The 144179-nt window shown below is 41.2% G+C and overlaps 1 long non-coding RNA gene across 3 annotated transcripts; it reads left to right on the top strand.

Moving 5' to 3' along the window:
• The first annotated feature begins 72539 nt into the window (after window positions 1-72539).
• On the top strand, window positions 72540-113503 carry LOC149123077 (uncharacterized). 3 transcript variants are annotated; one of them, XR_016218017.1, is made up of 5 exons: window positions 72540-72836; window positions 74861-74979; window positions 92172-92223; window positions 92941-93076; window positions 93233-93415. It is a non-coding gene; the product is annotated as an uncharacterized LOC149123077 (long non-coding RNA). The 3 variants fall into 3 exon arrangements; XR_016218016.1 differs by lacking the exon at window positions 74861-74979; XR_016218018.1 differs by lacking the exons at window positions 74861-74979; window positions 92941-93076; window positions 93233-93415 and adding an exon at window positions 113062-113503 and having other exon boundaries at window positions 72543-72836; window positions 92172-92231.
• Window positions 113504-144179: the final 30676 nt, after the last annotated feature.

The following is a 144179-nucleotide window of genomic DNA, read 5'->3' as shown; positions in this document are numbered from 1 at the left end:
ATTAAATTCGTTCCAAGGCCAAAGATATTCTATTCTGTTTCCTTTCCCAAGCTCTGTCTTGCTGTAACTGTCTAATGTAACGTAGCAGAGGTTCTGCAATACAATTAAATTAGAATGCAGAGAGAAACTTCATTCATAAAATGCCAATAATGTGGAGGCACCCTAAATGTAAATCCGATGTCTTCCATTATGCAATTCTCTCAGAAAATGTAAAACCCAAACTCTAATCCCTTTCCGAGTTTGAGTCTAAGGATGATCCAATCCAGAAGAATTAGAGTCTGAAATCAAATTCTGTTTCTGTCCAAAGTAGGTAAGGCTGTCCTGAGGGGTTTCCACAGCCGTGCAGAGGGCGGGGCTCTGCCAGTACTTGCAGTCCTGGTCCCTCTGCCTGGAGCCAGCGCGCTTCCTGCTGAGAATATGTTCTTTAATGCTGCCTTTCTTATGAACCGCACTGGTTAAGATTTTCAGAAAGTTACTGTTTTCACTGGTGGGACACACCCACCACATTTAGAAAAGAAGCCAACCGCAATCTCTAAAGCAATTATCTTAGAGAAAAGTGCATTCCCAGAATGTGAGACTTAATCCGTGGTAAAAACCTGTGATCCAAAATGCTGTGCCTGTGTGAAAAACAGGCTGGATGTGTGCAGGAGCTGTGGACAGAATGAAGATGTCCACGTCGTCCACGTCGGATCTCTGGAAGCCTGTGGAACGTGCTTGGAGGAAGAAGGGACTCTTGCAGAGACCAACACAAGGGTTTTTGAGATGGAGAGAGTATCCTGAATTAATAAAATCATGAGAATACTTCTAAGAGAAATGTAAAAGGACAGAGTCAGAGACACTGGAAGACAGCCCACACTGCATTTTTTAGATTTATTTTTATTTATTTGAGAGGCAGAGAGAGAGAAAGAGAGAGAGATCTTTTATTAACTGGTCACTCCCCCAGATGCCCACAACAGCCAGCACAGGGCCAGGCTAAAGCCAGGAGCCAAGAACTTATCCTGGTTTCCCACAAGGGTGGCAGGGGCTCCAGCTCTTGGGCCACCTTCTGCTACCTTCGCAGGTGTGTTATCAGGAAGACAGATTGGAAGCAAAGCAACTGGGACTCAAACTGGCGCTTGCATGGAATGTCGGTGTTGTACGTGGTGGCTTCACTCACGGTGCCACAACATCAGCCCCAGCAGACGACTTTCTTGAGGATGGTAAAGGGGTCACAAACCAAAGCCAGGTAGCTGCTAGGAGCTGTAAAAGGCAAGGAAACTAATTTTTTTTTCTTAGTGGCATCAAAAGAAATTCAGCTTTGATGTTAGCAGAGTAGGTCCTATTTTGGACCTCTGGTAAGATAATAAATTTGTGTTGCTTTAGGTGACTAGGTTTGTGTTAACTTATGACAGCACCATTAGAAAACCAACAGAAGTGGTTAAGAGTTTGGATGATGGAATAAAACCAGCCTGGGTTCACCTTCCAGGTGGATCACTGACCAAACATGTGGCTTTGTAGGTTACCAGTCTATGATGCGGTCCCTGAATCACCAGCACACGTGTGCTAGGACTGGTGCTTGCACTATTTAAGGCTAAGACTTTGCCATAAGGTTGCCTGTGCCCACTAAAGCATGACCTTTTCTAGGTGCCATGTAGTGGTGCCTGACAAGGTCATTCCTTTGCACATGCTTTGCTGATCCCTAGATTTTTTAAGTCCCACAGATACCATGTTATTGAAGCCAAACTATCCTCAGATTTCCACTGAGACTTGTGACCTTGCTGAGAGCCATGCAACTTTGCTTTAGGCTGTCAAAGTCCAGAAAACAAAGAGCACGTATAAAAAAAAAGTCAGTCTATATAAGCAACCATAGGACAAGCTGTAATTGTTCACCAGGGTTGAAATATCATATGACCTAAACCTTAAGGGCCCTTTTCCAAATCGTGGAAAAGTGCAAAAGTCTAAAAACAGCTTCATGAGCCATAAAATTCCCTACAACCCACTAAGGTCAAAACATTTCTCTCCAACACAAAATCCCAAACCCCAAAACCTTTCAAGATTGTTTGACGTGTTTATTTTATTCTCTCTATTCCAGCTGTTAGTTGTATTTCTCAGTGTTCCCAACTAACGTACCAAATGTCGGGCTGTTCAAAGGAAAATGCTTTTCTCCTGCCTAAATTCAAACTCAATGGAGAAACAAGACAAAAGAACAAGGTGAACATAGACCAAAAAACATCATCTTTATTTCTGAAAATTCTGACATTAGAGGCTGTGGATTATGTGTGATGTCCAGGCAAGGGGGAAAATAGTGCGATGATGATGCAAATTTCTCCATATGGAAAAACAGTAGCAGCTGCCGAAGGTTTCCCCCTTGACCAGCAGAAAGATCTGACTCTCCTGACATGGTAGGAAAGATTCATTCAGACACTGTTACAAATCCAGTTCAGGTTAGTTAGGTGCAATTGTTTGATGGGCAGGCCACTTCAAATGGTGGGAGGGTCCATCTCACGGTTTTCCAGCTTCTCTGAAATCCACTTGTTAGATCCAGGCGAAAGGATCCCAGTATCATGGCAAGAAAGCTTTGTGATGCCAGCCAAATGATTCTTTTTTCCTATGGCCTGATTAATTAGTGAGATTAATTAGTGAGGAAGCAGCAATTTAGTAATTGTTATGTAATTGACATTACTAATAGGAAGCATGTGTTACAAGGCCCTGAAAGATCCCGTTGGAGGTGACTCTGGATGAAGTCTGGCATTGGTAGACCTCTCCTGAACTGCAAAGCTAGAACAAAACCCATTCCTAAAATCATTTAGGAGATGAGATTTGGATTTTTGTTTGTAGTGCACCATACGAACATATTCAGGAAGAGACTGGCCTAGGTTTACAGAGCTGATTTCCTCATCCACATTCATTGACTTATGCAGTGAGGATATCAGCTGAGCTCTGAAGGCCAATGCACGTGGAACTCCCTTAGTTCAGAAATCCATAGAAAATGATTCTGGTAATGGGTTCGTCAAACCCCAAAGCGTCTGGAGCTGGTGAAGATGGCGCTGCTAAGCAGTGTGTTTGTGTTGTAGTTCCCGGCTTCCTCTGGGAAGTCCGACTCTTGCTCACCACGGGGAAAGCACCCTGCTCTGCTTTATTGGTTGTTTACTTCAGGATCACTGGTGTTATTTTCATTGCTAGCGACAGCTTGAAAGTTTATTCATGATTTGCTGAGTCAGTGCCCTGACCTATTTGTATTCTCTGGCGCTATCTGAGAGTAATTCATGTGCTCTGATTCCTGAATGTGTAACTCCTTAGTGCATGTGGCTCTGCAATAGATAGAGTTTGGGAATAACTAAAACCACAGAAAAACTGCTTTATTTTATTTTTTTTTTTGCCAGTGTAAATCAAGGATGTTGCTGTAGAAGAGTTTGATAGCTTAAGAGAAATCCATCAGCACCACTGAAAAAACTATGCAACATGTGCATTCAACTGATATTTCAATGGCGCTGTCTCCCCATAAATCCAGGAGTAACTAACAAAAGGAGGGATTGGAACATTTTAAATTATATTTATTAGTATGGAGATGCTACTTTCAGTCCATAGAACCTTTAAAATGGTTGCAGTATTTTAAATTTTGTCTTTGTGTTCTTTTATATGGTTGTACTGCTTGTGGTTTTATCTCTGTGTTCGTTCCTTCTATGTTTGCTGGAGGTGGGGAGGATTCCTAGTGATGCATGTTCCTTATGAAAGTGGTTGATTTCATTGTATTAGGGAGCAATGCGTTTTTATGATCATTTCCTGTGCCTAAGGCACATCTTCATTCATTTTGGGGGAAGTCTTCCTTGCCAAGTATCCTCAGAAGTCAATAGAACCAGAAATTATAGCAGTGATGCAAATGGGAGAGCAGGGACCTAAACCGATAAGGCTGAATTCCACATGTCCCTAGCCCCACCGCTGGTCACTTGCTTAACAGTTCTTGCAGTGACATCTTACTCCCAGCATCTTCAGATGCTCAAACAAGCACCTGCCATCGTCACTTCAACCAGATATACCCTACTGTACTGAATACCTGTATTCATTTCTTGAATGTGTAAATGTTTGTGCATTGAATCATCCTGACAAGCTACTTTGCATCTGCTGCTTTGTCTATTTTGTCTCCTCTTTTCATTCAGCCTGGAACAAAGCCAAGAAACAAGTGTTCTCCTGGAAGTGACTTTCTCTGGGATGACAGGGTTGCATGGGTGTGTGCACACATGCTGCCTGGAGGCAGCCATGACACCCTGGCACAGTGTGTGGCTGAACTTTTAAGGAAATGATTATGGGTTTGTTCCCTGTGTGAAGGCCTTGGGGATGGCTAGTCACTCAACAATTTGAAATAATCACTAGACGCACACACACACATGCGTGCACACACACATATAAAGATATATATATATATATGCATATATATATATATATATAGAGAGAGAGAGAGAGAGAGAGAGAGAATACTTCTGTTGGCTTATCAGGAGTTACCATTACTATTCTAGAGTGGTGTCCTGGCCTGAGTCTTCATGGCTGCAAGCTTGAATTCAAGTGTCTTTCTAGAACTGTTTTGCCCTCAACCTGGTGCTCAGTGTTTATCCATTAAAAATTATCCTCTTAAAGTATCTGAGGGAAGTCAGCTTGGATTCACTTCATTCTGGAATGGTAGCAACACAGATTCTGGAAAGGTTGAAAAAAAAAGACACTGAGGTTGGGTGACATGACCACGCCGAGTGGTTGGTCACCTAGAAAGGCAGCCAGTAGGCCAGATACAATAACCAAAGAGACTGCAAGTTGGACTGGCTTTATTGTTTCTCTTCTGTGTGTGTAGGGGTCGGTAGTAGTTCTTGCAGAAAAGATACTAAAAATGGGATTGCAGATGACTTTGTGGCTCCATGTGGAAGGATGCCCATAGGAGAGCCAGACAAAAGGCCTGGGCCATGCCGCAGAGTCAGACAAGAATCACCAGGGCAAGATGTTAGATTCAGCAGGGCGGAATCAGAGCCTGCAGCACGCACCTGAGAAAGAAATCAACTAGATTAAGGAGAACACAGTAGGGAAATAAAGGAAAACTTGACTCAGTATGTGTATAGGTTCCCATGATCCCCCGCGAGACTGTCCACAGCATCTTTTCTCAACCTAAATGCTATTTTCATTTGGGTTGGATGGATTGTGAGGGATTGTCCTGTGTATTGTAGATGTTTAGTAGCATCCTTTTCTTTGACTCACTAGGTGCCAATATTTCCTTAGTCATGACAACCGTGAATATCTGCAAACCTTGGCAAATTTCAGAGTAGAAAGTTCAAAGCAGTGAGCGCTGCCCTTGGTACCACCCAGGACGCAGCCTGGATCACTGATTTCTCGGAACACACTCTGGACGTTTCCAGAGTGCAAGTGAAAGCTAGTGTGCTAGGTGCTCAGGGGAGATGACAGCAGAATCCTGCAGTCAGGGGGAGCGGAGCTGTCTTCCCACTCCCACCACCAGCGTGGTAGTGAGTGTAGCATTGGAGTGCAACACGTGGCAGATACCAGGAATTGAATGCATGAGTTTGTTTATTAAGTGAATGTGAAATAATGTTCCTAACAGAACTTCAAAAAGTATTTGGATCTTTAGGCAAATGTATATGCATTTCAAGGGGCTTTGGATGGGATTAATTTCATTTTTATCTTTTAAGAAAACCCAAAGCAGCTAACTTCTCTTATCTGAGAAATCCACAAGTCATTGGTTAACAAACAGGGTGGTGGCATTTTGGCCTTTCTCCTCTGCTATGTACTTGCTTTATGTTTGTTTGATTCCTTGGAGTCAGTATTATTTACGGGAAAGCATTCTTTCTACTTGAATATGCTTTTATAGGATTTTTTTATTCATTAGGCTCTTTGTTCCTACCGACTAACATTTGCACACAGATTGTAAAACTGCATCTGGAAGGGAAGAAGCGGGTAAGACCGTCTCAAGTTTTGTGCATTCTTTATTTTGAGTGTCATCAGGGTTCCATATACTCTTTATATACTTAAATGCTTATCTTTTCTTCCTTTTTCAAAGTTATATTTTTATAGTGGTTTGAAGAATGTATGTTTGTTAGAAAAAGAGCGAGGGAGAGAGAGTTTTGCTTGCAGTGTCTGAAAAGGCTTAACTTGGTTATTCAGGAATGATCTCAATTTTGTTTTGCACATATTTTGCTCTGAATTTTATCCAGAAATTTAGGGCTATTTTAACTCTTCTGTGGCTAAAAGCTGTTTTCATTCTAGCAACTTTAGTCCAGGGATACTTTAAGAAGCAAAGCCTGATTTATTCAGGACTGCACATTGAGGTCCTAGTTCTCAGGTGTGTCCTCACACACTATGCAGTATCACCAATGAATTGGCATTCTGCTTAGTTGTCTATGAAACATGACAGCAAGTCACTGAAATGAGGACCCACAGGAGTTCTGTCTTTCTGCTCATGATGCCTGCTTTCCAGGACTCCCCGCAGCGTGCCCTAACCCTTGGAACTTGCCAATAAACACACTGAAATAATGCTCCCACCCTCCCAAGGTTCTGGACCTCTTTCCACTGACCATTTAGCTGTGTGACAGACCTTAGGGTACAGAATATTGAAGTTCAGGGCACTGATTAGATTTTAGTAGTTTCCTTACCAGCTCTGAGAGACTGGGAAATTAGGGGGTATTAAAAACACATACTTGGTTTAACAAATGTCTGAAGACTGAAAAGTGGTGATTGCTGGCCCAGTCTCTACATTTCCACTAGAGATAAAGGAATTAAGTAGAATTCGTAATCTCCTAATTTCAAGATCTTAGTAAAAGAAAGTTGAGTATCAGGAGCCTCACACAAAGCTCTGTGAATAGTGATGACTCACTTTAATCGTGTGAAACTCTGAAATTGACTCCCAATTTCAAGATGATACCGATATGGTACCCTTCTGCTGCCTTCCCTGGGGTGATCAGTCTCTCAGGACAACCCTCTTAGAGGCTCCTCACTGTCCCAACTGGAGAGGTGCTCCCTTCTTGGCCTTCCTTCTCACCCCTTTGGGAGTTAAACATGCTTCCTTTTGTTTGTAAATAAGTGGAAATCTAAGAAAAGTCAGAATCCCCTATTTGCCTATGAAATGATCTTGATACTCTGTATTTTTGAACTTTTATTTAATAAATATAAATTTCCAAAGTACAGCTTATGGATTCCAGTGGCTTTTTCCCCCATAACTTCCCTCCCACCCGCAACCCTCCCCTCTCCCACTACCTGTCCCATTCCATTCACATCAAGATTCATTTTTCATTTTCAATTATCTTTATATACAGAAGATCAATTTAGTATATATTCAGTAAAGATTTCAACAGTTTGCACCCACACAGAAACATAAAGTGTAAAGTACTGTTTGAGTACTAGTTATAGCATTAATTCACATAGTACAACACATTAAGGACAGAAATCCTACATGAGGAGTAAGTGCACAGTGACTCCTGTTGTTGACTTAACAATTGACAGTCTTGTTTATGGCGTCAATAATCACCCTAGGCTCTTGTTATGAGTTGCGAAGGCTATGGAAGCCTTCTGAGTTTGCCAACTCTGATCTTATTTAGACAAGGCCATAGTCAAAGTGGAAGTTCTCTCCTCCCTTCAGAGAAAGGTACCTCCTTCTTTGATGGCCTGTTCTTTCCACTGGGATCTCATTCGCAAAGATCTTTCATTTAGGTGTTTTGTGTGAGTGTGTGTGTGTGTGTGTGTATTTGCCAGAATGTCTTGGCTTTCCATGCCTAAAATACTCTCATGGGCTTTTTAGCCAGATCCGAATGCCTTAAAGGCTGATTCTGAGGCCAGAGTGCTGTTTAGGACATCTGCCATTCTATGAGTCTACTGTGTTTGATACTCTGTTTTTTTTTTTTTTTTAACTTTTATTTAATGAATATACGTTTCCAAAGTACGAATAATGGATTACTATGGCTTCCCCCCCATACCGTCCCTCCCACCCACAACCCTCCCCTTTCCCACTCCCTCTCCCCTTCCATTCACATCAAGATTCATTTTCGATTATCTTAATATACAGAAGATCAGCTTAGTATACATTAAGTAAGGATTTCAACAGTTTGCTCCCACACAGAAACATAAAGTGAAAAATAATAGATGATTTTTTTTAATGATGATGAAATCAGATCAGACCTATTGTCATGTTTAATCCCAGTGAGAGTCAAGTTGGGAGTTGATAGTTTCTTTTCTTTTCTTTTCTTTTTTTTTTTTTTTTTTTTTTTTTTTTTTTTTACAGAGGATCAGTTTAGTATGCATTAAGTAAAGATTTCAACAGTTTGCACCCCCATAGAAACACAAAGTGAAATATATTATTTGAGTACTCGTTATAGCATTAAATCTCAATGCACAGCACATTAAGGACAGAGATCCTACATGAGGAGTAAGTGCACAGTGACTCCTGTTGTTGACTTTACCAATTGACACTCCTGTCTATGGCATCAGTAATCTCCCTATGCTCCAGTCATGAGTTTCCAAGGCTATGGAAGCCCCTTGAGTTCTCCGACTCTTATCTTGTTTAGACAAGGTCATAGTCAAAGTGGAGGTTCTCTCCTCCCTTCAGAGAAAGGTACCTCCTTCTTTGAAGACCTGTTCTTTCCACTGAGATCTCACTCACAGAGATCTTTTGCCAGAGTGTCTTGGCTTTCCATGCCTGAAATACTCTCATGGGCTTTTCAGCCAGATCTGAATGCCTTTAGGGCTGATTCTGAGGCCAGAGTGCTATTTAGGGCATCTGCCATTCTATGAGTCTGCTGAGTATCTCACTTCCCATGTTGGATCACTCTCCCCTTTATTTATTCTATCGGTTAGTGTTAGCAGGTACTAGACTTGCTTATGTGCTCCCTTTGACTCTTAGTCCTTTCATTATGATCAATTGCGAACTGAAATTGATCACTTGGACTAGTGAGATGGCATTGGTACATGCCACCTTGATGGGATTAAATTGGAGTCCCCTGGTATGTTTCTAACTCTACCATTTGGGGCAAGTCAGCTTGAGCATGTCCCAAATTATATATCTCTTCCCTCTCTTATTCCTACTCTTATGTTTAACAGGGATCGCATTTCAGTTAAATTTCAACACTTAAGAATAACTGTGTATTAATTACAGAATTAAATCAGTCATATTAAGTAGAACAGACAAAAAAACTACTAAGAGGGATAATGTATTAAGTTGTTCATTAACAGTCAGGGCTATGCTGATCAAGTCACCGTTTCCCATAGTGTCCCTTTCACTTCAACAAGTTTCCTTTTTGGTGTTCAGTCAGTTGTCACCGATCAGGGAGAACATATGGTATTTGTCCCTTTGGGACTGGCTTATTTCACTCAGCATGATGTGTTCCAGATTCCTCCATTTTGTTGCAAATGACTGGATTTCGTTGTTTCTTACTGCAGTATAGTATTCTAAAGAGTACATATCCCATAATTTCTTTATCCAGTCTACCGTTGATGGGCATTTAGGTTGGTTCCAGGTCTTAGCTATTGTGAATTGTGCTGCAATAAACATTAGGCTGCAGACCGCTTTTTTGTTTGCCAATTTAAATTCCTTTGGGTAAATTCCAAGGAGTGGGATGGCTGGGTCGAACGGTAGGGTTATCTTCAGGTTTCTGAGGAATCTCCAGACTGATTTCCATAGTGGCTTGACCAGTTTGCATTCCCACCAACAGTGGGTTAGTGTCCCTTTTTCCCCACATCCTCGCCAGCATCTGTTGTTGGTAGATTTCTGAATGTGAGCCATTCTAACCGGGGTGAGGTGGAACCTCATTGTGGTTTTGATTTGCATTTCTCTGATTGCTAATGACCTTGAACATTTTTTCATGTGCCTGTTGGCCATTTGGATTTCCTCTTTTGAAAAATGTCTATTGAGGTCCTTGGCCCATCTCTTAATTGGGTTGTTGGTTTTGTTTTTGTGGAGTTTCTTGATCTCTTTGTAGATTCTGGTTATTAACCCTTTATCTGTTGCATAGTTTGCAAATATTTTTTCCCATTCTGACGGTTGTCTCTTCACTCTCCTGACTGTTTCTTTTGCAGTACAGAAACTTCTCAATTTGATGCAATCCCAATAGTTAATTTTGGCTTTGACTGCCTGTGCCTCCCGGGTCTTTTCCAGAAACTCTTTGCCTGTGCCAATATCTTGAAGGGTTTCTCCAATGTTCTCTAGTAACTTGATGGTGTCAGGTCGTAGATTTAGGTCTTTAATCCATGTTGAGTGGATTTTTGTGTAAGGTGTAAGGTAGGGGTCTTGCTTCATGATTCTGCACGTGGAAATCCAATTTTCCCAGCACCATTTATTGAATAGACTGTCCTTGCTCAAGGAATTAGTTTTAGATCCTTGATCAAATATAAGTTGGCTGTAGATGTTTGGGTTGATTTCTGGTATTTCAATTCTGTTCCATTGGTCTATCCTTCTGTTTCTGTACCAGTACCATGCTGTTTTGATTACAACTGCCCTGTAGTATGTCCTGAAATCTGGTATTGTGATGCCTCCGGCTTTGTTTTTGTTGTACAAGATTGCTTTAGCTATTCGAGGTCTCTTGTGCCTCCATATAAATTTCAGCACCAATTTTTCCAGATCTGAGAAGAAGGTCTTCGGTATCTTGATTGGTATTGCATTGAATCTGTAAATTGCTTTTGGGAGAATGGACATTTTGATGATATTGATTCTTCCAATCCATGAGCATGGAAGATTTTTCCATTTCTTGGTATCCTCTTCTATTTCTTTCTTTAAGGTTTTGTAATTTTCATCGTAGAGATCTTTAACGTCCTTGGTTAAGTTTATTCCAAGGTATTTGATTGTTTTTGTAGCTATTGTGAATGGGATTGATCTTAGAAGTTCTTCCTCAGCCATGGCATTGTCTGTGTATACAAAGGCTGTTGATTTTTGTGCATTGATTTTATACCCTGCTACTTTGCCAAACTCTTCTATGAGTTCCAATAGTCTCTTGGTAGAGTTCTTTGGGTCCCCTAAATAAAGAATCATGTCATCTGCAAAGAGGGATAGTTTGAGTTCTTCCTTCCCAATTTGTATCCCTTTAATTTCTTTTTCTTGCCTAATAGCTCTGGCTAGAACCTCCAGAACTATATTGAATAGCAGTGGTGAGAGTGGACATCCCTGTCTGGTCCCAGATCTCAGTGGAAATGCTTCCAACTTTTCCCCATTCAATAGGATGTTGGCTGTGGGTTTTTCATAGATTGCTTTGATTGTATTGAGGAATGTTCCTTCCAAACCCAGTTTGCTTAGAGTTTTCATCATGAACGGGTGTTGTATTTTATCAAATGCTTTCTCGGCATCTATTGAGAGAATCATATGGTTTTTCTTCTGCAGTCTGTTAATGTGGTGTATCACATTGATTGTCTTGCGCACATTAAACCATCCCTGCATACCAGGGATAAATCCCACTTGGTCTGGGTGGATGATCTTTCTGATGTGTTGTTGCATTCTATTGGCGAGAATTTTATTGAGGATTTTTGCATCTATGTTCATCAGGGATATTGGTCTGTAATTCTCTTTCAGTGCTGCATCTTTTCCCGGCTTAGGAATTAAGGTGATGCTGGCTTCATAGAAAGAATTTGGGAGGATTCCCTCTTCTTCAATTGTTCTGAATAGTTTGAGAAGAATTGGAGTTAGTTCTTCTTTAAATGTCTGGTAGAATTCAGCAGTGAATCCATCTGGTCCTGGGCTTTTCTTTGTTGGGAGGGCCTTTATTACTGTTTCAATTTCTGTCTCAGTTATGGGTCTGTTTAGGTTTTCGATGTCTTCCTGGTTCAATTTAGGTAGGTTGCATGTGTCCAGGAATCTATCCATTTCCGATAGGTTTCCCTGTTTGCTGGCATACAAGTCCTTGTAGTAATTTCTGATGATTCTTTTTATTTCTGTGGTGTCTGTTGTTACATTTCCTTTTTCATCTCTGATTTTATTGATTTGGGTCTTTTCTCTTCTTTTTTTAGTTAGTTGGGCCAATGGGGTGTCAATTTTGTTTATTTTTTCAAAAAACCAGCTCCTCGTTTGGCTGATTTTTTGGAATGTTTTTCTTGATTCAATCCTGTTGATTTCTTCTCTGATTTTAATTATTTCTCTTCTCCTACTAGATTTGGGTCTGGTTTGCTGTAGGTTTTCTAGATCCTTGAGGTGAATAGAAAGCTCATCTATTTGGTGCCTTTCCAATTTCTTGATGTAGGCACCTATTGATATAAACTTTCCTCTTAACACTGCTTTTGCTGCGTCCCATAAGTTTTGGTATGTTGTGCTGTTATCCTCATTTACTTCCAGAAAGTTTTTGATTTCTCTTTTGATTTCTTCTATGACCCATTGTTCATTCAGGAGCATGTTGTTCAATCTCCATGTGTTTGCGTATGCTCTAGGGATTCCTGAGTTGTTCATTTCCAACTTCATTCCTTTATGGTCTGAGAAGCTGCATGGTATGATTCTAATTCTTTTGAATTTGCTGAGACTTGCTTTATGGCCTAGTATGTGGTCAATCCTAGAGAAGGTTCCATGTACTGCTGAGAAGAATGTATAATCTTTAGCTGTAGGATTGAAAGTTCTGTATATATCTGTTAGATCCATTTGGGCTATAGTGTCGTTTAAATCTACTGTATCCTTGTTGATCTTCTGTCCTATTGATCTGTCTATTTCTGAGAGTGGAGTATTGAAGTCCCCCAGTACTATTGTATTGGGGTCTAAGTCTCCCTTTAAGTCCGTTAACAAATCTTTTAGATAAACCGGTGCCCTGTAGTTAGGTGCATATACATTGATAATTGTTATATCTTCCTGTTGAATTGATCCCTTAATCATTATGTAGTGTCCCTCTTTGTCTCTCTTAATGGTTTTTGTGGTAAAGTTTATGGTGTCTGATATTAAGATGGCTACGCCTGCTCTTTTTTCATTTCTGTTGGCATGGTATATCTTTTTCCAGCCTTTCACTTTCAGTCTGTATGGATCTTTGTTGGAAAGATGTGTTTCTTGTAAGCAGCAAATAGATGGGTTTTGTTTTTTAACCCAATCAGCCAAACGGTGTCTTTTAACTGGACAGTTCAGGCCATTCACGTTCAATGTGACTAATGATAAGTGGTAACTTTGCCCTGCCATTTGCCAAAGATAAGTTCTAATATATGCTTTGAATTCCCTGTGATCTTTTGCTGTGAGCTTTCCTTCCTTGGTTTCCTTCCTTTACCTTCTTTCATATTGATGACCGTGTTTCTTTGTTTCTGTGTGTAACACATCTTTAAGCATCTTTTGCAGGGCTGGACGAGTGGCAACAAATTCTTTCAATTTCTGTTTGTTATGAAAAGTCTTTATTTCACCTTCATTCACAAATGATAGCTTTGCAGGATATAATATTCTGGGCTGGCAGTTGTTCTCTCTTAGTACCTGGGCTATATCTTGCCATTCCCTCCTAGCTTGTAGAGTTTCTGATGAGAAGTCAGCTGTGAGTCTGATTGGAGATCCTCTGAGAGTAATCTGACGTTTCTCTCTTGCACATTTTAGGATCTTTTCTTTATGTTTCACTGTGGAGAGTTTAATTACAACGTGCCGTGGTGAGGGTCTCTTTTGGTCGTGTTTATTAGGGGTTCTGTGAGCTTCCTGTACTAGGATTTCTCTGTCCTTCTCCAAACCTGGGAAATTTTCTGCTAATATCTCACTAAAAAGGCCTTCTAATCCTTTCTCCCTCTCCATGCCTTCAGGAACTCCTAGAACCCGAATGTTGGGTTTTTTAATAGTATCCTGAAGATTCCCGACAATATGTTTTAGATTCCTAATTTCCTCTTCTTTTCTTTGGTCTGACTGTATCCTTTCCTGTTCTCTGTCTTCTAAGTCCGATATTCTCTCTTCTGCTTCTCCCATTCTGTTTGTAAGGCTCTCTATTGTGTTTTTCATTTGATCTATTGAATTCTTCACTTCAGTCACTATCCCAGTTTCCTGTTGTACTAGTTGTTTCGTTTCATTTTGATTCCTCCTTAATATTTCATTTTCACGAGAGAGATTTTCTATCTTGTCCATTAAGGATTTCTGTAGTTCAAGAATTTGTTTTTGAGAACTTCTTAATGTTCTTATCAATTTTTTGAGATCTGCTTCTTGCATTTCTTCTATGTCATCATCCTCATAATCTTGAATTGGGGTGTCTTTTTCATTTGAGGGCTTCATGGTGACTTCCTTGTTTTTATTACCTTGGTTTTTGCGTTTGTTATTTGTCATATTGGAGATATTTGGTTTCTTCACTGTGGTGCTTTTTCTTGTTATACTATGACTCTAGATTAAGTGGACTATCTGTTTTTGATGGAGCCTTAGGGCTTGAGATGGGTGTGGCCTGAGAGCTCTGTTTGGTGTGCCAAAGGTGACACTCCCAGGTTAGGCGTGGTAAACCTCTCTCTCTCTCTCTCTCTCTCTCTTTTTTTTTTTTTTGATTCAACAGGGAAGTTATTCTGCACAGCTGAACAAAGTTGGAGGTAGTTAGCAGGCAAATGATATACCCACAGGAGCCAGAGATCAGAAGCTCTTTCCCAAGGACCACACAGGGAATCTGTTCGGCCCTTAGAGTGGGCTCAAATTCTCCTTCAGTCTCCCACTGGGTTGCCAAAGTTACGGAATTGTAGTGTCTCTGGAGAGTGCTCACGTGAATTCCGTGAGTTCTCTCCCCCACCGTCTCTTTTTTCACAGTCTCAGTTCAGTAGCACCATAAATTTACTAAGTCCTAATCTCCTGTTAATTCGCCCCACCCAGAGTCAGGTTTTACTGCTAGGCTCAGGGCCGGTGCAGACCTGAGGTCGCTCTGCTTATGACGTATGTCCAAGATGGCGCCTGCTCTTTGTCTTGCTCGCCCTTGAGAGGTGAGCGGAGAGAGAGAAACCCATGTCCATACCAGTCACCTTTTTTTTTTCCCTCTCTCTCTCTTCCAGTTAGCTTGGTGAAGTCCCCCCCGCCCCGGGGGTCGTTCCCTCTAGTCTCCTCTCTCCGCTTGCCTGCCGGTGTCTCGGGTTATTGAGGTTCGGCTCACCTCGCGTTCCAGTGCTGGTGTGTTGAGTCTGCCGCTGATGTCCCGAACTGTGGGCTCCCACGCTCTCCACGCAGGTCTGCTCCCCTTCCAGCGCCGATGTGTGGACTTGGAGCCCTGGACTTCCCAAGTCTCCCCGCTGTTGCACTCCCCTTCGAGCACTTGCGCGCAGACCCTGCAGCTTGCGCAGCTCAGTCCCGCGGCTCGGCTTCCGCGGCTCAGTCCCGCGGCTCGGTCCTGCGGCTGGGCTTTCGCGCGCGGTGGGCGACCTTGTTCTCCCAGTAGGTCCTCCGATTCACACCCACTGGATCCAGAAGAGTTTTGTCTGCAATATTTTCCTGGTTCTTTTTTCTGAGGCTACCGTAACTCCCCTTTTATTAAACTAAATTTTCCCGGACTATCGGTGCGCGCCCTCACTATTCCACCATCTTGGCTCCGCCCCCCTTGATACTCTGTTTTTAACATGTGGCTTTCTACTTAAAAAATCTGTTAAACATGTGTAAGGATCTGCCAGTAAAGATAAAATATCTTGAAAAAATAACCAAGTTACTATCTGAAGCTTAATTGTGGGCAATAAAGGATTTTGATAGAGGGGATTGTTGTATCTAGTTTTTTTTTAAAAAATATACTGTAAACACTTAACAATTACTGTGAATGTCTCTTAGCAGAAACAAAAAGAGAAGAAGTGATGCTAGGTGTGGTAGTCATTACTTTTTCTTTATTTCTGTTACTTTATTGGTTTAACCCCAAAATATGAATGTGATAAATTCTTTTGGGGAAACTGCATCAAGAGACTGTGAAGGCCTTTAATTTGCACATAAAATAAAGTGTTTATTCTCCCTTGTATTCAGTTTCATTGTTTGCTTAACCTGGCTCCTGAGTCATTAAGTCTGCACAGTGTTGCTGAATGAAGAACTGAGGAAAACCACAGAGCCAGTTCCTTAAAAAAAGGTGTCTGTAGGTGGTGGCTTGAGGGTATACAGGATCAGAAACTGGAATCCTGTATAGAAGTTTCTGGTAGGTCAGAAAGAAACACCTCAATCAGGCCTTGTCTTAGATTTTCCCCTCCAGGTCTTCATGGGAAAGATCTTTATATATATGTTCCACAGCATTGTTTGACTTCATCTATTTTTAATAAACTGGGCTTTGTAATGCAACTTAAGTCAAACACAGCAAGTGGGAAATAAGTTCAGTTTTAGTGTAGTTAAGTAAAGGGAATCATTCATCTGTGTCCTAGCTGATTTGCCTATTGGAGTCAGTTCTACAGATAGGCAGCACGTGCTTTCCGAAGCACTACGGGAAATCTTATCATCAATACCACAGAACAGATGGCATGCACAGGGGGGGATTGGGTAGTACAGTTTTACCTGTGCTAAATGGGTGATCATTCAATGCTCTAATAAAATAGCATTATACTGTGAAAAAAATGGATGACTGCTTGTGGAAGTGGATGTCAGAAGACTTGCAGTTGATAAGTTACTGAGATGTGGTGGAAGAAGGTTATCTGAGATCAGATCAAAAACTACAACAATGGGTGTGAGTGGGTGTGACCCAGCACACATAGAGTAGTTGGGAGACATTTCAGACGTGTGCATGACTGTGCTCTGTGTATTTCTGCATGGCTGAGATTAGCTGAGTATGGTTTTCCTGGCTCTAGTATTTCTCACAAAGTTGCACGTAGAAAATGTGAAATTTGCATTATGCTCAAATTGTACATATATATATACACATGTATAAAATCTCAATTTTACTGGGAGAAATTCATGCTTTCGAAACAAGCACGTACAGCAGAAACAACTGTATAGGCACTATTGTGTGGTGGCTAATAATGATCATGACTAACACATTTAGAGCCTTGCTATGGGGAAGGCACAGTTGCAAGGATTTATATTAATTGACTCATTAAATCCTATGAGCAACCCTGTGAAGGAGGTACTATTATTACTCTTGGTTTATAGATGAGGACACGGGGCCTCAGAGAGGAGAAGTAACTTGCCCAAGCTCGTCACACTATGTGGGCAACATTCTGGCTCCTGTTCTCTTTACTCTGCACGTCTTCCCTCTCTGCTAAAAGAACAGCAAGAACCATCATGTATTCCTGACTTATCACTTGCCGCCTGATATTATGAGTAAAATACATTAACTCCTTCAACCCAGTAGATCATTCACTGATTATGACTGAAAGGGCTTCATGACTGAACGACTGTTTAACTTGCATTCGAAGACCCTAGTTCATTAACTCCCCTTGCACATGACTCTTGTCCAGTTCCCAGGCAGTGGTGATGAAGGCAGTGGGCAGGGGAAAGGAAAATAAATAACTATCCAAGGGTGCATATCTATACTTGGCTAGGGCAGATATTTATTTGGTTGGATTAAGCACTAATATACTGTACTGATTAATAGTTATGGCATTGAAATTTGTCCCTTAGGACAAAAATTTTCCATTTCCATTCCAACATTCTTTGTCCCCTTGAGCACAGTTGCACTGATGTCATCTATTCTCCTTGTTTTATTTTCCCCCTTGGCTTCATACTGTCTCCTCTCTTCTCTGTCATTCTCTTGCACTTAATGGGGGTTGCTTTTTTATTTTTGTTTTGCTTCTCTCCCCCAACCCCTTTCTTTTTTCTAGTGAAGGGCCTTGGAGGTAGGGTATGCATAGGATAGAGAAGCAAAATCACTCTAGGTTGTTTTCTTTTAAATGAGATTATTTATTTATTTTTTTAAAGGCAATTACACAGAGAGAGGCAGAGACAGAGAGAAAGAGAGATCTTCTATCTACTGGTTCACTTCCCAAATGACTTCAACGGCTAGGGCTGGACCAGCCTGAAGCTAGGACCAGGGTCTTCATCTGTTGGTGCAGGGGCCCAAGCACTGAGACCATCCTGTGCTGCTTTCCAAGTCATATTATCAGGGAGCTAGGTCTCAAGGGGAGCAGCCAGGAAGAAAACTGGTATCCATATAGGATGCTGGTGTCTCAGGTGGTGCTTAACCCTCTATGTCCCCCAATGCCAACCCAAAAATTTCAAGATAAATATAACTAAGGGATACACTGTCACTTATTTTTACTATTAAAATGTATATTTGTTTGTAACTGTGATGTCTAAAATTATTGAAACATTAAAATCTTTAAAAATTGTCTTTCAGTTTTATAAACCAAAGGGTAATTTATTTAAGCAATAGATTCTATATGCAGCCACAGTTAATAACAACTATGCAAGTCTAGTAGTTCTCAACTCTGGTTGCATGTTAGAATCAATACTTGGGGAACATTTTAAAACCAATTAAAACACAATATAAACACTCCCTTTCTCACTCTTCCCTCCCTCAGAAACAATAATAGCAACAAACAAACAAAAAACCCAAGAAACTAAAATGAAGTGAGCAGGACAATGACTTCCACTCCTATTGTTACAGAAGGACATCACCAAATACCATAGGCATTCATCCATCCCCTCATTCACCATTATTTCCTGAAGACCTACCAACTGCCAAGCATGCTGCAGGAATAAAGGAGTGGTGCAGCATAGACTCGAGTTCGCAGGTGCAGAAACTGAAGGATGTGTAGGAATCAGCCGAGTGAAGGGAGCAGCACAGGGAAGACTAAGCTAGGTGGAGCAACACCGCGTGGTAGGAAGGAAAACGAGACTTCAGAGGAAGTTCTTAGCAGGAGGCCGTGGCTGGGGTGGATGATCGGCCGGAACTTTTCTCATGCCATCTCTCTGTGGAATCCTGGGTCTGCATTCGCTTGGCTGCCTAGGGAATGATGTTCTACCATCACTGGTCCCCGCCGTGCTTCTCTGCTCACTCAGCCGCCAGTAGTCACTCTCTTAGCCGACTTCCCTCAGCCTTTCCCCTCTTGTTCTGCTCATGTTAGGTTTCCTCTGTGGTTATTTATGGTGCAATGGCATCTTTTCCTCAACTGTTCGAGAAACCTTGGTCAGCTCCAGGCAAGGAAGGCATGGATGAGGCCAAGGAAGGGCCTGGGGATTTGGATTCCGGTTTTGGGGCTGATACTAAGTAGCTCCAGTAAGTCAGTGCTTTCTTTTACTGAGCTTCAATTTCCTCACTTCCAGGATGCGAGAGTAGGCCAGAGTTGCTAAGGCTCCTTCAAACTGAAACTTACTTTCTGAAGAAGCTCTACCTTGAAATTTGAGTTAGATTATACTTAAAAATCTCAGGGATATGATATTAGATAAGGAATGCATGTGTATATAATTTATATTTATATATTTAATTTATTTCTCTATTATCTTTATATAAATGGATTTGGGATGTCATGTTTCTATCTCATAGTATAAATATGGGTATTATATTCAAATGGCCCTCACTTTAGTTAACTTCCATAGATCCAGCTACTGTGGAGATAAATAATAAAATACCCTCAGACACACAGTATTGGAACTATGAAATCTTAATATATGTTGTTATGGTAATCTTGAGGTGAAAAGGATTCAGTCATTAAAAATGATGACATTAAGATTATATTAAGGAGTCTTTTTTAACTAAATTAAAAAAAAAGTCCTGAAAATACCAAATTTATTTCGCAGGCACTCTTGTTGGGAATGCAAACTGAAATCACTTTGGAAAGCTCTTTGTCAGCTTCTCCCAAAGCTGAATATAAATGGGGGCTCTGCAGAAAGTTAGTGGTTGATATAATTAAAGGATGTTTGGTTACAAAATTTTTTTTCCAAATCCTTGCAGCTTTTTCATAATAAATATTTTCCATGAACTTTTAAAAAAGAGATTTATTCATTTATTTGAAAACAGAGTTAGAGAAGAGAGAGGGAGAGAGAGACATCTTCTATCCACTGGTTCACTCCCCAAATGGCTGCAGCAGCCAGGGCTGCACTAGACTGAAGTCAGGAGCCAGGAGTTTCTTCTGGGTCTCCCATGTGGATGGCAGGAGCCCAGAAACTTGGGGTCATCTTCTGCTGCTTTTTCAGGCACATTAGCAGGCAGCTGGATCAGAAACAGAGCAGCTGGGATACCAACCTGTGCCCATATGGGACGCCAGCACAGCAGGCCGTGGCTTAATCTGCTGTTGCATAGCACCAGCACCTTCCAGGAACTTTTTGAAGCATCTTTTTATATACTTTGGGATCCTGAAATTTCATTTCTCATATATACCAGAAGGAAATTAGTACCTGTGTTCACCCAAAGATATGTATTAGAATGTTTATAATTGTTGAAAGACCAAAGCTGGAAGCCACTCAAATGCCCATAAATAGCAGAGTGATAAATAAAAATATATTCATATAATGGAACCCATGAAGCAAAAAGAATGATGAACCCACAAAAGCAAAAAACATGGCTGAGGTTTACAAACAATTCTGAGCAAAGATGCTGTATACCAAAGAGTATTGTACATGTAACTGGGAGCTGCAGAGCCATAAGTCCAGCAGGATGCGTTCATGCTGTGAAGATATTCTGCACCTGATTCCCACATCACCAGCCTCAACCATGACCAACAGAACCTCAACAATGGGCAAGGAAATATCCAACACATCCTAAAAGGATCTTAGGACCTTTGTAGGAAGAGAGATTAATAACCCCATTGTTTGCCTCTCTCTGAATATAGATAAAATCTCCTGTGGAATGAGTATTGGGATGTAACGTACCTCCTTAATCAATAATAAATCTGTGGTTATTACCATGTGTTCTTCCATTTTCAATGAGGTAGTCTTTGATTTTCCATGTGATTGATAACCACACATGATTCTGTATTGCTTTATGTGCTCATTCTGAAACAAGAGTGTAAAAGCCTGCAACCAGTCTCAGCCTTGTGGAACAGCCAACTTAAGCAACTGACTAGTTGGTTTGGGGTTTTTAGATCTTCAGTTTGACAAGTTGAATATATTTCAACTTTGATTTTTTGTTAAAATAATTATTTATTTCAAAAGCAGAGATACAGAGAAAAAGGAGGGGGGAGAGAGAGAGAGAGAGAGAGAGAGAGAGATTAATGCCATACACTGGTTCACTCTCCAAATGGTCACAACAACTGGAGCTGGGCCCGTCTGAAGCCAGGATCCGGAAGTTTCTTCCGGGTCTCCCATATGGGTGGCAGGGACCCAAGTACTTGGACCATCTTCCCCTGCTTTTCCCAGGCACATTAACACAGAGCTGGATTGGAAGTGGAGTATCCAGGACATGAACCAGTGCCCATATGGGATGTTAGCATCCCAAGTGGTGGATTTACCTGCTACACACACACCCCTCAACAGTGATTTTTAAACCTACCTCTTGATTTCTCAGTTAACAGCATAAGAATCCATTCACATATGATATAAAAACAGTCAAAATGAATCTAGACTGTTAGAATGGTGTTTGCCCTCTGGGAGGTTGGCAGCCTGAGGGAGAGTGTTAAGGACTCCTGAGGTATGCAGAAGTGTATTACACCTTACACTTTTAACTATGTGATTTTTCTGTATGTGCAGTATATTTCAATTATGACATTTTAAGAATGTGTTTTCCATTTATTAGTTTGACTCACACAACAATTTGACCCATGCAATTCTAGGAGATGGGAAGAGTGGGTAGCTTTTCTCCTGTTAAGTCAGGTGTTTAAACTTAATGGCCCTGTGGAAGCACCTTGCTTACTGCCTGATGCAAAATAGGTACTTAACAAATACCATCTGAAACCTGACTCTAGCCTGGTGCCCTTCTCTAATCCCACCAGTGCATCATCTTGTTCTTTGGTGGTCCTCCTGCCCTGACGGGTCTGATGGGTCCTGTGCATTCTCTCCTGAGAGAAGGACAGAGATGAGCCATAATTCAGATGTCCCAAGAAACTGTCAAAATACCTGCGGAGAATTGCATAACCTTGTTCCTCCAGGGCTTAGAGAAGAATGAGTCAGGCACTCAGTTCTCAGACATACTGCCCAGGAAAACAGGAAGGAGGTTCACTTGGGCAGGAGTCCATGTATGTGACCTTGGATAAATCATCGAACTTCTTTGGGGGCAACAGTTTGAAAGACAAATTTGAGACTCCCTACTTAAGACCATGTGATCTTTCTGTGGTTAACCTTCTGAGACCCTTGGATTTTATGTCCTCCCATACATATAATCAGATTCTCATAATTTCCAAGGGCATCAGATTGCATTTCAAACTTGACAGTTCCTTTGGTGCAATTTAAGATCAAAGATCAAATTTTGCTTAATTTAATTTAGAATTTAAATGTGGGTATGCTCAATTGTCTGCCTGTTAAAATAGTTCAGAAAGGAGAAGCACAAACCAAGTTACATAAAGTAACCAGAGGTCCTATTAAACTTGCTAGCCATGTCTCTTCAAAAATGCATGATAGAAGTTTCCTTGTCAACATAAAATTCCAGCTATTAATGATGTGGCTAAGGAGAAGATAAGAAGTCCCGGAAATGGAATCTGTTATTGCTTGGGTAATAAAAATGCAGGACCTTCTTTGGAAAAAAAAATGGAAACTGATAAAGTGCTTTGATTTAGGGCTCGGCTGTGATGTCAGGGTCAGCCAATGAGCTCAGAGAGAATCTGAGAAAAATAAAGAGATAAATAGAAGCAGATGTTTGGAAAAGTCTTCTTGAATACTGCCAGTGAAATTGTATGGTTCGAAGTCAAAACTTCAGCATTATATCCATCATCCTAATAAGGTTATAATGAAAGTCATTTAAAGAAGTGCTCAAAGCCCTTTTTAGAAGTGTGGTCAGCCATGTTCCACCATGAAGCTAAAGTCCTTGTCAAGATAGTCCTCAGGGAGTTCAGCTGGCGTGAGACCCCTATTAACTCAAGATCTCCTTTTCAGAGTCATAGAAGAGAGGAGTCTGATAGGAAAAGGCAGAAACTTAAAAGCTGCTTTGTCTTCTGATCAGTAGGTATCCATATTCTTGGAAGTAAATTTCTGTTTGCCCTTAGTTGTTGTTAGTGGCAAGAAATAGACAAGTTTTATTTTATACGTGGTCTTGCCAAAGACACATTTGAAAGGATTGAAGAGTCTAACAAAGGAAACAGATCACCAGTAACTGATCCAAGAAGGAATAAAAGGAGACATTGAGTGATAGGACCCTGGGAAGCACTCAGATGGAAGGCTGGTCGAAAGGCTCAGTGCAAACAGCCAAGAAGAGCTCCTGACTCCAGGATCAGATTCAAAGAATTTGAAAAGAAAATGATCAAGGTTAACAAGAAGGTTTTACAATATCATTAGTCGTGCTTACTTGATCATTTTCTCTGAGTTAATATATTTCTACCTCAATACAGTCTTGACTTAATTGAGTTGAATTTCCATCTTACGGCTAGTTGTATGAACATGAGCAAATTACTCAGCCCCTCTAACCTTCACTTTTTTCATCTTCAAAATGGAAAAATAATCATGCCTACCTCATGGGGTTGTTCTGAAGCTTCCATGGAGTAGTGGATATATGCTGTTTATTCAGAGCCTAAATTACTCCCAAAGAGCATTAAATGTTTTTGTTGTTATACAGGGGTGATAATGACTTTGAATATATTTACATGGAGGGACTCTTTTTTACTTTTTTCTTTTTTTCCACCTTGATTTCATCTCTGTTTCGTTTTTCAAAAAAAAGTGAAGTTTCTTCAAAAGTTTCAAATAGTAGATCTTATTTATTTATTTATTTTTGTTTATATCATGCCTCACTTAGAAGTGAAATTGAAGCAAAAGTTGATAAATTTTTTAAAGAAAAAAAGAGTGGAGTTAGAGGACTTGCGAGAAGAGTGATGAACCCAGAATTAACGATAAGATAAAATGATGTGAATTAGTGGATCTGTACCAAACAAAATGTTAACCAAAAATGGATGACATTCAACACATGGTAGTTTGAGGAGCATTTCTTTATAAAGGAACTATTTACAATGGCAGAATGTCAGGGGAATATCAAGAAGTCATTTGCTCCCGAGCCTGAAGGAGAGTGATATTGCTGAAATCCAGAAGAGAGAGTTCTGTAGAGTAGGCTGTCTCCAGAGGGCCAGGGACCTCTGTTGAGAGACACAACCAGCCCAAGGTGACCTCATGGGCACAGAGCTGGGGAAATATGTAATTCACTCTTTCTCTTCCTTTCTATCTCTTGTGAGCCTTCCCATTAACCACAAGAGAACTGGAAGCCAAAATGAGTGAGAGCGATTGATGTCAACCACGTACACTCTTTGGTCTTTCCGGGCAGAGCAGGAACAGAGAAGGGAGGGCAGTTGGACTGGAGAAGCAGAGGGTTCCAAAAAGCTGCTAAGTACACGGTGTATACATCGAGACTTTAACCAGAATTCAAAGCAAAATGGAGAATGGGATTATCTGCAAAACCCATATCATTAACAAGTGATAAAAATCCATGACATTTTGCTTGGTGCTTTTCTGGTCACATATAACTTTCACTGACATTCCACAAAATTGTCCCAGTTGTTGACATTATATAAAATTGTTGGATGTTAGTTTATATCAAGTAAAATTGGAATGCATCCAGGAAAAATAATTTTTATTTTAAAAAACTCACTCTGAAATGAATAGATAATAAAATGAATATGAATGTATAATAAAATGATTGCTACAGGCAAGTCTTATGTTGTGAAAATACAAGGCTTTATTTCTTTGTCAAGGGCATTTATTTTTTGTTCATTCTCACAAGTTTTAGCTGATAGTTCATGAAGAAAATAGGATGGTTTTAAAAGAAAGGGAACCAAAACATACTGATTTAATCTCACTCAGAATTATTTACTGTTTAATTCTGAGGCCTGAGTCCCATGGTGGTGAGATGAAAAAAAAAATAAAATAAAATAAGGAATTGATTTTCTCTCAACTGAGCATCCACATAAATGGCCCATAAATGGTTCTTGCTCACAGGAATGGAGTCCAAGAGAAAGGAAAACCTACAGGCCAGCTTATACTGATCTGGACAGACAATGTTTTTGCTCTAGATCAAAAGAATACAAGAGGGTCGATGGTGGAAGCAATATTCCCTATACAAGTGTGCTGAGATTTTGAAAGCCAGATCTGACTGAAAACACACAGTCAACAGTACAGGGATTTGCATATCTCTTTGGTAAAATAGCTCTCTGTATTTTTGTATGTATACTGTTGGAAGTGTGGATAAATCTAGTATTAGATGCATGGTTGTCAGTGCCACTAAGAAACAACTTTAGCATATAGTGTTACACTTTGTAAACAGGTTCATAGATAAAATTATGTAAACCCCAGAACACTGCGGTGAGGCATTTCCCTCCTTGGAGGTTAGAAAGATAGAACTCTGGGAGATGAGGGCATTGTGCACTAACCAACAGGGAAGAATCTGTGTGGGAATGATGACTGGAGGGGGTGAGACAACACACACAGATTTTGAGGGGGTATGGGGCGGGATTGCTATGTATATTATTTCCATCTCTGTGGAAATACTGAGGATGTGGGGAAGTGGTGCCCGTGGCCGAGCACTAACCGGAGCCCCCGATGGCCCAGGCACACAGACGCTGTTGAAGCGTGCCGGCTCGCAGGAGTCAGATGGGTGAAGGTGGGTCAAGGTAAGCCCAAGTCTCATGCTGCTGGTGAGGCCTGGAGGCCTAGCTAACCACAGTGACAGGCCCTGGCAGCCACAGCAGACAACACTCATCTGAGACAGACTGTCCCATGCTCACTGTGTCAGAGGCCGCGGGGCAGGTGACAGCCTGGCAGCCTGAGTAAGGAGTTCTCTGTGTGAAGAGTCATCTGCAGAGATAGGGAGAGCCAAGGGTACGGGCTGGCCCTGCTTAGGTTCTTTGCACTGGAGTCTTCTTGGGCAGGGTCTGGGGGATCACCTTTTTCACTACCTTTCTCAGAATGTGACGAAACGACTTGTATCAGTTAATCCAAGTAGGCTCTCATCATCCCTGGCAAGGGGGACCCCTTGTTGCCCTTTTGAACAGGACTGTGGTGGTCACGCAAGCTGCCAGGTTGTTGTCTCTTTGGACTCTCTGTGCCTGCCCCTTAAAAAAAGGAACTGAAGATGCGAAGCACTGCATTCATGCCCCACTGTGGCTCCAGCTACCCCGTTGTTTCCCTCGGGCTTCTGCAGAAGAGTTGGCTTTCCAAGAGGACACCGCCTCCTCTGCTGTGCCTGAGCAAGACCCCCTGGGAGAGGGGAAGCTCCTCAGCCCCCCTCAGGTGTGTACGCCCAGCCTCCCTAAATCCAGGGCGAGCGAGAACGGCCACACCATGACAGAAACTCGCAAATCTCACTGATCCTTCCCCATACCAGTATAAGACTGAGAAATACACTGTGAGCTCAGGGCAGGCCCGGGGCAGGGAGCACGGCCACCACCCCTGAGAGCGAGATTCCAGGAGCTTCCCGGAAAGTGCCACCAGATGGGGGCCACCTTGATTCCACGATGGCCAGGGACTTTGTTTCCTTAGAGGAATGAAGACAAAATTTGGAGCTGGCAGATGTGGATTTGTGGCCCTCTACTGCCACCTAAGAGGAGGAGGATTCCAGGCAAGTTTCTTTCTTTCTTTCTTTTTTTTTTTTTTTTTTTTTTTTTTTTTTTTGACAGGCAGAGTTAGGCAGTGAGAGAGAGAGAGAGAGAGAGAGAGAAAGGTGTTCCTTTACCATTGGTTCACCCCCCCAAATGGATGCTACTGCCGGCAGTGCACTGCGCTGATCTGAAGCCAGGAGCCAGGTGCTTCCTCCCAGTCTCCCATGCGGTGCAGGGCCCAAGCACTTGGGCCATCCTCCACTGCATTCCCGGGCCACAGCAGAGAGCTGGCCTGGAAGAGGAGCAGCCGGGACAGAATCCGGCGCCCCAACCGGGACTAGAACCTGGGATGCTGGCGCCGCAGGCGGAGGATTAGCCAAGTGAGCCGCGGTGCCGGCCTCCAGACAAGTTTCTTAGTTTCTCTCATCTTCAGTTTCTCTTCTATAAAAACTGTAGACCACCATGCTCACCGTGTAGGGTTGCCAAGGGGATGCAGTGTGCTTGCTATGGCAAGGGTGAGCATAGGTGAGCTCCCGAGGCACTTGTGACTATGGGATAGAGGTACACTCTGGGGTTTTTGGAGCATCTTTCTCTGGGAGCCCACAGGCTTCACCTGTGTGGTCTCCTGGAGCCTTTTGGTGCTCCCAGGAGAGTGTTCAGGGCAGCTCAGCAGCACCATTCTATAAGAAGGAAAAAGCACACTACTGGGCAAGTCCATAACCCTTCTAGCCTCACACCATCAGGTGCAATCGGGACTGATTGCTGTGCCCAATACTTTATCCAGGAGACCTTGCCAAGTCATATTTTGTAAACATTCTTACTATATCTGGACAGCAAATTTCAGGTGAGACACAGGAAAAGGAACTGTTCTACTCTGAGACTAGCTTTAAGGGGAAGTTAGAGAGTCTTTTCTGGGCTGAAGGGTTTATGTGAAATCCTAAACAATGGAAATACAACTCTTTTAGAAAAATAATACTTGCACCACTCACTGTGATCTATTTAAAATGATGAATAAATTTTACTGTTAGAATCTCCTGCTATGATATATGACTAGGACGTAATGGCATTAGGGAATACTAAAAAGCCATTGGAAAACAATGAAGCAGGTCTATACTTACTAAGAGAGAAAGAATCTATCAGGTATTTGTTGCTGAAAAAGCACAGCAATATAAACAATGTAACTGCATTTTGCAATAATAATGTGTCATTTATATGGCATACGTACTGTCTCAACCAATAAGACTGCATGTCAAGCTGTGCACTATGTGGATCCCTGAGAGTGTATTTTGGAGTGTGGAACAGGTAAGGTACTTTCAGGTTTTCAATACATTTGACCCATTTACATTTGCACAATGAAATGCAATAGTTTTTAAGTTGCAGCTATGGGGTTAAGCCACCACTTGGGACACCCACATTCCTCATCAGAGTGCCCGGGATACAGTCCTGCCTTCACTTTGGATTCAGCTTCATGCTAATGTGCTAGAGAGGCAGCAGAGGGTGGCCCAACTACTTGGGTTCCTGACATCCATGTGGCAGACTTGGATGTAGTTCCTTGCTCCTGGGTTTGGCCTGGCTCAGCCCTGTCTGTTGTGGGAAATTAGAGAATGTTGGAGAGAAGATGGAAGATATCTCTCTTTCTGTCTCTCTCTCTCTCTCTCTCCCTCCCTCTCTCCCTCTCTTACTCTTCCCCTGTGTCTTCCTCTCTCCATCAATCTGCCTTTCAAGTAAATAAAACTAAAACTAAATAAATTTAATAATTCACAAATTTGGCAAAAGTTAAAAATCTGTTACATATATTTAAATAGATATTTAGTGACTAAAACTTTGGAAAGTTCCATAATAATTTCCTTAAAAACTGTTATTATTATAATACTTCATGTTTAATTCTGCTTCATAATACATAAAGTCTCTTTTATGCTATTTGGTTTTTATACAGTTGTCTGAGTTGGGCAGAGAGAAGTACATTACAAATAGGATTTTGAGACTTTGAGAAGCTAAATTGTTTTTCCAAGCTCATAGTTACGTGATACTGGGATTATTCATTCATTCACAGAAGACTTTTTTAGGCCCATGTATGCACTAGGTATCCGCTTTCTCACTACGCTAAATGCCTTTTTTGCAATTTGCAAATGAAGATGAAACTGCAAAAGCACTGCGTAAGTCAATGCCTAGAATGTATACTAAAATGTCTTAAGCATGGGGCAATTCTTAGATGCAGATTTTATTTTGCTTGCTTTCACTGTATGCCTTTCTAATAATAAGCTAAGCAGAACATACATACCCAAAGTTTCAGTTTGCTTTCTTATAGAACAAACTTCTGTTTTCAACTTCAACATTTCTTCCTTATGAAACTTACAAGAGAAGGGCAGTACATAGCTTTTAGTTCATTTCTCAAACATCCCTGCAGCCCTTTATCTCTTCCATAGCAGATCATTTTTCCTTCATTTTTGTACAAAGGGAGGGGAAAGAATTGTTTTGAAAGGATGGAACAGTCATCCCAGGAGACTGGAGAAGCTTAGAAACTCATCCCTAAAGGAAAATTCTTTGGCCATCATGTCTCAATTAACTTCAGTTTTGTGGCCTGACGTTGCAAACAGAGACTTGAGTCTGTGGAGGTGCTCAAAGTTAAACATCAAGAAACAGCAAGCAAGTGTACTGTAGCAAGGTGTTGGCTGCTGGGGCATACACACAGGGGCACTGGGGGGAGAACGCCATCCAGTGTCATCCACTGATAAAAGACAAGGCGAGCCTGCCCCCTGTGGTTGGCTGGGTAGGACACACAGTCTTTCAAAGAAACATCATCAAGGAAAGCTGAGTCCTGGAGGTGATATTTATCTACACATTTGTTCTTGCTTTGTATATTTACTGACTACCCGTAGGCACCACTGTGATAGAGGCATAAAGATGGTTAACAGTGACCTGACGGTTCTTGCCTTCCCATTGCAATATTTCAGCATGAAGATGGGACGAAAAAAAAATAAAAAAAATTTGAACAAGTTGATTATGGATTGCGCTAAATGCTAAGCAGAAGATAAACAGTCCATGATGGTTAATAACAATGGTGGAGTGAGGGTAGGAAATTGTTTCCATAGGGAGGTCAGCAAAAAGCTGAAAGGCAAAGTCCTAGGTCCCTGTCACACATTTCACTTGCAGCTGCAGCCACAACCTCTCCCTTCTGCCGGTCCAGGAGACTGGTCTCGTCTAAAGGCTGGGAGTACGATGCCAAGTGGAGCCGTCTCTCCAGTGCCTCGTAATCAACTCCTGCCATGTGTTAGCCAATGTTGGGGCATGGCATTGGCATGGCGTGCTTTCTGCCGCTGAGGGAGAGGGAATTTTCTGACTTCTTTATTTTGTCCCTCTGAAAAGATGGCCACTTCAATTCTAATCTCGCCAGAAAACAGTAAGATGAGCTTCCCCTGTGGCAACAGTGTGCATTTCAAGAAATGTGCAAAGCAGTAGGAGCTGCTGGGTCTGTGATTTTGTCTAGAGGCCTTATATTCAGGGAAGATAATGGCTGAACCTGAAGGATGTAGGTTGTAAGCCCAGAAAACCATCATGACTGAAAAAATAAAGCCGCAGGTTCTCCTGCTCCGTGGCAGTAGGGAGCTCCTCCCCTGGGTATTTCAGGGGACCCACTGGAATTGCCTGGGTGCCATCCCGCCTTGAGGCAGGAGCTGATATCCGGCTGAGTGAAGGTGTGAGGTGTTCCTGCTGGCCTGGGAGGTGTAACACAGAATCTCCTTTTCCCCCTTAACATAAAGTGGTGCTCAAAAGTTCTCCATTAGAAACAAACAGCAATGCAAAAAAGAGCAGTGTATATTTGAAATTCCTTCAGATAGTCTTTTCTTGGACATACTATTTAATTGCATGAGTTTTTCCAGATGTGAGACTCACTCTATGGGAAATAAAGAATTTGAGAAATAAGTAAATGATCCTGCTTTCATGCAATATTTTTTCTATGTTGAGGCTAATCATTGGAATGTGTTAGAAAATGCACTCTTATTTTGCTTAAAAGAAATCTAATTTCTTGAGAAAAAGAAACCAGCTGTTTTGTATTTATAATAGACTGAAGTTAACTATTTCAGATCTCTGTATTGAGTCATTAAAAATGAGGCGACCAGTTTGCTTAAGACTGAAGAGAGTATCTCAATGCAGTAAGAAACAGGAAATAGTATGAAAGAAATGATAAATCTTGTATTTACAAAAGGATTTTCTCTACTGTCTGTTTTTCTTAGAGGCCTGCTTGGTTTGATCAAAAATTCTGCTTCAGAAAAATTTCGCTGAAGTGCTTTATCTTTTGGCCTGGATAAGACTGTGAAATTCCTATTCGAAATATCTACATGTTCCTGACCTCAGTGATGATAATCCTTCTCTCTTGTTTAGATGGAAGTGGTATTTGAAGCACTGGTCATGAGAATTAGGTGTCTTCCTCCTTTTACCAAAGGCAGAAGCTTCCCTGGATGTTATCTGGAAGCAACTAGCTTGGTATCCTGTCCAGCAAGTCCTCTTCTAAGAGAGCATTCAAGTACTGATACCAAGTCTCAGACATTTATCCCTCAGGGAGGGAGTAAACTTATCCTATATCATTCCCAAAACACAGGAACAGATGACCAGTCCAGAGTTGATGCTTCAACCACCTTCCTCTTGCCTCACTGTGGGTTCTAAGAACCTGCAGAAAGTTGGAGAAAACATTTAGCCTTCACATGCCCACCCTCCCCTCCTCCCTGCTAGCCTCCACTACAACGCAACCCACAGCTAGTCTGGATTATGGGATGGAGATAATTTAGGGAAACCCATTTCAGATGTCTAGCTGTACACAGAGGCAAGCACAGTTACTTTTCGTATTGGGAGAAGGCTACAATGGCTAGTGAAATGTATTAGGTGAGGGGAGGTGAACGGAGATCTTCCGGTTCTGGAAATAAGGGTCCTGTTGGTGGGAGGGTGGTGCTCTGAGAGAGTGAGTAAAGCATCTTCCATCTGTAGTCTGTCTGCTGATGCTCACTGCACCCACTTCCTGATCTCTGCCAGGACCTGGCTGCCTACACCAGGCAACACCCACCTACCTGTATCTGAAACCTGTGCCCATATGAGAAGTGGAGGGATACACAATACACGGCTACAGAGGTAGATGAGGACCTGTTTATGGGGGCCTGTGCTAGGCTAACAAGTGGGCCTGTTGTGTAAGGTGGGGTCTTATGATTAGATGTGTTTTAGAAAGGTCGTACTAACTCAGATGGTGCTGATTTGAAAAAGAAGTAAACAATGAATAGTGAGTGAGTAGGTGTGCCTATTTCCCCACTGGTTAGTCACTAAAGATACAGGACCAAGGTGTGAATTTTATGCTCTTATGTCATTGAAATAGAAAAATAATTCTTCCTCCCTTTTCTTTATGACTATGGACAAATCAGATAACTTTGTTACACTCACACAATAACTCAGAGAAACCCATCCAGTGTGGGAACCTGAAGAGTCAAGCTCTTGCTCCAACATGAATCACAGAAACGAGAGTCAACCTGGCTTGTGCCTGCCCCATTGGCAGATCCACACTCCAGTGGCGGTAGACACACTCTACTCGTGCTGCTGCTTGTTGGCAAGTTAAAAAATGCCAGACATGAATCAGCTGACTGTTGGCTGTAGCTTTAAGCGTGGGCTGGGCAATTCCTTTGAAAGAGCTACGTTTGAGCCCTTCACATGTCAGTTTGATAAAGCCTTAGTTGAGAATGTGGGGACTTCCTTGCTTTGTCAGAATGAGCATGTGTCATGAAGTGAATAGCTAGCGAAAAGGTCATCTTGACAATAGTGCTGCTATTTGAAGTATGACTTCCACCATGAATGAGGGGAAGAAAGTCACCCTGCGACTTTCCTGTTTAGTTCTGGTCTTCTGAAAGCTGTTTATCAAAATGACACTTAGCACGACATCCAAATTGCTTACTCATTGTTGTTGACCGGTGTTGGCTGCCGAGACAGTCGCGGAAAGGATCTTTTGGTGACAACAGCCGCAGTCTTGGGGTAGATGACCACCTTTCTTACTAATACTACAGGCAGATTTGCAATACCCAAACAAGTGAGTAACCAAAATCCTTTTTTCCCCTTAATTTGACTTGTCATCATTTCCTCTGGTAGTAGCACATTGCTCTTGAAATTGTGAAAGCAAGTAAAAGAGGACTGTTTTAAGAATAAAATAAAATGATGATTTAGATTACGCTGTGGACTGGGCCCCATTATTCCTTCTTTTAAAAACCAGTAGGTGCTTAGATTACTTTCTATATTTGTGATTCTTAAAGAATTGTCCACAGGCCTCTCCACCCCCTAAACCCTGGAGATCCTAAGATCATTCTGGATGGTCATGAAGTTCAATCTCTGTTCATAATAATCCATATTTCTTGCCTTTTTGTCTCTGATTTCATTACATGGTGGGTAGAACTGCTGGTACATGAGCAGAAATCAAGACAGGCACCAAAACATTAGGAATCATCGTATTCTTCACCTACATGCTTGCAGTGAAAAATTATGCTGCTTGCAAAAAGGTTCCAATGAAGCAGGAAAAAATGATGACTTTTACTAAATTTTTATATTTGAGTACATTTAAAAAAATTTTTGAGTGATACAATGGGAAGTAACACATAAAGTATGATTGCTGCATATTGAACTATGATGGTTGTTTTTTTTTTTTTTAAAAAAACATATGGGCACTTATTTGAGCTCCAAGCCAAACAAGACATTTAAAAATGGAATGCTGTATTTGATTGAAATGATACATTATAGCTTTTCAGACTTGAGTATTTGACAGACATTTTCTTAAAATTAACAAAGTCTGTCACAACAAAAACAACCAAACAGAATCTATTGTTTATGATAGAGTTTAAACTAGCAAGTACAATTATATTTTTACAATGCATCTGTTATGAGTTTGACAACTTCCCAGTATTTAAAATGCTTTCTGATAAGGTTGGTGAAAATATTAATGAATGTGATCTTTTTTGACAATGAGATGTATTAAACTCAAATTCAGTCAATGAATGAATATTTATTTACCAAGTGGCCAATGTAGGAAGTTGCACAACCTTGTAAGGGTAAAACCTCCCTTCAAAGTACAAAGTATCAATGAATTTTATTATAACAGAGAATGAAAAGTTCTTTGGCGTAGTTTCATATTCCATATTGTAGCTGGTATCCAAGAAAGCATCAAGTTATTGTAGACTGTCTTAGTTTTCTAAAAAAGGCATTAAAATATCCTTCCCTTTTCCACCTACACATCTGCATGAGTCAGGATCCTGTTTATATGTTTCAACCAAAGCAACATATCACAATAGATTAAATACAGAAACTGGTATGAGAATTCAACTATCCTCTAATTAGGTACTTTTCTTGTTTGAGAAAATATGACTATTCTTACAACAATTATTTAATAGGTTAACATGCTTATTGTTATTTTTAAATAAACATTCTAATATTAAAATTTAAATTTCTAGCATGGTAGCTGTCCACAGACATAACACTCATAAACATAAGTACTTTGAATTATTTAATATTTTAGAGTGTAGAGGAACCCTGAGAAGGCTGTTTTATGTTTTTTTAAATATTTTTTTCCTTTTTTTTAAAGGAGAGGTAGAGAGAGAGCGGGATGGGGGGTGAAGAGAGAGAAAGATGGAAAGAGGTTATCCACTTGCTAGTTCACACCCCAAATGCTTGCAACAGTTAGGGCTGGGCCAGTCTGAAGCCAGGAGCCCCAGAAGTCAATCCCATGTGGGTGGCAGGAACACAAGAACTTGGACCATCACCTGCTGCTTCCAAGGATCTGCATTGGTAGGATAGGAACCTGGACCAAGAGCAGAATAGTCCTGACCTGAACCTGGCAGTTGGATAGGGAATGCAGGCGTCCCAAACAGAGATTGAACCACTGCACCACACAGCATCCCCAAGTCTGTTTTATATGGGCAGAACTAAATTCTATAACAGCTATTATTGCCAACCCAATAGGAGAAACTTACATAGAGTTAAAATTAAAGGCACTCTATTGATCATGTTGTATACTACCAATTTTTTCAGGTGATCATATGACATCTGTTTATTGGAATGTGAATAGCAACCATTTAAAATTGGGTGCCAATCCTTACTTTTATTCCCTCCTTATCCATCTTCCGTACCCACTGTGCACATCAGCCATGCTACACTTCCTCCAACACACTTTTCTTTTTTTTTTTTTTAAATCAATAGAACTTTCATTGCATTATTATTATTATTATGTTTTTTTACATTTCATCTTTTTTTATTTAATGAACATAAATTTCCAAAGTACAGCTTATGCATTACAATAGCTTCCCCCCCAACTTCCCTCCCACCCACAACACTCCCCTCACCCACTCCCTCTCCCATTCCATTCACATCAAGATTCATTTTCAATTATCTTTATATACAGAAGATCAGTTTAGCATATATTAAGTAAAGATTTCAACAGTTTGCACCCACACAGAAACACAAAGTGTAAAATACTATTTGAGTACTAGTTATAGCATTAATTAAACACCTAAGAGTAATTGTGTATTAATTACAGAGTTCAACCAATAGTTTTAAGTAGAACATAAAAAATACTAAAAGGGTAAAGTATTAAGTTCTTTTTTTTCTTTTTTTTTGTTTGTTATATAGTTATTTTTTTATTTAATAAATGTGAATTTACAAAGTGCAACTTTTGTATTGTTGTGGCTCCCCTCCCCCAACCTCCCTCCCTCCCGCGGCCCTCCCACTCCCACTCCCTCTCCCATCCCGCCCTTCATCGAGTTTCATTTTCAATTACCTTCATGTAATGTAGATCAACTTAGTATATACTAAGCAAGGATTTCAATAGGCTGTACTCATACAACCGCACAAGGTATAGGGTATTGTTCGACTAGTAGTGTTGTTTTTAAGTTTCATAGTAAAACACATTAAGGACAGAGATCCTACGTGGGGAGCATGTACCCAGTGACTCCCGTTGTTGATTTAACAATTGGCACTCTTATTTATGACGTCAGCAATCACCCGAGACTCTGGCCTGTTCCTTCTGCTGGGGTCTTGTTCACCAGGATCTTTCATTTAGATTGTTTTTTGCCACCGCAACACAATTTACAACGCAGGCTTGGAACTTCTGTATCCCTTTATTTCAACATTGTGAGTGCTTTTACTTCTCCTCTTGTCTGGCCATCAATTCTTTTTTTTTTTTTTTTTGGACAGGCAGAGTGGACAGTGAGAGAGAGACAGAGAGAAAGGTCTTCCTTTACCGTTGGTTCACCCTCCAATGGCCGCCGCGGCCAGCGCACCAAGCTGATCCGAAGCCAGGTGCCAGGTGCTTCTCCTGGTCTCCCAAGGGGTGCAGGGCCCAAGGACTTGGGCCATCCTCCACTGCACTCCCGGGCCACAGCAGAGAGCTGGCCTGGAAGAGGGGCAACCAGGACAGAATCCGGTGCCCCGACCAGGACTAGAACCCGGTGTGCTGGCGCCGCAAGGTGGAGGATTAGCCTATTGAGCCACAGTGCAGGCTGGCCAGCACATTCTTACTCATCCTTCATGATCAAGGATATATTTAGCTCCAAAGAGAAGAAATTTTGTTCATTCATTCATGGGAATGAATTCAGTGGGAGATAATCCAGACATTGTCCTTTCCTTTTTGTGTTATGTAGGTAATTGCATAAATGAATAATGACACAATTGTGATCAATACCTATGTTATATGCTGTGGGAATCTGTAGAAAGAGGATTTGTTATGGTCAGGGAATTCAAGAAAGGCTTCTAAAAGGAGGTAGCACTTGACCTGATCACCAAAAGCTGATGTAGAGATGAGCAGGCGAGGAGGGGAGGAAGTGTCCTGAACAGGGAAGGGTTTTGTGGCAAGACTGAGAATGTGAATGCTAAGGGATGGGAGAAGTACTGTGTTTGGAGTCTAGGGAGTGAGTGAGTCCACGGTACACTTGAACTTAGAGGATACAGGATCCAAAGCCAAGAGAACCATGTGAGTGTGGGCTAATCTGAAACGATTCATGAAATCATTACAATTGGAAGGATGATGAATTTTCAGACTTGCATTTGAAGAGCAGAGGTGGTTGCTGTAGGAGAATACAGCATAGAGAGGCCAGGGTCAATGCAGAGAGGTCAGGGATGAGGTCATTGTAATAGCCTAATAGCACAGTGTTTGCTTGGATTAGGAAGATGCAGTAAAGTGATGCATGTAAGTGACATGTAAGCAGTGAAATTGAAAAGATGGTGTATGCTGGATTGGCAAGGGAGAGGCAGGTGTCAAGAATGATACCTGGGAATCTGGCTCATAACTCAATGTACTAAGGGTCCATCCCCTGGGGACCTGGAAGACGGCCAGCCTTAGGAGGGAGTTCCTGCCTACCCCAGGAAGAGACAGTGACTGTTGTGGTCCTATATCCCTACTTTTATTGCAGTACTCTCATTTGGTGTATTTATCTGATAATTTTAAATTATTTTGTGTTGTTGTGCCCTTTTGCAATGAAGGAATTCACTCTTGTGTGAGCCTTGATCAGGAATAAAGCAGGAATTGCCAGTATGGAAAACAGAATGGACCAGATGGAATTTCTGCCTGACCTTCACACACGGCTCTCAGAGAGCTAAACTGGTCTTTGGCAATTACTTACTTCCACATTGGACTTAAAATTTGGAACAAGTGCAGAAAAAATAAATTTGTAATTAATTTCACTACAGCACTATTTTAGCTCTCATCTGACAAACGAGTCTGAGCACAGAATGGTTAAGTAATTGGCATTAAAGATCCTACAGCTCATAATTGGAAAAGGCAGAATGGAGACCTCAGAGCCTGGCTCCAGTCAACTTTCTTCTTAATGAGGTGTTCTGTGGCTTATAACCAAGATTTCTAATGTGCATTCGGTCCTGAGGTCCTGAGGTCTGTTTCCCCAGTCAAACCATAAACATGGTCAAGGCAAACACTAGGTATCATTTGCTCTCTGTGCTTGACACGATGTACATGCAGTTGCTGGGCAGTGTACTAGGGTAACAGCAGGACTGGTTCTCCCATGAGTCATCCTTCTCTCTTCCCCACAAGTGTGACTATCCCTGCTACCTGCCTCTGCTCGTCAGCTGTATGGCATGGGGTCCTCAACACTGCCCTCTTTGCTAAGCGCTTTCTCTGCTCCATGGCACTGTTAACCCGGGGCTGCAGGTGCCAAAGAGGGAATGAAAGCTCCCTTTGTACAACATCCCTGCAAGGGATCCTTGTTGAGGTTTTTGTGGGGACAAGGGAATGCTGAAAGCCAGCTGACAACACAGCAGGACAGAGTGAAACTGTATAGTTTCGATTCCCCCCAGAGAATGGAGGAGCCGGTTTGTTCAGAGCCAGCTGCAGCAGCTAGGAAACCACGGACTGTCCACATTCCATGTGAGACAAGTTCTGTGCACACAGAGCCAATGAAGCGGCAGGCCCTGAAGGGGATACTGCCCTTCCCTGGGGACTGGCTGTTGCACATTACGCCTTTCAGTACTGAGTTGGGGAAAAGATACCCAGGCTGTGTTTGGAATCAAGGGTCTTTAGGAGGTTCCTCAAAGGATTGAGGGACTGGGACCAGGGATGTAGGGATGATTCTGTGGCCATTAGGTGACCCATATGGGGCATTGTATGGCCATGCTCTCAGAAGCTTGGTTAGCAGAGAGTCAGTGAGTAGCTGCAAGATTTCTCTGCCATTCTCGGGTAACCTTTAAGTCATTCCCATCAGACTGCAGAAGCAAATTGCTCCTGGCTTCAAGTGTTTCTGGAGTCTTCAGGGCACCTTCCTCTAACGCTGAGACAAAAAGCGATTCTGAGTCATCCTTGCAGTGTGACTGCCCTTCCCAAGACTGAGACGGGGACTAAGCAGGTGGAAATACTCCTGCGGCTGGAAGTTCCTGTTCCTACGCGCCCACCGCTTCCCTCGCCGAGGTTCCTGCGGGAGGCTGCAGGCCTCACCACTCTCAGGCATGTGGTGCTCTCTGCTGGCAGCTGCGATCCTGTTGTTCCTTGGAAGAGGGAGCCTCAGTCATTAGTCCCGTTCAAGGCTCCTACCTTAGGTCCATGTACCACAGAGGACAGCTCCAAGGAAATTTGGTCAACAGTCAATGTCTGGACCCTCCCACTCCCTGAAGCACTTCTTTTACTGCTTTAGGATCAACTATGCTTCCTATAAAGATTCAGTCATGATTAAAACAAACCTCTCCTCCATTTCTTCCCTCTCCCAGTGAGTGGCTTATTCCCTGGGAGTGTGATGTTCCCGCAGGTGGGCCAAAACTGCAGTCCCTCTACAGGCAGGAAGACAGGCAGGCAAATCGGTCTTAAGTTTCCTCTGGTTTTTGGTTTTTTTTTTGTTTTTTTTTTGTTTTGTTTTTTTTTTTTTTTAGTCCAAATAGTAGAGCCAGGGGCAACAGTGTTGTCAGGAAGGGCCAAAAAATGTCTAGTTGAAAAGATGGGAGGGTATAATGTCTTTCTCCTATAATTCACACCAACAAAAACTCCCTCTGCGCATATTTATTAAAATTAGGTGAAAACAGCCTGTATGCTATGCAAATATAGCTTTAAGGCTAATTCCCCTGCCCCACCTTCCAACCTGATCCCTGATCCCTACCACTCTTGATAAAGAAATTCTTGGCACTGCCATAGCCACCTGGCTTAGAGATCAAAGCCAGCTCTGGGAGATTACAATCTGTGCCATTGCTCATTTAACTGGCATTACTGATTGATACCTGTCCATCTCATGTTGCCGCTTCATTTTGTATCACAGTAATGAGAAATGATAGAGAAGTAGCAAGAAACCTTAGTTAGCTTTCTTCTAGCAAATAAAACACATATTGGGAAAGCTGATAATAAAGATATATCCATGGATTTATTTTTTTAATTTATTTTTTATTTTTGACAGGCAGAGTGGACAATGAGAGAGAGAGAGAGAGACAGAGAGAAAGGTCTTCCTTTTTGCTGTTGGTTCACCCTCCAATGGCCGCCACGGCCGGCGCGCTGTGGCCGGCGCATCGTGCTGATCAGAAGCCAGGAGCCAGATGCTTTTCCTGGTTTCCCATGGGGTGCAGGGCCCAAGCACTTGGGCCATCCTCCACTGCACTCCCGGGCCACAGCAGAGAGCTGGCCTGGAAGAGGGGCAACAGGCACAGAATCCGGCGCCCCGACCGGGACTAGAACCCGGTGTACCGGCGCCGCAAGGCAGATAATTAGCCTAGTGAGCCACGGCGCCGGCCTGGATTTAGTTTTAATTGAAATTTAAAGACTGTGATATGAGAAATACTTTCTTTTTAAGGGAAGGGTAGGGGGCAGAGAATGTGTGTGTGTGTGTGTACACATGAAAGGGTGTCAAAAAGTTCTTGGAGAATTCACATCACCTTTTGTTTCCATTTCCATGAACTCTTTGAAGCACCCTGTGTATGTGTTGCATATGGATAAGCCATCTGCAAGGATAATCCAAGTTACACTGGCAGCATTTATTGGATCTGTTTTGTGACAATTATTTTTCTAAATATTGATTTACTTTCTCCTCATCAAAACCTTATGTTGGAGGTCTTTTATTACCCCAGATTTCAGAAAAGAGAACCAAAGTGCAGAAAGAGTAAGTATGTTGCCTGGAGAGTGAATATGGAGCTAGAGTTAGACCTGAAGCCATGTAATCTTGGAGAACTTATAGGCTGAAGAACGGCAGTGAGGGAGGGACCTTCCCACTTGATGTTTCTTTGTGCCTTTGAATTTTGAGCCATACATTTGTAATGTGTACTCAGTACAAAAAAAAATAATATTATAGCAAAGTCAATTTAACAATAAAGTAACTTAAAAATGTGAAATTAAAAATCAGTTCTGAAAATTAAAGAAAAGATATTTGCTCTACCATCTAAACCATCCTAGAGAGTCAGTGACAGCACAGTGGTTACTAACTCAAGGACAAAATGCCTGAGTTCAAGTCCCACCCCTGCCACCCAATTTGAACCACTCTGTCTTCTTTCTTTGCCTGTGAAGGTTATTTTGAGAATTAAATGAGTTAATACATGTAAAGTGATTAAAGGAGTGTTTGGCACATTCTAGGTGCTAAGTATATATTCATTTCAATCAGCTAAAATTTAAAACCTAAGCTCATTCAACAACCAGTAAGTGGTGAACATTTAGTACATATCAGACGTTGTTTTAGATTTTAGAGATGCCAGGATGAACAAAACAGAAAAGATCTCCATGGAGTTAGCAAGTTCTCAAAGATCAAGGGAGACTATAACATGGGTGAGAAAATAAAGAGGCACAATAAGGTAAGGGAATGCATGACTGAAAAGCACACATGATGAGAGCTAGGCATTCACATCGTAGAGTCCCATGGCAATGTGCATTTTAGCACCAAGTAGAATAAATCAGTTATTTGACACAGAAACATTATTCATTATTCTTAGAGTTTATATAAATCCCTAATACTTAGAAAAAAGTAGCGACATGGGTGTTGGCAAGTAGGATAAATTGATTATTTGACACAGAAGCATTATTCATTATTCTTAGAGTTTATGCAAGTCCCTAATACTTAGAAAAAATTGGCAATATGGGTGTTGTTTCATATCACAGTTCCCTGGGCTCCACGACTGGCTCTGATTCCTGACTCTATCTTCCCGCTAATGCAGACCATAGGAGGCAGCAGGGATAGCTCAAGTAATTAGGTTTCTGCCAACTGTGTGGGAGATCTTGATTGAGTTTCTGACTCCCCACTTTGACTTGATCCAGCCAAGCCCTAGATTTTTCAGGCAGTTGGGGAGTGAGCCAGCAGATGGCATCTCTCTCTCTCTCTCTCTCTATCTTACCCTCCCTCCCTCTCTGCTTCTCTGTGTTTCTCTGCCTCTCAAATAAAAAACATAATTAAAATGCAGATATTGCTATATTAGATACCAGTAGCAAAAGTAGGGATTTTTCTAAATTGCTAAATATTTGCTTAATTGTTTGCTTCTATATCCAAGATTTCAGTCCTTCTGCCTTCTATGTGAGTTTTATCTCCAAGGGTCACTCCCTGAACCAGCATGTCTGTTTCTGGAACTCAGCCCCGTAAAGTTAGCTGTTCTACAAGTCTAGTAGACCAAGGGGAACCTCCAGTGCAGAATCCCATGCCAGAGGGTGGGAAATCCTTAGACACAGTGGACAGGCCTTTACCATTGGATAGAAATCTTTGTCATGTTCAGCAATTAGCCTCTGCTTGACCCAAATCCTATCACATAATAGGGGGTTGCTTCTTCAAGTTCTGATTACCAGGGTGAATTTCCCATGCTACCAAGTCAAAGAGTAGAGAGCTTAAGATGAACAAATCAGGGAATGTGGCCAAGCGGAGCCCCTGGATAGGAGAGAGAAAGTTGCTGTGGCTTTTTCTCCCAAGTCTGATCTGGTATGTGTGACTCCAATAGAGTTCTGACTTCTCTCTGGAAATAAATGTGGTCTCTAGAAACAAGGAAGAACACAATGAGCCCCATTTAGAGAACAGATTTTTGACTCCTAGCTTAGTTTCCTCGATGATCAAGAATGGTTTTACCATTTACTACATGGACGGAGATCTGCTTAGTTCCTAATGGGTGGTGATTCATGAAGAATGGTGATATCCTAAGTTCCTAAGCAGTGTTTCATTCTCATTAGAGCACTTAGAATGAGGACCAAAGACCATATAAAAGACCAATAGGTTAGTTTGTCATCATAAAGAGCACAAGTCAGTCAGAAGCAGACACTGAGTTCATGACTAAAATTACTCATAAGACCACAGGTGATTTACTGAAAAGAGCCAGCCTGACAGACCACTTCTTAGAAATATGCCCTGTGCTCCCGTTTCAAATATTGCATCAGTGAAAAAGAAAGAAAACATTTCATTGAAAATTCCCTCGTGTTTTCTGCTCCATCAATACTGTCATTAATTTTCTTCATGAGGAACAAGGTGTCACCAAAATTTCAAAACTACTTTCTGAGTGTTTTCCATAATATGATGGCAAATATGGCAAATTTTGGAGGCTTTTATCTTGAGTAATCCAAGCTAACTTCCAAACCCATTTTTGTGTAGTTCAGGGAGAATCATTCTCTGCTTTATTTATTTATTTAGTTTTTACATCTTTTCAATTTTTGCCAAAATGGTTTTGGAACTGTAATAGGAAAATCTAGCTACTGTAGCATCAATTAATTCTTGGCAATATTAATCAAGTAGGCAGAATTTGCAGTACTTTAGGTTACTGAATGTCTTTTCATGATCTATCAATGTGTGTGAACAGACACTTTTATCTAGAACAAACTTGCATCTTAGACAAAAATCTAGGAGGAAAGTACTGTTGTAATCTATGTGTCTGTTTGTTATAAGCTTCTTAGAATTCTCACGGAGTCCTGTACTTCTTTCTCCATTCTCCCACTGTCTGGGCATGATTGATAATAATATTGTATATTATCTATTTTCAGTACTTTTAAATGATGAAATTACAATAGTGTGCTTTTCTGTTTCAGCGGAAATACTTCAGTGGTTGATGGTGAATTGGGCATAGTGAAAAACAGCAGTCCTGTAGGTAGCACAGTTCTTTTTTAATCTATCCAAAGTAATGTAGTCAGAGACTTTTCCAGAGACTTTGGCTAATCTACAATTTTAAGTGATGGTTTTCCCCAGATTCATGTGGATCAAAAAGAAAGTTACATCCAATTCCATGTTTGCTTGGAGAATGCGTGTATTGCATGTATGTGGAGATGTGGAGATGCAAAGTAATTGTTTAAATGATTTATTTATTATTTATGTGATGGAAAGAAGGAAATGGAGACACACACACACACACACACATACACACACACACACAGAGAGAGAGAGAGAGAGAGAGAGAGAACACTCATTTTTTTCATTTGCTAATTCACTCTCCAAATGCCCACAATGGCTAGGACCAGACTTTGCTGCAGACATGAGCTGATAAACCAATCCAGGTCTCCCATGTGGATGCAGGAAATCAATTATTTGAGCCATCACCACTGCCTTCCAGGATCTGTATTAGCAGGAAGCTAGTGTGTACAGCTAGAGCTAGTATTGGACCCAGATACTCCAATATGAGACATGAGCATCCTAACTGATGTCTTAACTGCTAGGCTAAGTGCTTGCACTACAAAGTAATTTTTAATATATTTAACTTCCTGCTTAGGGTCAATGATCAGTTTACTTCCATCTCAAACAAGTTAGAAGTTATAAAAGTGGAAAAGAAAGGGTGACACTTGATGGATATATCAGCTCACTGATGTCTATGCACATAGCTGTTGGGAGCACAGTTTTGTCTTGATTTTGCTTTGCCTTTTCAATGTGCTGAATAATACAAGAGGAAAGAGATCAACTATAGCATGGAGTGTATCTAAACTTCATAATTGAAGTGAATTTTATTAAATTATTTTCTCAAAATTCTTATGGTGAGAGTAAGGAGCCTTCAAGAGTTCTTTTGATAATAGTAACACAACAAAGAGAAGAAAACAGAAGTTATAAAAGAATTTTTGAGCCCATCCAAGGAGTTTGCCTTTCCCGTTGCTCATTCTCTGATTATTCTTGTAATGGTACCTAAAATAACAAGATGATGAGCTGGGCCCAAGAATAAATCCAGTGATGCTCACCAAGGAAGACTTCTTGGGCCATGGACTCTAACGGTGAGTTAAAGACAGTTCTACCAGATAAAACGCATCATTCTATAAGCTCTGACTTTGCTACTCAGATATTAGCCATACCACCCTTCTTTGCAAAAATTTTTATCATTTCTCAATTTTTTTTCTGATTACTAAGGGAATACCCTTGAAATTAAAATTTTAAAAGTCAAGAATACAAACATACAATTAACAAACAACCAAAACATACATATGTTTATAGAATTTTTGAGAAGTCACTTAGTTCTTTTTTTTAAAGATTTATTTGTTTATTTAAAAGGCAGATTTAGAGAGAGGCAGAGAGAGAGAGAGACAGAGACAGAGAGAGAGAGGCCTTCCATCTGCTGGTTCACTCCCCATATGTCCACAACTGCCCAAGCTGAGCTGATCCAAAGCCAGGAGCTTTCTCTGGGTCTTCCACTCAGGTGCAGGGGCCCAAGGACTTGGGCCATCCTCTACTGCTTTCCCAGGCCATAGCAGAGAACTGGGTTGAAAGTGAGCAGCTGGGACTTGAACCAGTGCCCATATGGGATGCCGGCACAGCAGAATGTGGCCTTACCTGCTACACCACAGCGCTAGCCCCTCAGATTGGTTTTAAAATGACAAGACAGGGGCCAGTGTAATGGCATAGAGGGTTAAGCCAGCACCTACAACACGGGCATCCCTTATGGGTGCTGGTTCAGTTCCTGGCTGTTCCACATCTGATCCAGCTCCCTGCCAATGTGTCTTGGAAAGCAAGGGAGAATGGGCCAAGTCCCTGGACCCCAGCACCATGTGGGAAACCTGGATGAAACTTCTGGCTCCTGCTTTCAGCCTGGCCCAGCCCCTGCAGTTGCAGCCAATTGAGGACTGATTCAGCAGATGGAAGATCTCGCTCTGCTTCTCTCTATCTTTCTCTAACTCTGCAATTCAACTAAAATAAATAAATATTTAAAAAAGATAACAATGGACATTTTCCTCATCTCCCAGAAATGATCCCCAATGCAATGCCATATGGGAGCCATGCTGCCTGTACCTTCAGTTAGACTGACAAGAGTTTTCAAACTCAGAACCACAAAAAGGAAGAAAGGCTGCACAAAAGCTGTGAAAGGCAACAGGACGGTGGGTGTGTGTGTAGCAGCATGTGCCTGGCCACGGATCTCCCCAGAAGCTGGTGGAACACAGTTCCTCTTCTAGGGGCGCACCTGAGGAAAGGAACAACAGACGCTCAGGTGCCACGGTGGGGATGGAGTGCACGAGCTGGGAGAGGGATCTCCCTGGATTTTTCTCTGGTAGAAAAAAAAAAAAAATGACCATGAGATAGAAACAGGGATTCGCACAGAACAGGCACAGTTTGTGAGTGACACAGCGGGAGAAGAAAAACAACACTGGACCATGAGTGATCCTGCAGGCTGGCTCTCCTGCTCCTGAGGGGCTGAAAGGCTCACAATATTCACTCACACACACACGCTGTGTGTCCCTGGAAAATAATCGTGCATGAAATAGATTCACGATTCCCTGTCCACACGAATCTGAAATAAAAGGTCCAATAAGATTTCACCTTTTGCCCAGCTGAGTAACGAATAGACAGAAAACAGCATGGGACGCTGGAATTTAAAAAAATTAAATAAATAAGGGTAGGCAGGAAAAAGAAATAAGAAACAACAAACTGTAGGGAAATATAATTTGACAACTTACCAGAAAAAAAGCTCATATTCAACGGAAGAAAACTATATTACCATGAGATTTAAGAATTCAGTTAAGGATAAGGATGTCTGTTCTTGTCAGCAAGGCTCACCAGATACCTTTCTGACTCTCCTTCCGGAAACAAAGAGGCATTCAAGAAAAGTAATTATTATGAATAAATAATGAATGAATAATCAAGTCTAAAATTCCCAGACATTCAAACACCAAGTAAAAATGGGAATCCATAGAGATAAACTGGTCAGTAAAGCTAGCATGGGGGCTGGCATTGTGGTGTAATGGGTTAAGCTACCACTATGATGCTGGCATCTCCTGTTGGAGCACTGTGTCTAGTCCTAGATGCTCCACTTCTGATCCATCAACTTGCTAATGCACCTGGAAAGGCAGCAGAACAAATGTACATTTAAAATATTAAGCAAAATTCTGAAAACAAAAATGCAAACAACATAAGAAAATTGATGTGACTGCATTAATGTAAAACTTATTTTCTTCTCTTTCAGTGAGAAAGGGTTAGTTCATTAAGTTTATAATAATTTTAAGTGTTTATAAAACTAATGACAGAAGTTCAAAGTATGAACGATGAAAATTGACAAGTTAAGTGACAATCATAATTCTGGTTGGTGATTTTAACAACCCTCTTTTTGAAATTAATGGAAGAAATGGATTTTCTTTCCTTTCTTTTTTTTTTTTTTTTTTTTTTTTTTGGACAAGCAGAGTGGACAGTGAGAGAGAGAGAGAGACAGAGAGAAAGGTCTTCCTTTGCCATTGGTTCACCTTCCAATGGCCGCCACAGCCGGCACACTGCGGCCGGCGCACCGCGCTGATCCGATGGCAGGAGCCAGGTACTTATCCTGGTCTCCCATGGGATGCAGGGCCCAAGGACTTGGGCCATCCTCCACTGCACTCCCTGGCCACAGCAGAGAGCTGGCCTGGAAGAGGGGCAACCGGGACAGAATCCGGCGCCCCGACCGGGACTAGAACCCGGTGTGCCAGCGCCGCAGGCGGAGGATTAGCCTAGTGAGCCGCGGCGCTGGCAAGAAATGGATTTTAAAAAGTGGTTAAGGGGTCTGGCATTGTGGTACAACAGATAAAGACTCTACTTGTAGTGCTAGCTCCATGCTAATGTGCCTGGAAAGGCAGTGGATAATATTTCAAATACTTGGATCCGTGCTATCCATGTGGGAAACCAAGATGAAGTTCCAGGCTCCTGGATTTGGTCTGGCCCAGCCCTGACCATTTGGGTCTGAGCCAACAGATGAAGGATCTCTTTCTCTTTCTATATCTCTTACTCTTTCTCTGTCCCTACCTCTTTGTTTGCAATTTGCCTTTCAAATAAATAAATACATAAATCTTTTTTAAAAAGAAATGCAAACAAAAACTGGTAGATCTAGTGGACTGCTAGAACACTGCATCTCAAGAATACAAAAATCAACATTCTTTCTAGTGTACATGAAATTCAAGATAGCCCATCTCTTGGGTCATAAAATAAGTCAATAAATTTCTAGGAATCGATATCATCCACATAGAGTATTTCTGACTATTAGAAATTAAATAAATCAGTAGCAAAAAGGTACCAATAAAACCTTCTGTATCATTTGGACCTTAAGTAACATTCTTCTAAATAAGCTGCGATTCAGAAAGTTAAAATGGGAGATTATGGAATGTGTTTAGAGCTGAATAATAATAAAAAGATACTATATCAGAATTTATAGAAGGCAAATAAGTCAGCAATTAGAAGATAATTTATAGTTTAACTTTATAAATTTAAAAAAAATTGTACAAAGAAGCTAAAAACAGATATGCAAAATAAACCCAAAATATAAGAAAGAAAATAATAAGGATAAGAGGAGATATCTATAAAGTAGCAAAAAGCTAAATGATGGAGAAAATTGACTATTTTTTTAGCATATGAGCAATAATGTCAAGACCTGGACCCTTTCAAGCTCAAGGTTGTCTGGAGCGTGGCTGATGCAAGCCATGGAGCCCTGTGCTGCCCTCTGTGTTCCCCTACATTTCCCCCAAACAGGTAAACTGTCCTTTTATCAAACTCCCCATAAGTTATATATAAATAAGTGTATGTTTTATTTCCCACTAGAATTAATTTTTACAGCTTAAAGCTTTTGTATTTTATGTTCCAATCATTGACAAGAACTGAATGAGAAGGGCCAATCTTTCTTATGGACACGGATCTTTTAGATCCAAGGCTAAGCCGAAGTTACTTGCTAACTAAATCAGAACATATAAAAAATTCTTGCAAACCAAAATCCCAGGCTAGTTTAGCAGTAGAATATCAGTTAAAAAAAAATCTCTACAGGGGCCGGCACTATGGTGCAGTAGGTTAAAGCCCTGGCCTGAAGCGCCGTCATCCCATATGGGCGCCGGTTCTAGGGTTCTAGTTCCAGCTGCCCCAATTCTGATCCAGCTCTCTGCTATGGCCTGGGAAAGCAGTAGAAGATGGCCCAAGTTCTTGGACCCCTGCACCCACGTGGGAGACCCAGAAGAAGCTCCTGGCTCCTGGCTTCAGATCGACTTAGCTCTGGCCATTTCGGCCATCTGGGGAGTGAACCAACAGATGGAAGACCTCTCTCTCTGTCTCTACCTCTCTCTGTAACTCTGTCTTTAAAATAAATAAAATAAATCTTTAAAAAAAAACCTCTACTGTGAGCAAAAAATGATCTGATGAAATTCTATGTTTACCCTTTATTTTAAAAAGGCTTTTATTCAACCAAGAATGAAAGAGAACTTTCTGAAATGGCATTTAAAAGAAAAATATGTAAAATAAGTATACTATTTAATGGTAAAACATTTAAAGTATGTCCTTAAATAAGAGAAACAGACAAAAAATGGATTCCTACTTCTAATTATCCTTCATTGTATTCTGCCAAGGGCAGAGTAAGTTGAGCTCAGGGAAAAAAATCTTAGAAAGAAAAATAAAAGTGTAATTGTTCAAAAGTGGTGTTATTATACATAGTGAAGAGGAGAAAGAAACTACATGTCAAATCCTAGAAATGATTAGAGAGTTTAGCTAAGTTGGGCACAAAAACTTTTTAATATCCAAAGCCATTTATAGCAATAAGAAAATGCTTTAAAGTGCAATTTCTAAAAATATGCCTTTATGAAACTGCAGAAAATAGAAATACCTGAGAATAAATCTAATAAAATATATTTAAGAGAAAAATTATAAAAGCCTTGTCTTAAGTATTAAAGAACATCTAAGTAGGAGCTGGTGTGTGGGCCTCTGTCGTCCATGTGGGAGACCAGGATGGAATCTCTCGCTCGTGGCTTCAGCCTGGCCCAGCACTGTTGTTGCAGTCATTTGGGGAGTGAACCAGTGTTTGGGGCATTCTCTCTTTCTTAGTCTCTTCCTCTCTGTTGCTCTTCCTTTTAAATAAATAATTACTTTTTTAAAAAGAACACATAAGAAACTTAAGACACATACCATCTGTTTAGACTGAAATTCTTAATGTTAAAAAGCTGTTCATTCTCTTCACATAGATATATGCATATTTATTGCTATTCCAAGTAAAATTCCATCAGGAATCTTCAAGAACTGGAAAATTGATTCTAAAATTTATGGATGTTCTGAGAGCCAGCAATAGCCAAAAAATGCTTGAAATAGAGCAAATGGAGTTTTGCCACATGGATAAAAATGAAAACAAAACAAAACAAAACAAAAAAAATCGTAATAATTAAAACAATGTCAGGCCAGCGCCGCGGCTCACTAGGCTAATCCTCCACCTTGCAGCGCCAGCACACTGGCTTCTAGTCCCGGTCGGGGCACCAGATTCTGTCCCGGTTGCCCCTCTTCCAGGCCAGCTCTCTGCTGTGGCCAGGGAGTGCAGTGGAGGATGGCCCAAGTCCTTGGGCCCTGCACCCCATGGGAAACCAGGAAAAGCATCTGGCTCCCGCCATCGGATCAGCGCGGTGCGCCGGCCGCAGTGTGCTGGCCGCGGCGGCCATTGGAGGGTGAACCAACGGCAAAAGGAGGACCTTTCTCTCTGTCTGTCTCTCTCTCTCACTGTCCACTCTGCCTGTTAAAAAAAAAAAAAAGAAAAAAGAAAAATAAATAAATAAATAAAAAACTTAAAAAAAAAAAAAGACAATGTCATACTGGCCCAGGAATAGAGAAATCGACCAGTGTGAGAGACTAAAGATCTTAGGAACAGATCTACCCCTACACTGACACCTGATTTATTCCTGAGCTTATGTTGTAGGTCAGGGAGGACTTTTCTAAAATGATTGCTGGGATGATTGGTTATTTATCTAGATAAGTATAACCTCATATATAAATCAATTCCATGGAAATTAAAGAATAAATTATAAAAATATCCGTGTGACCTCAGGGATGGATAGAACAATTGTTAGGTAGGAATAAAAATGAATGTAAAGGAAGAGGTTGAAAAATATACGCTACTAAAAACTGAAGTCTGTTCACCAAATGCCACCATCTAGTGAAAAGATGTGCTATACACTTTGAAATGTGTCTGCAATGTGCAGGGCTCCTCAAGTAGAAAGTCACACAATTTAAAAACTGTGTATAAGGTCTTTAAGAATGAAGATTTTCTTCATTAATTCATCATTATTCTTCTCTTTCACTCTAGAATAACTGCTGTAAATACTTGGACATATTTCCTCTCAGTATTTTGTGTAATATGTCTGTGTGTGCTTGTGGTATAGAAAACATACTGTGTACCTAATTCTGTATCTCTGTTTTATGTTTTAAAATAATGTGACTACATCCTCAAAACTATAAGTCTTCTGCAAAAAGACAACAAAATACTAATTCACCTTGTCAATGAACATTTATTTAACCATTCCCTTACACTTAGGCAATAAAGGTTTTTTATTGTTGCTGTTGTTTTTGAAATTTTTGTTGTTGTAATGATTGTTTGCTGTCATGAATAATTATTTCTTTAGGAAAAATTTCTGATGGAGAAATACTGACACAAAGAATTACATCATTTTAAGGTTCTTATATTGCCAATTTGTGTCTTAGAAAATGTATACCGAGATACGCTTCTGTGAGTATCATGTGAGAATTCCCCTCTCAATCTATCCTGTAAAATAGTTAATATTTCTAAAGACTTCACTGTTCTCATATCGAAATCACGGCTGCAAATGGACCAGGGAGGAGAAAAGAGGATTCGCTCCTCTGCACGTGAAGGAGTTTGTGACTTCAGCCCTCTTAGGACTAAAATCAGCTGTACCCTTGCCTGTAGATCCTCATGTCTTCCACTGCAGAAGGTCAACTCCCATGTTCCTCACAACACTACCGTTATCTCAGGAGTGTGCCTTAAATCAGCGATCACTCAGGAATCACATATGCCATGCTGGAGTTTGAGGGTTTGTTTTAGTAATTTTTGGAACCTTTATTCTTGCCTACCCTCTGGTTTTATGTGGTGTTAAGGCTAATACTCGTGGTTGCATTCACTTTCCCATAAAGAATAAAATAAATTAAAAAAAAAAAAAAACATCAAGTAGCAGTGTCTCACCCTCAGCTGGAGACTTGTGAGTTGAGAAAAATAGTTTTGGTTAGTATGACATAAAACCACTGGGACAGGAGAGAGTCCATGTGGAAATACGGGCACCACATGCTAGCTGTTGGGTTGTTTGTCACCCTCCGAGTACACTAAAAGTAGTTCAAATGAAGTAAAGATCAGGGAGCTGTTTGTTACAGAGAAATGAAGAAGCCCTTCAGTTCAACAATTCAGGCTACATTGTCTAGAGGCAATAAGAATTTCATATTATATAAAAATCTGAGTTAACTCTCTAAAACGTGGACTCAATAAACTTTTGAATTTCTTACCCTCTGAAAGTAGATGTGCAAATACCACTGGGCATCTGCCTGCTGTCACCATGGAGATGTTATGATGCACATCTGGTCACAGGCAAGCAGGGCTTTTCACCAAGTGCATGACCATGGCTTCACCCTTATTCTAATCTCAATGATATTTCATGGCTTAACTCCAGGAGTTAATAAATTTTGTTTGTGCATTTTTCTCTTCATTCCTCTTTTGGAAATTAAGCTTTTACATACACAAGAGCAGACATGGTCTCTGCATCATTTTTTTTTTTTACTGCTTTAATTTTGCATGTGAATTTGTGTTATACACATGGGGATCAGTACCGCTTGTGGAAGAATGAAAAATGTGTTAATAACACCAGATGCCTTGCTTACCTTGATCTTCACTTAAGAATAATTCTTCATCATGCTTATTTTGAGTTAACAGAAATGTTGTCTGTTCCCTGCCCATTTAGAATATATTTGGGCAAATGCCAAAATGCATTTCACATTTTTTTTTTTTGCCAAAGGGCTTGATACTAAATTTGTTCCTTTTGTTTATCAAAAACCATCATGTAGGAATTTTCCCCTACTCATTTATTAAAAAAAGACTTCAGTTAACAATTTATAGTCTCTGCTATATTGGCAAGGAGAGCAGTAGGGAGGGTAAACAGTTTCAGAGAAGGCCATGCCTATAGCTGGCTTCCCTGGGACAAAGTTTCAGCACCAATGGGAAGGGAGATGCCATTCACAGTGACCAGACTGGTGCAGATGGCGAATGAGGGCATTGTTGGACCCTTGTGTCCCTGTTTCCTGATTGCTCTGCACTCTGGATAAACTCCGCCATGTCAAACAGGCTGAATGCAAAGGCAGAAGGTGTAGAGGCGACACGCATCCCTGTTCTCTTGGTTCCCTTGGGCTGGAGTACAGATGAATCTACTGAGGGTCTGGGCTGCAGAAGAGGTATTTTTGTTCTTTTGCTGTCTGTTTTTAGTATGGTAATCCTGACAGTAGTCATGAATGGAGTTAAGAAATACTTTCAATTTAGGCCTCTTGTAGCCAGAGGTTAGGTGCCAGTTGTTTAAAGGAGAGTTTAGGAAATGCCAGCCTCCCACCATGTAAAGTTCTGTGCTCCGAGATGGGAGCAGCTGGGTTTAGGAATTGCCTGTCTCTTGTTGGCTGGGAGTCTAGGATACTGGGTATCTCTTGTCCATAAACTAAGAGATAACCCATAGGATATTTATCAGGATATCCTGCTTTATCTCCATGCTAACTTCTGAACTAGAATATTCTTGCTAGTGCCTGCATTCTTTTTCAATCTATGCATTGATATAATGATATATGAAAAGTTTAATGTGATTGGTTGATTTTTAAAAATTGGACACAGCAGTTGTTAAAATAGAGCTTGGTGTCACACTGGTAACTGTATAACAGCTGGCTGGCAGTGAAGGATGGGGTTTTAAAAGATCTGGTTTGTGGAGTCTGCCAGTTTCTGTGATGTAAATACAAAGAGCCTTGACTTGTGATGGATTGACTTAAGACTTACAATGGTGCAAATTCTGAGAGAATGAATATTAATTCGGCGTCTGAATTGAGGGTGGTCATCACTACAAATCTTCCCAAATCGTCAAATCTCCAGGGAGAGAGATTACATACTTTATCTTGTTCTGTTGGATTTAGCAACTACTGGTTTGTTGGATAGCAGTGCGTCTTTGGGGAGAGAAGCTGAGCCAGGGAGGCTCCAGTTATGGCCCAATAACCTCAGTGCTGGGTCTCGGGCACCAGCTGACCTTTGAGAAAGAGCGTTTGGCGTTTGCCTTCAGTCTCAGCTCCAAAAGCAGCTCACATTGACCAGTCTTCACTGCTGTCTTCAGACTTGACTGGCTTTGTCCCAACTTTTTTCTGATTTGGGGAATTTCCCTTTTAGCCTCCATGTCCTAATAGGGAAACCTCCCTTTTTCTCTGTTCAACCTTCACCGACTTTGTTCAGACCGCTTAACCAGTGCTCCTGATCCTTCCTCAGTGAGCTATCCTCTCTCTGGATGGTGATTCATGTGCACACAAGGCTGGTAAATGGCTCTATTGATTCATATGTACTCCTATTTGTTGCAGCCATCCATCCTTTGACTGGCATATTTGACAAGCATCAGTGAATCCAGTTTCTCAGACTGTAATCAGCTTAGTCTAAACCAAAGCATCACTAGGGCTGGGAAGAAGTCAGATGATGACCAAAAGAGAAGATGACCAGGCCCAATAACACATTATATGCTTTAGCAAGTCCCTAAGATGTTGTCTGATCTCTGTGTTGAGAAGGATCCTCTTGCAACTTGCACGCAGCATGAGAGAGCTCACAGTCTGCAAAGGCAACGAAGACCCAAGTGACGAATTTCTGGGTTTTTAGTATTTTTACAGGCTGCCAATATTTTCGTCTTAATTTTTGGTCTGATTTTTTTTTTTTTTTCAGCTAATGACTTCCAGGTCTGACCCATGCCCTCTCAGCTGTGCTGAACTGAGTTTACTTGTGATTTGAGTTCACTTGTCAAGATCTTGTGCTTCAGTTTCAGGTCCTCAGAGCCCTGTGAGCTGGCCGTAGAACAACAGAAAACAAATGGAAGACAAAATCGTAGGGAAATAAGGCCTTATATATGCATTTTGCCCCATTCTCAGAGAAATTGCTTTACATCAGTCATTGGTCACATGGGGAAAAGAGAGAAGAGGCAATAATGAAAACTCACAAATTGTGCCTAGTGTTGACAAGGCTCTTGATAGTTCTCCTCTAAAAATTGGCTCCCTGAAAGAGTGAGACGACCACTTTGCCTGCTGGTATTATCTCCATTTAAGAGTTTAAGAGGGGGGTTGGCTCTGTGGCTCAGTGAGTATGGGAGACTCAGAAGAAGCTCCTGGCTCTTGATTTTGGCCTGGCCCAGCCCCAGCCATTGCAGCCATCTGAGGAGTGAACCAGTGGATGGAAGATCTCTCTCTGTAACTCTGACTTTCAAATGAATAAATTAATTAAAAAAAGAGTTTAAGAGGAATTCATGGAAAAATCATCTTGAAAAATCACATATCATGTCTGGGCTAAGGGATAATAGAGTGTGAGCTATGATAATGAGGTGTGTGTGTTCTAAACCTGAAAATGAGTTAGGTGCAGATGTGTGGAACACATTGCCTTATGTGTGCCCAAAAGAGCAATTAAAACTCAAAATACCCGCAATTTCAGACACTGTTCATTGCCTTCTATTTATTGAAACATTGAAGGCCATACATTTGAATTCCTGGTCTCTCATTTTCTCTTTAACACTTCTCTCTCTCTCTCTTTTTCTTCTCTCAAATAAAATTTAAAAAATCAATTTGAATAGTCCAGCCATTGAACATTATTTTGTCCAATATAGCAGAATAATAGAGTGGACACTTCAACAGGATTTTTCAAGCTATAATAGCAGGGAAAGTCCTGAAAATTCAGAGCATTTTGATGATCCCAGACCCCAGACAATCCTAAACAAGACACATTTTTTTAAAATCCCTCCTCCACCTCCTTCTCTTTATCCCCATCTGAATCCCTGCCTCTTCCTTAGAGTCTACATGTGAGAATCCACCATCTAATGTGCATTGAAAAAGATTGTTTTCCTAGGACAAGTTTACTGCCACAAGGTTTCAGGAGCATTATGCATTTGAATACTCTTTCCTATGTCTTAATATAAGAATGGTAAGGCATGTGAGTAAAGTAGAACTGCTACTTCTTCTCACAAACACCAACAACATACACTACACAAGACTGGAAAAAAAGGCATAGAAAGGTATTGTCTCAAATCCTTTTGTGAATGAAATAAGGTATAGTTAAATAAACTATTTCCAAGAGATATCAGTCCACCCCAGGAAAACAAGAAACTATGTGTACATAATTTTTTCCTAATTACAATCATCCAGGGTGGAACTTTCTGGCTAGAGTCACTTATAGAAATGCATTTGCTTGGTCAATGTGGACATTTACTTGGTGTGTGAACCTCCTCGTGGCACACGCTGGGATGGAGCAGTAGGAAATGAAATGTCTCAGGGAGGGACCTGAGGCAAGAGAAGTATGGAAGTGTTGACCTGGATTAGGAAAGGAAGAGGGTGGGAGTTGATGAGTTGATCCTGTCATGGGGAGGATGAATAGAAGTCGGGAGGGAACACTTCTAAAGCATTAAGGGCTAAAAGAACATAATGCATGGGGTGAAACTACAAGGGATGTGCATTTAAACTGTTGGTGAGGCACAGTGGGCACCCTGTGGTGTGACTGTGCTTTGTACATGGGACATTTTATGTGCATTATCAAAGAGTGGTTCTCCTTTGAGAAACAGCTCCCAGAGTGCCTGAAGCTCTGAGAATTCCTTATACAGAGTCTTACTAAACAGGATGAACAGAATGGCTAGTCCCAAGGGGATTCCAAAGAAGAGAATCTTGCTTATTCCTTGTTTGGTAGCATTAGAATTGAGCAGAAGCTAAGAGACCAAGGTCCAGCTTCCAGAGACTAGCTCCGGATTTTTTGTTCTTTTTTTTTTTTTCCTGTCTCTTTTTTTTTTTTTTTTTTTATCAGAAGCTATAGTCCAGAGGCAAGAGTTCCTTCACCTGATGGAGCTATTCACTCTCCCTGGTGAGAGCTGTGCTGAACAAATTTCATCCCTCTGAGTGGTGAAAAGAATTTATGACAGCATTATTTGTTATTTCTCTAAGAGGTTCAACATTAAGCATTATTAAAGTTTTATGCACTTCCATTCCCACTTAGAAAAGTATGCTCTTGGTTTTTGAATTGTGCAGGCATGGGGACTAGAGTTTTTCAGGATGATAATGTGTTGTTAAATAGATGAGTACTTCAGGTTTGTTCCCTGACATGCCTAACATGATCAAAACAATTACAGAGTTTGTGTGCCTTTTCTTGGCTTGGTGCCAAGAAGAGCTAAGGGCTAGGGCAGTGAGAGTTGCCCAGTGGCAGCCTTGTCTAGTTCCAAACAAGCCCCCAATGCCTCTCTATTCTCCACTTCCTATATGGATGACATGGAGGCAGTAGTGCTTGTCTTCCCTATAATATTCTGGAAGTTATGAATAATGAAAAATAACAAGTAGGTATTCACCTCAAATGGTATACATTCTGTCAAGTGGCCTTCATTTTCCTCATGTGTATTTGTTTTGAGACATAAATAAGGAAAATAGTTCCAATCTTTTTAAAACTTTTTTTTTTAATTTATTTGAAAACCAGTGAGTGGGAGAAGCAGCAAGATATTTTCCAACCACTGCTTCATACCCCAAATATTTGCAACAGCTAGGGCTGGGCCAGGCTGCAGCCAGGATCTGGGAACTCCATCTGGGTCTCCCACATGGGTTATAGGTACACAAGCACCTGGGCCATCTGCTACCTTTTTGGGTACATCAGCAGGAAGCTGGACCAGAAGCGGAGTAGCTAGAACTTGAACTGTCACTGTGATATGGGACGTCGGCATCCCAGGTAGCTGCTTAACCTGCTGGGCCACAATACCCACAGTTGATCTCTTGAAGTACCCAAATAAAGTGTGATTAAGTCATTCATTAATGGGAACTGAGTACATAACATGAACTTACAAGAAAATGTGGAATCTAGGATGCAATTTTGAATAATAACATTGTTACAGCTATTATTTTCAAAATGATTTAGAATTTATAAAGCACCATATGTCATTGTTTATCTTATACATCCAGGTTTCCAAAAGTATAATCATTTTAATTTAATATGATGTTGCTAGGGGACACTATAGAAAACTTGTTATCTCTAAGGAGCCCCCCTGGGAATCTCCAAATAGGATTGTGTGGCTCTCTCAGATATTCCTCCATGAGGAGCAAAGTGGTGCTCACATTGAGCTATCATTTAGGACACCCACATCTTATTTGGGAGTGACTGATTTCAAGTCCTGCCTTTGCTTCCTATCCAGCTTCCTGTTAATACACACCAGGAGGCAGCAGAAGATGGCTCAAGTATTGTGTCCCTGCAACCCATAGGGGAGACCCCAACGGAGTGCCTGGATCCTAGATCTTGCTTCTTAAGGGCATTTGGGAGAGTGAATCAGTGAATAGAAAATTTCTCAATCTTTCTCTCTTTCACTCATTCTCCGGCTCTCTTCCTTTAAAATAAACAAACAAACGTTAAAGAGATGTTTCTCCACTATATCACTCAGCACAGCATATTGGAACAATTGGTTAATTTATATGTCTCGCACACCTAGACTTACTTGCTTTGAAGACAGGAAGTATTGCATGTAAATGAGGTCCAAGTTTGAGACTAAGCTGGTGGATTTCTTAGAAACATCTTGAATTCAAGGTCAAGAGCTCCTTCCTCAGCCGTGTATTTGCTTAAATGAACAAGAAGTGGCCTTGCAGAGAACTCACCTTATGAGAAGAAAGGGCTAAGATACACCCAGTCATGCCGAGAACAATGAGGAATATTAAACACTTGAAGTGTACCACAGGGTACAGACCTCTGCTTGAGAATTATGGGACGTTTCATTTTAAAATGAAAAGCAAACTAAAACCAGAGTCATTCTGCCAGCATTTCTTAAGGACATTGCGTACTCCAGGTTTTGGCAATGTGAGTGTCAGAGTCTGGGGTACCTTCTCCAGCACGGAGTGTGTGCACGACAGGAGATGGTGGGCCAGCGCTCTGCAGTTTCATCTGGAGAGAAGATGTCACATGGCAGCACTGATGCTCAGAGCACAAAGTACACCTGGTCACCCTCTACGGATCCCTACAAAATTCCATGAGGAGTTTGAGAGGGCTACTCACAAAGATGGTAGGATTCAGAATTCTCTGAGGACTTATTTATGACTATTGTTTCTGTTTCTTTCCTGAATGATGTACATACGTAAATAAGGAGTTCTCAAAAATGTCATAGAAATCATGTATTATGTTAAAACGATGCATAGATGTCATTTTTTGTTACAAAATGAGCTTCTTTTAATTCCATTTCCATGATTTTTTGAGGCATCCTTGTGTGTTTGTGTGTATTATTTTTTGTATAAAATGTATCTTATATAGAGATGTTTATTTTTTCTAATTATTGACAACTATTAATTATTATAAAAAGCTTTTATTACAAAATTTCCATTTTTCATAAGCACAACTTTTTTAGATCTAGAATAATTTCCTTCAGAGTTTAGGCAAATGGGTTTGAACTTGTGTTATTTTTATGAACTGCCTTTTTTTTTTTAAATTATTTATTTACTTGAATGTTGGAGTTACACAGAGAGAGAAAGAAAGGCAGAGAGAAAGAGAGGTCTTCCATCCGCTGGTCCACTCCCCAGTTGGCCACAACGGCTGGAGCTGCGTCGATCTGAAGCCAGAAGCCAGGAGCTTCCTCCGGGCCTCCCACACAGGTGCAGGGGTCCAAGGACTTGGGCCATCCATTACCATTTTCCCAGGCCATAGCAGAGAGCTGGATCAGAAGTGGAGCAGCCAGGACTTGAACTGGTACCCACATGGGATGCCGGCACTGCAGGCAGCAGCTTCACCTGCTACCCCACAGCGCCGGCCCCTATGAAGTATCTTTTGTAACACATGAAAATGTCTCAGGACAATTTCAAGTTACTTTTCAAGGACAGAGTGACTCCTCTTGTACTGCTAAGGACTTTGGGTTTAGAGGCCCTTATTTTATTTATTTATTTTTTTGAAGATCTGAAATCATGAGACCCTTTGCTAGTGTAACCAGACCTTGACTGAGAAGAACAGAGGAAAAACTTTTACTGTTATAAGTGGTGGAATTTTATGGTGGACTGTGACTTCTCAAGTCTGGCCAACTCTCAGATTCTGCTAAAATATAATAGGCAAAGGTCAGATGACTCATATCTTCTCCCATGAGAAAGCATTCATTGCAAGGTATGGTCATCAAAGAAGTTAGTTATTTAATAGTACTCATAAAATTTAAGTGGCAGTTTATATTTTGAAATTTCTTTTACATTCATAATTTCAATTTACATGGTAAAATTTCTCTTCTCTTGGCCCTCCTCTGGCTTTGGGTAGGCTTCAGTGGTCTTCTGTGAGCAAACACTTCAGGATTTGCTTATGTTCTCTAAGATCCCATCAAACTGACCTACATGGTTGAGGAACACAAGCTAGAAACGCTGTATACTGTGGCCTGATGGTTGTCATCACGCAGCGGGTACTTAATTAATATGTAAATATTTAATGCTTGAGCCCTATCTCTTCAGCTAGTCCACATACATTTTGTGTCTGTGAGGGTCAGTACACTGAGTTGGTTGTTTATATTTTCACTTTTAGGTCTGGGATATTTCTTGCTCCTGCTGACAATGTAGGGTAACTGCGCAGGGTCAGATCCCCGGCACTTTATGACATTTGCTGTGGAGCCAGGAAACTTCTCCAAGGCTAAGATCTTACAAAGGATAAGCTCCCCGGAATGAGATGACAGGATCATTTACTATGATTTTTGCAGAAGAGCAAGTGAAACTTTCTTATTTATTTATTTATTTGAAAGTCAGAGCCACACAGAGAGAGCAGAGGCAGAGAGAGAGAGAGAGAGAGAGAGAGAGAGAGAGGTCTTCTATCCGGTGGTCCACTCCCCAATTAGCTGCAAAGGCTGGAGCTGCACCGATCTGAAACCAGGAGCCAGGAGCTTCCTCTGGTCTCCCACGTGGGTGCAGGGGCCCAAGGACCTGGACCATCCTCCACTGCCCTCCCAGGCCATAGCAGAGAGCTGGGTTGAAGTGGAGCAGCCGGGCACCCATATGGGAGGTAGGCGCTTCAGGCCAGGCGTTAACCCGCTGTGCCACAGCGCTGGCCCTCGCAAGTGGAACTTTCAGTTAGGGTTTCCCTGGCATGGTCATTCTGAAAATAAATCTGTCCAGTTGCTGTCAATTATCAATCTTATTTTTTTAAGTTGCCTTTCAATTTAATCACTGCTGCTTCCCCTAGAGACCGCTTGGACTGAAAGGAAAGGCTATCAGAATCATTTAGTCTAGAACTACCTGGTTAAGAGTCATTATTTCTCTCATTAAAGAGAAGATACCCATGGAAGACAAAGGAACACCAAAGATAATAATGAAGTTCTTTTCTAAACCATGCTTTTGATATTGTTGCATATCTCTTCCTAAGAAAAGCTCACATTCCGAAATGCAAGAGGTAGAAGTATCTAATGGGATATTAAATCTACTCATTCAAAGACACCTCTGGGAATACAGAAATATTCAGTTTCAAGCTTAGCCAAGATTCTTTCCCTTTTCATACAAAGAAGTGATTTGAGGGATTTGGAAACACTTCTTTCTGAGACAAAGCTTGGCAGTAAGGAAAAAAAAAATCAATGTCCTTCCTAGCCAAAAAAAAAAAAAAAAAAAAAAAAAGTCTCATGGTAGAATATATGGTCAAATGACTCTCCATTTTAATCTTCACTGGCTCCCTGTTGCCCGAGAAATAAACCTGAAACTCCTTAGGATAGCATCTAAGATCCTTTCTGATCTGTGCCAGGCACTTTAGCAGGCTCTGCATGAGCACTATCTCATGTCATTCCTCACCAAATCCTTGCAAAATAATATCCTTATCGCTAGATTACATGTGGAAAATAAAGATATTCCAGGAGGCTGCAGTTAGGTAGACATAGCTAGGAAACTTAGCTAGGATGTCCAATCAGACTTTCCTAGCTGCCAACTGCCTCGCAGAAGTTACACAAAAAGTGTCTGGGGAGTCGGGGAGGACTTTCCCACCTCGATGGAAGATGGAAGGACTGCCTGCAGCATACGGTGGTGCAGAAGATGAAGACAGGTTCACTCACTGATCTTTGTTGTTTCGTTTCCATGACCTAGAGCAAGGGAATCTCTAGAGAAAAAAATAAAAGCGTTGGAGGAAATTTTATTTTGTTTTAGCTCAAAATATGTCTTGTGATTAGTGACCAGACCCCTCGGAGTATCAAATGCCATTAAAAAAATCCCTAAACCCTGGATGATTGTAACCTAAAGGAATAGAATGCTGATCTCTAGTAAGAGAAGTCTAGGTCTGCGCCATCTAAAATGACAGCCACTATTCACATGTATCTATGGAGCGCTTGAAATGTGGCTTCTGCAAGGTGCAATGCATACTGGATTTCAAATATTTATTATGAAACAAAGGTGAAGCATCTTATTAATTATATATTAATTCCATATAGAAATTATATTTTGGATGCATCTACTAGAATGTACATTAAATTAATTTATTTGTTTACTATTTTTATGTCACTACTACAAAACTTAAGAGTGCATATGTGGCTCACTTTAAATTTTTATTGCCTACTTCTAGTCTGGGTAGAAGTAGATTCTTTTCAGCTTTCTTTCCCAGAAGGTCTTTACTTCAGGGAAGAGTTAGGAGAGGGCAGCGTTTTACAAAAATGCAGAACAAGTTTGAATTTGTTTGTTTAATCTGAGGCTTACTGGGGACACTGTTCTCTCCAACACATGTGGTCTGAGAACGCAGTTGGACACAGAGCTGCCAAGAGAACTGCTGTGGCCTCCAAGTACTGTGATTTCCTAAGGAGGACAGGCAGCGGGTCTTAGAGGAGTTTTGATCACATTTTTTGTGTGTGTCTGTGTGTTGAAATCAAGACAATATCCAATGACTACAAGACCGTAGAGAGCAGTAACAGATGTGCAGTTCTCTAAGGACTAAGTCCCTGTGATACCCACTGCATGAGGCAGGGTCACCCATCTGCCTGAGAACAGAAATCAGTAATCAGTATGTGCACCGTAGATGGTCTCCCTTCCTTACATTCCTACTCTCTAATAAGTGTTCACATCATGCTGGAAAGGGGATTTTCTTCTAAGAGTTCATAGCAAATGTGTGTTGTGAAAAAACTATGCATGAATTTCTCAGCGTTTTTCAATAACATAAACATTTTTAACTTCATTTTTCTGTGCACTTTTGGAAGTTCCCTTATATGTATCTGACATAAAACATACAAAGATAGCATGACAAAGAAGTAGCTTGAAGAAGCTAGAAGTTTTTCACTCAGGTAAAATCCCAAACAGTTTTCAATGGAGTCCATCTGGAGTCTACCTGTGTGCCCTCAATGAAAGAGTCATCTGGGTGGACCTCTGTCTCTTACAATAGAACAAATTTTTTCCATCCTCATGGGAGACAACCCCAAGTTCCATCCAGCCACTGCATTCAGTTCAAAATATAGGGTATCCTACGATGATGTGTAGCCCTCTCTTTTTTAGATATTTTGAACTTCTCACTCAGAAATACATACCAGAGTGGGCTATAAAACACATACACACAGAAACTTCTTAATCATGAAGCTGTTTTTAATGCTAAAATAATGGATTTCTTTGGTAGACAGAATTTAAAACAACTTGACATCACATCGAAAAATTGTAGTTGTGTTTGGTTGTTTTTCCAAATGTTGTTTTTCTAATGATGGCTTCAATGCAGTGTTTGCAATCCCCTTGCACAGGTCCATGGAGAATCATTTGTCCATCCTTTGCCCTTGTTCCAGTTTTGGTGTTACTCTATACATCTCACTTCCAAACTCCAAGTCACGGCCACCCCTAGAAATCATGAACAAGTGTAGATAAGAACCGTGTCTCAAAGTTGTTTGTTTTCATTTTTCTTTTTTTAAAAGATTTATTTGTTCATTTTAAAAGAAGAGGCAAGGAGGGAAGGAGAGAGAGAGAGAGAGAGAGAGAAACAGCACTTCCATCCTCTGGTTCACTCTTCAAATGTTCACAACAGCTGGGTCTGAGCAGGTTGAAGTCAGTGACCAGGAACTCCATGGGGTGTTCCTCATGGAAGACATGGGACCCAAGAATGTAGATCCATCTTGGAGCTGCCTTCTGCTACCTTGTGCTTTCTTAAGAAGTGGGGGTATTAGCTCATCTCTAAGTTTCCAAATTGCTGCCATTCTTCAACCAACTGAAAGGCTATCAACCTGCTTAGGAAGCTGAGTATCCATCTCCCAATACCAGTGTGTGGGGAGCAACTCGGACTAGACTAAATTACTGGAATTAAGACTTATTCTATGCATCTGCTCTCCCACAATATGGCGCTGGGAGAGGAGTAAACAACTTCTACACAGCTGCCTCTCGCCAATTTGACTGATGAGCTGCAGGAGCTGATCTTGCTCCTGATTGGAGGAGAGCAGCGTGCTCGGCGTGTGGGTAGCAGAGTTGGGATTGGTGGAAGAGGACTATAAAGGAGGAGAGAGACAACATGCACCAGGAACATCCGGATAACATCTGAGCAGCCCCCGAGAGAGCCGGCCGGCGGTGTGCCACTCCTCCGCGGAAGTGGGGAAAGTGGCAGGGGGAGCCGCCCCTCCACGGAGGTGGAGGGGTCGGCAGCCAACCTGGGAAGGACCAGCAGCAAACCCGGAAAGGGCCGAGCAGACAAAAGAACAGCGCAGGGTCCTGTGTCGTTCCTCTGCACAGCATTTTTTCCTTCTGTCTTTTCTAGCCCATAACAAATATGATTGGGAGTAAGATTATACTAAATGGAAAGAAATGCATTCAAATGGCTGCTCCAAGCAGAAGTAGGCTTATATGCTCCACTTACTATATAGAAAGCAGATGAATCATTAATTTTTTTGAAATTCTTCTGTGAAATAATGATCATCTCCTTCAAAACTTTGCTGTAAAGAGCAAGAAATATTTAAAATTGCGGAACCTAATCGATATGATATACTTAATTCATGATCCTTTCTAACTTTACTTACTTTAGCTTCCTTCCAACACCCTCTCAACTCTACTACCTCCTCATAATCCCCTACACGCACACACACACACACGCACACACACACTCCGTACCTTGCCCCCTTGACTGCAGCTTTCAGGGGCCTGATTGCTAGCGCAGCTGCTGATGTTGGACATGACTCTTCACTTTTTCTAGCTGTCTCAGCACTTCCTTAGCCCTCAGCTGAAGATGCTTTAAAGACACCCTTCCCCCCAGTTTTCTGTCAGTCTTACTAATGTCTATTTCCACCTATCCCCAGACCACTTTGGTTTTATTTCTCTGGTTGTTGGTTGCAAGAAAACTGGTGGCTATACTAGCTGAAGACTTGAATGTCAGCCACCCAAAAAACTAAGTGGACTGAGATCTCGTGAGCACATGTGAGTGGATGAGAGGGAGTATGGGTATATTTTGTGTGTGTGTGTGTGTGTGTGTGTGTGAAAGACAGAGGGAAAGAGGGAGAGAAGAAGAAAGGGAGAGAGGGAGAGAGAGAAACTATATCATGGAATTTTTTATTAAAATGTTTGGATGAAGAAATACATAAGCCAGAGTACACGCAGGAACTGAACACATGTGTGAGTGACACAAAGGGACAGAATGCTAAAGAGAAATGAATGAGATGTGTCCTTGAATTAATGTGAAAGAAGAAGGTGGGGGAATTAGGGATATTACTGAGAAGGGATAAAATAATTAAAATACATGGTGGCAAATATGTATGTGTGGCTGGTTTTGTGTGTGTTTAAAGTTTATAAAATTGAATCATGAACAAATTTCTTGTTCCATTGCTTGATGAGTTACAGATAAACTTAGGAAGAAAACATTATGTTCTATATCAACTTCCTTTTCCCATAGGATAAACGTAGCCCCAGTTAAACAATGTAGAGACAGCCAGTGTCCTTAGGAGGTGAAGGTTCCATTCATGAGAAATTACGGCCAGTGTCCACCCCATGAAGCCTTTAATCCACAGTTAACGACAGTCCTTTACGACTGGATGCCTAATCTGTATATGGACTTCTATATCAAAAGAAATGGAGAAACCTTCTGAGGTCTCCACGTAGGCTGTGAGATCCAGCGCATCATTTAGTTAGCTTAAATACAGAAGAAATTGTATTTGCTTTTAAAGGAGCCAGGAATCATGATCCTGGTGGGCCCTGGGGTCAGATGGCTGAAATTCAAACCTCAAGAGCCCTACTGAGAAGCAGGAATTGGGAAGTTAATTAACCTCTCTCTGCCTCAGTGTTGTCATCCATAAATTGGGAATAATAACTGTACCCATCTCTTGTGATTACAGTGATTATTAAATGACATAATTTATAAAAACCACACACCTCACATAGAAGGGTTTATTACCACTATCATTTTCACCATACTAATTATCAGACAATATTTTGGAGTGCTTTAAATGTCTTCTTAAGAAAAATGACTTAGCATTGCCATTTTAAATAGGGCAGTGAGTAGTAAGACAAGAAGGGCTTTAGGGTAGACAATATTGAAAGAAAATGTAAACCCAGACAGTGACCATTTTTAAGAAGGAAAATCCTCAAAGCATGAGAAATGAAGAGCTAGCATGGAATAGAAAAAAGAAAAGAGGTGAGGGTTTGGTCTCGCAATTAAGATGTCCACATCCCACATCAGAGTGTTTGGTTTCAATCCCGGCTCCAGCTCCTGATTCCAGCTTCCTACTAATGCAGAACCTGGGAGGAGATGGTGATGGTTCAAGTAATTTGCTTCCTGCCATCCACATGGGAGAACTGAATTGAATTCCCAGTGCCCAGCTTTGGCCTCTACCCAGCCCTTGGTGTTTTGGGTATTTGGGTAGTGAACCAGCTGTTGAAGTGGTCAATTTCTCTCTCTCTCTCTCTCTCTCTCTCTCTGTCTCTCTTTCACTCACTTTCTGTCTCTCTCTTTCTCTCTCTGACTCTAAGTATATTTAAACAAAATTTTAAAAAAAGACAAACTTCGAAGGAAAACTATGTAGACTTGAGTTGCTGGATAATAGAGGTTAGAATAAAAAATGATTTTTTCCAGATTCCAAAAAGTTTGTTATGGGTTAGATGAAAAGGAGAGCTGGTTTTGGTATGTAATAAGGAAAGATAATGACTTTAATTCTGAATAGTTGAATTGAATGTGAGGATGAAACATTGTGTATCAGCCAAGGTTCAACCAGAGGAGTAAAACTAGTAGATTATCTCTATCAATATCTATCAATCACATTCAGATACATTAATCCTTATATGTGCATATTAATCATTCACATTAATACTTATGTCTTTATACATATGCACACATAAATATTATATAAGAATGTGAAATTTTTATATATATTTAATTATTATATGCTATTAGCTCAAAAAACTGGGAGCCGGCTAAGCTAGCATAAGGTCCACAGAAGAGGCATCGGGAAGGAAAAGGTCACAAGCAGGTGGTGTCCCCATGAGCGCCAGCTAAAGCCTGAAGTCTGCAGGAGAAAAAGGGAAGGTCTGGGGGCAAGAGAGTGTGTCCTGGTCTCCTAGGAAGACCCAATTCCCTCTAAATGCTTCTGCTTGACTAAGTGAGGCATGCCAGGCTAATCTGCCTTTGGGGAATTCAAAAACCAACTGATTTTGCTCTTTAGTTACATCTGTAAAATCCCTTTGTTGTATTTAGACTGAAGTTTGCTAAAATTGCAAAAAAAAAAAAAAAAGGAAGGAAGGAAGGAGGGAGATTGAGGAGGGAAAAAGGTAGAGGGAGAAGTATGGTTGTCTTCTTAGAATTGTACCTATGAAATCTGTTCTCTTCATATTAATAAAATTTCTTCAAAAATTTAAAAACAAAACTGTGAGAAGAAAATACTCTTTGCCTCTGCCCTAAACACACACACACTAGAAAGGAAATTGTGTGGAATGTTGTTCATCCTCACTGAGTTGACACATCATAAAACCATCCTACATTCCAGTGGAGATGTTATGTTATATGATATATGTTATATGTCACATGTTATATGTTACAGGGGAAATAGACTGAAAATGAGTGAGAGTCAGATAGGCAATAAGATTTTGAATTACTAACAGAAATGAGAGTTGGGTTATGAAATAGGAATAATTCATCAGGACAAGAAGAAAGAAGGAGGAGTCAACTTTGGGGAATGCCCACAATTAGGCTGCATTAAGAAGCAAAGGAGTAGTTAATGTAGTTATTATGGTAGGGAAAGAACTTACCATTAAGTGTTAGGAACACATATGTTGTCATATCACTTGCTGGCTTAACATATATAACAGACACCCATTGCCTATGGAATAGAAACTCTCCTACTAAAACTGGTAACTTAACTCAGAAACCTCATCTACTCTTCTGTCTTTACGCTTAGCCACTCATCGGTGATCACAGCTCCTCTGCTCTAACCTATATTGCACTACTAGCTGTATCCCAGCCACAGCCTTTCATGACTGACATTTTCAGATGCCTGCAACAGCCAGGACTGGGATGGATCAAAGCCAGGAGCTGGGATTTCAATCTGGGTCTCCCACATGGGTGGCAGGAACCTAATCCCTGGGCCATCACATCACCAGTGTCTTCCTGGAGTCAGTAACTGGAGCTGGGAGCTGATTCCAGTCCTCTTCTGGAGGAGGTGTGCATCTTAACTGAACCACCAGTCTAAATGACCACCTGACGTCATCTCTTGGAATGCGCTCTCTCGTTTTTATCTAGCAATCACCCAATCATTATACATTAACCAAGTCAAATACTACATTTTTTGTTTTGCCTTTCTCTATAATATTTCAAGAGAAAGCTTATTGTTCTTGTACTACAATACTTATAAATATTAGATTATGTGATTCCTTCACTTACTTTTACAATTTTAAGGGGTACAACAACATCATATTTATATTCGATCCCTTGCCCATAGCACAATGCTTGGAAAGTAGCCAATATTTCTTGCACATAAATGCAATCATTAATTGAACTAATCAACATACTAAAACATTCAACATTGGTTCTCTGAAAAGTTTATCCCCACCCTGCCTTGTTTTTCGTTTGTTTGCTTGATTGTTTTTCAGTTTTTATACTATATATATTAACTTCTACAATTAAGACAAGACATGATATTTGTCTTTCTACTTCTGGTTTCTTTCATTTGTCATAATAATCTCCAGATATATCCATTTTATTTCAAATATCAGGGTTCCATTTTTTCAATGGCTGACAAATATTCCATTGTGCATATATCAGAGGAATGAACGATAAAATTCTTGACTAGGTATAAGAGAAGTCATTTATTCATTCACTCACTTATTCATTTGCTTAAAAGTTTAAGCTTGCCTCACTGATAAAAGGTATTTGGGAGAAGGTCTAATTTCATATGGTCCCTTAGTTGTCACCTTACCAGTCAAGACAGACTACTTGTTAACATATAAACAAAATGCTAAATTGTTTTTTAAGGTCCTACAATAAGTTTCTGAACCTAACAGGTGGGGAAAGCGAGGACCACTGTTAACACAGGGAGGACAGGTGAGCTGGAAGCAGAGACCTGCACATGACATCTCATTGCTCTAGTTGTTGAAGTGGATCACAAAGGACATGCATAGCAAACTCCAGACACATCCAGAGACAACTCCCATTTGATAGGCTGTTCTCATCCTTAGGTCCAAAATTAAAGGAGTTTGAATAAGGTTCCTGCTGATGACCAAATTCCAAAAAGGGACCCCACACAGGTAGCCATAATCAGAAGGAAACATCCCTAAATTAATGCATCTTCTGTGCCATTTGTCTCTTCCTGTGGAATTATCTTGTGCCAAATCATAATTTGTTGTTACTGCTGCTAATTACCCAAAATACTGTAAGATTTGTCTTAAGCAAGGGACTGCCATGGTGGTGATTCCTTTCCTTGCCTATGGTCCCTTGGCGGAGGAAACTGAAGTGGCTGGGGGAGAGCCATACCTTAAGATTTAACAAAGCTCTTGTGATGTCTGTCACCTGGTGGGAGTGTTCCTCCCCTGGGAAACAAGACCTCTGATGCTGACCAAACATCAATGTTGATATTCTATTCTACTCTCAGTAAGTTTCAAAGAGATATGGAAAAATAAGAATTTCAAGACTATTTTTAAATTGAATGACTAGTAAGAACAGGAAATAAGTTCAACAAAAGAAACTCAAAAATCTAGGCAGTGGGAGTGGAGAGGATTCAACCAAAAGAACCCTGAGACCTGGGTTCCAATCCTGGATCTGTCACCTACCATCAGTAGAAGACTGTATCGATTACTAAGCATTGGCCTGATCTACTCATTATACAGAGTCAGTGTTATCTACCTAACAGCATTTTTGGAGGACTAGTTTGGAGAGTTCCTTGGAAGGCCTATGCTAGGTAAACATTCGGGGTGGCAGTGCCAGGTCCTTCCATTTGGCTTTCTCAGTTGACCCAGGGGGTTCTCAGCAGGAAGGAGATGTGCTTGTCATTCTGCTTCAGCTATGCTCTCCTCTTGCTCTTCCTCCCTTGATTGCAGCCCATAGTGACCTCTGGAAAGATAACCTAGGAAACCACTAAACAAATAGAGGAGTGTTTAAATTTTCTCAGTAACAAAAATAGCCAGAGTGACTGGTCTTTCTCAAGACTCCTTGATGCATGACTAAGAGAATTTTGAAATGTCTTTTAAGTTTTCCTACTAGGGATACTGGTATTTCCCCACCATGCTACTTCCATCATCCTAAGATTTGAGCCATTTCTCAGAAGGCTTTCAAAGCTTCCCCCTACAGCTATCTTTGGAAATGAACTAATCTGTTGAGAGTGTTGAAACAGGATATGCCTGAATTTAGTACTGAGGCCCATGTTGATGAATACAGAGATGTATAGATATATGCTCATTCATAGTAACAGGTTATATGTTAGAAATAAGAATGGGAAATGGGAGAAAAAGAGAGAGGAGGCTACAGATGAAGAGTTTTCTACATTGATGGATGGCATATGTGGTAAAAGCTAGAGGTGGGAATGATACTGGATGTTGGTTAAAAACTGGTTATGTCCCAGTTCTTCTTTTCACTAGCTACATGTTCCTGGCACACCTCTGAAGCTTTCTATGCCTTGATTTTATCATCCACAGCATGGGAACAATATTAGTATCAGCTTCCTAGAGTTATTGAAATAGATAAAGGAAATGATAAATACTGAAGAATCTGTGTGATGCCAAACACGAAGTATTCATTACATGGAAGTTATTGTTATTGTTAATAGAACTTTTTTTTATCTTCCAAAAAATCCATCCCAGTATAGAACTGGATTCTTACAAAGCTAGGGAACAGCATTGTTCAAAGGTTCTCCCTCTTGGTTCATCTGCTAGATTATGTTTTTTGACTCAACATCGGTTTCTAACCTTTCTTTTACCTACTGGTATCTGGAAGGCTAAAATTGGCAATCCATAGACTAATGCACAACTAGGTTCTGGACATGATATAGTGCTACCAATGAAACAGGCATCCTACCAACAAACTTGGTGGAGCCCGAGGGAGATCAGTCTCTTCTGTCAATGGGCTAGCAGACAGGGCTTGGAGCTGAGGAGCATCTCAGAGGCTGGATCCCACATTCCAGGGCCAGGCAACTGACCCAAGCCTATCAGACAGTTATAGCAGTGGTGGCAATGGAGACTGCATTAATAACTTTTCAGATACCAGCATTGCAGCTAAGGAAATACCTTGACAGAAAGTGACCTTCACTCCTCCAGTCTTTCCAGGGATTTTTGCAAGGGCTCGTTTTTCTGAACAAAATCTCTTCTGCTTAAATGACTGGAGCTGCTTCTGGTTATTTTACCCAGAATTTTCTGAGTGGCACAGCAGCTCACTGAGCTCTTTCTGTGTCTTTTACCATCTATAGAAGGTGGGGGCTTGGGATATATTGGGATATATGTCCCATCTGTTAAAAGGATGAACATTGTGATATTTAAAAAAAAAGAGCACACCAGCAAAGCCAAAAACAAAACCCCCAAAACAAACAAGAAAGAAGACCTATGCAATTGTTATTGGGTACTCATTTGTACCCAAGTCCATTCCCTTCCTTCACAACATTTTGCAGAAATAAAGCATCACACACATTAAGACTTGTATTTTAATTAAACCATTTGGCCTTTCATTGGGTGTGCAATAGGCCACTTCAATCCACACAATTCAGTCTAAGTTTGGAATGAAGATACTCCCCCAAGCCAGGATCATTGTTAGCATATTTCAGATGATCTTATACTTGGATAAATGGATTCAGAATATATTACTTATTAATCCATTGGTTTACATATATATTTGCTATTTGATGACTGTCCTTTAATATAAATATGTCCTCTTCTAGGTACTGGGGACATAGCAGTGGACAGAACAGAAAAAATCATTGCTTATATAGATGTTGCTTTGTAATGAGGAAGGAAGACCACAAAGAAATCATCAACTGCTCAATCAATAATAATCTCAAGTAGTGGTAAGGGTTATGGAGAAAAATAAAACAGGAACAGTATAGTTTTATTAGGGAGGACACAGAAGACCTTTCTGAAGAGAGGTTGTAACCTGCTTATACACTGGGAGAAGAACACTCCAGGTAGAAGGAAAGGCCTATGTGTAGACCCTTAGTTGGCAAACCACTTGACCCAGGAAGGCCAGCAGGGAAGTTGGGAAGTGAAATCTTTCAGGACAAAAGTAGCAGGAAGTGAGGCTAGAGGTGAGTTTGGAGATTTTGAGCCTAGTAAAGACCTTTGATTTTAATAGCAGTGGGAAACGATGACATACAGTGAGATTACCCAACTTATATTTGAGGATCAGCCTGGATGCTAAGTAAAGATTTTTAAGAAGCAAGAGTGGGCAAAGGATACCTGCTAGGGACTTGCCCTGTATCAGCTGCAGAACAAACTTTGAGAGATATCCGAGTGCAGGTGATCTGGTGTGAAGTATGTTTGGGAACAGTAGGTGTAAAGGAGTGTAGGAGGTGGGACTGAGCAGAGCGAGAACTTCAGATTCATTTTCTATTAAGTGCTCAGCCAATCCCACTGAGAGCTCTGCAACCAGGTCACACCTTCAACAATGTCTCAAACTGGAGACAAAGTGTTAAGGGGTCAGGTCTTTTTAACCTCTCACCAAATAAACGTTATCTATAGACTTCCCCTGGGGAAGGGGTATGCTCTGGAGTGAGACAGCTCTCTTTGATGAAGGTCAGCTTCTGAGAAAGGACTAAGTTGTGAACCATCAGCAAGCAACTCTGCCAGCAGCTGGGAGAACAAGAGCTTCAAATACAACAGGGACCACCTGCATTCACTGGCTTTAGCCCATCTGGCAGTAGTTTCTCCAGAATTCTCATCATTCTCTTTTCCTGGGGAAAAGACCATCATCAGGGCTGCAGCTGAAACTAGCCTTCTTTACTATTCATTTGGATTTTCCACACTTGGCTAACTCTTCTGCTGGTCCCACTAGCTATATATGAAGGAATTACCTTCATTCCTAAGAGGTCGAAATCTCTGGTCACCCTGTCCTTCTGCTGTGCTTGTTCACTTACTGACTGTCAAAATGAGACGGAGGAGAACCAAGAAATTTACTATGAATCCTCGGATGCCACATGCATTCTTCTCTGACTGCAGCATGGTAGAACAACCCTGCTACCTCCTAAAATTCAGGTTTGTTTCCTTCTAACTGTAGTGGTGATTCCTTTCCTTTCCTGCTGAGCTCTTTATCAAGAAATTCAAAATGACAGAGGTGTGAGTGAGCTTGGTCAAAGAACTGCGAGGGACCTTAACTAAAGTGGTATTTGCCTTTTTCTTTTCTCTGTGACCTGAAGATTAGAACAACCTTACATGACGACCCTCAGTTGCTTTCGCAAAATATCACTACCAATAATAATTTCTGCTTAGTGAACCTTGACTTGTGCAGCTCTGTGTTAAGCAGTTTGCACCAATCTTATGAATCCTGACATAATCCTGTAAAATAGGTTTGATTATTATGTACTTGTGAGGGAATTGAGACTTAGGGAAGTCACAAGTCTAGTAACCAGGAATGCTGAAGTTCAATCCAATTTGACCATTTTTTTCTGGAGGAGGTAGCAGGTTAATGACCAATCTTCATGAACATTTCTCTTCCGTTCTAGAATTGAGACTAGTTGGTTTTACCTTAAGCCTGTGCACAGCTCTTTGTCAGGGAGCATAGTTCAGCAAGGCTAAACAGAGAGCATCACAAAGTTGTTTGGCCTTTTCAAAATCAACCATTGGTCTAATTTCATCCAAACAAATGAGCTTATTTTTGCCAGAAACCCCATAACTTGCTCACTTGGCCCAGAACCACCTCCTGGAGTCGATGACTGAGTTATCTTCAGCACAGAAGGTGGGGGGGGGCAGATAGTTTTCTCTCTATAGTGAGTTGGCCTGCTGCATGAGAGCAGAGGCCAGGATTCAACACACAAAGGTTACCTGCTGTATTTACAGAGTGACTCATCAGGACAAGAATGTGGGAAAGGGGCCTCTCGGAGGGTGACATTCTGCAGCTGTGCTCTGCTCTCCAGAGATGAGAGACAGAAAGTAGCTTTTACTGCACTGAGAGAGGCACCCACATATTCCATAGCTCTGTTCACACAGGACGCTGTGCATGAGTTTATAGGACTGAAGTGCACCCTTCCCTGGTCTAATTATTTATACAAAACAAAATTCCTGGCCTTAAATTTTTAATATAACATTTAACTGTCCAAGGAGTTTTGGTACTTCCCAAAACTAACTATTTATCCCAAGGACTAGGGACAATTGAATAATAAAATTCCCTGGGATCTACTGAAGAAAGTGCTGATTCAGTAGCCCTTGGGAAAAATACCAGGTATGCATACATTTTTAAATTTAGACTTCTTAAAAAAAAATTGGGGGATAATACACAGAAAAGCTTACAAAAATTTTAGGCACATAGTTGAAGTAATCATCACAAACTATACATACTCATTTAATGTTTTTTGTTTTGTATCTTGGAAATATTTATCTGAAAATCCATATTTTTAAGAAATCTCCTTGATTCTGATGCATTACCAAGGTTAAGAAACTTAATATTTGAATATTTCAAATATATGAGGTAGTGTAACATACAAAAAGAAGTGTCTCTTCTCAGTTAATGATAGTGAGGTTTGATCCAGAATCAAGAATGTCATCCCTAAAGCACTAATTTAAAAGAGAGGACTTAAAAGCCAAGGTCTTCCATCAAGTTCTGTTAAGGATGGGTAGGATAAACTTGGAGTTAATGAAGAATATGCAAGATCAGATTGCCATGCCAAGGGTGAAAATCTGAGAAGCAGAATTGAGCAGCTTTGACGTTTTAGGGTCACTGGCTAAAAGGGGAGAGGGCAAGTGGAGCAGAACCCCAGAGTAAAAAGAGACCTGGGCTGTATCTGGGCGCATCCTCCCCTTTGCCATGCTCATCACAATGCAACCTCTGTGCCCTCCCTGCCTGCTTTGACAAGGCAATTTTTAGATCCACTGTTGATGTGCATTTAGACCACATTTTAGAAAGTTATTCTATTGTTTTTTAGAGAGAAATATTTGGCTGGGTTTCAGTGGGGCAGGCTAGTAAAATATGTTCTAGCTTTGGAATGAAAGAGACTAGTTTTCCATTCCAGTCTGACCACTTATATTTTTCAATAAATTCCTGGTTTGATCCTTTTTATAACCAGGAATAGCAGCATTGGAGCTACTAACTCAGCTCTGGAGTCACGCTTGTGTGGTTCAAATTCTTGCCCATAATCTTGGACAAACTACTTAATTTCCGTACTTCGGTCCTTTCATTTAAGAGGTAAGGTGATAGTCATAAAATAAATTTCTCAGGATTTCTATAAGGATTAAATGAATTAATCTAGGTAACTTGTTTGTAGCTTCTGGCACATAAGGAATATCCAGTTAAGGTTAGATACTATCATGCTATGCAACCTGATTTAATATCATGCACTATAATTTGAGATTCTTCTAACTAAAATTATATAAATATGATTAAAGTATTACATTTCAAGGAGCCATAAGTCAAAAACTTGAAATATCTCAAATATAATCTGCATATATTTCTGGAATAACTTAGCCTCTGCTTCTTAGTTACTGTTTTCAAAGGACAGCTGCAAGCATTATCCAGTGACTATTTATACCTAAGACTGACAGGCCTGAAAGAATGTTGCCAGAATCTACCAGAAATCATTATGGGAGAGACTAAGCCTTAATCACAAACGACAAGGAGACACTCCACATTAGCATTAAAGAGCTAGAGCTGTAGCCTTGTCTTTCTTCAGGTAACCAATGACCCGCCTGCACATTTTGGTAAAGCAGGACAATAAGTTTTAGGAAATTCTGAGATGAAGTTCTGCTATCATAAATACCAGGTAGTCACTGCACAAAAAACCACAACTACTCCCCCTGATGGCTGGTGCCTAGAATTCAATCCATAGGCCTGTGAAAAACCCATTAGCTTAAATAAAATTACTTTCCTAAAGACATGAACGGCCGTATCTGACCATAACACACTTCTTTATTTTCTGAAAGCAATTCTGCAAAGGCGTAAAGGAATCTTAGAAAGGAATTTCAACATGAAAGTCGAAGGGATGTATAAAGCTGGGGGGGAGGGGGAAGGTACAGGGTGGGAGATGCACCAACAGCCAGCTTTCTCAATTCCATTATTCTCTGTGGATCCAACACTGGTGATCTCTAAACTCATAGACAGTCATCCATTGCTCACCTTAGTATCTGGAATGGACAAAGGATTGTTTTCTGGCCTAGGAAAGTCACTGTTTGTCCTTTGAAGAATCATTCGATCCTTTTCGGTGACCTGTCATACCATCTGGTGAGTAATAATGAGCTCACCCTACTCCACTGATTGCAATAGTAGATATTTTTAAAATGGTCATAAAAGCCTTAGTTACCTCTAGCTAACTTGGATTTCATTCTAAACTATATTAAATATTCCAGCTTTCAACAGGAAATTCATTTAGGAGAATGCTTGTCAAATGGCTGCCCGTGGTGAGAGAAAATTGACTCTCACTAGCCAGCAAAATGATTATTTTTGTGATGGTGGCCACAGAAAAATCATTCATTGAACTCAGAAGTCATCAGCAGAGCTCGGCCTTGGCGAGCTCAAGGCATTCTCTGTTCCAGAGACTTACTTTCTAATTATTGAAAACATGATATGGAAGGAACAAATGTTGGCTCCAACCACGGGTATAATTGATTGGAACGTTCAGTCCCAGCGTTTAGCCGTGAAGGAGTCAAGTCTGTAGGACTGGTGCTGGGAATATGTGAGTGGGCGGGGGCCAGATTCTCTTCTCGTTGTGGTACTTGGCAGTTAGATTCCATGCCCTGTATTTAGAAATCAAGAACTGTTGATATTTAAGGATGGTAAAGGAAAGGCGCCACTAGGAATGGAAGGGCACGGTATGTAGGTTAATGTTATCAGTGTGGCCTGTCGCCCTGACAGCATTGGCTGCTGTGGTCTTATGATATAACTGAGAGGTTTAAAGAGCAGATGAACATTCAGTAGATGGAAAACACTTATCCTGATGGCCTCTCTGCTCTCCTGATTGGGAGAAAAATAGTGGCCCTGTTTTTCCCTGGAGTAGTCACAAGATAGAAATGAAAACAGGTTCTGTGAAGTGGATGGGAGGATGAAGAAAAATGTCACCCCTAATCAGCCAAGGTAGAGAAGGATCAGGCGAGGAAAAGAACAGATGGGTGGAAGGATAGTTCTCGGCTGTTTCGTGGTTGAATCTGGAGGAGTGGTCAGACAGAAGTGCTTGGGCCCACCAGGCTGTTGGCATACCTCGGAGTGCCAGTTCTCAGGGTGGTCTTACCCAGTCATTCTTGTGGTTTGTTGAAACATGGCAAGAGTTCCTGGGAAATGTCTGAGGCCACATTTCTTAGTCATCTGAACTGCAAGTCCAAAATCATATTTAACCAATGCGGTAGCACATGTGTTTACAGAGCACGGATGAGCCCCCAAGTCTGCGGGTGCCTATTGCTGCCAAAGTCCTCCCTACACGTGAATGTGCTCTTCTCCTAGTGGTAGGGACCTTGCAGCCCCTGTCTCTTCTGCAGCTTTTTGTGGTTCTGCCATCTCCTTGCTATTTCCTGCCTCTGGACTTTTCTGAATGTAACCAGGTGTCACCCTGGGGACCAGGGAGAGCACGCTCATTCCTCTTTCTGCTGTTCCACTCACTTGCTGTGAGGCTGTCAATGCTTGTCTCCTTCCTTCTCCCCAGCTCATTCAGCTCGGCTCATTTGCTTTTCATGAGCAGCCGTTGGCTAACGAGCAGGTGTCTGATCCTGGGATCACAAGGAAGTTCTGAGGTAACTTGGTAGAGTGAATCTCAGATTCTTTAATTACTCGCCACATGGATCACTTCTTCATACTTCCTGGGCTTCTGTCTCTGCCACTCAATATCTGTGACACTGGGCAAGTTACCTAATCTTTCTATGCCTGATTTTCTTCATCAGGATTAGATAAATCAAAAGATGGGAAAGTTTAGGATAGATCTTGTTACATAGTAAGTGCTCAATAAACATTCCTTATTATCAATAGTCCCCTTCGTTTCACTGCCTCGTCCGAAGGCCCTGTTTTACATTAGACCTTTCATATTGCCTATTGCTTTTCTTTGTTAATGTTCCAGGCAGGATATCTTAAAATAGCATCAAGATTTCATAAATCTTGGGAAAAAGTATCAAAGAATCATATATTTTACCCTTTAAATATCTTACACCAATACCTAACAATGCCGGACATAGAAAGAATACTAAAAAAAAAAAAAACTTTTTTAAAAAAACTTCATTTAAAGTGTACAAATTTCATGTATTTAATATACACAGATCCAGGAACATAGTGATACTTTCCACATACCCCACCCCCCACACTTCTTCCTCCTCCCTCTCATTTTCCCGTTCTTATTTTTTTTACAAAGATCTATTTCTGTTAGCTTTATACTCATAAGATAACCCTAAGTAAGGAGTTCAATAAATAGTATGAAGGGAAAAAAAAAATGTTCCTCAAAGTGGAGACAAGGGCTGATAAAAATCATCACATCTCAGCATCAATTTCACTCCTATAAATTAACTTTTGGGTACTCTACTAGTTACCACAGACTGGGGAGAACGCATGGTGTTTGTCTTAGAATATATCAGTTTGCATTTTTACCAACAGTGTATGAAGACTCCAACTTCTCATCCTTGCCTACATTTTTACAGTTGTTATTTTTTTGCTTTTGGAAAATAGCCATTCTAACTGGAGTGACAAGACACCTCTTTGTGGGTTTTATTTGCATTTCCCTGATGGCATTTTAATGTGTTTATTAGCATTTGTATTCTTTTGAAAAATGTCTATTCGTATCCTTCACCCATTTCTTAAATGGATTTTTATTATTGTTAAATTTCTTGAGCTCCTTATATGCTATGAATTTTAATTCTTTATCAGATACATAGTTTTTAAATATTTTCTCCCATTTTGTCAGCTGTCTCTTCACTTTATTGATTGCTTTCACTGCTGTGCAGAAGCTTCCTGGTTTGATATAATCACATCTCCCCCTTCCCCCCCCCCCCCCAGGCTTTTGGGGTCTTATTCAAAATGTCATTTCCTATACCAATGCCTTGTAATATTTCCCCTGATTTCCTCTAGAAGTTTCATAGTTTAAAGTCTTGCATTTAGATCCTTGATCCATTTTGAGTTGATTTTTATGTAGGTATAAGGTCGTAATCTTTCAGACTTCTGCATGTAGAAATCTAATTTTCCCAACACTATTTATTGAAGCGACAGTCCTCTCTCCAGGAGATGATTTTGCAAATTTGTCAAAAATAAGTTGGTTGTAGATATATTTATTAATTTCCGGGGTTTCTAGTCTATTCCATTGGTTCATATATATATTTTTTTATGCCATTACCATGCTGTTTTGGTAATAATGGCCCCTTAGTAAGTCTGGAAATCTGGTATTGTGAAGCCTCTAGATTTTTCTTTTTCAGAATTGCTTTTGCTATTCAGGGTTCTTTGTGTTCCCACATAAATTTTAGGATTTTTTTTTCCTAACTCTGTGAAAAACATCATTGGTATTCGTATGGGTTTCCATTGAATCTTAATCACTCTGGATAGTATGGATATTTTTATGAAGTTCTTCAAGTCCATGAATGGGTCATTTTTCTACTTTTTTATGTGTGTCTTGTATTTCTTTTATTAGTCTTTTGTAATTTTCATTGTAAATGTCTTTCATACCCTTGGTGAAATATATCCCAAGACATTTACAGTTTTTTGTTGCTATTGTGAATATGTCTCAGCAAGTCTGTATTTGGTGTATAAAGATACTACTGATTTTTAATTTATTTTGTATCCTGCAACTTTGTTGAACTCTAATCAGTCCTAATTTTCTCTTGGGAGTTTCTTGGTTCCCCTACACATAGAATTATGTTATCTGCAAACTGGGATCATTTGACATCATCCCTTCCTATTGCTATATACTTTATTTATTTTTAAAATATTTATTTATTCATTTATTTGAAAGGCAGAGAGAAGGAGAAGGGGGAGAGAGAGGGAGAGAGGGAGAGAGGGAGAGAGGGAGAGAGGTCTTCCATCTGTTGGTTCACTCCCCAAATGATGCAATGGCCAGGGTTGGATCAGTCCAAAACCAGAGCTTCTTCCTGATCTCTCACATGGGTGCAGGGTTCCAAGAACTTGGGTCACCTTCTACTGCTTTTCTAGGACATTTGCAGAGAGCTGAATAAGAAGTGGAGCAGCCAGGAGTTGAAGTGGTGCCCATATGGGATGCTGGTGTCACAGGTGATAACAACCTGCTGCACAACAATGCTGGCCCCGGTATACAGTTTGTCTTTCTCTTGAACAGTGGTTCAGGCTAAAATATACAGAACTATATTGAATAAGAGTCACTAGAGTAGGCATGTTTGTCTGATTCCAGATCTTAGTAGAAAATCTTCCAGCTTTTCTCTTATACAAAATTGTGTTGGCTCTGGGCTTGTCACACATGGCCTTTATTATGTTAAGAGGTATGTTCCTTCTATACCTAATTTGTTTAAAGTTTTTATTAAAAGCATTTTGTTAGCATTTTATTAATCATTTTTGTATCTGTGTTCATCAGGGATATTTGTTTATAGTTCTTTTTGTGGCATCTTTGGTTTTGGAATTAAGGTAATTCGAAGGAGTTTAGAAAGGTTCCTTTTCTTTCAATTGTCTGAATAGTTTCAGAGGAAGTGTGTTCATAGTCACTTAGAAGTTTTGTAGAATACAGCAGTGAATCCATCTGGTCCTGGGCTTTTCTTTGTTGAGAAACTACTACTGATTAAAGCTCATTCTTAGTTACTAGTCAGTTCAAGTTTTCTGTGTATGCATGATTCAATTTTGATACGCTATCTGTTTCCAAAAATCTATGCAGTTTTTTTCTAGGTTTTCCAATTTGTTGGTATATAGTTGTTCAAAGTAGTTCCTAGTGCTTCCTGTATTTCTGTGGTATAAGTTGTAACATACTCTTCTTTAACATCTGATTTTATTGATTTTAGTCTTCTCCCTTTTTTCTTTGGTAGTCTGGCTAATTGCTAATTTTGTTGAGCTTTTCAAGAAACAGCTCTTTTTATTCCATTCATTTTTTTTGTATTTTTAAAAGACTTTTATGTTGTCTTTCATTAATCTTCATCAAATCTCTTTATATGACTTCAAGTTTTGTTTGTTCTTGCTTTCCTAGGTCCTTGAAATACATTGTTAGGTTATTTGATTAATTTCCATTTTTGATGTTATATACTTTTCTCTCAACACTGCCATTGCTGTATCCCATAAGTTCTGATAAATTATGTTCTCATTTTCTTTCATTTCAATAAAGTTTTAAATTCCCCTTTTGATTTCTTAAATGACAAACTATCCATCCAGGATCATGTTGTTCAGCCTCCATGTACATGTAAGATTTCTGGAGCTTCTTTTTTTCATGTCCAGCTTTATTCCGTTGTGGTCAGAATAAAATACAATATGGTTTCATTTTTAAAAACTTGTTGAATTGTTTTATGGCCTGGTATATGGTCTATCCTAGAAAATGTTCCATGTGTTGATGAAAAGAATGCGTATTCTACAGCTGTGGGATGGAATGTTCTGTAATTATCTGTTAGGCTCATTTGGTCTAGAGCATAGATTAGTTCTGCTATTTATTTTAAAGCTCCCCTGCTCCTCTGGCTTCTGAGGCACCAAGTTCCCCTCTTTTTCTCCTCTCCTCTCACTCTTTCTTCTCAGGCTACCTCGCCCCTGCCCCCAGACTCCTGTCTCTCTTCTCTCAATGTCAGGATAACCTAGAGCTCAACACCCCTAATGTTTTCCTCCTAGGTACTCCTATTGACTAGTGTGACTTTAAATGCTATTTCCATGCTGTTGGCTCCTGAATCTTTGCTGTTGACTTTTCTTTATATTCTTCTAGCCTCTTTACCTTCCCTACTTGCATACTTTAAAACTAATACATTGAAAACTGATCTTACGTTCTTCCCTAAACTGTTCACCTTCTGGTTTTTGCCCATTTCTTTGCCCACTTTAACCTCTCACATGATTTATCAATTGATTATATCACTGATATTCCAAAATAGCTTTTGTGTATGTCCTGCCCATTGCCAATACCATTGTCCAAACCATCATCATGTCTGCTGTAGATTCCTGCCAAAACCACCCAACTGGACCCCTTGCATCCACTTTGTCTTTCACCAATTCATTCCCTGCTCAGTCATCTAATTCTATACTCTGCAATAAAATCTTCCAAAGTCTTACCATTGCATTTGGAATAGAACTTTAAAAACTTTAACATGGCCCATGTGATCTGTGCCATCTAGTCCTCACTCTTTTCACTTCCTGCTATTCTAACCTTTTCTTAAAATGCTCTAGCCATGTGTACGTGCTATCTGTTTCTTAACCTCTAACCTATTTTTGATTCAGGAACTTCTGATATATTGTTTATGCACCCAAAAATATCCCTCCCATAACCTTGCCTGAACTTTAAATTTTTATTTATTTTCACTTTATTTGAAAGAGAGTATGACAGAGAAATTTTACATACAGTGGTTCACTCCCCATATTACTGCAACAGATGGAGTGGGCCAGACTGAAACCAGGAGGCTGGAACTCCATCTGGGTCTCCTACATGTGTGGCAGGGACCCATGTACTTGATTTATCATCTGCTACCTCTCAGGGTTGTATATTCACAGGAAGCTAAATGGAGAGCAGAGGTAAGACCAACCCAGATACTCTGACATGGTCTTTTCCCCTGCACTAAATGCCTGCTCTTTGCTTACTATTAATTTATCCTACCAAACTGAAATAAAGTGTTACTTGTAGAGAAAAATATCCCTTAATCTATCCCCCAAATAAATAGGGTTACCTTGTCTCTGTTCATTGTGTGTGTGTTTAACCAAAATTTACATGTTCTCCTAACTACTCATTTTTAAAGTCCATAGTAAGGGCTGAAGACTGTGGTGGAAGCCATGCTCAGTACAGCACATCTCACATCTCACAGTTAATGCACTGCTGGGCACATGGTAGGCACTTGGCACACCTAGGTGAGTCTATTGATTAGAATTTGGAAGCTGTGTCCTCCACAACCGACGGATGCCAGTTGCAGAAGGTACTTATGCACACCTTCTCCTCTCACCTTCATTTCCAGTTCTAATAGTCTCAGTGGCCAGGTGTTCTATCTTCCTAGCTCTTGGATCTATACCCATAAATGCTCTTGTGAAATTCTCACAGATGTAAAGTCATGGAATTCCAGGGTAGCTGGATACCTTGTGATTGTCCTCTCAAGTCCTTATCTGATGTATGAGTTCCAAGCTCAACATACTCTACTTATAATTCTCCTTTATCTGCTTGAGAACTGTACCAGCAGGGACATAAAGTACCCTGCCTTCTTAGGCAATTGATTGTCTTTCAACATCTCAAACTGTTGCAATGCTGTGTTTGATTTTTCCTGTAAAGCCACGATTTATATTCCTTCTACCTGAAACTTCTATGCATTGGTTTAATCATGACTTCCAGAGACCTAGCAAATGACTCTTTAATGTGTGAACTCCTCTATTCTGACACTTCAGAATTTCTGGTCTCTAAAAAACACTCTCAATTCCTTCAACTGTTCCTATCATAGATATGATTTTGTTCTTTATTATTTTGTTCTCATATATATGATTCTGTTCTTGGTTATTCTTGTCACAAGACAATTTCCCGAGGTGCTAAAGCTTGTGTGACTCAAATCCCATCAAAACAGTGGAGCCTCATGGGAGGGATAGAAGAAAATAGTGCTTGTTGGTTTTTCAGAGTGAACTGCCTTCCATCAGTGACTGGCCTGAGCATATATGGGACATGCAAGGTAGATGAGGGAGGTCAAGTGGGCAGCATCTTCTGAATTTTAGTTTGGATTTGGGAGAGAAGATGAAATGTTCAGAGCCTCTAATTTAAGTTCTTTCCATAATGGAATTATATGTGAACCTACCCCCTAAAATAGAGAATATTGTAACTCAATCTTGAGAGTTTATTATTTTAGAAATCTGGACAGGAAAGTGATATGAGGGGGGAGAGATTAGGGCAGGAGCTGTTTGAATAATCCAGTAAGATCACCTTGATGCTGGGGAAAGCAGTTTTTCTTCCTTGTTAATAAAATGTACAGTGCCGTATGTGCTGAAGAAAGGAAAGGTATTGAGTAATCCCTCCCTGTGGTTGGGGATGGTGGCTGGTGAGTGACATGGGGACAATAGACATAAAATTCTATGAACTTGAAAGCACGAATTAATGCTCCATCCTGGGATATCAACCAGTCAAGACAGTGCTGTTGTCTTTTACCACGTTTGGAGGCTGATCTCTGAGCCTTGAGTCAGGAGGAGAGGTGTATAAACCCAGCAGACGCAAAGGAGCCTTCACTCTCAGCACGAGCTGCTTCCTTGATGAGGAGTCAGCAGGTCTGGTTTTCATTTAACTGCCTCCTGCCATCATAGCATATTAGAAATAAAGTTACACTGACAGCCAATGCAGAGGCAATGCACTTCCTGATCAGTGAGACTTGGCAGTCTAGTGTTTGCTGTTTCAACAAACATCTCTAACAGCCGCAATGGTGGTGCAACTGGTAGAAGAGGTTAAGGGCACTCCTGCTAAATTGTGTGGCATCTATAACCACAAATAAAAAGAATTTATAAGAGAATTACAAATTCTAATCCATATGATATTTTATGAAAGTATTACAAAAAATTTCCTCTGAAATCCCTAGAATGGGTGGGAGTTCCTTCTCCATGATTTCTGCTGATATTCTTAGGACCATTGCTAGCAACATGGAAGTGTGGCCTGATTTGACAAAGTTATCAACTCTCTTCCTGACCTTCCTCTGTGTAGGATGGAGAACTCATGCTGGTCATCAATTCTGTCTTTACACAGTTATGTTAGAAAATTCCCCATCTGTGGGCCAGCACTGTGGTGCAGTGGGTTAAAGCCCCATCCTTCAGCACCAGCATCCCATGTGGGTGCTGGTTCAAGTCCCAGCTGTTCCACTTCTGACCCAGCTCCCTACTATTGCACCTGGGAAAGCAGAGGAGGGTGGCCCAGGTCCTTGGACCCCTGCACCCATGTGAGGGACCTGGAGGAAGCACCAGACTCCTGGCTTCAGATCAGCTCAGCTCTGACTGTTGCATCCCTTTGGGGAATGAACCAGCAGATGGAAGACTTCTCTCTGTATGTCTCTACCTCTCTCTGTAACTCTGTCTTTCAAATAAATAAAATAAATCTTACAGAAAAAGATAACTGTCCATCTGAAGACAAATTTGTTTACCTGGAGTTCACAAATTGTGTCCAAAAATGGTCACTTAGCATTTGGTGATGTTTTACCCTCATTTTCCTATGTCTGTCTGTGTACTCTCTGTCCATCATGTCCATCATGTTCCACAGGTCATATAGTGGGCAAATATTTGACTCTGATGTTGGACTATTTGGATTTGAATCTTAGCTGTGCCATTTCCTAGTGCTGTGACTATGGGGAATTACCTAAATTCTAGCAATTATTTCATAAGGGTGCAAGTTTGAGTCCCAGATGGTTCTTTTTTTTAAAGATTTATTTAGTATTTATTTGAAAGTCAGTTACAGAGAGACAGTCAGAGACAGAGAGGTCTTCCATTTGTTGGCTCACTTCCCAAATGGCCACAACGGCGGTGGCTGGACCAGGCCAAAGCCAGGAGCCAGCAGCCTCTTCAGGTCTCCCATGTGGGTTCAGGGGCCCAAGGTCTTGGGCCATCTTCTACTGCTTTCCTAGGCCACAGCAGAGAGCTGGATAAGAAGGGGAGCAGCCGGGACTCTAACCAATGCCCATATGGGATGCAGGCACCGTAGGTGGAGGTTTAACCCACTGTGCCACATCATCTGCCCCTCAGCTGCTCCACTTTTGACCCAGCTTCCTGCTAATGGCCTAGGAAAAGCAGCAACTTAAGTGCTTTATACCACGAACCCAAGTGGGAGATCTGGATGAAGCTCCTGGTGCTAGCTTTGGCCTGGCCTAGCCCCAACCATTGTGGCCATTTGAGAAGTGAACCAGTGGATGGAATCTTTCTCTCTTCTCTCTCTCCTCTCTATCTGTAACTCTGCCTTTTAAATAAATAAAACTTTGAAAAATTAAATGTGATAACATGCATGAGAACATATAGAACACTGTCTGGGACACAGCAAGTGCTCAGTAAGAATTAACTATGATTTTTATTGACAACTATTCCTAATTTGTTCAACTTTTATTCATAATATGTACATAATGTTCATAAAATGAACACAGAACATTGGCCATAATGATCTGACTTCTCTACACATTAAAAGTTGGGTTCTTCATCTTTTTATTTGGTTATTATTTATAGCCCTTGTCTATTTTCCTGAACTATGGCCTGTGTATTTTTATTTGAACTCTTAATTTAGTTGAGTCTTTAAGCCTTCAACTATAATGTAAATTAAAATATAGTATCTCATTGCTTCTCAGCCTTTTGGCTAAGATGAAGTATAGAATACGGTATCTCAAAAATACTAATTGGCTTTTTTTTCCAACTTAAAATTTTATGTCTTACCTCATAATGTAATGAAGGATGAACATTCTTAGAGATAGGGTGGTCTCATCTTAACACATTAGATTGTTAGTTGTCCAGAATTTCTACCAATTTCTTCCTGGGCTATGGAGGGCATTCTGGAGATAGATTTTGAGTCTCCAAGTATGGCAGACAACAGACTTTTAAGTGGCTGCCGTCAGGTTCCAGCCCTGGTGAAAGGCCTGTGTTGCTATGGCCAGAGAATCCAACTCCTCATTAAAGTCATTAAACTCATGGAAGGTTATATGAGGTTTTGGTAAAATGCATACTCTAAGTTTCATGCCTGAAATAATACAAGGTAGAAATGACACAACATACAAGGTTGCAAGTACATAGAGTAGAATGAAGTGTGAGGATCAAGCCTTGGAAGTGCAGAGTCAGGGGTAGAGCTGTGAGCAGGTATAGTTTGGCTCTGTTTAATACATCTCCACCTGCAAGGATGCCTCAACTCAGTTTTCACTTTTTTATTTCAATTATTTATTGCCACAAATGGTCATTCTGAAATGCCCTGTCAAACTATGCAAGAGGGTTCTAGTAGTAATCAGTTAATAAAATTCATTGGTAAATAAGTCATTCTGAATAATTGTGTTTATATTTGGGTAAATTTCTGAAACCCACACCGTGAGATGTTAGTGTTTCATGTGATGACTCTTTTTTTTTTTTTTTTTTTGACAGGCAGAGTGGACAGTGAGAGAGAGAGACAGAGAGAAAGGTCTTCCTTTGCCATTGGTTCACCCTCCAATGGCCGCCGCAGCTGGTGCGCTGCGGCCGGCGCACCGCGCTGATCTGATGGCAGGAGCCAGGTACTTCCCCTGGTCTCCCATGGGGTGCAGGGCCCAAGGACTTGGGCCATCCTCCACTGCACTCCCTGGCCACAGCAGAGAGCTGCCCTGGAAGAGGGGCAACCGGGACAGAATCCGGCACCCCGACCGGGACTAGAACCCGGTGTGCCGGCGCCAAAAGGCGGAGGATTAGCCTAGTGAGCCACAGCGCCGGCCATGTGATGACTCTTAAAATCACTGTCATATATATTCTGTTGGTACATAATAATGTTCAGAAGAACATCTTCTGCTCTCTCATATAAAGCAAGATCTTCCTATCTAAGTTTGAAGAAAGACTACAGGCACAAGGCTAGAAGCTCTTGACGTAAGTGCAGACATCATGCCTCTAAAGTCACTTTGTGGGATACCACTATCTTGAGAAATCTTTTAGTTTGAATTTATCTTTTACATATAGCATACATCTGGGTTTGCAATATGACCCATTCTGAAAGCCATTTAATAAAGATTTATTTTTTAGAAAGTACTTTCTTACTTATTGTTCTACCTAACCCATACAAATGAGACTTCTCATCCCAAGCTTATAGGTGATGACATTGAACAGGTTTTTTGCTTATTAGTAGATTTTTCTTGTCAGACCTTGATCTCTGATTCCCTTGAAAATAAAAAAAATATCTAATTTTTGCTTCCTCAGAAAATAGCATCACACTTACTAGGAAAGAAGTGAAAACTATCAGTTAACTGTCTCTACCTTCAGTTAATGCCCTGACCCAATGTACTTTCTCCTGGCTCTTTGTTTTCACATATCAAACTAGGGACAGTGCTTTGTTTATCCACCTTGGTAACCCAGCCTACTATTTATTTACTTGTTCTCCATCAACTTTTCTTTCTCAGGATCTCCTCTCAATTTTCTCTGTATCTTACATTCCTCATGGCTTTACCCCTCTTGACCAAGAAAATCACACCTAAGAAATCTGCAGTGAGAGTTTCTTCACGGAAAACGAATGCCAGGTTTGTGCAGCTGCACACAAGACATCATAGGCCACGTCACTGAACAGCTGACCTGGGCAGTTTAGTCCCTCCTAACTCCAACATTCTCAAAGGCCAGGAGCTCGGAGCTCTCACTGACCCCTCACTCTACCACTGGGCAACTCTGGTGGTTATAAATGTATTTCTTTTTTTTTTTTTTTTACTTATTTATTTGAAAGTCAGAGTTATACAGAGAGAGAAGGAGAGGCAGAGAGAGAGAGAGAGAGAGAGAGAGGTCTTCCATTCACTTCACTCTCCAATTGGCTGCAACAGCTGGAGCTGTGCCAATCCAAAACCAGGAGCCAGGAGCCAGGAGCCTCCTCCAGGTCTCCCACGAGGGTGCAGGGGCCCAAGAACTTGGGCCATTTCCTACTGATTTCCCAGGCCATAGCAGAGAGCTGATCAGAAGTGGAGCAGCTGGGACTCGAACCAGCACCCATGAGGGATGGTGGTACTACAGGCGGTGGCTTTACCCACTGTGCCACAGCACAAGCCCCGATAAATGTTTTTCTGATTATCAGAAGAAATCATTGCTCCTCTTTTTCTGATTGTTAGGACTAATTCTTTAGTTGGGGCCACATAGAAATAGCCTGCCTTGACTTCCACACTGCAGAGGAAACCTGTGAATATAGTTCTGAAACAGCAACCCCCTTCCTGCCATCTCTTCCATTCCCTTCCTACCTCCTCCCCTACACACACATACACACACACACACGCACGCACACACCCTTACCTATTGATTTCTCTAGGCAAACTCTGCCCAGTTACTTGATATTTCCTGTATGCATCTTGATGAACAATGTGTATATCACCGTTTTGGTTGCTCACTCCAAAAATATTTAAATCAGCCTCATTCCTACAGCCAATTTAGCAAAGAAGGTAAGAATACAGGAACAGTTGGGAGATCCAGGTTTGCAGAGTAGTTATCTCATTGTTCAGATATGCATTCAAGTTCAATTGTAAGTGGGCCCATCCACCCCAGGTTGGATCCACCCAGATCACTGTCATACCCAGCACATAAAAGTTCCCCTACTTGATTTCCGGGTGCTGTTGGTTTTGCAACTCAGTACTTCCCCTGTCTTGATCTGGCTCCTCACTTTGGGCTTCAGGTCTTGGCAGTCATTCTTCCTCTGTGAGATAGCTGGGTTCAGTTCCATTGTTCTTACAGATATCAAAGTACTGTAGCAGGAACTTTCTTCTTCGTGAAGTCTGCAGTGTGGAATTTATTCCGTGCATTCAGCTGGCAGAGAGCTGTTGAAGCCATATCAAAGAATTTGGGGGGATCAAGGGGGTATTATAAGGAAGTAAAAAAATTATCTGTGCTGATCCTGCTATGGTCCGGAGGCTAGAATAGGTAGACATAATCTCTGCTGCTGATCTCCATGTAATCCTTCCATGAGAAAAACAATGTGGTATGAGAAAAACAAAAGTGCTAAGCTCCCAAGGAGAAAGCTGTTAATGGAAACTCTAGAACGTTCTCTTAGCTCTCTTGCCCTGCTTTTCCTCAATAGATAGATAAGGAAGGAGGCGCAGATTGAATTTTTTAAGATTGAAGCTTTATAAGGACGTTGGAGCTTTGGAGTGATAAAGCTTTGTGATTCTAAGGTTTTAACACATAGGGATTGTGGGATAATAAGGCAAATTGAAAGAAAAGCTCCAGGACTGAAGTAGTTAAGTAGTAATTCCACATTAAAGCACATTTGCTGAATATTTAACATTAAGTAGATATTAGCTGTTAATCTTTAGCCAGGCTGGTTTCAATATTTGACATTTAAATTAAATAATCATACCACATTTAATAATAAAGTCTCTGTATGTTAAACAAATACTGCTTGGTTATTGAAACCATATGTTACTCTAACCACATTGTGAAGGATTCACATGTTTTCAATAACCATCTGATCTTTATTCACATGGAGTACAATGCATGTACTGTACCATGAAATGGAGGGAGCCTATTTATGTCAGCTCCAAGTGATTATTTTAAAATAAATACATCGAATTTGACTTTCTTACTGATCCACCTACCTAATGGTCCATCTACCCATTGTGTAGATTTTGTCACTGAGGAGGTTTATTTGTAACAGCCTATCTTCCTGAGCTCTTATCCTATTGCACCTGCACTGCCCAAATTGAAGAATGAGTACCACCAATACCAGTTAACTCCTCATTTTACCACCAGATGCCAACCTATTTTATTGAGTTGATTGGAAAGGTTGTAAACATTTATATTTTCGGTGCCTCTCCAGGATTAAAAAAGACTTTGGCTTAAATGGAATATTACCATTTCCATTCTTTTCTCACAAATTGGTAGTCACCAAATATGAGAATAGGTATTAATAGTTTGTTCTCCATTTTCTCAAGCACTGGTCATTTTGTTCAAATATAAGTGTACTGACAATGCTTTGTAGCCCTGTTTATACCAGAGTTGTGGCAGGTATGCCCACAGCCTGCAGGGTAAAGGAAGGAAAAGAAAGGAGCAGGAGTTGGTCAAAAGAACAAGATGCCTGTCTTAAGATATTTTTGTGTGTTTTCTAGCCTACTTTTAGGGTAGAGACTTTGGGAAGGTTGCATGTTTGCCATCATCAGATACCTTATTGAATTTCTGTGTAAAGTCATATTATTTAATCTGATAATCACTAAAATTCTATGAACTACTTGAGAACAATGGATTCATACACATTTATTCTGTATTTAGCATTAGAAATGACACATTCCACAAAAGCATCCTGTGAAGGGGGTCTAGGGATTACCTAGTCCACATCTGCATTTTAAAGATCATCAGTAATCTAGAACATTTAGAGGTTTGCCCCAGATCATATAGCTAGTTAGTCATAAAGCTTGCCGTTGAATCTAGGACACATAATCCAATGTTTCTACTGAAGTATAGGGCTATCCAGTTCTGTCTTATGTATATTTTTTTTTTATCAGCAAGGAGGAAATACATATTGTCCTGGTTTTCTCAGACTGCTGTGAGCACATTTTTTCTATTTTATTGTCATCTATTTTATTCCATTCTTGAGCATCATTGTCTGACAGTAAGAACTTGGACAGAGACAAATGAGTAAACATTGACCAAGGATTATTTTATCCTTAATTTTTGTATTTTTTTTCTCTCTGACGAGACCATGCTCTCTGTTTCTGATATCCCAATGTGGCCTAAATTTGTGATGAATGTGGTCTTACTCGATGTTTCTCTGAAAAAGGTAACAAATGAGTTATCTTTGGACCTAAAAACATTCCTCAAACTTTGGCTGATTCTGTGCAGTCACTGGGCAAGTCCTTCCTGAACTGTCATGGCTGTAAATCTAGATCAGTAGTCACTCTGTTTACTTGGTGACTGATACCTCTGGCTCTCTTGACGGTGCCAGTGCACAGAGCAAGGCCAAAGTCAAAAGTTTTCGTGGAAGCGCCGTACTTGAGCCTTTAAGCCGTCTGTATTATGCCACAAGAGTTGCCAGGACTTAATGTTCTCAGGGAGAAAGGTTCTGACTGGGAGAGAAGGACGTAAAGAGTAAAGCTGAAATTGAATATAGCACATCAAGAGATCTTTGCCAAAAACATAGTCTGGACCTGATCTAGAATCTTGACCCAACTATCAGTTTATTGGGGAAAAGGAGATCAAAGCAAAGTGTTAAATAACTATGCAGGCAAAAGCCTGAGTGTGGCTGCTTTAATAGCTCCAACTACCATATTTTTTTCAGGAGAAACATTGCAAGAGGAAAAATCCCAGTGGTTAAAATAAACTTAATCAATTATACTGTGTAGGTTTTGTGTATTGATTTTTTTTTTTTAAGTACCAAAACACAAAACAGAACTGAAGAGACTCTGAGATCATCATGTGAATTCAAACTCTCCAGATGTTAGGCAAGAACTGGATTCCTCAATGGGCCTTAAAAGAAAAAAAAAATCAAAAAACAAAGCCCAACTGACCTCTTAATTTTAGACCCTTTCATTTCCAATTTCTGACTTTAACAGCCATAGACACCTCAAGAACCACTAAGATTTGGTAATGTTTGTAAAAGTAATAGAAAACTTAAAAGTCTAAGAAGTCTGCTGTGTTTCTGTTTTAAAAGTTCTTATCTTTTCCAGAATCAGAGTATATTTACAGAAGAATTGAATGATGTTTTAGATCAGCTATAAGGTAACGCAGTGAGTATATTGGAGATACTAGCTTCCTTCTAGCATGCACCCTGGGAGGCAGTGATAATGCTTCAAGGACCTGAGCTCCTGTCACCCATGTGGAAGACCTGGGTTGTGTTCCACACTGCCAGCTTTGGCCCTGGCCCGGTTCAGATCCATGGGGGTGGGAATCAGTGGATGGGGCTCTATCTGTGTGTTGCTAACTCTATCTCTGCCTCTCAAATAAATACATTTTTTAAAATAAGGGGGTGTGAAGATAAGATTTTACTACTTAACAAATCTTCTGAGCCGGCGCCGTGGCTCAATAGGCTAATCCTCCACCTTGCGGCGCCGGCACACCGGGTTCTAGTCCCGGTTGGGGCGCCGGATTCTGTCCCGGTTGCCCCTCTTCCAGGCCAGCTCTCTGCTATGGCCAGGGAGTGCAGTGGAGGATGGCCCAGGTGCTTGGGCCCTGCACCCGCATGGGAGACCAGGAAAAGCACCTGGCTCCTGGCTCCTGCCAGGATCAGCGCGGTGCGCCGGCTGCAGCGGCGGCCATTGGAGGGTGAACCAACGGCAAAGGAAGACCTTTCTCTCTCTGTCTCTCTCTCACTGTCCACTCTGCCTGTAAAAAAAAAAAAAAAAAAAAAAAAAAAAAAAAAAAAATCTTCTGGGGGCTGAATTGCTTGAGTGATCACTTTGTCTTCACCCCTTCTTTCTCTTTCCCCTGTGTTCTTAGCAAATAATGGAAAAAAAGAGTTCTAGTAGAACAGCTAGTGACCTGGAAGAGCTGGTGGAACGGCAGGGTGTATAATTACTATAGGAGAATTGGTTCTATTTGCAAGAAACATTGGCCTGGAACTTGATGGGTGCTGGTGAGTCTTCCATATTAGTGTCTCCTTTTTCTTTTTTTTTACGTAAAACTATATGATGGCCAGCGCTGTGGTGCTGTGGATTAATGCCCTGGCCTGAAGTGCCTGCATCCCATATGGGCGCCGGTTCTTGTCCCAGCTGTTCCTCTTCCAATCCAGCTCTCTGCTATGGCCTGGGATAGCAGTAGAGGATGGCCCAGTGCTTAGGACCCTGCAGCCGCGTGGGAGACCCAGAGGAGGCTCCTGGCTCCTTGCTTCGGATCAGCAGAGCTCCAGCCATTGCTGGAGTGAACCAGCGAATGGAAGACCTCTCTCTGTCTCTAACTCTGTCTCTGAAATCAATAAAATAAATATTTTTTAAAAACTTTATGAAATAGGAAATATGGAGAATGCCAGTGTATTTGTTTCTTATGGAGGATTTATTTAATTTATCCTTTTGTAATTATATAAAGTATGTTACAGAAGCAAAGCTCCCATTTTCTTTGTTTCTCCTAGATTAGAATTGTTAGCTATATTATTAGAGAAAGGTCATGTCAATTCTGTATCCCTTTGCCTAGGAAAGAAGTTTAGTAGTGTTCTCAGTAATAGCTGTTGCTCAGAATTAATTGGATTTGTCCTGGCATAATTTCTAAGATCACATCCTATACTGAAATCAGAAGCTCTGAGACAACAGGGAATATATGTAAAGAGGAATATGACCATTGCTTTAGGAATCCAATGTTAGTGGCAGTGTGGAAGAGGAGCTGTAAGAGAGAAACAACAGCATCCGAATGAGGGGCATTTTATAATAATGCACCTGAGACATGAGGGTAACTGAAATAAGAAAGTGTAATTTGAGATGGAAAAAATAAGATGGCTTTGAAATATGTTTCTGATGTAGAAACAACAGATTTTGGAAACTTAAAAGTTGTGAGGAAACGAGTAGCAGATGTGTAAGCCAGGGGGACTCTCGCCTCTGCTGCGATAACAAATGGAACCACAAAGAGGACTATGCTCCACCTGCCCACCGTCTTCATCCGTGCAGTTCTATGGAGGCTAGTGGGACAGGATTTCCACAGCTTACTGCAATTTAGGTGTAAAGAAGGTGAGGAAGTGGGAGATACTCCTGGGAAGAAATACACAGTATGCAGCTGTGGCTTCCCTGGTTCCCTGTAGTTCCCTCATAGTGGTGATTACAAATGCACACCGCTCTCCTCACACCCATTCCTGCACCCTGCTTGCTATCAGTGGCACCTTCCCAGTAACCCGAGCCTCTGGCTAACCCGGAGGATCACTTGCAGCTCTGCACTTTCTGGACACTACGTGTCCAGCCTTGGTTTTGGCCAATGGGAACCATACCATTCCCCAAGAGGAACGCCAAATGTCTGGGTCTTTTCTTTTTCCTTCAAACAGTGTTCTGTGCATAAAAATTTAGACCGAAAGAATGTACATTTTGTTCATGTATAGGTCATAGCTAAAGAATGTCTCTAAACAGGGTGTTACTATTCACAATCCAATCAGAGTTCTGTATATTCTTTTACTCTCAGAAATACTACTTGTGTTTTCCTTAGTTTGTTACAACCAAAACATATTGTCAAGAAGAGCTGGTTCATTCTGAACTCAGAAGTGCACGTGTACTAAGCGAAGGTTCCAGCAGAGGCCTGTGCTGTGTCAGAGTCTTCATAAAATGTAGGGCTCTCTATCACATGATGATAACTGAGCTAATAATCATCTGTTGTTCTCAATAGGATTACCTGATAGGATTCAGGTAAATGAACTTGATAAATCTTGGTGTTAACAGATTTCTTCATTTAGGGGAAAAAGGCTACAACCACCACTCTCCAGGCCAAAAACAGGTGGGAAACCCTTTGGTGGTGACTATGGGGGCTCATCTCAGGTGGAGGGATACCTTGGAGCAAGTGAAAGACAGGGACAGATTGCCAGAACTGTGTCTTGGGCCATTTCTTTTGATAGAAGATGAGCTGTGAGGCTATGTCATAGTTTCTGGTGAGAACACGAATTAACCAGTTTTGGTAAACACAGCAATGTGGTCCTCCCACATTTTAGGGGATCAGAAGTAAAGCAGGGACCAGTATTTGACTACTTATTTACCAGCTGCTTTTCTCAGATGACAATGATCTAACATCTTCCTGGCCGGCAAAAAAACAAACTTTTTTTTAAAGGATTGCCTTTCATGTAATAAATAAATAAATAAATAAATAAATAAGCGTTACAGAGAGGCAGAGGCAGAGAGAGATCTTCTATCAGCTGGTTTACTCTCCAGATGGCCGCAAAGGCTGGAGCTGAGCTGATCTGAAGCCAGGAGCCAGGAGCTTTTTCTGGGTCTTCCACGTGAGAGCAGGGGCCCAAGGCCTTGGACCATCTTACACTGCTTTCCCAGGCCATAGCAGAGAGCTGGATAGGAAGTGGAGTGGCTGGATCTCGATGGGATGCCGGCTCTACAGATGATGGCTTTACCTGCTACACCACAGTGCTGGCCCCAAGACAAACGTTTTTAAACAAGAATTTCTTATGGCATTTTTAACAATAGGAAAGCCCTTTTGAGCATCCTCTTACCAACTTAACACTAAAAGCTGCAGCAGTCCACTTAAGGATGCCACTTAGGCCTTTCTAAAAGAGCCAAGAAATCTCTCCGTGGGAATGGCGTTTGCTGTGCTGTCTGACCTGGCCCACTGTTTGACACCCAAGGCTGTATGTCCTCCTGCATTTGGCCGGCCACAGAGGAGATGACAGCCGGAGCCTTCTAGCATTTCATATTGGTCACCATCACAAAGCCAGTCCTTCTTGGCCTTTGGCATCCTGTTAGCTTCTAATATCAGTGATGGCCCTGACATCATTGTGGGATGATCAATTTTTTTCCATCATATTCTTCGGAATACTATGAATACATGACAGGTGATTAGCAGAGAGCACTTAGCAGTACATGGGTATTAGGTGATTCCTGTTGTCCGTTCCATTAACCTAACAGTTAATGCTGTTTTGACTTTGACTATATTATCAAATAACAGATTTTATCATGCACCAAGATATGAAAGTGATAGAGCTTCTGCCTGTTGCTGTTTATAATCCAAGTTGATGTTGTGGCTTCCTATTACTAAATCTTTTTATTTATTCATTAGGAGAGAATTCCTATGCACTGTCTTGCATCAGAATACAAATAAGTCCCCAATTAAATAAAATCAAAATTCAAGATTATAAGCATATTTCAAAAAGTTCCTGGCAAATAGAATTAAAAGATGTTTATTTTGGTGCAGGAAAACTTTCAAATCTATGCATAGCATTTTCACAATTCTCAGTGTCCATGAACTTTTGAATACTCCTGGCATAGAAATCTGAAGTTTTGTCCCTCATTTTGAAAATTTAATAAAATGAAAATAATTATTATATATTAATGCTGAATTTTATGTAAGTTATAATCAGCCTTTGTAGTTATTTAACATTGCAGCCAATTTCAGAAAAAAAAATCTATTACATTTTTTCTATGTTTGCTCACACCAAGTGATTCCATTTCCACAGCCCTTGATCTCTAATTTTAATATAGTTAAAATACTTTGACTAATCACCATATGTCAGGTTAGTGCCAGCAACTAAAATTTATTATTCTACTTAATTCTTACCATAATGCTACAAAGTAGGTTCTGTTATTATTCCTGCTTTCATATGAAAATATTTTAGGTTTAACAGTTCAACCAACTTTACATTATTACACTTGGGTGTATCTGACTCTGAAACTTATGGTTGTCACCACCATACTTTATCTAACCAGGAAACTAGAAAGGCATTGTCATACTAAGGCAAACTGTAGAAGCCCTACTTGCTTGGGAGTTGCTAATGCAGCTCACTGCTGACTAATCTTGAGATGTACTCAAGGGAGCTAAGCATGAAATTGTTGACATACTAAGCAGAATAAAGGGCCCTGGGTTTCAGCATCAACCTAGCAACTCCTAATACCTTCCATTGTTGAATGTATGCTCCATCCCTTCCATTGTTAAGTCTAAGTGATTTCACTGTCAAATCCTTGGACCCCCTCTTCCCTTAAAGGGGCTAGAGTTCATAAAAGCAGCCTACAGTTTTGCAGGTTCAGGTTAGGCTAATGCCACAGCATCATGGCATTATCTGACATGGCACCAAGTGTCCCACCAGGCTACCTCTAACCCAGCATTGTCTATTCCAGAGTCTTCTGAGCTGAGAAACAGCTGGGTGCCAAGAATTTTTCTGGGCTTTGTAACCTACATTTTCATATCCAATGCTCTGAACAACTATCTTTCAGTTTAAGGAAGAGGAAGTCGAGTCCTTGAATAGTAAAATCACTCATGGTTAGAACTAGTGAGTAGCAGAGGAGATACAAATCCCAAGTTCAGCCTCATCTCAGTCCTCAGCTGGTTTCCTGGACACAAGTATACACCTTCGCACCCTTCTGAAACTGGATCTGAATACTTCACATTCTCGTTGCTTTGAAAGTTATTGATCTCTCTTGTATCCCACATTTTGTTAGTTTTCTTAATTATGTTTTAAAGAAATTTAATGTTTTTCTTTTCCTTTGATAATGAAATAGTTCCACAGAGTAACGTTTTCAGAATTTCCTATGTCCTAATGCCTTAAAAGTTTTCAGTTTTTCATTGGTTATAGTGTTCAGTATCAGAACCCCATCTACCATTTGCCTTACAGTAGTTACTAACTAGGCCCTGGGGATCCCATGTTCAGAGAATTACAGTCTTGGTTATGGCTTCCAATAGAAGGTCCTGTGGAACTGGGCTAGCTCCTGCTCTACCTCATGCTTGGACATTGGTGAATCAGTGGGGTTTTCCTTCCACTAGACTGCTCAGTATAGGGACCGGGGTTCTGGTTTAAAACAAAACAAAACAAAAACCTTCCCTTTAGTAGTCTGACCAGTTGGACATGAATAGGAGCCCAGAGAGAATTCTCACTTTCCACTTCCCTCTATCAAAGTAGGCGGTGGATGCAGGGGTGTGTTTGGAAAAGGCAGCTGCCTAGGGCCTCCAGGGCTGCTGAGTGGGAACAGTGAAAGGAAATCTGGTCTAGAGGGACCCACGAGTGTCCCATTTCATCCTGAAAGCAGGTTATGCACAAAAGCTGAACCAGTGACCACAATTCGAGCCCTTCAGTTTGTATATTCGAGTTGAAAAGGCTTTGCATTACCTGTTCCCTCCTCCCCAAGCTTCTCCTGGACCCCCACTCATTTTTTCACACAGCACCCACTCCCATGACCTGTAAGGATGGCCTCAGTTTCTGGAGCTTGGCATTCCCAGGTAAACACATCTTCCTTGGGGATTCCTGCTCCCTTATTAACATCTCCAGACAGTTACAGCTGCTTCTTAGTGCTGGGAAGATCTTTAGTCATTCACAGCTTTGCGCTTACATGGCAGCTGGAGAGCTTGATTCTTTTGAAGTGATGATATTGAGAAGAATGGACTGGGCAAGAGAGCTTTCTGGAAAGAGTGGCAATAAAAATATTTTATCCTTTATATATATGTTGCTGGCTCAAAGAACACAGAAGGGGAAAAGAAAAGCCTTGACAAACTGTAAGCAATGGGGAGTAACTTGCAAAAGGCAAGGCTGCAGTCTCAAAGTAAATGCAAATGCCACCTCTGACCCTGACTGCTCTGCGAAGTGTGCCATTCTATCCTTCAAGCAGCGCAAGTCCCCTTAGTCCTGAATTACGTTGTTTTAATTGCGTATTTCTTCTGCATTTTAACCTCATTTGTCTTTTTTAACTTGGTATTATACATAATATTCTGCTAAAAATTTTAAGTTCTTTTTGGAATAAGGTTGGAATATCCATAAAATATATACACAAATATACAATAAACATACAAACATATGTGAATACATTATTTGTGTGTATGTAAAAATTATAGATTATATTTATTAACAAATTAGTAGCATGGTATTTTAATTGTCAGTCACAAGCCCTTTCTGTTTCTGAGTTATATTAGCGAAAGTGCTTTCTTTCGGCCTCTAATTCAGAACACTGAAGGAGATTTGAGATGTAAGTTGCGGGGTCTTAGACCTACTGCATCAGGATATATATATATATATATATATAAAATGCTTAAAGAGGTAGAAATGTCAAGTAACTCCTTTATAGCAGTAGTTGGAGAAGAATCATCGCTTCTTTTCTTTCATTCATCCCAATCATTAATTTAGCCATTAAATAGCACATGAAACCTTTCCAGCAAGCACATAGAGACACACATATTTTTTCTTATTAACAAGGTCATTATTTCATGATTCTGCTGAGACTTCAAAAATCATAGCAGAATTAATTTCTTACAGTTGACTCTGTAAGAAAAACTCATAGCCTCATACCCTTAAAATAATTGTACTGTAATTTATGAGCGCACTGGACAACATCCCAAAGGGTAATCTGCACTCTGGATTTTGAATGGCCTGAGTCCTGAGTCCTGTGACTTCAGTTGTAATGTGAGCAATCTGCTGGAACCAATTCCATATTTCTCATTAAATGAGGATGTATTCCCATTAAATGAATAGGTGGTAGCTAAGTCTTCCTCTATATCCAGGAGATATTTAAGTGTTGCGGTTAGTTCCTACTCTTTTAAGAAAAAATCAGAGTTCTTTACTTTAAAAAAGTAAAAACCATTGAGCTTCATCATGTTTGTAGTTTTTTTTTCACTAGTCAATTTATTTATTTATTTTTAACTTTTATTTAATGAATATAAATTTCCAAAGTACGATTTATAGATTACAATGGCTTCCCCCCCATACCGTCCCTCCCACCCACAACCCTCCCCTTTCCCACTCCCTCTCCCCTTCCATTCACACCAAGATTCATTTTCGATTATCTTAATATACAGAAGATCAGCTTAGTATACATTAAGTAAGGATTTCAACAGTTTGCTCCCACACAGAAACATAAAGTGAAAAATAATAGATGATTTTTTTTAAATGATGATGAAATCAGATCAGACCTATTGTCATGTTTAATCCCAGTGAGAGTCAAGTTGGGAGTTGATAATTTCTTTTTTTTTTTTTTTAACAGAGGATCAGTTTAGTATGCATTAAGTAAAGATTTCAACAGTTTGCACCCCCATAGAAACACAAAGTGAAATATATTGTTTGAGTACTCGTTATAGCATTAAATCTCAATGCACAGCACATTAAGGACAGAGATCCTACATGAGGAGTAAGTGCACAGTGACTCCTGTTGTTGACTTTACCAATTGACACTCCTGTCTATGGCATCAGTAATCTCCCTATGCTCCAGTCATGAGTTTCCAAGGCTATGGAAGCCCTCTGAGTTCTCCAATTCTTATCTTGTTTAGACAAGGTCATAGTCAAAGTGGAGGTTCTCTCCTCCCTTCAGAGAAAGGTACCTCCTTCTTTGAAGACCTGTTCTTTCCACTGGGATCTCACTCACAGAGATCTTTTGCCAGAGTGTCTTGGCTTTCCATGCCTGAAATACTCTCATGGGCTTTTCAGCCAGATCCAAATGCCTTTAGGGCTGATTCTGAGGCCAGAGTGCTATTTAGGACATCTGCCATTCTATGAGTCTGCTGAGTATCTCACTTCCCATGTTGGATCACTCTCCCCTTTATTTATTCTATCGGTTACTGTTAGCAGGTACTAGACATGTTTATGTGCTCCCTTTGACTCTTAGTCCTTTCATTATGATCAATTGTGAACTGAAATTGATCACTTGGACTAGTGAGATGGCATTGGTACATGCCACCTTGATGGGATTGAATTGGAATCCCCTGGTATGTTTCTAACTCTACCATTTGGGGCAAGTCAGCTTGAGCATGTCCCAAATTATACATCTCTTCCCTCTCTTATTCCCACTCTTATGTTTAACAGGGATCACATTTCAGTTAATTTTCAACACTTAAGAATAACTGTGTATTAATTACAGAATTAAACCAGTCATATTAAGTAGAACAGACAAAAAAACTACTAAGAGGGATAAGGTATTAAGTTGTTCATTAACAGTCAGGGCTATGCTGATCAAGTCACTGTTTCCCATAGTGTCCATTTCACTCCAACAGGTTTCCTTTTTGGTGTTCAGTCAGTTGTCACCGATCAGGGAGAACATATGGTATTTGTCCCTTTGGGACTGGCTTATTTCACTCAGCATGATGTGTTCCAGATTCCTCCATTTTGTTGCAAATGACTGGATTTCATTGTTTCTTACTGCGGTATAGTATTCTAAAGAGTACATATCCCATAATTTCTTTAACCAGTCTACCATTGATGGGCATTTAGGTTGGTTCTAGGTCTTGGCTATTGTGAATTGTGCTACAATAAACATTAGGGTGCAGACCGCTTTTTTGTTTGTCAATTTAAACTCCTTTGGGTAAATTCCAAGGAGTGGGATGGCTGGGTCAAACGGTAGGGTTATATTCAGGTTTCTGAGGAATCTCCAGACTGACTTCCGTAGTGGCTTGACCAGTTTGCATTCCCACCAACAGTGGGTTAGTGTCCCTTTTTCCCCACATCCTCGCCAGCATCTGTTGTTGGTAGATTTCTGTATGTGAGCCATTCTAACCGGGGTGAGGTGAAACCTCATTGTGGTTTTGATTTGCATTTCCCTGATTGCTAGCGACCTTGAACATTTTTTCATGTGCCTGTTGGCCATTTGGATTTCCTCTTTTTGTAGTTTTATATTTTGTTCCAGAGTCATAAATATGAGTGGTCAGAGCTCAGATTCAAAACAATTGAACTGAATGCAGACCCATTTTCAGAAATGAATAAGTATAGTATAAGGAATGAGGAGATTGTTGAAATTATTTTAAGGATTTATTATTATAGTGACATAGAGAGATCTTCCATCACCTTCTTCACTCCCCAAATGGCTGCTGAGCCAGGCTGAAACCAGGAGCCTGAAAGTCCATCTGGGTCTCATATATGGATGATAGGGGCCCAAGCACTTGATCCATCTTCCACTGCCTTCCCAGGCACATTAGTAGGGAGCTGGATCAGAACTGGAGTAGCCAGGATTTGAATGAGCTCTCATATTGGATATCAGCATTGCAGGTGGCAGCTTAACCTGCTGTGCCACAATGCTGGCCCCAACCCTTGTTGAAATTATTTAGCATGGATCTTAGCACTTCTTTATCTGCATTGTTTCAAAATAATCAGTGCAAATTCTTACCCTCATCTACTTGGAGAAGTAATTAATATAAAAGAAAATATGGGTGAGGTATTTTTACTAGTTAGGCATATGCTATGTCCTTTGTGACTTTTTGATTATAAGATCCATTTTAAATGCTCTGGAAAACTGCCTGGTACATGCTGTTGTGTCAATGCTTTGGATCCTGATGGCAAATAATCTGACCTTAGGAGTCCATCAGCCCTGGCTTCACCTGGCTAGGTCCCTTATTGTTGAGGGGCCACATTGTTTAGTCCTTCCAAGCCTCAATTTTCCTATACAATAACACCTGCCTTTAAGGTTGTAAGGACTAAAATATTGTGACTAAATTATAATGATATAAAGTTGTCAGTATTCTGCCTGGCACATCATGAATGCTCAATATACTTTATCTATCATAGTATTATGACTGTTGGTATTACTCCTTGTTTTATTGTTAGATGGGGCTTGACCAAAATAAGTGGTGCCCAGCTGACAGTGCACATCTGGAATTCCCTAGTTTCTTTATGTCCACCTTTTCCATACCTTGAGTGTGTTGCGCGAATAGATGTGATTGCATATTATGCATGCTTTCTGATGAATCTGAGGATGTATCCTTGAGGTTGTCCTCAAATACATATTAAATACTTTGCAGTCTATACACTACAGAAATCTTCATGTCTGGCAGTCAAAACACCTAAGAAATTGTGTTTTTAGAAACTGTTGAACCATTAGCCTTTGGTTGTTACCCAAAGAAATACTAGGAAAACATCTTAAGGTGTAGGCGCATCTTCTTTCTTCTCGATTCTTTGATGAGCTTAATTGTGTCTGGGACCTCTTGGGGAGCCAACTGGTGTTACAAATGAAATAAGAGCAGATAGTTTCTTTTCTTTACTCCACAAAAGCCAGTATATAGTTTCTTTCATGACTGTCTTATTGCTTGAGATCAAAGACTAATGTGCAATTTTCTGTGGCATTTACATACTGTTTATTCATCACAGAACTGGCTACCAATTCCTTCTTTTGGTTGGATGGTTGTGATGGGAAAACACTGGTCCATCAAAAACTTAATGTCAAAGATGAGAATATGGTGGATGGAAGCAATACACTAAAAATCTCAAATTGACAACTGAAACCAATCTCTGCTGACCCATGTAGCAATCCTGTCAAAATGGCTATCTTTTAGTTACAAATCTCTCCTGTAAATGCAGAGGGTTAGAAAAAAGAATAAAGAAAAAGGAAATACACATGATGCTAGAAGAGAGAATTGACCAAACCCTATAATATAGACTAGAACCCATAACAACCAAGCCTCTGACAAAGTTTCTGAAACATTAATCCATCCAGGTCAGAGGTTACCACATATGAGCCTTGGGGCTCATTGACTCAGGACATCAACATTCAATATAATCTTTCTAGAACTCCAGATAAGTGTGCAGTCTTTGAAGACTCAAGGGCTTTATCTATGTCACGTAGGAGCATCTTAAATCAAACATCTGTGAATTTTATAGGTCTACATTTTAAAGACATGGCTATTGAGGCAGTGGGGGAATTCTACTTCTAGAGAATGTTAAGGTCTGTGCCCTTTTTCTAAAGCTACAATATGTTAATTATACCCATTAAACACTGGCTATATTCATATACTTGTATTTGACTTTTATTATTGAGTTGTTACACTGTATTAACATTTAATAACCTAGAGATTTCTGAAGTAAGCCTTTTTATTTAATTCTAATCTATTGCAGGGTGTCAAAATATATTATCCCAAAATGTGTTGCTTTGGCATATTGCATATTGATTATTTGAAAGTCAAGGCACTTGGAAAACAGCAGATGCAAGAAGTGCACTTGGACTTTCCTTCTTTAAAAAATATTTATTTATTTGAAAATCAGAGTTACACAAAGAGAGGCAGAGAGAGACAGAAGTCTTCCATCCACTGGTTCAATCTCCAATTAACCGCAATGACTGTAGCTGTGCAGATCTGAATCCAGGAGCCAGAAGCTTTTTCTGGGTCTCCCATGTGGGTGCAGGGGCCCAAGGGCTTGGGCCATCTTCTACTGCTTTCCCAGGCTATAACAGAGAGCTGGATTGGAAGTGGAGCAGCCGGGACTCAAACCAGTGCCCATATGAGATGCCAGCACTGCAGGCAGCAGCTTTACCTGCTACACCAGGGTGCCACCCTGACTTTCTTTTTTCTTCCAGAAAGCAGAGACAAAACTCCCATGCAAAAGATACTCTCCCTGTAGGAAGGGAAAGAAACAAAGTTCTTCCCACTAGAAATGGGCAGTCAATCCAGCCATTCCATGTTAACCGTTATCTTTCTAGTCACTTGGCCACAAATAACTGCCCCCTATCCAAACCCTTTTGCCTTGCATTGGCTTTTTAAAAGATTTATTTACTTAAAAGACAGAATCACACACACACACACACACACACACACACACACATACAGGAAGAGAGAGAAAGAGAGATATCCTCCATCCATTGGTTGACTCTCCAAATTGATGCAATAACAGGGACAGGGCCAGGCCAAAGCCAGTGGGTGGCAGGGGTGGAAACATTGAGCCATCTTATGCTGCCTTTCTGGATGCATTAGCAGGAAGCTGGATTAGAAGTGGAGCAGCTGGGACTAGAACTGGCACTCTGACATGGGTAGCTTAAAACCCACTGTACCACAACACCCACCCCTATGCCTTGTGCTGTTTCTGCAACTTACTACTCTTTGTCCAACCTAGAAGGTAAGTTTCAACTCTGACTCTTTCTATAGGTCTTCATTTTCCTTATGAAGGTTCCTATATACAAATAAAAATTACAAAATGAAATGTTCATAGTTTCTTCCCATTAATCTGTTTGTGTCCATTGAATTCTTAGGCCCAGCTGGAGCCTCTATGGGCAGAGAGGTGAAGTGCTGCCTCCCTCCTAATACCACCATAAATCCCATTCTGAACCATTACCTTCTCAACCCCACCACTCACTTGGGCTGTATTTTTGGCATCGTGCACGTGCACTGCACGGCGCTATGTCCCTCTTGGGCTGGAACTTGTTTAATTTCCTCCAGTTCCCATCCCTTATGGTCCCATCATTAGTAAAGGACCTATGATTTGCTTTTTCTAACTTTTACATTTCTGTTTTCTAATAACTACGATTTTCTGTCTTCTTCACTTTGCTGCTTTATTTAATTCATCTCCTCCTTCTTCCTACCTTACAGTACCATAGTTCCCTTCTTCCTGGATGCTATTGCTGAGTGGCTTTTTGAGCCCATTGTGGTTGTTAGCAATCTGGAAATCTGTTTTTCTTTTCTTTTGTAGTTAGTGTAATACCAATTACATCATCTTGCTTTGTTTCTAGCGTTGGGCTTCTCAGCTATTATTAACATAATAGCTGATCAATAAGGTTTAAATAATGATACTTTAGAGAATCTCTCAGTGTTCAGATATTGAGATTTTTAATAAATTATTTAAGATTTACAGGTTTCATGTATTTCATATAAACAAATTTAAGAACATAGTGATATGTTCTTATTCCTACCCTACTCTTCCTTTTTTAAAATTTATTTGACAGAGAGTGAGAGAGAGAGACAGAGAGAAAGGTCTTCCGTTTCCATTGGTTTACTACCCAAATGGCCGCCACGGCCAACGCTGTGCCGATCTGAAGCCAGGAGCCAGGTGGTTCTTCTGGTCTCCCATGCGGGTGCAGGGCTTAAGCACCTGGGCCATCCTCCACAGCCCTCCTGGGCCACAGCAGCAGAGAGCTGGACTGGAAGAGGAGCAACTGGGACTAGAACCCGGTCCCCATATGGGATGCCAGCACCACAGGCGGAGGATTAACCAAGTGAGCCATGGTGCCGGCCCCATTCCCTACTCTTCCTTCCTCCCATGTTCCAACCTTTCTTCCTCCTCCCTCTCCTATTCCCACTCTTAATTTTTACAAAGATCTATTTTCAGTATACTTTAAACATATAAAGTTAACCCTACACTAAGTAAAGGGTTCAAATATACTATGAAGAAAAAATGTACCTCAATTGTAGAGACAAGGGCTGTAAACAATCATTTAATCTCAAAATGTCCTCCAAAAATCAGCTTTATATATAGCCATGATAAATAAATTATTTTTGAAGAAAATTTTCAAATTAACTGTTTTTTTTTTTGACAGGCAGAGTGGACTGTGAGAGAGAGAGAGAGACAGAGAGAAAGGTCTTCCTTTGCCGTTGCTTCACCCTCCAATGGCCGCTGTGGCCTGTGCACCACGCTGATCCAAAGGCAGGAGCCAGGTGCTTCTCCTGGTCTCTCATGGGGTGCAGGGCCCAAGCACTTGGGCCATCCTCCACTGCACTCCAGGACCACAGCAGAGCTGGCCTGAAGAGGGGCAACCAGGACAGAATCCGGCACCCTGACCGAGACTAGAACCCAGTGTGCCGACGCCGCAGGTAGAGGATTAGCCTAGTGAGCCATGGCACTGGCTCAAATTAACTGTTATACTGTGGACAATGCTACTTGGTATTCAAGTAGCATTCAATATGACAGAGATTGTTCTCTAGTTTTCCTAAACCAAACCAGACCAAAGGCATTCTGGAGGGAAATCCTATTTTTTCTCATGACAAATTCTCTCTCTCTCTCTTTACACACACACACACACACACACATACACATATATCCATCTCCATCTAGTGGTATAATGGAGACACCTACTTGGAGGAGGATAGGTTGCAGAGAAAATAACAACAGGGAAAATATCTTTTTTGAAGGAAAGGATGGATTAAGCAGGTACATTATTCAGTTATGAACTATTTGGTCATAAGACATCTCTCAGAGCCAGGCATTATGATGAGGTAGGCTAAGACACTGTTCTCTCATATCAGAGTGCCGGTTTGAGTTCTGACTGTTCCACTTCTGATGCACTTACCTTCTGATGCTCTTGTCACTCATGTGAGGGATCCAGATAGAGTTCCTGGCTTCAGCCTGGCCAAACGACAGTTGTTATAGCCATTTGGGACGTGAGCTAGCAGATGGAGGATCACTCTGTCTTTGTCCCTTCATCTCTCTGTCACTCTGCCTATCAAATAAATAAATCTTTTAAAAACTCTGTCTCTGGAAGATCACAATTCCCTCCAAAGCTTTTCTGGCCATGTGCCTGTAACTGTAGGCTACTACTTTGCCTGAAGTCACTATCTGCCTCCATCTACTTACCCAGAAATTTCTTTTCCATCTGGTTGGTTTTTAGGGTCTCACAGTTTAGAAGCTCATTTCTTTTGTTTTCATTACTCTCTGGAGACTTCCATTATAATATTTGATCCCATAATTATTCTTTAATAAGACTAATAAATTATTAGATATTATATATGTCTATGGAATAAATGTAATGGATTTTTAATTTTTAAGAAAAATCTGCATGCCTTAAAATAGTTAGTGAAATTGTCTAGCACAATCTTTCTAATACTCAAAGATATATAATTCAACTTGAAGGGACAGAGTTTACTCTGCAAAGAAACACACAGATGCTTAGTAAAAAGAATACAAAGCACCAGATGAATCTACATCTCTGCATATAGAAAACCATCATCAACTAAAGTATATAGTTGGTCAAGAATCTTCACTATGGGTCAGAATAAGTAGCTACTTGAGAAAGGAGAGGGCTGGAGAGGAATATCATAATCAAGAGAGAACATACGTGTGATCCACGACATGTTAAAATCTGACCCTATTTGCTAAGTAATACCATTGTTTTACAGAAGATATCTATTAGGAATGTGTCTCTGTTTAAGTAAGTTTGATCAAGTAAATTAGACTTCAGCATTCATGGTAAGATAACCAAATAAATATTTCCAGTCAACTGCTCCATGTATATTATATACTTTTCATACACTTTGGTGTGTAATCAATGCTTTCCAATTGTGATATCAGTATCTACTGGAGAGATCTTAAAAATACAGATTCCCTATGTACATCCTACTCATAAATGCTAATAACTTCAAACCTTCAACAACAAACTGGAAATGTTTAGCTTATCTCCAGAGAACTCCTAAGGAGCATGCCAATCCTAAAGCCTAAGCAATGAGTGAATAGACCATAAAGGAGATTTGCTAAGATTCTACAAAGGAAAACAGAATGGCTGTTCTATCCACATACCCCCTAATCCATGCACACATGCACACACACTATTCAAAATACATAAATATGTATGATGGCCGTGCATTCCTGAGGGAACAGGCTCTGAGCTAAACTGCAATAGCTACTTCTGACCAGCCCCAATTACAGAAATAGCTGTGTATAAATATCCTGCCCTAAATGTGTTTGACCCGCCAAAGCTCAGTTGACTTTTCCAATTGAAGTCCTCAAAGGGCACTGTGCTTGGATGCATTTGCTTGGCTCTCAGGGTCCTTAGCCTCTGGGCTATATTAGGGCCTTCTGTCCTAGTGATCGTTCCAGGGCCTGGCTCCTCCAACAGTGTCTCCATCATCACCCTCTGTTGCTTACTTCCAATCTCGTTCCTTAGCACCATTCCAGAGCCCTGGACTGAAACATGCCAACTCTGCTCAGGCACACAGCCCCTGTTTGTCTGTAGACCTCCCTGGAAAGCCATCTCTACTAACTACACATTGGCACTGACACAAGGAACAGTGGGAGGAGTGCATGTGTTTAGTCTTTTCAAACCAAAAGAGTTACTTGGTTCTTTTCCAAAGGAGGATTTTTTAAAAAAAGGAAACAAATAGACTGCTGTCTCATGACTTCAGTTTGACATTTGAATTTGGTGTAAACAGGGGAGTGAGGTGAACCGGAGAGTAACAAGCTTCAGTTAGCTTGGAGCTCCTCTCCACTTTGGCTTTCACTGGTCAGCCACCAGTGTTATCCAACAGCCAGGCCCATCACCTGCCAATCAGGTAGTGTCCTGTGAGTTTTTGTCTTCAGGATATCTGTTCACTCTATTAAGGAGGAGACTGACAGCAAATCTCATTAATAAGATTTACTTTCCAATCATTTTTGCTTTACCTTAGATGCAAACTAAGTAGTGGTGTAATTTACCTTAGATGTAAGTTAGTGGTGGCATAGTGTAGCCTGGGTAATTGAGAAAAGGACTTGATAAAGATGGGCAATAAGGGGCCAGTGTTGTGGTGTAGCATGTTAAGCCTCCACCTGTGATGCTGACATCCCATGTGGGTGCTGGTTTGAGTCCTGGCTGCTCCACCTCCAATCCAGCTCCTACTAATGTGCCTGGGAAAGAAGCAGAGGATGACCCAAGTGTTTGAGTTTCCACCCACATGGGAGACCCAGAAGAAGCTCCAGGGTCCTGGCTTCTCCCTAGCTGCAGCCATTGTGTCTATCTGGGGAGTGAACCAGCTGCTGGAAGGTCTCTCTGTTTCTGTCTCTCCTCTCTCTAACTTTGCCTTTCAAATAAATTTTAAAAATTTAAAAAAAATGGGCAATAAGGTATGTTTTCCAGAAAAAGGGTTCCTCTAAGTCAAGCTGTTGGCTGTCTGCAGGTCAATGGATAGGCAGGAGGCAGGAGGCAGGAGGCAGGCGGTAGGCAACCTCCAGCCAGGGAGTCTGCCATGTGAGCAAAAACTGACCAGGCTAGCTCACAGGAGTCCTGCTGACCATTCAAGGGAAGCAGGATGTTTTCTCATCTGGCCCAGTTGAAAGTAGACTTTTAGCTGGAACTCTATAGCCATATTACTCAGGATCAGATATATGATCTCATTTCTGATTTCTCACTTTAGACAAACGGGGACTTATTTCACTGACTGTGCAGTCAGTTTTAAGTCCCAAAACTGCCAAAGTAACATTTGCATGTAATATTAATATATTCAGCACATAAACTTGCACTGTAATCTATAGCTTCTGGACAGCAATAGCCATGATGTTATGATTTTTTAAAGGCCCAGAGCTGAAACATATACTCTGTATTTAAATCCCGTTCTCTCGTAGCCTTAGGGAAAGACCTTCTTCATAGTAGCTTAACTAACAAAAACAAAATGTAGATCTATGGTATTCAAACTAGCAACTATGTCTAAATGTTCCCAAACTTTCAGCTGAAAAAGGAAATCTTTAGTCTTGCATATGAGTTGTCTGTTGCATGTTAATGGGAAGAACCCACAACTCTATTCATCTAAATGTACTTTAAAAAAATTAGTTGTCAAATTCACATGTGTGTAGATGCACGCTATTCTGTTTTGAGGCATGTGTTCTTTGCATGATCTCAAATTCACAACGTGGGTGTTTCTGTTTCCCGGTTGCCTATACAAAGAACTTCTCCATTTCTCAATCCTCCAGTGTTTGCGTCACTCAGTATCCCTTCGCATTGGGTTTGTCAGCGATTGATAGGTCAGATTCCGCTCACCTCTCTGATGATCTCAGGCAACAGTGCACGCAACACTTTCTCCTCCGTGACCCACATCCTGGAAGTGGTCCACACTCATCAGCTACTGGCATGTCCTCCCCCTGGATTCATAACACACTGGGTCCAGCCATGGACAAGCATTTAATTGCAGATCAGCCATCTGTTTAATATGAACTACATCTGCCAGCAGCCTCTTGGCAGCCTGAGGAATGAATTTTTTCTAAAGGAAAATGAGAATTACTCATCAAATTGCAGTAGGGAAAGGATTTTCTTGAAGCTTTCCCTCTTTGACACCCTCAGGTCTTCTAAGGCCAAAGCCACACTTGGAAAATAGCATCATCGTAACCGGACTGATTAAGAGGGTTAAATGTTCCCTGGAAATGTAAATGAATCTAATGTGGATTATTCAGGCTTTTCTTTTTTCACACTAACTCAGGCTTCAAAGACAGTAGGCTAAACAAATTACCTAAGGGACAAGAACTGACTAAGTGAAGGTATGATTTCGCATGCAGTAATCCTGTCATAATTTTCTTCCCTGGAATAGCCATCACAGTATAAAAGGTCATTGTATTGTAAAAGTCATCATATTGTAAAAAACCTGTTTCTATATCATAAAGTTGTTAAGGTAGAAGAAATTATAAAAGTACATGATGATGGGTGTTGATTGTTCCTGTTTTTTTTTTTTTTTCTGTAAAAATTTGTTCATTTTATTTGAGAGGCGAGAGAGAGAGAATTCCATCTGCTAGTCCACTCCCCCAAATGCCTGCACTGGCTGAAACTGGGCCATACAAAAGCCAGGAATTGAGAACTAAATCCAGGTTTCCTCCAGGGTGGCAGGAACTCAGCCACTTGAATTGTCAACTGCCATCTTCGGTATGTCCATCGGTAGGAAGATGGAGTCAGGATCTGGAAACAGATCCTTTTTTTTCTTTTTTTTTTTTTTTTAATTTATTTTTTGACAGGCAGAATGGACAGTGAGAGAGAGAGACAGAGAGAAAGTCTGGTCTTCCTTTTTCCATTGGTTCACCACCCCCAATGGCCACCGTGGCCAGTGCACTGTGGCCGGCACACCACGCTGATCTGAAGCCAGTAGCCAGGTGCCTTCTCTTGGTCTCCCATGCGGGTGCAGGGCCCAAATACTTGGGCCATCCTCCACTGCACTCCCAGGCCATAGCAGAGAGCTGGACTGGAAGAGGGGCAACCGGGACAGAATCCAGCACCCCAACCGGGACTAGAACCCGGTGTGCTGGTGCCGCAGGCAGAGGATTAGCCTATTGAGCCATGGCGCCAGCCTGGAAACAGATCTCAAACTCAGGTACTCTGATATGGGATGTGGGCATCTCAGTCACATCTCAAGTACCAGGCTAAACACCCAGCCTACCCCTCTTAGTATATATTTGAAACGAATAACCCAATAAGAGCATGGAGGTAGAAGATATGTTAAACTAAGCTTCTTGCTTCTTAGCAGAGTTCTGAGCCTCATTTTTCTCGAAAGACTTTTGGAATCATTGGGAATTATAGGATCCTATGCCTAGCTTTGCTCCCCATGATGAAAAGTCACTGAAAACTTAAAATTCATGCCTAAGTTCTGTTCCAGTTAAGACACGTTGAAGAATAATTCCCTCTGCTGTAGTTGCTTAGTACTATGGTGGAATATGGACTTCCAGGTGTGTTACTATATGTGGTGATAGAATCTTTTGGTCCAAATGAGTTCTATGATTGATACCTCGCATTCTATGATGGAATGCTGTGGCTGACGTGGTGAGTAATTCAAGCTGAATCGCATAGTGATGCTCCCAGATCAATTTAGGCAATGGCCTAAATGTCTTTTCACAATTACTATGTTGTTATATCAAATTAATTGCTTTAGAACACTCACATCAACTTAGTTCATCGCTATATTTTCAGCATTAATTTGCACATGGTGGCACTAAATGAGTCTTTAGATATGGAAATGGCAGGAAATATAAGTGCAATTGGCTCACTGGACGTACTAAACTCTGTAGAGGCAAGTAGAAATCAATTTCACAGATTAATGCATGTAAAGTGTTTTTAACATAAACAATGTGTTAGCTAACTAAATAATTTTGACTATTAATCTTTCTCATTTTAACTACCTTCTTGATGTATCCTCCCACCTCAGGTAAAACCTTGGACAATTCCTTAGTCTAGATCTCTCTTGGAAGATATCCAAGGGTGACTCATGGGGTGTATTTGCAGATTCTATAGTGGCCATTTTTCATCACTGGGGCTTTCTAGTCTACAGCCTCCTTGACTTACGTAATGCGTCAAAGCATACTTGTAATCTGCTCTTCATCTTAACTACTGACCATTGCCTCATCTGCTGGGATCATTCCACCATTCAGGCAAACTTCTTGGGCTTTCCCTCTTAATGTCACCCAATTTTACTCCCTTTCTCAGAATCCACATCTGGCACACAGAAAACACCAAACCAGGAGAGCTGCTGATTCCACAGTAGCTATTTCTCCTGCCATGCAAGAGTGACCACCATAGTCCCAGCTCTCACTTTCAGGGTTTTTTTTTCCAGGTTGAAGTTGGATGCAATGACTACATTCACCAACACCACAAATACATCTAAGTCTCTCTGCATGATGTTCCTCAAGCTTCGCTTCAGTTGACCTGAGATGAGGAGAGAATCCTTTTCCTCGTCCCTGCAAGAGGGTTAAATATCACAGCACCATAAATCTTCCCAGATGTTCTTCTCTCTGATTTCATCAACTTTCTTGTGTAGCTAGGAAGTAGGTGATGGGACAATCTTGGCAGAATTGACTTTTAATATCTTAGCTTGTTCATAAATGGTCTAACACCTCACTGTAAGACAAGGGGTGTTTGAGGATGGTGCCTTGTGCTTCTTTTATCATGGCTGACCTTTATATCATCTGAAAAGCTCTCAAACTGAAAGTTCTCATTAACTGAAATGACAATTCCTACAGAGTACTATTACATAGCAATTTATATTCAGACCAATCTTAACTAATAAAGGAATGTTAAGTCCTATTTGATTAATACTGAACTGTTTTCTACTTCAAGTCTCCACTCTGAGTGGTCATGGGTTTAAGAAAGTGGAAAGCTAAGTATACTAGAATTTGAGCATATTTTCATAACTTAAATGAGTAAAAGTTAACTAAATCCAAAAGATGAGATGTGCACTCCTGGTTTGTAAATCATGGCTGTTGGAGATCTGAAAACTCGAAATGCCATAAACAAAGGCTGCTACAATCTATTGATGAGATCCATTTAGGTTATATCAGTCTTCAATTTTAGGAAGCTTATGAGTATGTCTTCTGAAAGCTTGGTTATTTGCCTTAGCAGAGAGAGATAATGAGAGAGGATATACACTAATTTGGTAGTACTTTCTCCTACAAACTAATAAATAGAACATGTAGTTTTTTGTACTTACAACTCTGAATTTGATCAATATTGATCAAATTTGACTCTAAGATGAATTGACTCTGGCTTAACCTAAAGAGTAGAAAGGGTTTTATAGTATTTCTGATTAAGACTTAGAATTAAAGGGTCTCAATTTGTTTGGGGTTTATTTTGGCTCAAATTCCTATAAGAAGGTTTGTGCAGATATTTCAGAAGCTAGTGAGAGAGAACAGATATATTCTTGTACCTCACAAAGGGCTGTGACTGGTTTTCGAACACCCACACAAAGCAAGGATTGAAAGAATCAGGGTTCTGTGGGTACATTGAATAACGGAGAACAACCCTCAGGCATAGACAGCATTCTTCTGAAGTGTGGTAATGGTAGGTAGAGAGAGGGCTCGCTGGATGCACCATTGCCCAGGTGAAGTTGGAGATCATGAACCAAGGCCCACGGAGCAGCAGCACGTGGAGGGGCTGCATTAACCCATGTAAGACACCTGTGAGGAGACCCAGTCCTACCCAGGAAGGCTTTTCAAGTGGCTAACACCCTATAGTTATGTGTGAAACAAAGAAGCTTGCAAAAATTGAGAAACAGGGCCAAGGTAAATTTGTGCCCATTAACTACAGGACAAAAAAGCGATAGGATGAGACTCTGGACCCACAACAGCAAGGACTAGACCTTAAAAAGGTGCCTGTCCACTACTTGGTGATTATCCTTTAAAAAAATTGCCCTTGGGGACAGCATTGTGGTATCGCAGGTTAAGCCCCTGCCTGATATGCCAGCATTCCATATAGGTGCTAGTTCAAGACCCAGATGCTTCACTTACGATCCAGCTCCCTGCTAATGTGCCAGGGAAAGCAGTGGAAGATGGCCAAGTGCTTGGGCCCCTACACCCACGTGGGAGACCTAGAAGGAGCTCCTGGCTCTTGGCTTCAACCTAATTGGGCCCAGCCCTGGCCATTGTGGCCATTTGGGGAGAGAACCAGAGGATGAAAGACCTGTGTGTGTGTGTGTGTGTGTGCACACATGCGCGCGCATCTTTCCTCTGTCTCTGTAACTCTGCCTTTGAAATAAAATAAATAAATCTTTTTTAAAAAAAATCCATTACTCTCACTCTGAATTTAGCAAGGTCAAGTTTTAAGGAAAATCAGATTATCTGTCTTTTTAAGCCTATTTTCCATTCTTGAAAAATTCTTAGCTAAAGATAGTATCTGATAAAATTTGTCCTCTAACAGAAGATTCAAAGGACAGCTCAAAGAACTAGAGCTATAAATAGCAGTGAAATGACAGAATCCCGGTATCTCTCCTGAGAGGCCGACACACCAGAAATTACCTATTATGGGAGCCAGGAGGAAGGAGAAAGAGTGGGCAGAAGTCCAGGGCTGTCTCTGGAACAAGTAGTAAGTTCCCAGCATAGAGGTGCTAAACACCACAAAACTGAGTCATGCATTGGTACATCATCAAAGATAAACTGTTAGCAAATGAATCAAAATTCTTGTGCCACTGAGGTAAAAGAGCAGTTTCTGACCTAATGCTCTGTCTAGGCAAGCTTTTGAGTTTTTTCTTGGATGGATTCCACCCTCATGCTCCTGCTTGAAGTGACAGACTACACAACTGTCGGCAGAAAGTGGCTCGTTGACTGGAGATCTTGGAATGGGCCTATCTGTTATGGGAAGAGCTCCCTTTTCCCAGTTCAACCAGCGTGAATGGTGATTCTAAGCCCAGACAACTGCCATACTGCTTCCTTTCCTCTGACAGCCGGCTTCCTCACATGGGTGTCAGGCCAGATGTTAGTACATTGGCTAAATCACCATTCTGATCAGGCAGTCTTGCCCCAACAGGCCTGATAGAAAATCAGAGTTCATTGCATTTAGTCATTCTTCTGATGTATGCATGTATATATGTATATATATATGTATGTGTGTCTATATATGTATGGTATATATATGTATATGTCTATATGTATGTACAGACATATATATAGACACACATATATGTATACACAATAGCTTTATTAATATATCATATGCCAAAGAATGTACACATTTATAATTCAGAAGTTTTTTAATATAATCACAGGGTTGTGTGACCATTATGGCACTTGATTTTATAACATTCCCATAACCCCAGAAAGAAACCCCATATTCCTTATCAGTCCCATTGCTTCTGAACCCTTCTAGCCCTTGAAAACTCTTATCTGTCTCCACAGATTTGTTTACTCTGGACGTTAAAAAAAATGCAATCACAATAGATAGTCTTTTGTTACTTATTTCACTAGCATGTTGTTTTCTTTTTCTTTCTTTCTTTTTTTTTTACAGGCAGAGTGTACAGTGAGAGAGAGAGAGACAGAGAGAAAGGTCTTCCTTTTGCCGTTGGTTCACCCTCCAATGGCCGCCACGGCCGGCGCACCGCACTGATCCGAAGACAGGAGCCAGGTGCTTCTCCTGGTCTCCCATGGGGTGCAGGGCCCAAGCACTTGGGCCATCCTCCACTGCACTCCCTGGCCACAGCAGAGAGCTGGCCTGGAAGAGGGGCAACCGGGACAGAATCCGGGGCCCCGACCGGTACTAGAACCTGGTGTGCCGGCGCCACTAGGCGGAGGATTAGCCTATTGAGCCACTGCGCCAGCTCAGCATGTTGTTTTCAAGTGTTATCCATTTATTAACATTCTTTTTTTTCTGTTTGTGTAATTCCATTGTATGGATATATCACATTTTATTCCTAAGTGGATAGATATTTGGGTTGGTTTCACATAATAGTAAAAACAATACTACTAGAATTTGTATACCTGTTTTTATGTGGACATAATGTTTAGCTGTATACCTAGAAGAGGAATTGATAGGTACTATGGTAACTGATTTTTGGAAAAACTTTTAATTGTTTTCCAAAGCAGTTGTACCATTTTACTTTTATACCAGAAATGAACAAGAGCTGTAATTTCTTCACATCATCTGACAAATATTTATTAAATGTCATTTTTTTTTTTGACAGGCAGAGTGGAGAGTGAGAGAGACAGAGAGAAAGGTCTTCCTTCGCCGTTGGTTCACCCTCCAATGGCTGCCGTGGCCAGCGCGCTGCACCTATCCGAAGGCAGGAGCCAGGTGCTTCTCCTGGTCTCCTATGGGGTGCAGGGCCCAAGTACTTGGGCAATCCTCCACTGCACTCCCTGGCCACGGCAGAGAGCTGGCCTGGAAGAGGGGCAACTGGGACAGAATCCGGCGCCCCGATTGGGACTAGAACCCGGTGTGCCGGCGCCGCTAGGCGGAGGATTAGCCTACTGAGCCGCGGTGCCGGCCTTAAATGTCATTTTGATCACAGCCCTATCACTGGGTGTGAAGTGGCATTTTATTGTGGTGTTTAGTTGCGTTTCCTGAATGGCTCATGATGTTAGGCATCTTTTCTTACATGCATCTGTCGTTTGTATAACATTGTAAAAGTGTCTGCTGAGACCCCTCCAGTTACGCTCTCAAGTTCGTGAAAATGTACATTCGGAACTTGGACTTCCTGCCTGCTCACGCAATACAGGCTTGGTGTAGAATCCAAGGGTGATCAGGGCCACCTAAAAGGCTGCAAAAGGAAGAATAGAAGACTATCCAGGATAAAGGGCCAGAGCCTGAGGAGTAGCTGCTGGGACACTGTGTTGCTCAGCTTGACCTGTCCACTTGGCCAAGATGCAGCCCTCCTGGTGTGCTCGGAATGGTCAGAATGGGGAGCCAGATTCCTGTGTTGAAATACTCCCAATGGGATAGCATTAAGAAGTGGAACCTTTAGGAGGTGATTGGGTCATTAGGGGACCAGCCTTAGTGCTCTTATTAAAGAGGACCCAGGGAGACTATGCCACTCCCACTGTGTGAGGTTTTGTTGAAAAGATGGTCATCTAAGAAGCAGCCCCCACCAGACACCCAATTTGCCAGCGCTTGATCTTGAACTTCTCAGCCTCCGGCACCGTGAGTAGTACATTGGTTGTGTAGGAGTCACCTAGTATACAGTGCATTGTTACAGCAGCACGAACAGACTAAGAAAACTGTAGTTATTCAAGATGTGGTTCACGTGTAATCAGTTCCGAGAGACGTGAAGGACATTACTCTCTAGCATCTGGTGGACCCAGCCGCTCAGGGAAGGCGGCAGGAGCAGCTCTGAGGCTCCCTGAGGGAGCTCCCTGCCTGTGGCCGCAGCTTCCACTCTTGTTGAAGAGGTTCTGCCAGCCCTTCCTCGCGTCCTGTCTCAGGATTTCGGACTTGCCTCTCCCTCCAGTCGCATGAACGTGGAAGCTAGTTCCTCTTGCCATCTGTCTACCTGGTATGTAGACATCCTATGGGTCTGTTTCTCTGGGAAAACCTTGGCTGACACAGACGCCAGAGAGTTTCTGAGGGATTTTTTTTTTTTTTTTTTTTTTGACAGGCAGAGTGGACAGTGAGAGAGAGAGACAGAGAGAAAGGTCTTCCTTTGCCGTTGGTTCACCCTCCAATGGCCGCCGCGGAGGCACGCTGCGGCCGGCACACCGCGCTGATCCGGTGGCAGGAGCCAGGAGCCAGGTGCTTTTTCCTGGTCTCCCATGGGGTGCAGGGCCCAAGCACTTGGGCCATCCTCCACTGCACTCCCTGGCCACAGCAGAGAGCTGGCCTGGAAGAGGGGCAACCGGGACAGAATCCGGGGCCCCGACCGGGACTAGAACCCGGTGTGCCGGCGCCGCTAGGCGGAGGATTAGCCTAGTGAGCCGCAGCGCCGGCCATCTGAGGGATCTTAAAGGACTTCTTTCTGTCCATGGTATAGGAAAATATAGGAAGTGTGACTGAGGGAAAAGTTCTCCTTGTAAGCAGGTCTAACCCCAAGAAAAAAATTGTGCCTGTGGCGTCCTCACCTCCCAAGTCATGCTCCTCCTCTGCTGTCTTTCCACTCCTCTCCCTCTCCAGCCTGGGACAGCAGATTTGTTCTTGCCTAGGGACATATTTTGCACACACACCCACCCCCAGGGGACACTTGGCAGTGACAGGAGACATTGTAGGTTTCTGCAACCGGGTGGCGTGCTCTTAGCCTCCAGTGGACCACCCAGGGATACTGCTCAACATCCTGCAGTGCACAGTATGGCCCCAGCCCCAAAATGAGTATAGTGCTGAGGCTGAGAGGCCTGCCCTACACGGTGACCTCTGCATCTCCTGTTCCCGACCTGACCCAGGAAAGGCTAAAGGAAAACCTCTGATGCTTCTGGGGGCTCTTTGCACTTTCAAAAGATGTCAGAAGTCACAAAGCCTTCATCTTGCAAACACATTGAAACTATACAATGGAAGTTCAGATCTTCTCAAGGGAGGTTAGGTTCCAGAAGTAGAGTTTAGCTAGTGTTTAAAAGACCAGACTAGGTGGTAGGCATGTGTAGACGGGAACTGATTCCCTGACAACTTTTGCAGGCTGTTGTGCAAAAACCCCAATAGTATCTAAGTGCTTTCCTGGGAAGTGAAGTTTTTGTTATTATCTGTTAAACATGACCTGTTTGATCCTTATAGTTATGATGGAATCTCTGCAGAGGTTAAATATATTTAATTTATTTGAATAATTAAAGTGTTAATTTATTTGAATTATATAATATGAAATGATAGGACCTGTTGTTGTCCAATGTAGAACATAAATTATTTTCTAAAATTAATTGCCTTCAACCCCCTCCCCCAAACAACTCTGGGTGCTGGAACGTCTTCCTAATGTTGAAGCAAAATCTTCAGCTATGTTAAGCCCCTAGCTCCAGACTTGAAATACAACTTTTGAAGTTATCTGTGTATTATACTCTTTTAAGCAAAGATTCAGAAAGAGTTACATGACTCTACAAAATGTCAAGAGTTAAAAATTTGCTCATTTTCACCTTCTTATTGGAGAAGCATCTTGGAACAGTTATTTTAAAAACTGAGGCTAGGGTGGGTATTTTATACAGTCATTAATACACTGAGATTGCCCACTCCCCATATTGGAGTGCCTGGTTTGAGTCCTGGCTACTTTACTTCTGACCTAATTTCTTGATAATGTGTACACTTGGAGGCAGAAGGTGATGGCTCAAATACCTACGTTGATGCCACCCACATGGGAGACCCAGATTAAATTCCAGGCTCTGGACTTTAGCTTGGCTCAACCCTGGCTGTTGCAGGTATTTGGGAAGTGAATGAATGGATGAGCGCTCTCTTTCTCTCTCTCTCTCTCTCTCTCTCTCTCTCTCTCTCTCTCTCCCTCTCCCCCTCTCTCCCTCTGCCTTTTCAAATAAGATGAAAATGCAAATAAGTTTAACACAGAGGCTACTTAAGAAAGCAGGGTGTGGCGGTGGATGTCCTTGAACCTCTGCGGTCTCTCTGGGAAGGCACACAGGCTGCTTCCTAGAAGAGGCATTGGTTCATCTCTTCATATCTTCAAAGTCTTGGTCCAGATATCTTGGCTTTGGCAGAGCCTAAGCTGCTCTTAAACTCTCAGTCCACATGGCTTTGAAGGAAATGTTTTCTGTCGTTGGGGGAGATGTTTCTGATCTCCTTACACTTACCTCATCAAAGTGTGTTTTCACTCTGCCTATTTGATGTCTGAGAAGTCTCATTAGGAGCTCATTTTATGAGCCCTGTTAACAGCATTTTTTTCTTGTAAGGGCAGGAAGTTACATTTTTCCCGCATGTAAACCCCTCAAGTCTCTCAAGGATCTAGACGATTGGTCTTCTAGTTTCAGAGGGTAGCCAAAACCCTTCCCTCCTTCGCTCCTCGGGGCTCCTAGGAAATCAGCTCACACCTGGCTGGGCTCTGGCCTCCTGGCATCCCCCTTATAGGCAGTGCCCTTCATGAGCTCAGATCAGTGATTCCACGTGGGGCAGTTATAATCTGTGCTTTTGGTAACTTTGAATTCTCTGCCACCTTTTAAAGGACTCTAAAAAAAGATTGCATTCTAATAGGCCCTTGGATCAACTCAGTAACTTCCTGGCAGGTCTGGCTCTCCTTCTTCAGGAGAAATGTTAGGGAGCCAAAGTCACTGAAGTCTTCATGAATTCCGTCTAAAATGGGAACGACGGTGCCCAGCCAGCTTCCCAGGATTTGGGATCAAAGTGTGCAGCAGTGTCATGGATTCCTTTCTCTTCTGCTTTTTTAGAACCTGGATTCTAGATCTTTCTTGTTCCCCTATGTACCTAATAGAGGCTGGGTCACTTTGAGCACCCTTGGCACATCTGTTCATTTTTTGGATATTTTCCTTAGAATCTTCCTGTGGGGTTTCCCCAACTTGAGCATGTCTGTACTCCCTAGCACATTACAGCCCTTAATGTAATCCTGTAAAAGTCATTGTCATATACACACATGAGAGCACTTGAGAAAGTCAGTGGAAAAGCAAAATTAAAAATGATTTTAGTACAAAAAATTTAAAAATCCACAATATGGGGGACTTTCAAAAATTTCATGGCTATGTACATTATGAAAATGTATGCATGGCTTCAAGTTCTTTGCATCAAAATGAATTTATCTTTCCATTCCATTTCCACAAGCTTTTTAGGGTACCCTCTTCTATCCATATTTTTGTGTGTATTTCTCTCTATATTAGTCAAATCTTGGTGCTGCTGCTCAAGGGGAAAGAATAGACTTACACCAGTATAATGCCTCAGTGTTAGAAAGGAAAGGAGCTTGGCCAGTTTATCTTTCCACCTGAATCACCCAGTGTCTCACATATTTGCTTCATTTCCTGGAAGAGCATAGCATTGTCCTACACTGGCACTTTTCTCCTGAGTAAGTCAAAATTCACTCCACAGATAAAACTTGTAAATCTTAATCTGTGCTTTCTAGGCTAGGGTCATGTTATGAGCAAACCAATTAACATTTTATTATTTTCAAACAACACCACCAACGACAAAAGACAAAAAACAGTTTCACGTATGCCAGATGATAATATAAGCAATTCCTGTTTTTCAAGTCTTTCCCAGATTCATTTCTGTCTCCCATTATAAAAATCTATCAAAAGTAAAATATGATGTTGCTTTTCCTTTTCCACTCTGAGCTTACGAATTTATTGGATCTTTCTGTTCCCTTAAAATTTCTATTTGTTCCAGAAAGGGAAAAAAATGTTTATAGGTCTAGGGCTCACCTTCATATTATTACTCCATCATTATTTCTATTTGTCCAACTAATACACAAACTTTTATAATATTTTGAAGGAATAAGGAGCTCATTTTAGGAGACAGTTGTTGGTCTCCATGTAATTGTACAAACCTGCTTAGTAAATATTTATTAAATGCCCCATCTGTTTTCAGAGAAGAAAATTAAACACAAATTTAGAAGTTTATCTGTAGATAATGTATTGAATTATGGAGCTAATTTGTTATGCTCCCTTTTCTCAAAGGTGTAAGTCCTGTTTCTTTGCACCAATCAAGGTGTTCAGACTTTTGATGGAAACAGTTATGACAACCAAGTATTTGCCTTTGATCAGTCATGGTTGATGTCTACACCACTATGGAGTTTCTCTCATCCATTGCCAGTAGATAAAGAAACTACTGGAACTCAAGATGTTGGCAACAACCTGAGTTTGGCTACCTGGTGAGCCTTCCTGCAGATCATCCAGTCAAAAAGGAAGTTTCTGCCGGAGAATAGAAGACTCTAGTGGAGCACCCTCCTCCTTGTGTTACAAGTTCTGCTTTGATTTTTCTTAGATTATGAGGATTTAAACAATATGAAAATTTTATACAACTGAATGAGAGGCTTAATGATGATCACTAGAAGTCCTAATGTTTCTTCAATGTTTGCTTTTCCTGGCTTAAAGTTGAGCAATGTCAAACCACTTTCTTGGTAAAATGGAAGCAGTAATGGGCACACTGAAATATGGTAGTTAGACAACTGAGCATGCTAGGTGATCCTAACATGTGTAGTACAGCCAATTGGTGGCATGGAATGATAGTCAGAGAGCAGGCATGATAGTTGGCAAATAGGGTCAAGAGGAGGTGTTTCCTGGGAGTCCCTGAGGAGTTGGAGGGACATTCTAGAACCATAATACAACAGTTGCCCATAAAAGTAGCTGTGTTGAATTTAACTTAAAAAGTAGTATTTCACCAGGGACAAAACTGATGTTAAGAAACATTTTATATATAGGTTGCTAAACTTAATTCAGTCCCTACTACTTCCCTTGGAATATATCAAATATTTCCTCCCAAATTCTGTTAGATCAGAGCCTACTGTGTGCTTCCTTTGTGATCTGATGGACGGCTTTGCAGCTGGTCCTTGTTAGAAAATATAAGGATCAAGAAAACTAAATCATCTAATGGACCAAGCTAAATTCTTGTAGATCCTAATATTTAGAATAAGTATGAGAATATTGACTTAATCCTTATGTCGATAGTCTACATACTGTCTTTAAAAAATGCAGAAGGCCCAGCTGTTCACCAAGAAGAAAAAAAGATAAAGAGAAATGAGGAAAAAGAATTTTTGCTTCAATCTACAGCCTGTGTTCATGTTGTTGATACCATTGTCTTCCTTTATTACTGTGGCCATTCATATAATTATTATAAAGTATGTTTGTTGGTAAAATTAATGTATTTCTATATTAGCAACTTCTTTTAATGATTTAATGTGTAATCCTTTGATCCTACCATCTATAAGACTCAGATTCTATGAGAACTATTTTCTTCTTTGTTTATATTTTATTTAAAGATTTACTTATTTATTCAAAAGTCAGAGTTACACAGAGAGAGAAGGAGATGCAGAGAGAGAGAGAGAGGTTTTCCGTCTGCTGGCCCACTCCCCAATTGGCCTCAATGGCTGGAGCTGCACCGATCTGAAGCCAGGAGAAAGGAACTTCTTCTGGGTCTCCCACATGGTGCAGGGACCCAAGGCCTTGGGCCATCTTCTGTTGCTTTTCCAGGCTACAACAGAGAGCTGGATTGGAAGTGTAGTAGCCGGGACTTGAACCGGCGCCCATATTGGATGTGGCACTGCAGGCAGAGGCTTTATCAGCTATGCCACAGCACTGGCCCCTGTTTTGTTGATGTTTTAAATCCTAGGACCTTCCTATGATGTTGTCTGAGCAAAAGTACTCTGTTAGTTAATACTAAGTATGGGCCAGCACAGCAGCTCACTAGGCTAATCCTCCGCCTGGGGCGCCGGCACTCCAGGTTCTAGTCTTAGTTGGGGCGCCGGATTCTGTCCCGGTTGCTCCTCTTCCAGTCCAGCTCTTTGCTGTGGCCCGGGAAGGCAGTGGAGGATGGCCCAAGCACTTGAGCCCCTGTACCCACTTGAGAGACCAGGAGGAAGCACCTGCCTCTTGGCTTCGGATCAGCTCAGCGCACTGGCCCCAGCACGCCGGAAGTAGCGGCCATTTGCGGGGTGAACCAACGGAAATAAGGAAGACCTTTCTCTCTGTCTCTCTCTCACTAACACTGCCTGTCAAAAAAAAAAAAAAAAAAAGACTAAGTATGAATAAGTGATATGGTTACTTGAGATGAATCTAAGACAATTTCATATTTTTCACAATGTCCATCTTCTAAGGGCATGCAATAGGTCATCCAAAAGAACACGTTTCACAAGTTTGCTCCTAAATACAGCTGTTTTGTACAGGACAAACAATAGCAAATGACTGGATGTTTTGCCATTTTTGTCCAAAGCATTTGAAATTTTGTTCCATTTAAGGATTAATGTAGAAAATAAAGTATGAAATTGGATGCTCAAACCTGTATTAGAGCTATTTTGGAAGCTGAGGGAAACCACAAGAGGAAATTCTCGAGTTTCTTTCCCCACTGATACTAATTGGTTTTCATTTTCCATGGTTCCTGGAGGAAGCAATTTAACATGCTAAGGAGTAACTTTCATGTCCCATAAACTCCCGTGTTTGATTTGAAACCGGGAGCTAAGACTCTAGCTCTCCCGAACATTGTCCAGGTCACTGGAAAGATTTTTTTTTTTTTTTTTACCTTTTTCAGATGTCTTTTATAATGAGAAACACTCCAGTTACAACCCTTCCATTCATAGACTGAGGACTTTACTAAGCCATAGCAGCCTGTAAAAGTCACTAATGTGAAGCATAAAAAATATTATATCTGCCCATTGATGTTTCTCTATATCAGCCTTGAGGCTGGCATTTGGCCTAGTGGTTAAGACATCACTTGGGATGCCCATATTGCATTATCAGAGAGCCTGGGTTTGAGTCCTGACTCAAACTTGGTGTGCACATTTCCCATAATTGAGTGCCTTGGTTCAAGTCCAGGCTCTGCTCTCTGTTCTATCTTCCTATATCCTGGAAAAGCAACAGTGATGGATCAAGTGGTTGGGTCCCTGCCAACCATGTTTTAGACCTGGATTGAGATTCAAGCCCCTGGAATGCAGCATGGCTCAGCCCTGGCTATTGTACTGTTGTTGTAGGCATTTAAAGAGAGAACTAGTGAATGTGACACTCCAACCAGACGACTGAATCACCTTCCTAAGGCTGCCATAACAAATTATCACAAACTTAAACCAACAGAAATCTATTCTGTAAGTATTCTGGAGGCTTGAAGCCCAAAGCCATGGTACAAGCAGGCCTATCCTCCCTCTGCAGGCTCTAGGAGCAAAGAATCCTTCCTGCCTCTTCCCAGCTTTAGTGGCTCCCAACAATCCTTCATGTTATTACAGCTGTGTCACCCTGGTTTCTGCCTCTGTCTTCACATGACCCTCTTCTTGTGTGTCTCTGTGTCTTTTATTCTCTTGACATCAGTCGCTGATTGGACCCAGGGTCCATCTTAATTCCAGTGTGATCTCATCTCCATCCTTAATTAATTATGTATTCAAAGACCCTATTTCCAAAGAAGGTCAAGGTCACATTCTGAGTTTCCAGGAAGGCACGAATTTGGGGGGGGGGGGCACACTATCCAGCACACTGCACTGGGCACAGATTGTATCTAGTGACCTTCACACGTACACACCTTTTGTCTCCACAGAAACCTTGGAGTTGCTTAGCTATATCAAAGAGAAGATAGATTTATTGCGAGAGAGAGAGACCAGAGCAAGAAGGGAGGAGGAAGAAGAAGGAAAGGAAAGGAAGAAGGGAAGAGGAGGGGGAGGCAGAGAAGTATGTTCTAGAAGGAAAGAGGAGGCAGAGCTAAAGTTTATCTTTTACCAGTTTTCTGCTCTCAGTCAGGCACATCATGATGCTCCCTGATTCTGTGTGCTACGGGACATGTCCTGTACAACTGTCCTAGCATGCTGCTAAGACCCCCCACAGTGTGGAGGTAGCCTAAGAATGTAAATCAGCAAGACAGGAGCGTCAAGAGTGTGTGGTTGTTGGGTTGGAGCCCTAGTGCTCAAACTCCCAAGTGACTTGTTCTGAGATTTGGTATCCAGCGTGTCCTTTTAAAGTTAGTCACTTTGTGGTTTGCTTTCCAACTGTTGAAGTTATTTATCTCTCATTGATCAAGCCAAAAGAAGTTATTTTCCAGTAGTATCCAAGTAATGTGAATATTTAACTGTTTTTATATCATCAAAGACAAACTTGTCTCTGAACTAGTACTTCGAAAAGAAAATCCCACTGCACAAACGTAACTGAAGATTCAAACACAAGTAAAAATGTGGACTTTGAAGCTTGCTGTATTCTTTGGCTAAGTATAAGGAGTTTTGTTATAACACATACTAGAGGAAAAGAGAATGAAGGCACTGAACAGTTATATTTTAGTGGAGAGAGAAAATGGACAGATTTTTCTTTAAGTAAACCTCAACACTGAGAGAATCTTTGCCAGATTATTTGCCATTACTTAATAAAAATATGACATCAGATCAAATCCTCAACAATTTTGTGGATCAAGCCACACTTTCCCTACAACCAATATTCAGTAATTAGGTTAAGGGCAGTGACGGATGTGAGCAAACATGAATTTCATGATTATTGCTCATGTCTGAGCTGAACTGCGATGGTGGCTTTGACTGGGTGGCACTTCTAAAAACTTTTTCATGATGTTGAGTTGGAGGTGGAATATCCATCCAAATGGACTCCATTTGGCAGAGAATTGTCATCAATGCTGATCAATATTGTTACCTATCCTTGCCATCCCACCCTCTCCTTCAAAGAAAACCACATCAATGCTGTTTACTATAAACAGACTTGAAAAGCACATCATGCACTAAACATAAAGAAATGTAACTACTACATTCCCAGAGGAACTCATTGCATGATCATCTCAATGGCAACAATGCCACATGGTTTTGGCAAATTTAGATTTTACTGTTTGAACAAAATGATCATGCAGGGGTGGGCATTTGGTTAGCGGTGAAGACTCTGCTTAAGATGCCTGCATCCTACTTCCTTGTGCCTGGACTTTTTACTCCTAGCTCCAGCTCCCAATTCAAGCTTCCTCCTAATGTGGACCCTTGAAGGCACTGGTAATGACTCAAGTAATACAGAACAGAAACACCAGGCACTGGAGGTTACGAAAATTTCTACATGATGCTGATAAAATGGCAACACATGTCATGGAGTAGAAATCATTTGGTAAAAATATCATTTGCTATCATGAAGTTGAGTGAGAAGGTTTCAAGGCAGAATATTGCTGTTGTAAACTGCCTGCAGCTAGCTGCCTCTAATGAGATATTACAAAAGATTTGAAAATAATGGACTGATGCATAGAGTTATTGAGGATTTAGAGATCAAAAAATACTTAAAAGATTGGAACCGGGAACAATTGCCAAGCCAATGGTGCAGCCATCAGAACACAAACCCATAGAAAAGACCAAATCTGGAACACTATGAGTAAGGCACTCCCACCCAGCTAACGTAAGAGGAGAGATTTACAGGATCTTGGGGCCAGCACCATGGCACACTGGGTTAATCCTCTGCCTGCGGCGCCAGCATCCCATATGGGCACTGGTTCTAGTCCCAGTTGCTCCTCTTCCGGTCCAGCTCTCTGTTATGGCCTAGGATAGCAGTGGAGGACGGCCCAAGTCCTTCAGCCCCTGCACCCACATGGGAGACTAGGAAGAGCACCTGGCTCCTGGCTTCGAAACGGCACAGCTTTGGCCATTGCAGCCATTTGGGGAGTGAACCAGCAGATGGAAGACCTTTCTCTCTATCTGTCTCTCTCACTGTCTGTAACTTTGTCAAATAAATAAATAAAATATTTTTTAAAAAAGAGGAGAGATATGCAGGATCTATTTTAGATTATGGTTAACTATTTGCATCAAATTAAGATATACAGATGACCATGGATGTTACCTTAGCCTTTAAAATTACTAATGGTTTCAAACCACCTCAACTCCACTTAATGAGGGATCGGTCTGATTTAACTTTGTAAAGGCAATTCCTTTGAGAGCAGCAGCTCCCAGGAAACATCAAAGGCAGCTAGTCCTGTCCCTGAAGGGACAGATGGGGCACCTGAGGCTCGCAGGCTGGCCGGAACACTGGACCAGCATGGAGGGAAGTCACGGGTGTGCAGGCGGCACTTGCTGCTGCCCAGTCTTGCCAGAGGGAGGGCTGGGTGTGCAGTTAGAAGGGGAGCTCCGAGTGGCGCTCCATGCTCTTCATTCAGAAAGGAAAGGGATGACTCCACGTTGCTTGTTAGAGTTCAGATTAACATCTTTCCGGATAAATATATTTCCGGATAAATGTATTTTTAACAGAATATTTTTATTATTTTTAAAAGTTATAGAAATCACTATTCCCATCAGTAGCAATACAAGGTTATACATGTTAACCAGATTTTCTAAGGCCTTTTTTGAATACGTTTAGTAATTCACTATTTTGTGCAAACCTCCTGTAAATAACTACCGCACAGAGCTCTGGGGAATGCGCTGGGGCCCCTCCCTCTGCGCTGAAGTCATGTCGTTTCAAATATTTTCTCCCAATGCATGCTTTGAAATTTATCTTAATATTTGATGAGTTTTGTTGAACATTAGAACTTTAAGATTAATGTAGGAAAATTAATCTATAACTTGTATGTTTTGTGCTATTGGTTATTCTTTAAGAAAATTTTAAAATATTTCCCCAATTTTTATTTAATGTTTTAAATATTTTTATCTATTCACTTTTTTAACTGCCTAGAATTTATTTTTCTGCATAATAAGAAAAAGTGTTTTAGTCAAATATTGCCATAGTAATAATTTCTTTTAAAAAACCCACAAAACTAATGAACTTCAGCAAAATAATAATTTACAGTTTGTGCATCTAGTGTTTGTGTAGAGTTTGACCAATCTTAGCTGTGTTCTGCTGGGTTCAGACCCAGTCTGTGAGTTTGGGTCAAGTTTGTTTCATATATCTGTCATCCTTTTGGGACCAGCAGGAAGATGGCAAGAGTGAAAGAGAGCAAGCCCAGCCTCAATAGGATATTACAAGTTTCTCACCATGTGACATCTGCTAACATTCAAAGGGCCAAAGCAAGATACAGGGCCAAGTTCATTATCAGTAGAACAGGGAAATACACTGTGCCTCTACAGGGAAAAGCCACAAAGCCCCACAATGGAAGTGGATGCAGTGAGAGGTGAAAAATTGGAGCAGTCATGGAAGTTACCACAGGCTATCCTCTTGGTTTCAGGTACATTTCACATGAAGTTGACTCAGCTTCTTCCTGATACACCCCAAAAGACTCATCCATTCAAGGTACCAGTCTCTCAATCCAGAGCCTTATCATTTATGCCCATCTAGATACAACTCCAAATTAAAAAGACAAGAAATCTGCCTCCTGTACACCCAACACACTTCCATACACTGTCCCATTGTTGTGGTGTGGCTGGGTCCATGTTCTTATCTCCAATGCAAAAAAGCAATTCCAGGATGAGGTGTAGGTAAAGGCCAGCAGAGAAGCAAGATTTATTTCCATGCAAAATGAAGCTACAGACTCAGCAAGGATCTGGGGCATGTTCAAGAGAGCTGTACTCCTGAGGTTTTGGTCCATCCCTTTATAAAAACTGGAAGCACAGGGGTGGTGTCTTGAGTAGGGTGTGATTGAATATTCATAAGCGGTAGGGTTTGGATTGAGGCTTGGGTACTACACATTTTCTTGCCCTCTTGAAATTTCAGAATTGTTGTGATGGAAGTAGGTGTGTCAGCAATTGTTATTTTATTATGATGACATTATAATAGCTAAAGGTCATTGCAGGGATACACCAAACAGCCATGTTGGCTGTTTACACCCAGCACTGGTTGTTAGCCAGATAACTACAGAAACTGAGGTTTTTCCCTCCAAAGAAGTTGGTTGGGGGAAGGAGGGGTGGCAGCAGGCAGTGTAGATGGGGCTGCCGCACTGCAGAGGCTGCTGGGAAGGGCTCGTGACCTCAGCTCCTCCTTGTAGCTATGTCCCTACCGACATGCAATTTACAAAGTGGAAAGGACAAACGCCACAGTCATAGCAGTTCTGAATCCCGCTGAGCAGTGCTGCCAGGTTCCTTGTCATTGGGACCAAGGAATATCCTTGGTTAGATTACTGTGTGAATCCTTGGGGATGACTCTCCAGTCCATTTTTGTTTTCCTGTGGTCCTTGACTCTGCCATTTCCTGTGTCCTTTTCCCTGGTATTTTCTTTGATAATTTCTGAAAGGGGCATTGGGATTATTTCATTCTCACCAACTCAAGCAGCTTTGTCAGCCAACTTCCTAACTTTGGAATGTTGTGATCTTTGTGTGTTTTGTATATTTCACGTACTCTCAGTCTCTTTATATCCAAGTTGATGGCATTTTTGCAAAAGAAACTCTCTCATGAATTTTTGTTTTGGTCTAGTGAATCTTTGTGTTCAAAGCTATACCCACAATTCTTTTCGAGACTTGCTCCTCTTTCTAGACAGAATTATGAAGAATTTGTGCATCTAAAGCTTCTATGAAACATACCCTTAATCTTGCTAGGAAGTCTTTTGGCAGAAAAGAATTTTGTTCAGAAGCCTTAGTGGAGGGTCTAACAGTCAGAATCTAAACATGGCCTTTATCTTCAATGCTACATTTGAAAAATAGACAGTAATAAATCCTGTTAAAGATGTGGATAATTATGGTGGCTTGTAATTGGCACAACCATTTGGAGGATACTTAGCATTGTCCAGTGAGAATGAAATCCAACAGGCTTCCCTCTATGTTGGGTTAAAAACACCCATACCAAGCAAACTTTTCTGTCCTGTGTTAGACAAAGCTAAAACCAGGCAGACTTTTTAAAGTCTCTGTGAGTAATACTTGTCTACTAGCTTCTGGAAATATTTGCACCTGAAAGATTCATTGTGAAGCTACAAAGATAACAACATTTCAAGACTAACAGCTTGCACATCAAGGTTTGCTTCAAAAGTTTTGCCTGACTGTGGCCACCAATACAAAGCTGTTATGTCATAAACTCTGCTCAGTACAAACCAGTGCCCTGGGAGCTGGTGTTGTGGCATGGTGGGGTAAGTCAGGGTGTAAATGCTCGCATCCCATGTGGGAGTGCCAGTTGGAGTCCCGGCTGCTGCACCTGGGAGAGCAGAGGAAAATGACCCAGGTACTTTGGCTCCTGACACCCATGTGGGAGACCCAAATGGAGTTCCAGGGTCCTGACTTTGGCCTGGACTAGCCTGGCCATCCTGGCCATTTGGGGAGCAAACCAATGGGATGGAAAATTGTCTCTCCCCCTCTCTCTGTCACTCTGCCTTTAAAATAAATAAATATTTAAAAAAACACACACAGAGACACACACACACAAATCAGTGCCCTGCCATGCAGCATCTCCTTAAAATCATTTAGCCCAGCTCCTAAAGCTATATATAGTGCAATCTTCTAAATTCTCTGTTTAAGGTCCTGTTAAGACCTACCATGTAAATATTTTTCCTTACTACAGTGCACATAATAAACTTAGCTGTATCTTTACTTTTCTGGGGGCTTGGGAGAAGAATTGATGCTATAAAGTTAAGGACTTACATCTTATATGATCTAAGAATTCTGTCTTGATATTTTGATTCATTAAAAATATGAGACAATTATGGAAAAGTGTTAAAACCTAACAAAACAAGGGGTAGGTAATAGCAATAAAACTGGTCACTAAGTTATGATTTCTATGGCTTATACACTGTTCCCAGAACTTTACATATTTTATTTGCAAAACTGTTTGTTAAATCTTTTCCCTTTACTTTTCCTCATAGTTAGAAACTTCACAATTTTAAAAATTAAAAGCAAGGGAATATGTTAATATATTAACTCTAAATGATGAAGTTATGAATGTTTATTATATTTATTTGTAATTATATGGCTAAAAGCTCTCATTTTTTTGTTCTACTTAATACTATTGGTTGAACTCTGTAATTAACACACAATTATTCTTAGGTGTTTAAATGTAACCGAAAAGTGAACTCTGTTAAATATCAGAGTAGGAATTAGAGAGGGAGGAGAAGTACAGTTTGGGACATGCTCAAGCTGACTTGCCCCAAATGGTAGAGTTGGAAATGTGCCAGAGGATTCCAATTCAATCCCATCAAGGTGGCATGTACCAATGCCATCTCACTAGTCAAAGTGATCAATTTCAGTTCTCAATTGATCATAATGATAGGACTAAGAACCAAAGGGATCACATAAACAAGAATAGTGTCTGCAAATACTAGCTGATAGAATCAAAAAGGGAGAGAACGATCCAACATGGGAAGTGAGATACACAGCAGACTCATAGAATGGCAGATGTCCTAAACAGCAGTCTGGCCTCAGAATCAGCCCTTAAGGCATTAGGATCTGGCTGAAGAGCCCATGAGAGTATTTTAGGCATGGAAAGCCAAGACACTGTGGCAAAAAAAAAACAAAACAAAAAAAAAAAAAAAACAAAAAAAAACAAACCTAAATGAAAGATCTCTGCAAGTGAGATCCCAGTAGAAAGAATGGGGCCATCAAAGAAGGAGGTACCTTTCTCTGAAGGGAGGAGAGAACTTCCACTTTGACTATGACCTTGTCTAAATAAGATCAATGTCCGTGAACTCAAAAGGCTTCCATAGCCTTGGCAACTCATGACAAGAGCCTAGGGAGATCCCTGATGCCATAAACAAGAGTGTCAAATTGTTTAAGTCAACAACAGGAGTCACTGTGCACTGACTCCTCATGTAGGATCTCTGTCCTTAATGTGTTGTTCAATGTGAATTAATGCTATAACTAGTACTCAAACAGTATTTTACACTGTATGTTCTGTGTGGGTGCAAACTGATGAAATCTTTACTTAATATATACTAAACTGATCTTCTGTATATAAAGAGAATTGAAAGTGAATCGATGTGAATGGAATGGGAGAGGGAGCGGGATTTGGGAGGGTTGTGGGTGGAAGGGAAGTTACAGTGGGGAAAAAGCCATTGTAATCCATAAGCTGTACTTTGGAAATTTATATTTATTAAATAAAAGTTTAAAAAAGGTGAAAAAACTTTCATTAGAAACATGTTTTAAAAATTAATTGTTTTGATTAATAGTAATTATTAATATCTTAAATAAATAATTATAATAAATAACAAATATTAATAAATGGATAAATATTATTAATAATTCTAATAATTATTAATCTAAGGCTTTAAAATACAATCATTGCATTAAAAGTGGTTGTTGGCCGGCACCGCAGCTCACTAGGCTAATCCTCCGCCTGGCGGTGCCGGCACACCGGGTTCTAGTCCCGGTCTGGGTGCCGGATTCTGTCCCGGTTGCCCCTCTTTCAGGGCAGCTCTCTGCTGTGGCCAGGGAGTGCAGTGGAGGATGGCCCAAGTACTTGGGCCCTGCACCTCATGGGAGACCAGAATAAGTACCTGGCTCCTGCCTTTGGATCAGCACAATGTGCCGGCCATGGCGGCCATTGGAGGGTGAACCAATGGCAAAGGAAGACCTTTCTCTCTGTCTCTCTCTCTCACTGTCCACTCTGCCTGTCAAAAAAAATACATATAAAAAAAAGTGGTTGTTGATCTTCACACAAATATGTAAATATTGTTCTTTTTCTTACCAGCATTCCATTAAAATGTTCAGTGTCATTTTGTAAAGAAGCAGAACGGGAGGCAAGCATTTAGCACAGTGTTAAGACACTGCTTGGGAGGCCCATATCCTATAACCAGAGTTCCTGGTTAAGACTCTGCTTCTGATTCAGCAGCAGGTGATGGCTCAAGTTCTTGAGCCACCCTGTGGAATACCTGGGTCGAGTTCTCCTGGCTTCAGACTTGCCCAGACCTGGTGGTTGCCAGATTTTGGGGAGTGAACTCAAATGAGAGCTCTGCCATCCTGTGTGTGTGTATGTGTGTGTATGTGTGTTTGCTTTTCAAATAAAATGAAAATAAAGGAGCTGGGATTGAGGTGCAGTGGGCTAAGCTGCTGCTTGTAATACTGTTCTTTTGTAACAGCATTGGTTAGAGTCCTGACTGCTCTCCTTCCCATCCAGCTCCCTGATAATGAACCTAAGAAAGCAGCTGGGTCCTTGGGTCCCTGGAATGCATGTGGGAGACCTAAATTAAGTTCCAGGCTCCTGGCTTCAGCTTGGCCCAGCACGAGCCTTTTTGGCCATTTGGGGCGTGAACCAGCAGATGGAAGATCTTTCTCTGTTTCTCCCTCTCTTTCTCTAACTCCCTTTCAAATAAATACAGTAGACCTTTAACAAAATAAAATGAAAAAAATAAATGTTCTAAAAAAGAATCAGACTGGTAGGGCTGGTATTGTGGCTTAATGCATGTGATGTCAACATCTCATGTGGGCACTGATTCACTCCCTGGCTGCTCCACTTTTGATTCAGCTCCCTGCTAATGCACCTGGGAAAGCAGAAGATGGCTCAGGTCCCTGGAATCCTACACTCACATGGGATGAAGCTACTGGCTCTTGGATTCCATCTTTCCCAGCCCCAGCCGTTGTGGCCATCTGAGGAGTGAATCAGCGGATGAAGACTTCTCTATCTCTCTGGGTCACTTTCTGTAACTCTGCCATTCAAATAAATGAGATAAATCTTTAAAGAGAGAGAGAGGGGAAGAGAGAGAGAGAGAGAGAGAGAGAAAGAGAGAGAGAGAGAATCAGATTGGTTATCCAAAGAAATTATGGAGTATAGTGCCCCTCAGAAGAAACACAAGAAATTGCATCAAAGCTACACCAGCCCCTGCCCTGGGCCATCCAGGATTATTTAAGCATCTCCATTTCTATCTTCCTCTTGTCCAGTTAACCTCTAGGTACGTTTACAAGTGGAAGTAGAGAGGGCCTAAACTTCCCACGCCACCTTTGAGGGAAGGATGGATCCGAAGAGAACAGAAATCACTGGGGTCACGCTGGGTGGGCTGTGGCAAAGAAAGGAATGCGTCCGAGTGGACCTTCCTTTGAACAGAGCCTTCTGTGGCCTTTCCATCTGGAACGGCTTCACCAATCTCAGGCTCAGATCTCAACTGTGTTTATTATGAGATGGAAACGGCCAACATCAAATCGTTCGTAAACTTCAGATGAGTTATAACGCAACAACCAGGTCTCTGAGTAGAGCGTGAAGCACCTCAGAGCAATTGTTTGCGTTGGCCTTGGAGGTAGCTTGGATCCGCTAAAGGAGGATCCTCCAAGTGGACTGTTGTGACACAAAATTGACCAGTTGTTCGCTGGAGTGGCTGAACTAAGCCTTCTGTTTTGATATCATTTAAATAGATCTCAACCCACTTCCCAGCTTTGTTCCATCCCTCCTGGAAGAACTTAGCTAAGAGGCCAAACGTACACATGGATTTAGGCATGGATGCAACGCCTAAAAACTTAAAGCAATACCATGATCCTAAATAAGTAAGGATCTCTCTCTCTCTCTCTCTCTCTCTCTCTCCATTTGAGAAGCAGAGAGACACACAGAGAGCTCCCATCTGCTGGCTTAGTCCTCAAGTGTTTGCAACTGACAAGGCTGGACCAGATCAAAGACAGTAGCCAGGAACTCAATCCAGGACTCGCACATGGGTGGCAAGGATCCAGCTACTTATAACCTGCTGCCTCCTAGGGTTTGTATTGGCAGGAAAGCTGTAGCCAGGAACTCCAATATGGGATGCAGGTGTCCTAACTAGTATCTTAATTGCTAGGCCAAACGCCCACCTCAAGGATTTTCTTTTAAAAAATGAAAATGAAAAATAGGTGTTTGACAAGGGGTTTGAAGTCCATATTTGCAAAGACAATATCAGGTTTAATTAAACCTAAGTCTGAAGTATTTAATAGCAATGAAAATAAAAATGCTAGTGGTAATACAAGAGAGCATTTATTCAATGGTGCTGTGCCCTATATTCTTCCAAACATTTTATAAACACAAACTCATCCTTATAATAGCAATCCTATGAAATAGATAATCAGTGCTGTCGCTTCATAGCTGGGGATACTGAATAGTTTAGAGAAATTAAGTAGCTTTCCCAGCATCACAGCTTCCGTAGGGGAGCTTCTTGGAGTCTGTAGTTCAACTCTCATCTTCACAGGAGGGGACCGGCGGTCCTAGCAGGTGGCATGGCTAACATGAGGAAGCCCGCCTCGTACCAGGGGAATCATATCTTTCTTTCTGTTTGGTGAGAGACACTTATACAGATAGGCTTCCATGCCACTGAAGTCCACACTGGGTCCATACCTTTGCCTCCCAGTGAGATAATTTAGGATCAGAGAAGCCAAATAACTTGCTCATGGTCAGGCTTTCAGAAATAGCAGGGCTGAGATACAAGAGCTCAAGTCTCGAGATTCTTAACCTGACCTTCGTGGCTATGAATGAATTCGACTTTCTCCATGCATTTTTTCCCCTCTGAATGATTTTAATTTGCTTTATTTTCCATATTTTAAAATTTCCAATAGAAATAGGTTCATCTTCTCAAGGACTCTAGAATGAGTCCTTTCTGGACAAATTTCCATTCCAATTCAATCTCATTGATTATTTTACCATGAGAAATTCACTAAAACAAACCTCAACTTTAATGAGGGTTGGAGATTTCTAATCCATTTGCGGGCTGTCTTGCTTTCCTGTGTGGCTCTTCAAAACATTCATTAGTTGCCTTTCCACAGTTCATGGCATGAATGGCAAACAGAGCCCTTTGATGCAAATCCTTTGACCTTTCCTCTGGGTGTGTGAGAACATAGGCAGTGACTCCTTTTAGTCCTTCTTTCTTACAGAACAGAACTTGGCTTGAAAAGGTAGCTGGAACAAGTGCGATGGTTGTTTTTTTAACTAAGGAATTTATACGGTCCTAATTAATATTAAACAGCAGGAAATAGACACCAGAACTACTTAAAACTCTCTCCATCTTATCCCCTCTCCTCTACAATTTATTCTAAAATTGCCACAGAAAAGAGCTAACATTTCTGCAATCAATATTTGGGCACATAGTGGTCATGTCTTATCCAAATTGTGTATTTGGGAACACTGATCAACTAAACTAGACAGGAAATTAAATAGTGAGGATGTTTGATAAGGAGAATGGGCTTCCTCAAGGCCAATCAAATATCAAAAGAATCTACCCCTGCATTGCTTCAATTACACAGAAGCTGAGGAATTGTGTATAAGGTGGTCATACAAGTATCTCTCTCATATTCAAAATATTCATAATATTTTGAATCTTCTGGAAAATTCAAATCCAAATCTGTACTGTTTCCAATAGTGTCTTTATCATTCTACATTCCCATCAACAGTGTGCCAGGTTTCTAATTACTCCATATCTTCACCAGCACTTGTGTAATTTTTTTGATAATCTCATTCGACAGTGTGAACTGGTATCTCACTGTGATTTTGATTTGCAGTTCCTGGATGACTAGACAATGAGCATATTGTTATATGTATTTGTCAGCTGTCCTTACTTCTTCCTCAGAGAAATGCGTGCCCTAGTCCTTAGCCCCTTTTATACTCAAGTTGTTATTATTATTATTATTATTACTATTATTGTTATTGCTGTTATTATTACTGAGTTGAAGGAGTTGCTTATGTTTTTGGAGATTAACTCTTTAATAGATACATGATTTACGAATATTTTATCCCTTTCTTTAGATTTTTTTCACTCTATTGATGATTTCCTTTGCTTTGCAAAAGTTTTTATTTTGTAGTATCAGTTGGTCATTTCGATTTTGCTACCTGTGTTTGTGCTGTTATATCCAGGAAGTCATTGATAGGACCAATGATATGAAAATGTTCCCATTCTTTCTTCTCTGTAGTTTACAATTTAAGGTCTTACATTTAAGTCCTGAGTTCATTTTAAGTTGACTTTTTAAAAATATTTATTTATGTATCTGAAAGGCAGAGAGAGAGAGAGAGAGAAGGAAAGAGATAGAGAGCTCTTTTATCTTCTAGTTCACTCTCCAAATGGCTGCAGTGGCTGGGGCTGGGCCAGGCCAAAGCAGGAGCCGAGAGCTTCCTCCAGGTCTCCCATGTGGGTGCAGGGGCCCAAGCACTGGGGCCATCCTCTGCTGCCTTCCCAGGACCACCAATAGCAGGAGAAGGATCAGAAGTGGAGCAGCTGGGACTTGAACCAGCACCCATAAGGGATGCGGGTGCTGCAGGCAGAGGTTTAACCTTCTATGCTACAGCACTGGCCCCATGTAGGGTGTAAGTTAGGGTATAGTTTCATGTTTTTTACAAATCAGTGTCATGTTTCACCAACATGATTTATAGAAGAGGCTATTCTTTTCCCATTGTGCATTCTTTTTTGTTGTTATTGCTTTATTTTTATTGATTCATTTTTAATTGTAAACATTAGGATGTATGTAAGTATAAATGTATCAATAATACATGGGGTAATTAGAGGCTGGCGTTTTTATGTAGCAGGTTCAGCAGCCTCCTGCAATGCTGGCATCCCATACAGGCACCAATTTGAGTCCCAGCTGCTCCACTTCTGATCCAGCTCCTTGCTATAGGTCCAAGAAACCAGCAGAAGATGGACCAAGTGCTTGGGCCCCTGCTACCCAGATGGGAGACCTGGAAGAAGCTCCTGGCTCCTGGCTTCAGCCTGGCCCAGCCTGTCATTGTGGCCATCTTGGGAGTGAACCAGTAGATGGGAGATTCTCTCCCTCCCTCCTTCCATCTCTGTAACTCTTACTTTCAAATCAATCAATCAATCATTTTTAATTGGGGGTAATTAGCATTTCCATCTTAAGTATTTATCATTTCACCATGTTGAAGACCTCTGAATGCCTTTCTGCTACTTCTATATAAAATACATAATATTTTGTTGTAAACTATAGTCACCCTACTGTGCTGTGGAATATTAGCACTTCTGCCTGTTATTTAACTGTATGTTGCTACCAGTTATCTGACCTCCTTCTATCTCTCATCCCCACCTGTCCTAACCTCTAGTGTTTGCTATTCTAATCTGTATGATTTTTGTGAGATTCTTTTCTAGCTCCCACATATGGATGAGAACATGTGATATTTTTTTCTTCCTGTGCCTAGTTTTTTGACTTTGCATAATGCCCTACAGGTCCATCCTTGTTGCTGCAAATGATGGGATTTCTTTATTTCTTGTGACTGTGCATATGTAAGTATAGCACATTTTTTTCCATCCCTTCATTGACAATCTAAGTTGCTGGGGTATTTTGGCTATTGTGAATAGTGTTGTAATGAATATGAGAGTATGGGCATCTCTTTTTAAAAATATTAATGTAGTCATTTGAAAGGCAAAGTGAGAGAGAGAGAGAGAGAGAAGAGCAAGATGGAGAGTTTTCTTCTATCTACTGGTTCATTCCCCAAATGGCTGCAACATCCAGGGTTGGGCCAGGCTAAAGCTAGGATCCAAGAACCCCATCCTCATCTCCAACAGGGGTGATAGGGGTCCAAATACTTGGGCCATCTGTTGCTGCTTTCCCAGGTGCATTAGTAGGGAGCTAGATTGGAAGTGGAGCAGCCAAGACTCAAGCCAGCGCCCATATGGGATGCCAGCTTCACAGGTAGCAGCTTTACCTACTACGCCACAATGCCAGCCCTTGTATTGCTTTATATAATAGTTATTTTAATTTAAAATCTCACCAGTAGCATATTGAGTTCTTCTTTCTCCACATCCTCACAAGCATTTTTTTTAAATATATCCATTTTAACTGAGGCAAGATGATGCCACCTTGTGGTTTGATTTACATCCCCCCTGCCTTCCAGGAGACCCCAGGAGCATAAAGAGTGGCATATAAGTCAGTTTGTATCTTTATTATTTCTCTCTAAATCTGGATATTGGTGTCAAATTTGACTCAATAGATGGAAGAAGAATATAATTAATTCTCCTCTGAAACTAGAAAATTAAGCTTTTATCACAAAAATATGCCAGTGTCATGATTGATTCCTTCAAAAACATGCTCCTCAGAAGTACAATCCTGATACAAAGATTAACAGACATATGTTGTACAAGCAGGGAAGTGGAGAAGAAAGCATCATTGGAAAACAAAACGGGAAATCTCTCTCTTCTCCAGTGCCCTGGAAAGTAAGGTGTAACACACAAAAATGTATGTGCCGTCTATTTGGGAGCATTTATAAATAGTTGAACAAATAGCATCAAAGAGAAACTCTAGAGGGTCTTCAGAAGAGCAGGCATTCTGGCTTCTCCCATGAAACAGCGATTGGTCAGGCTGGCCGAGCCATCACCTGGCACCATACTTCTCCACCTGGGCTCCACGTTGGAACTGACTGGAGCATTTCAAAAGAGATCCATGCTCAGATCCCACCCTCACCCAGAATTCAAAAATCTCCGAAGAAATAAAGACTGGAAACTGGGTGTCGATGTCTTTTAACAGTTGTGTGGTTAACTCTAGCATTCAACTAGAGTTGAAAACCACTACTTGAGCTGAAGTCATGAGAATAAAAAAAGAAAACAATGACAAGAACAAAATAAGGAGAATTTTCATAGGCTGGTTGCAAATGAAGCGCTTCCCTGCTTTGCCTTTCTTGTCTCTCTCTACTTGGACTTCTCTGCTGAGACACCAGAGCAAGCCGCCCCTTTATTTTCTCTACATCCTTCTTTCCGCCATCAGAATTGGTCTGCTCTCTTTCTGCTCGATCCGGTCATTCACTTTCCGGGCAGCAAACGGAAGCTGTAGGCCTGTGAAGGGGCATGGGCTTCTTCCTGACCACAGAAGTAGACGCCACAGGAAGTGAAAGCCACAGCCTCTGGTGAGGGGAGGGATGATGGTTTCCTTACCTGACATAGACCCCACTATTCCCCAAGGTGGCTCTGCTCTCAATCTAAAGGGATCTTAAGCTCCCTGGAAAGCAAGGTGTTTGCTCTACTAGAACAACACTTCTGCAAACGAATTCTCTAGAGTTGACAAAGCAATCTAGGTAACAGAGACTCATTCAATTATGTCCAGGGTTTGATTAATTATAATCACAGGAAGGGAGAAGTAATTTGGGGAGAGGGCATTTTAGTGGTGAGTGCACCTGATAAAAAGTCCGAAGATCATAGCTTCTTCTAGGTCACCTTTTCGATGTACCCACTGGGGAAATTGTTTGGCCTTCCCAGCTCTTGTTTACTTCATCTGTCATCATATAAGGTACATGTTTTTGAGTTTTTCTTACATTTTCTCAAAATATCTTTGTCACAAAATCATGCACCTGATTCCAATGTTAATCAGATAAAAAGTAGAACTGTCCTAAGACAGGAGTGGGTGACCTCTTATTTTTGATCAGTCCCCTCTGTCCACCATGCCTTGTGATGGCTTCAAAGAGGCCTCAGTGGACTTCCCCACGGCAAGAATGAAAACTCTCTGGCTTAGGTAAGTCTTCCTCCTGTTCCATATTGCACAATTGTTATAAGACTTTTGTGGCTATGACACTGGTAATTTATTTCAGAATAGTTCAGCACAGAAAGCGTAAAGTGACTGCTTGTTTCAGCTATACCGCTGAATGGGCTAACGGTCCCCTCACAATTCTCCCTGAATAGGTGTTGAGTTAGTAGCATTCGTGAACATCCTTCCAAGGTGCCCATGGCAGTACTGGCAGCCTTTTCCTTTAAAAATCATCAGAATAAGTGTTAGACATGAGTAACACTGGTTGCTTATTCATTTAATATTAGACTAGGGTTCTTATTTGCTGCAACTGAGGCTATGTTGATTTCCTTAAACTTCTGAGATACCCTCCTTACAGTTCCTTGCAGAATGCATAAGAATCTTTGGAGGCCTGCCTTTGGTTGCACCCACTGACTTAGGGGGATGCCTAGTTGCTTGATCCTAAGTAACTTTGTGCTTCTACTCAAATAAACTCCTTATGCACAAGTGTTTGGGTTTGAATATGTCTGCCAGGATTTCTAATGTGACACTGTTGGGAGATGAAGCCCAATGAGAGGTGCTTAGGTCATGAGGACTTGGACTCATGGGAATATTCTTCCTCTTGCATTCTTGCCTTCTGCTCTCTGCCATGTGATGCTGCAGTAAGAAAGCTCTTCATGCACTCCAGCACCTTGATCTTGAACTTCTTGGCCTCCAGGAATGCCTTCATAAATCACCTCATCGGTGAGGTTCTGTTACAGTAGCATAAATGAACTAAGATAGAAATTGGTAGCAGAGGAGTTGGTATTACTGCAACAAGTACCTGGGAATGTGGAAGCAGCTTTGATCTGGGTGAGGTGCAGAGGCTGCAACTATTTGGAGGTGAATGCTGGAGAAAGCCAATATTGCTGTGAACAGAGCATTCAGGGTGATTCTGGTGAGGGCTAAGATGAAGGCGGGGCTGTAGGGAAGGTCTGAAAGTCCTGGAGCTCACTGCAGGATTCCTGACCAGAATGTCGGAACACCCATGGACTATGAAGGCAATTCTGAGGCAGCCTCGGGTAGAAATGAAGACTGGAAGCTGGAAAAGGCCATCTTTGTTACCAAGTGATAAAGAAATTGGCTGCATTGTGTGCATGCCAGAGGGCTTCATGGCAGGCAGAATTCAGGAGCAATAAACTGAGATATCTGGCTGAAGGATCTTTGTGCAAAACATTGAGGAAGATACGTGGTTTATAACTGCATATAGTAAAATTAATAGACAAACGATTCAAACAGAAACTATAATCCAAAGGAAAGCAGAAGCAGGCATTTGGCCATTGGTTAAGGTGCCAGTTAGGACACCTGCTGCCCACGTGGCTGTACCCAGGTTCGATCGCTGGATCCAGATCCTGATTCCAGCTTCCTACTAATGCGAACCCTGGGCGGGGGTGATAGCTCAAGTGCTTGGATTCCTGACACCCGTGAGGGAACTGAGTTCCCCAGTTCTGGGCTTTTCTCACAGTCATTTCAAGCATTTGGGAAGTGAACCAGGGAACGAAAGCACTTGATTTCTAGTCCTCCCTTACTCCCTCCCTCCCTCCCTCCCTCTCCCTCTCCTGTCCCTCTGCCTCCCTCCCTCCTTCTCTCCCTCCCTTTCTGCCTCCCTCTACCTCCCTCCCTCTTTCTCTCCTTCCCTTCCTCCTTTCCTCCTTCTCCCTCCCTCTCGCCCTCTCTTTCTGCCTGTCCCATGACTGTGTTTTGGAAGCACATAACTTGTTTTGTTTTCACAGGCTCAAAGCTGGAGGGAAATTTGCCTCAGGATAGATTATATCTTTATTCTCACTCATACGCTATTTAGATAAGATTTTGGAACTTAGTCCCAGATCTTGGGAACTTAGTCCCAGTTGGACAGCGTTGGGAGGTGGGGCCTAATGGAAGGAGGTTAGGCTCTGCCTCCATGAGAGGATTAATGCCACGATAACAGGGACTTAAGGGAATGGTTCTGTCCCTTGCCTTCATGCCCTTCTGCCATGTGATAACTCAGAGAGGAAAGCCCTTGGAAGATGCTCGCAAAGAAGGTCTTGGACCTCCTTGCCAACAGAACTGTAAGAAAACATAAAATCTGTCTTCACCTTAATGTTTATTGCAGCTCAATTCACAATAGCTAAGACCTGGAATCAACCCAAATGCCCATCAACAGTAGACTGGATAAAGAGTTAGAAACATACCAGGGGATTCCAATTCAATCCCATCAAGGTGGCATGTACCAATGCCATCTCACTAGTCCCAGTGATCAATTTCTGTTCACAATTGATCATAATGATAGGACTAAGAACCAAAGGGATCACATAAACAAGAATAGTGTCTGCAAATACTAGCTGATAGAATCAAAAAGGGAGAGAACGATCCAACATGGGAAGTGAGATACACAGCAGACCCATAGAATGGCAGATGTCCTCAACAGCACTCTGGCCTCAGAATCAGCCCTTAAGGCATGCGGATCCCGCTGAAAAGTCCATGAGAGTATTTTAGGCATGGAAAGCCAAGACACTCTGGCAAAAAAAAAAAAAAAACCTAAATGAAAGATCTCCACGAGTGAGATCCCAGTGGAAAGAATGGGTCATCAAAGAAGGAGGTACCTTTCTCTGAAGGGAGGAGAGAACTTCCACTTTGACTATGACCTTGTCTAAATAAGATCAATGTTCATGAACTCAAAAGGCTTCCATAGCCTTGGCAACTCATGACAAG

Source organism: Oryctolagus cuniculus, chromosome 12, assembly GCF_051225735.1.
Source record: "Oryctolagus cuniculus isolate XC-2025 breed Fujian yellow rabbit chromosome 12, ASM5122573v1, whole genome shotgun sequence".
Classification (NCBI taxonomy): domain Eukaryota; kingdom Metazoa; phylum Chordata; class Mammalia; order Lagomorpha; family Leporidae; genus Oryctolagus; species Oryctolagus cuniculus.
This window is presented reverse-complemented; position numbering and strand designations above follow the sequence as displayed.